Consider the following 144,179-nt stretch of genomic DNA (forward strand, 5'->3'; position numbering starts at 1 on the left):
TGATTTCCCTGGGCATCTCTTTTCAAATGGAGGACAATGTGCCCAATCATTTCTATATTTTTGTTTTCCACCATCAGCCAGAATACCGCTAATAATCCATGAAGGCCTTTTTTCTGGAAGGTTAACTGTAACTGAGCACAGCCAGGTGGGATGGGTCAGCGCCGAAAACAAAACAGTTCAAGTTTTTTTGTTTTGGAACTGTGTTTATAGTAAGCTTCATGTTGCATGGCGTGTGGCCATGAATAATAGACAGCACAATTTGTTTCCAAAGATTGCTTCAAGACCCTGCCAAAGTGTCCAGAGGAGATAAACAGATGTTGAATACACGTGGAAAACCTTGTTTTTTGCAGTGAAGTTTATGTTACAAAGTTTTCATTCAACTCGCAAAAAGATGCACACAGCTGAGGGTGAGGTAAAACAAACTGGAAAACATAATGCATTCACCACTTTACAGCTGAGTATAAACTTAGACTGTTTTTAAAGTGGGCTGCAGGCCAGAGTGAAACATACATGACATGAATTGCACAAAAAAAACACAAAAAAGGGGTTTATTCTGTCAGTTTTAGAGCAATGTTATTCTGTTTTAAGTTTTCCAGGTTTGGTCACCTCTCTGTTGTTGCTCTTTCGGTATTAAAAAGAGGTGTAGAAATATTATTTTAAAAGTAAAAGTCCTGTATCGGTAAGAGATTGTTACTTAAGTTTTATAAGCAGGACTTAATGTATCAGAAAAATTACTCATTGTGCAGATGATGCCCCATTTCAAAGTGTTACATTATAATAGTATTATATTATTTAAATATTATTACAGATGCATTAACATGTCAGCAGCATGTAAATGATGTAGCTGGTGGAGGTCGAACAAATTTTAAAACTTCACTTCTGTTGGGTCACTAAATCTACAGTATGACAAATAATCCTATTTTTAATTGGTTGGTCGGGTGTTTTGTGTATAAAATCTATGAAGTAATTAACGTAGACAGATAAATGTGGTATAAAATCATTTTAAAATATTTCCATTTTTCTGAAATGTAGTAAAGTATGAGATTAAAATATAAGAGCATAAAATGAAAAATACTGAAGTAAAGTACCACTGAGTACAAAGCTGTACTCAGTGTTAGCATTAGTTGAATTCACACTAAAACTCACTAAAAAAAATCCACGCTATACTGTAATAATTGTGATAAATCTAATTATATTATACATATTGGTAAAGGAAGACTAAACATTGTGCAATGCAAAATAAAACACACAACACAGGGGCAAATAGCATTTGAAAAGTATTTCTTACTTTAAATAACAGTTTTTTGTGTGACTTTTTTAATTTGCAATGTACACTTATTCAATGTGGATTCAAAAAAACGGCATTTACTGAATTAGTTAATGCCGTTTTCTTGAATCCACATTTGCTTTTTCTACCTGGTAATTTAATTGTAGCACTGATCACATTTTGTTCATAATATGCTGTTATACCGCTTCCAGTGTGTCTTTTTTAGCTCCCACCGTCCTCCTCCAGGTGTAGAACAGAAGCAGCAGCAGTCTGTTACTTCCATAACAGAGGGATGAATATCACTGTGTGAAATCATTTCTTTGAAACTTTAACAACACACTCCTCATCAGGTTGGAGCATAAGAAGCTGGGAGGGGGCACAGGGCAGCCGAGCTGTGAATAGGCCTCATCAGTGAGGGTGAGGGTTCAGATTCTTATATTAGTTATACAGGAGTCACCCTCCCCGACCTAAGGCAAATAAGCCACTTAACGCAATTATTTGCAATCACTAAATGTGGCATTCATTATAAAAGATTTCTTTTTTCTTGCCTCAACATAATTTCCTATTGTTCATGTGAAAACGGGTGGCAAAAGAGCATTGTAAGTGTTATTGTGGACTGAAGGGCATCACCTCTTTTTCAAAAGACCGCTTCAAAGTCTCAATAAACTTTCAAATTGTGAAATGAAACTGAGCCTTATGGTGTTTAAAATTAGAAGAAATGGCAGGCTTCTGGAGCACATTGTATCGGGCTGATTTGTAAATATACGCTTTTGAAATGCGGCACAATACACCATCATGAATATTTCAGCTCTTGCACATTTCATGCTATTGTAATATTTGAACTGTTTTTATTAACCTTATCAGTAGGTATTGTGGTTTGAGATATATGCACTTTGTGTGACACACGGCGCCTATAAATGTGAAATCACAGAGAAGGAAGCGTCTATAACAAGCCGTTCTCTCCCAGAAGAAGAATCAGAGTGAACAGAGAGCAGATGAACAATTATGTCAAACTTTTCCTCTAGTGTTTATCCGTACATCTGTCTTTGTTTGATTACAGTTTCAAGAACAGAAGCCTCACTCTCTTTAGCCTCCTACCCGTGCGGGGCGTAATGTGCTATTTGGTAATGCAAACCAAATATCGGACTAATTAGCAGTTCCCTCACGTTGCTATACGTTTTTTCGCTCTGCATATTTCTGCCTTCCAGATAGTAATGCAATTAAGCACAACATTTTTTTTCCCTCGACAAAATTGCTTAAGTAGATCTAATTAGGGAGTGAATGTTTTGATGAGGAGAACAGAACTTATGGAATATATCCATAAACCTTCACTCTACAACATTATACAGCAACTATAGGAAGGGTGCATTTGTAACTTTGTGTAGTGTCTCCTATTTAAAGGATTGGTTTAGATTTTTAAACATTATTTTTAAACAATACTCATGCTTACATTAAGCTTTATTGGTTGTTGTAATTGTTTCTCCTCTTTACAATGTAAGTTACAATGTACTCATTCTGTGTAAAATTAATTCTAAATGACCAGATAAATCAAGTGGTTTGCAACGTGTTGTTCCAACATCTCTGGCATTGAAATAGTATTAGGAGGCAGTCTCTTCACAGTCAGTATGAACAGGAGTGGATTAATGACCAAAAACATTTTAATGTTTATATTGGCATTTACGGTGATGGAAGAAGTAGGCTACACTCTTATGTTATAAAAGTAAGAGTCCTGCCTTCAAACTTTTACTTGAGTGAAAGTACAAATGTATTAGCATCTAAATATACCCGTAGTGTTTCCAAGTGGTATTATTGTTATCGCCACTGTTGCAGTGACAGCCGGATCAGATGTAACAAAAAATAGTAAGTTTCACCAGTGCTCTATTTAGAAAGGCCACCGCAAGAAAATGTGTTCTTTGTTTAGTTTATCAAATGGACAATGAGTCCGTTCCTGGCTGCTAGTGTTAGCGATAGCTAGCATGGCTAGGGCTAGCTACATGGTTAACGCTGGAAACAACCAAGAATAGTGAAAGTGAGGTTTATAGGAAACCCATCTAAACGCCAGTGGTGACATTAGTCATTATGTTGTACAATCAATTCACTTGTCTATTGCCATTTTAAAGTACCAAAGGTAAAAGTAGGCTGCTCATTATGCAGAATGGCCTATTTCAGAATAACATATATTAAAATATAATAAGATACAATATTTATTGATGCGTTAAGTGCATCAATAAATATTAATGTTGCAGGATAAACAAAGTCTTATGTCAAACTATGATAATGAATCTGAATTTATTTGTTGATTATATTTTGTGTTATTGATTTGAGTCTGCAAAGTAGCTAGTAAGTTATTAGATACATATAGTGGGGTAAAAAAAATGGAAATACTGAAGTAAAATACAAGTTCCTCAAATTTTTTGTCAAATACTGTGCTTAAGTAAATGTTCTAACATTCAACCACTGAGAAGTAAAAACAGGATGATGACAAATGTCCTTTCTTTTTCTTTAAGTGCAACACAAGTATTCTAAGTATTGCATGAAGATTGATCATAATGAGGTATACCTCTCTGAAATACTAATGTGTATATTGAAACTGCCCATTCAAATTGTGTCATTTAAACTACTATGAAAACCTTTCATTTGGCGAGGAAGCAGTTGAACCAGTCCATGCTCCCATTAAACTCCATATTCATACACCGAGTTTTAGAACTTGTGTTGGTATGCGCATCTGTGTGAAAACTGGTGGCAGCGTGATGCGTCACAATCGCCTCTGATCAGTTACAATGGAAATAAATAATTCATGCAGGAGGAAATGAGTCTAATTAGCAGGCAGTTTGGGTCCTTTGATAAAGCTGAGGACTAATTCTATGAAGGGCAGGAAGCTCTGTCATCAGTCAGCCCTGAACAGATTAGCATCTATTATGAATGAGGGACGAGCACCCTGGTGAAACCAAGTGTGTCCGAGAGACAAACTTAATAACTCCTGCGATGGGACGAACTTCCCAGCACCCTTCAAACCCCCCTTCCTCCTCCTCCACAGCAGCACACATATATATCCTCCCTCTCCCCCTCTCATCAGTCTACACTCCCATCCTGCAGGTCTATTGTGTGCAGGTAGAAGCATGTCGCTGCAATGGAGAGACTCGCCCCTCTGTCCATCATCCTGACAGCTGTGGAAATACATTCGCCATGCTGCATTAAGGAGCGTCCACAGCGTTAAACACCACACTCAAACACAAAAGGAATGTGGGGCACCTTCTTCATGCCCATTTTCCACGTCCTTGCACCATATCGCTTCATTTTAGGGCATTATTTCCTCACAGGATTTGTTTTAGCAACTTCTGAAGAATGAGGAGCAATACAGAGATGTTTCATGTTTTGCAGATGATGCCCCATCTCTCCTCTTCCTTGCGAGAACAACACAATAAAGGCCAATTAGAACTGAGTGCAGAGCCGTCTTGACAAGCAAAGGTCCCGGTATCAGGGGGGACACGTGTGGGCGGGGTGGACCTGTCAGCGCTACACTGAGGGAGATAACAATAAATAGCTAATAATGACACTTAATGAGCTTGATTAAGTTGATTTGTTATGGAAAAAAGTGCAGCAAATGGTGGATGTAGGCGAAGTGATGAGAGATTGATTTTAATAGACAGGAAACTCTGTTGGGGCTTTGCTGCACAATGGGGCTGCAGAGGGAAAATAAGGTACAAAGGGACGCTGAATGGATTCTCACGAGACACATTTGAGATAATTAGATAAATTTCACACTCGCACACATCATTCACTCAAGGACATTATGAACATGTTACCATTCCCAGCATACAGAGGGCTTCATATATTTTCAAGCTTGGTCTGATTATTTTCAACTTACATGTTTCCAGCTAGCGCAATATGTCCATACAGTATATGAATGTCGTTAAATGCTATTATGGGAGCAGTAATGACTGCCAGATAATTATCCCTCCCACTCAGACTTGACGGCTGCTGAATTCCTCTCATTTCACCACATAATTGTCTATGATTGAATTGGAGATTTCGTATACTTCTCTGTTCTTTCAGGCTGAGTTGACTTTCCACAGTGATGGTGGAGGTTATCACGGGCCCTACAAGTCCCCCCCAATTGCCCTGTAAACAACATGCTATGGTGAACAAAGTTTCCCTGGCTTTCAATATGCCTCTCCCAATTTTCCCTCGAAAGCGACAGAAAAGTCAGATGAAGGGAAGTTTAATTAAGTAAGAACCTGTTGAGGAAGATTTCCAATCATGGTCTCTAGAATGAGTGCATTCAGCGTATTCATCTCCAGGCGATACGCTCTCTCTTTATCCAAGTGTGCGCTGGAGTTCTCTAGAGGGACCCAAGTTAATTGAATACATTAAAGTAGAGCGCTGGAGGCTTTATTTATTTTTCTACTTTAGTCAGACTTGTTTAAAGGAGACCAACTGCTGATGTTTGGCCCCTTCTAGAGTTTAAATGGTCTCTACACTGGGAGTGGTGTGCAAGAGTAGTGGTTTGAAAAGAGATTTGATGTAATCCACAGCCTTATTTATTCCCCATGAACCCCTGAGTGAGCCTAGTTTGTGTTTTTGGCAGTCATTCAAATGTATATCTTGGCCCTCAGGTCTGTGTCCCATTATGTATCTAAAGGAGTCGATGCAGAAGAACCTAAAGTTCCCTCTAATGATTGTCTGCTGCTGCATTCTTTCTTCCTTGTAACTTTTAGGGTGAGTTGCGGCAAACTATTTGCTAACCTTGAGCCAAATTGACACCATTTATATGATCAGTTTAAATTTTAGTGTCTCATGCATAAACCAACTTTATACATATAAAGATATCTCAATATTGCAGCTAATCCTTAACCATCTTATAATAGATTTTGTGATTCTTATTTCATTTGAACACAAACATGAATTGAAATCACATATAGCTTTTTTTATTTTTTATATTTCGTCTTATAATAAATGCTCTATAGTTGAAAACAGAACATCATCTGCAAGAAAACAACATATGGAAATGTTATTATGTCACAGGAAAATGTAAATCTCAGGTTTTCGTATTAAAACAAACATATATTGACATGTAGGTTTACACATTGTAGTTTTAGTAAAGTTGTTTTTTTCAAGTCCCTTTCTTTTGACATCTGTTCATATGATACTGATAAAGTGCGACAAATACAATTTTCTTTAAGATATAATTAAAGATGCTAAAAAAATGGGACACTTAAGTTGAAATATTAGGTGTCTAATTAGTTTCTAGCAGTTACTAAAGGTTACAGCCTCACTGTGGGATATGGAGGACTTTGATTTTGACTTCATAATACCAGTTATTGCCATTTCAAAGCAAATCAGATCATATAAGAAGCTGTAAGTATAACTTTCAATTATGAACAGTACAAATTAAACCTGGATCTGGTTGGGTCAGAGGGAATGTAGAAATGACAGTGGTGATTCTTTAACAAGCAGCTTGACTGGTGAACCTCGAGGGTATTAACATCATGTGGAGTGTGAAATCCAGACGGTGTCTTTTTCCCCAGTGGCCACCGGGATCAGATCCCCGGACAACACTCATTAGTCAACATGCTCTTCACCTCCATCGTCACATTTATCACAACACAGAAAACTTACTTGCACAAGCACATTATATGCTCATTAATAACCCGGTACAACATCCATCTTGTTGGAAGGAAATTAATTTCCTTGCTGTGGTGCACTTGTTCATTTAATCCAATTGTCAAAACCCTTTTTTTCTTTGTTTTGCTGAGCAGGAATTGCTCCATCCCTTCAATCATAGTTAAAAAAGGTAATGGGACAAACATTATTTTGCATTATATTAAACTGGCTGGCTATCAAGGTCTCAACCTGCTTTTTTAGAGTTTGCAGTATAAAAAAACCCAACAACAACGTGCTTTTAAAAAGCATCTTTAGTGCTGTCGACAGTTTCATAAGTATGTAAAACAGTCATTTGATGCCTCTTATTATAAAAAAACTAAAGTGAGATTTAAAATGAACAAGATGATTAAAAGCGACTGTGCTGGACATTTATATAGCAGGACTGCGCATGATGAATAAAGATTCATGCTTTAGTTCCAAATTTAAATTTTTGCACAAAATATGCCTGATGTAGTCAGCTTTTAATCACCTTACTGACAGGAGTAACTGCTTTCATTTAACCTTGACTGAAGATCATGAATTCTAAAGCATTTAATTGGATACGTCATTTAACAGAATGAACAGAGCAAATTTTCACCAATTCAAAGGCTCAGATTGACAGACAGTGGCAGTAAGACCCACCACAATTAAAGCTGATCTGTATTCACTGGCCCTGTCACCCATCGCCATTAGTGATGTGACTGTTTGATCATCTCTGCAGAGAAACTTTGCTGAACTTCACCTTGTTTTGAAAGGACTCAACGTTGAATGAAAGACGAAGTTAGAGGAGGGGAAGGGGCTCTGGAGGATGGTGACACACACACACACACACACACACACACACACACACACACACACACACACACACACACACACACACACACACACACACACACACACACACACACACACACACACACACACACACACACATACACACATAGCACCTATCTACCTCTGGGACCAAAGCTCCCTCTGATGCACCTTTGGTTTAACGGCAGTAAACGTCCACAAAACGGACGTGACAGCACAAAAGACAACAGAGCAAGTCTCCCAACATTATGTTTATTATCTCCAACAGTGGCTTAATTGAAATGTTTCAAAATCAGAAAATAACCATGCCATCTTTTTGAGACATTGGAAGTAATGGCTTTGTCTCGTCGCTCTCTGCAGACAATTGCCCCAGTGATGTGAAAAACTGTGTCAAGTGGTACACAGTGAAATGTGCGGCAGACACTTAATTGTTTTCCTGCCTTTGACTTCAGAGAGAACAAATTCAATCTGTGTGCCAGACATTTCCTCTGTGACTAAGCCTAACCAGCCAAAGCATGTTTGGTTAAGCAACCAGCCCCAGGGTTAAATTACAGATTTTGCAATTACAGTTTTTTTTTTTTTATTAATCCACGAAAAATACAATGTGTTATTTAAATGAAAATAGCTTTGGGATGTGTCTGTTAACAAGATCTAATATAGTGGTTCTCAAAGCGAGTTCTGGGGACGCCTATGGGCCCTGTGGAGGGCCCTCTGGGTTCTCGAGAAAAATGAACTGTAGATTAATTTCACTCAATTTTAAATCATCATTTGTGGGTCATCAACAAGATGTCTCTATACTTATTGTCTTAGATATTTTCTTGTGAAATAAGTGAGAATCCATAATATTTAAGTGATAGATAAACATATAGTTTTGATGTGATGGGTAATGTTTCTTATATGGGATAAATCTTTTCAACATGTATACATACTATATTAGGGATTACAATAAAATGCATCTTAATTTACAGACGATTTACAGACAAGCGTAATAAAAATAAACATTTAATGACAGGCAACAACTGGAAACACGCCTCAGACCAAACACTTTATTTACAAGGGAAAAATTTTGTGAAAGATTTGGAAACTGGGATGACACACACTGGCTTATTCCAGCTGGATTTGATCAACACTGACAGTTTGGAACAGAAGAAAGGCATGTTAAAGGAAATGCAGATTAGGGAGACCAAATCAAATCCACTCAAGTGTTGTTCATTCTGCCCCGCCACAATACGAACCATGTGTGCTGCTTTAAAGTGGTGAAAATAATCTTAAGATTATAGAGTGGTCTCTGGTGCTAATTGTCTAAGAGCTGTTTTTCTTTTGCTCCCATTAATTCTTCCTTTAAGAGCTTTTCCCCCTTGAATGTTTTAACTGGATTTTGTCAACTGTTAGCTTTGGAGATATTGTTTGATGGCAAATGTAATGAGGGAATCATCATTTCAACATGTGTGGTGAAACAGATCTCACAAATGTTCTCCGGGACAGCTGTCGTAACCGATTTTGAAATGTTAAGAAGTTTATGCTGCCTCAGAGGAAAAGCACTTAGCGCCTGCTCACTGATGTGTGTTGTTCTCATGCTCAGTGAGGGAAGAGTCTGACAACAGGTTTGAAGCTCGAACAACTTCACCGCCTCCATATGAGACTCAACACGGATGCACTCAAGCTACATACAAATGCTGAATTTGAAAAGCCTGTAGTTTTGTGACATCACTACTAGTTTGGCAGCCAATCCTGGTCCAAGACTAGAAGCCTACAGGACACATACACTGAGAATGGATGAAATCTTTTGTCTAGTGAAACAGGTATGCGTATTCATAGATTCTGGATTTTTTTTAAAGAGGGAGAAGAAGAATTCTTAATTAAGTAATTTTACCTTCTTTTTTTTATCGAAAAGACATTTCGGACACAAATCTATACTCCAAGAAGAGTATTTTTATATGTCTTGAAACATGTTTTGAGGGTGTCTTTAAAGTCAAATGATGCACTTTCCATTTGACACTGACACTCCACAGCTTTAGCTCGCTGCCTAAAACCTGCAACAACACGCTCTCACCAAGTCTCTCTCCAACTTTTTCTCAAGAATACTGCACCCACTGTTGATTTTTCACAACAAATCACACACTCCCACAGTTGCTCAATAGGTCAATCATTAAGAAAAGAGGGGGAAAAAGTAAAACGCAAACCAACACTATCCATTTATTTCTCTTTACCTACCGACAACCTCCCTTCTCTCACCTTGCAAACCAGCGAAGGCCATCACTTGTCTGGAGTTAATGGTGACGCAGGGCAGAGCAGCATGCATAGGTGCTTTCATGACTGATTGCTATTGTTGGGTTTAAGGCTATAATATTAAACAAATGGCCCATTGAAAAGAGCCCGCTGCAGGAATTTTTAAATACCTTGCTGCGAAACAAAAAGTGACCGCTATAGCCCCTATTAGTTTATAAATTGGTAAACACAGAATTAAGTAAGCACACTGCAGGAATACAGTAGCTATGTAAGTACGAGGCTCTGTAATCTGTAATTATCTTGCTGGATTTTAAACCAATCACTGATTAATTTTGAAAACAACAAAAGTGACACTCATAATTTTTATAAAAATGCCCTGTAGTCAATAGCACAATTAACAAGAAACACTGTATGTATAAGATTCATTGTGAACTCTTTCCTCTGAGTGTTTTTGTTCCCATGCTTTTTGTTTCTGTGACTGGAATGACTCACTGGAATGACAGCTAAATTGACACAGCACTTCATCTCATTGTGACTTTTATGTTTTATGTCATTTTTTTATGTAAAGCCACAAGTTTGAAAAATACATGACCTGCGCATGAATACGCATTGATCTGAGGTTATGTATATTTCATGTGTTACTGATTTGTTTGGACAGCGTTACTTCAGTGTATCCACTCCACTGAAAGTCGACCCAGGCTTGTCCATTAGACTGTAGCCAGGATTCATGGTCGGCAGTGAATTGTGTGTTGAAGGGTCTGAAGGAGAGAGTTAATGAAGTAAAAATTAATGAAGCACGTGAGCACCACCATCTCAAGGCTGTAAGCTCCTCCATGCCCCATTTATAATGTATGATCTCAATAAAATCAATCCAATGTACCAGTTCTCACTTAGGGTAAGAATAGATTTACAGATTACAACCCTGTGTTCCCCTGGTCATAATTACACCCACCTTCCCCTCACCCTCCCGCAGTCAGAGTGTGCTGCTGGACTCAAGAGAATTTAATGTGAAGTTTCACAACACTGTGCTCAGACAATGTCATCGTCCTCCTGTCAGATCGCTGAATATTCAGCTCTGATGCTGCAGGTGTAAAAGCCTCCCCTTCAAAGTCATAAGGTGTACTAAACTACTTAATTTCTGCCACACATTTACACAACTCTTTGAGTGTTTTCTGGTGTGCAGAGTTTCTTTGTGTTTGATTAAATGTATTTGATATGTGAGGCAAAGCGCTGATAGTCCTTTCACTTTCTCCTCCATTTCCTGAAGACTTGTTGAAAGTTGGAGGAAGATAAGGTGCAGCAAGTTGCCTGTATTAGAGCTCCCCCTTCAGGTGCCATTAAGAAATATGTATCTGAGAGTGACCGCTCAACAGTATGAGAGGCAGCAGCATTATTTACAGCATGTCCATATGATTTAGCACCAGCATAGATAGATCTTGAACATGCATTTTGTAGGCTTATTTATTTTATTTTTTAACCTTTTTGACAATGTTTTTGATGACAAAGACAAGACTTTGTATCCAATGAGAGCAATTAAAATCCCCTTACTACTTGTTCTTAGCGTGTTGTAAATTATGCTAAATGTGCAGAAACAGCTCACAGTTTACTTACTATATACTCATTGTATATGAAGTGTGCAAGAGATGTTTTTGCATAATTTTCATAAGCTCTGTATCATCTTTTCTTTCCTGTCAGTTGTCTCACTCCTCCTGGAGCTGACGTTGTGAACTATGTGAAGCTGCAAGTGCTTTAAAATACAAACATCCACAATACCAGCTCAACACATTGACGAAATGGATGAATCCCAAGTGGATAAGAAGCTGATTTTGTTTTAGATAAACCCATACAGGCTTTATAGGCGCTCACACGAAAAACAGAATTGTCAAGTTCAGCTTCCTGATGTGCCTACCCCTCCACCACCATGAACAATTCTGTATTTATAATGTCATCTTATCACGCTCGCCTTGAAGGCAGCAGCAAGTGCACTTATGCCTTTCTTTGTTAGGGTGAGTTGGCAATTTCCTGTGAGATGGAGCAACTGCAGGCAGCCCTTTTCTTTGATAATGTCCCTGACACCTGGACCAAACTGCTGTTTCCATCACTTTGCAGGCTGGTACAGGAGGAAAGGAACATGTCATAAGCCTTCTGCCACCCAGAGTCACTCACTGTGCATTTAACAGCACTCTCCTCACTACGCTTTGCAGGATGTAGAGGTCAGAGTCAGAAGGGAGATTCTTGTGTGGAAAGTTATCTTGCTGAGCTGCATCAAAAAAAGCAGGAAGAGTTGATATAATTCCTCAGTTTATAACCACAATTCGTACTTATCCAATTATTCTGTATGTATTTCCTGTAATAATTTCGCTTTACTACGCGTACCATGTTACATTTGTACCATGTAAAGCTGGTTATTAAGCAGCAAGTCTGAAAGGGTGTTTATTACAGAGGCCTGACAGATTGATTCTAAATTATAATTAATCAGTTGATTTTGACCCACAGATTGTGATTGTGCCCTGTGAGTTTCATTTATTCAGCTTTTCTTCTGGCTCTACTACAATCACCGTAGACCTGCAGGACTCCCAAGCAAATTAACAGTCTTCACGCTACCCTGCAGCCATAATGAAAATATCAGTCAATCAAACCCATATTATGCTGTGAACACCACCACATATCTTCAGACCTGCATACAAATAGAAACTGCAGAGTAAGCGCTCAGCCTGTTTCAGCTTCATGGCTGGCAGTAGATCAGTGACACAATATTTAAAAGCCTCGCTGCTCTTGGCACGTCCACCTGAAGCACCACTGTACCGAGATTTTCTACATCGTGATAATGATAAATCAGATAATCTGGACAAAAGATGCTTTGGGGAAATCCAAGCTCTATTCCTGGAGGTAGGAGAGCAGGGTTTGCTGGGATGTGGGGCCCATCTGCGACCTGTCTACAGGTCGGCTGATGTATGCTGTGGGCTGGGCGGCCGCAGTTAGGGCTGTGTGTTGCTGCTCAGTGTGCCATGGCACTCAGGGCACTTCAACCCCCAGTCCCTCCTCACAGGTACCCCGCAGCCCGCCACCGTGCGCTACTCATTTGCTGCTACACTGGTTTTCATAATTAGCGCCGCAAGGCCTCATTAAATCTGCTCTAATGAATAAATATTGTATTTCATAGCCTGATTACCAGATCAGCTCAATGCTTGAGCGTTGTAAACAATTACTTCCCTAAATATTCATCACGCCAAAGTGGATGATCATTGGTATTTAATACAGGACTAGTATTTTCAAGTGCATCTTTATTATACTAATAATAGTTTTTGAAATGTTCCTTTTGGAGGAAAAAAAGAGGAGTTTTGGAATATAAGTTACAATGTATTAGTATCATCATGTGATCATTTTAATTATATAACATTTTATTTATGTAGCCTAGTGCAATACAAAAAAAACCTGCGAGAAAACCTATCCTTTAACCATTTACCATAATTAGTGTTCTAATGAATTGCCTTATATAAAGAGGTATTCCAAATATAATGTTCTACTCATAAATGGGACAAGACAAAATAAAACACAGACACTACAAATGTATCTAATAAACGTGTTATTTTTTTAACTATTCCTGGTAATATATAACCTGGCATTTTTTTATGACACTATTGTTGTGTCGATATCTGTGTAATATTGCTGTGTCAATAATATTCTATTTTATTGTTTTGTTTCATTGTTGTGTGCAGTTGCGTAATTAATAAACACTAGATATGAATACCTATGTTGAATACACTTCCTGTAAGTCGCTTTGGATAAAAGCATCTGCTAAATGACTGTAATGTAATGTAATGTAGATCTACAGACTTCATTATTAATAAACAGCATTAATAATAGAGGACCTATTGGATTTTTTGAATTAACACAATTGTTGATTGCAAAATCTTTTCGGCTAGTAACCGTTTATTCACTGTTACTATAGTCACTTAAAGACACTTGAAAGTACGACAAAGAAAATATTAAATGGATCAATCAATCAATTTGTCAATGACAAGTCCAAACATTTTAGGAATACTTTGACATTTTGGGAAATATGTTCATTCTTGCTGGAGCCAACTGTCGGTTAGTTGAGCTGAGCATAAAGACTGGAATCAGCTAGCCCGGCTCTGTCTAAAGGAAATAAAATTCATTTTCACCTTTATCTAACACTCATTACATGTTAAATTTGTTGATGTGTGAGGTCCATTTTGTTGAAAGCTAGCTGGCTAGCTGTTTTTCCCATCCACTGTTGTCTCCTTTGGTTTCCAATCTTTATGCTAAGCTAAGCTAAGCTAACCGCTAAGCATAACATGGGAGTGGTAGTGATCTAACCGGCTGCTGGCTCCACCTACATGTTTATCATACACACATGGGAGTGGTAGTGATCTTGTCACCAAACTCTCGATAAGATGTTTCTTTTCTTTGAAAAAAATAAAATAATGCTTATCTCTGTGACTTTAAATGTTAATACATGACAGTCTTAAATTAGGTAACGTGACGTTAGTTAGCTAACCATTGACTGAAGACCACCCATATGATACAAAACCCCAAATAATTTAACGATCAATTTTTTTATAAGACTGCTGACCCCAACAGTATAATGAGAAATTAAGGATTTTTTGTTTGTGGGCTAAGGCCACAGATTGAGCTGAAAGTAACCTACAGGAAGTGTGTGTGTGTGTGTGTGTGTGTGTGTGTGTGTAAGGCCACAGATTGAGGCTATGCATTCCCCATGTAGCCATTTTACCATTCCTTGATCTACTAGAAACAGTGGTAATAGTTTTTGTGAGTAGAGAATCAAATGACACATAGCATACATTTAGTCTTATTTGAATTAAAAAATGTTTTATCTCAATTGATGAATGTCATACGAGGATGCGATACAACGGTGTCTAAATAGTTGAAGTGCATTTTCCAGGTACGGCTAACGCTGCATATACAATTTATTTGATTAAGGAGAGCAAAGCAACAGTTATAAGCTCATGTGTGAATTCAAAATCAACATAGTGCTGGACCATGTATGCAGACTGGACTCATAGAACCAATGGATTCATGAACACCACTTCAAAGCCTGGATGGTGAGTCATGGCGAGGGTGTTAAGTTCCCTGTGCACATTTGTCCCCTGATTGTCTAAGATGGTAAAGTCAATATTCTGCAGACTATTCATTTACTGTAGTTATATTCTGACGATAGACACTGTGAACTTGAAGTAAACATTGCTTTGTGTAGTTTAATGCAGCTTATTGTTGTAAACTGTGATTATTTGGCCCCGGCAGCTTGTGCAGACAGGATAGTGTCATCTTTTTAGCCAGAAAACATTAGTTTTACTCTCTTAAGGAATGCAAGCCTACTTTAAACACTGACCATAGCTTGCTAACAGCGTTGGAAACGTTAATAAACTTCCAGCCTTCAGGCTCCTCAAGATCTTCAATCATCATGTTCTCCCAACACGTTTCAATAACAGTAATTACAGCTGCCACTGTTCTGGATAGAGTGAGTCAAGTCAAAGAAAACTGATAACATGATTCCGCAGCGATTAACACTTTAATGAAAATGTACAGTTAACCCAATGAGCACAAATCAAGCATCAGCATAACAGATATCCCCATCAAAAGTTCAGCATCACTCTTCCTGTTAGGAGTGCCGTGCCTGATAAATACAAGCGGCAGTCAGATAACCTCCTCCTGCCGTTACACTGAAGACGAAATCTCAGCCATTGATTATTTTGAAACAGTATCATATAATCAGTGTGTCCTGGTGCAGGTCGAATGAAGTGCATTTCAAAGATGAGCGACACAAAGGTTAATTTCATGTCATTCCGTGTAGAGTATCGCACTTCTGAACAGAAAATGCAGCCCATAACTCTATTGCCACTTCAGTGGCACCTTCAACCATTCCTACTTAACAGTGTAAGGCAGAAAATGAGCCAAAGAGACTGGAGCAGAGCGAGAATGTGCTTTAACAGGATAAAATGATTTACAGGTAAGAGATTCCCATTAGAGTGTGCTAATTGTTTCCACACCATTAGTGACAGTTATCTAATGAAGGATATTTAACCAGGCGCTGTAGTATATCACACAGTTCCTCTCGGTTTAAAAAGTGAGAGGCAGTGGACCCCAGAGTCTATGCCCTTTCCACCTGCACCACCTCACTGGCATGCAGATCATTGGGCCATTGCTGCAGAACATCCCAACTAAAGCAAATATTGGGGTTTTTTGTTTACATTTACACTTTCAGCAGATTTACAAAACTTGTAAAAACACAAGCATTAATTTGGAACTAGAAAAAAAAAAAAAAAAAAAAAAAAAAGGCATTCCCAAGATGGCAGTGTAAAATATGTACATTTAAAACAATGTAAAAATACAGAAGATCATCTGAACAAGCATGTACTTTTTGCAGCAGGGAGGATGATGATTCATCTATGATCCCATGCTATGTGAATATATACATCATTTGTCTTAAAACATTTGAGATCCCATGTGAATGTTTGGACAACAATCAAGTATGAGACATATTCCTAAAATTTGTTTTTGTCCACCTGAGTTTACAGTCAACCAGTCTTAATGTAAAAGCTCAGCTCTTTTGAACAGGCAGGAAAACAAAAACAAAGCAAGCTTTTAGGCTGGAGAGAACTGGCTGCATGGGCCTCCTCCAGATGTCAGTCAACGCTTAAAAAGCACGTGAAATTTCATAAACAGGAACAACAATTAACATTGTGTTATATTGCTTGAAACACCATGAATAGTTGATTCAGTCAGGTACAAGATGAGCTCCTTCCTCCACAGCTCACTCGCCTTTATCTTCCAGCTCCTTTTTCAAGCTGCAGTGAACATAAAATGAGTCTCAGTGTTAAAAAACAGTCAAGACAGTCAAGTCTAAATAAACACGCTTCAAATTTTGAAAAAGACAAAGTCACCTTTTGAGGTAGGCGTGCACATTGTCAAATCCATGATATTTGGCCAGGTACACCAACACTCCTGTAGCACAGCGACCTTCTCTGGCCCGACAGAAGCTGCAGTTGCAGATCCCTCTGCATGGCGGACAATGCCACTCCTACCAGGAAGAACGATTAAGAAGTCAGTCAGAGCTGCCCAACACACTCCCAATCACGTGTGAATACTACCTTGTACGTTAAAAGGTACTCACCGGATTCAGCAGAGCGTCGTGGACCTCCTCTCCGTAGCGGTTACGAAGACAGGGGCCGCAGAACTGACCCCTGACCCCCACACACTCTGGATTACGGCAGTTGGTTTTGGTGTCGATTGTTTTCTGGCGGCACTGGTGGCAAGTGGATCCCTGAAAAAAAATAAAGAGAAAAAAATATTCAGGCAAAGTGCTCAACAAGCAAATGCAGCCGCTCAAACCTATTTCAGCATTGCAGTGAATGGTGGACCTACAGTGGAGCTGTTGTAGACTTTCTCCCGCACGTTGTTGCAGATGCCCTGCAGCTCTGCCTCTGTGATGTCGTCCACAGGCCGCACTACATGAGGGATGGCCTTGGCACCATTGAAGGAACGGCGACGCGGCTGCTAATGAAAGAAATGTAGTTAATGACTGCGCTGTTCATGAAGAGAATTTGATGCGATGCGATGAAAAGGGGACGAGACACGCAGGAGGTTTGTGGTCTGACTTACCGGCTCGTCGACTTCCTCAAAGTAGCGGCTTTTGCGAACCAGGCTGAAGCTGTCCTCGGGCTCTTCTTCTGGGGTCGGGCTGGGGGGTCCGTCCACTTGTGTGCGGGACCGTGTGTGGGGGCGAGACAAACGCTCGCTGTTTCTCCGGCAACCTCCGGGAGTTCCCATGGACCGCCGAGGTGCCTGTCGAGGCTGAATAAGACAAAGCGACACCAATTAATACAGAGCACTGACAATCTACCGTGTGCTATGATGAGAAGTATCAAAACAGAGTCAAATATTTATCGTCGGGGTTAAATTACCGTAGTGGATGCAGACATTGACCCCCGTCCTGGGAAAAGTCCGGGTACTTTGTTCAGCTCTGCCATGAGCTTGGCCAGCTAAAAAAAAAAAAAAAAATACATACAACATGAGTGAAATAGTAAAAATGGAGGCTGTTCAGGTCAAAGTTCAGTTCATAATACTAGATGCTGTAAGTAATTAATGTGAAATAAATAGAGCAAATTGTACCATTTCTTTGTTCTCCTTAATATTCATGGCTCTCTTGTTGATGAAGTTCTCCTCTCCCTCAGAGTCGGAGTCCTGTTCTTTTTTTTGAGTGAGTGGTTCGGATGCAGGCCTCTTCTTGCCCGTCTTCTTGGTGGGGAATGTCATGGCAACCTTCAGGATGGTGGACCTGCGCCCACGTCTCGGAGGTTCAGAGTCTACTTTCTGAAGGAAAATACAATTAATGATTAGGACTGAACTTTTGTGGTGTGTGAGGAAGTTCTGAAATATGTTCTGAAAACTGACCATGGCTTTCATCCGTCTGTTGATCACACTGTCCTCAAACCCGCTGCATGTATCCTCCTCTGATGAGGCCTTAAACACCTTTGGTTTCACTGCCATCCTCCTCGTCGGTCTTAAGTTGCTCCTCTAAACACAGACACAATCTTTAGTTGCAGATGGTGTTGCAAAGACCCCGACACGTTTAACACCGTTTTATTAATAGTAGGACTTAGATATTTTATTGTTACCATGTTTGCAAAGCCTCCGTCGGAGCCAAAGCTATCACAACTGTCATCAGAGGAAGAAGAGGACGTCTCCATGGGAACCAGAGGGACGCTGCGGAAGCTCCTCAAACTCATCCTGGTCGATGGAGGCTGGGCCGCCAGTTTCTGTGAATCACAACATGTTTAGGGAAAAGCTACTAAAGTGCACAGGACACTTAATTGTTAACATGCCACCTGAGAATATGAGCCCAAGTGACTGATACCATTGACCTCTGAACTTTGTGGACAGCAGAGCATCAAATCAGGCCGTGTTACAAAAATGGGTACCAACTTCTGAAATAGCATCTGCACAGCTAACAGTTGGACCTCTTTAAGTGATATCGCCTGCTAGACTTCAAATGATTTATGATAGGACTGAGTAATGAGTACTTTTATCATCAATTATTTTCTCAACTGATCATTTGGTCTTAAAAATGTCAGTAAACATTTAACAAAGAGCAATATGCCCAAGTCAACATGTCCAAACTGCTTGTTTTGTCTAAAACCCCAAAGAGTAAAGTTTCTTTCATAGAAGTTAAAAAAAAAAAGGGTTTTCCTACTTTTTACTTAGTTAATCTGTTAAAGTGTTATAAATATTTACTTTCTGTACAATGACTAATCAATTGATCAACCAACACTAATGTTTCAGATCAAACTACTAACATAGTTTAGCCTAGGGGACACACCCCTGTTGGTTAAACCTGGTCAAATGTAAGCCATCCATATTAAGTGGCTCATTTATATTTCAATAAAACTGGCATGGATTCCAGTCGTTGTAAATGAACAAGCCAACATTAAAGTTACTTCTAAACTTTTTAAAGTGAACTTAACTTAGTGATCATGTGTAAACGTATCTTGCCCTTCCATGGTAGCCCTCAGTTGTTACAGAGTTATCATAACGGGATGTTTTATAATCCAGAAGATAATAAAGTAGTATTGCTGATAATGAAGTAAATGTGAGGCAGTTTTTCTTACCATGGAGCGGGTGGCAGGCATTTTTCTTTTGCAATACTAAGTCGCACATACACAGAGACACAGGAAGGCAGCGTGCAGCAGCTCTGCAGTGAACAATACGGATCCTGCAGCTGCAGAGAGTTCAGCCTGTTCGTTTCCCGCGCCACCGGAAAGTCCTGGAAGATGCATAAAATGTAGTCACGTAGTTTAACAGAGTAATACACTTTCTGTAAGACACGGGAGGTCAAATTTATAACCGATACCCGTCATCAAGATTTTAAAATATGTTTGGTGTTTCTTTGGCTGATTAAACTTCACAATAGTATTATTTCCTGAGGCATTTAGGGAATGAGAGCGGTGGGTCTTCCATGTGCTTTGCCGTGGCGCGAATTTTTTATTTGTGAATTTGCATGCAAGGCGGGTAAAATGTTGAGCTCTGTCCAACTTTGCAGCCACTGAACAGGGCCAACGTTTACCTGCTGAAGTACATCAGTCACTTTCAAGTTATAGCATACAGGAGGCAGTAATGAAACATATATGCAACTTTGATTAGAGTTAATAACATAGGAATATTTTGGTTACACTTTATTTGGGGTTAGAGTTTATAAAGAAATTAAAAGGAGGGAGAGGCAAAGCACAAGGGGAGATATGGGAATTCAATTTAATAAAGCTGAGTGAAAGGGGCTAATAATAAAAGATAGCACTGACTGGCAACAAAACTGAGATAAGACAAAAACTGTGTGACATAAACAGCAGGAAGTGGCTATGGATGATTAAAGCAAGAACATAACAAGGCTGAGGTGTGGCACACCAGACCTCAAAGAACTTTGCACATCTGGGATTATGAAGTTTACTTCTGCCTTATAATATATTTTATATCCCATACTATATCATATTATATTAAATATGCTAATATATTGTACCCCTTTGGTACATTATAAACTATAGTATATCTCTGTTATATTTCTACTTTAAAACAGACAAACTCTAAGTCTCATCACTTAATCATATCATATTTCAGTCTGGTGTATGCTGTTTATATACCCTGCTGACTGTGCTTTTACTAATCACATCCCACCACTGTTACATTTGCGTTTTAATTATGTATTTAATGCTCTTGTAATAGTGTATTTGTATGTCTTCTATTCTTATTCTAGTTCCAATACCTCCTTCCTCCTCCTTGTGCTGCTGCAACAACCAAATTTCCTCATTGGGTAGCAATAAAGGCGTATCTCATCTTATTTCCTGTGACTATTGTCAAAGAATGGAGAATCAGAAGATCATGTTATATTTATATGCCAAAAAACCCCCACTAAAGAGGCAAGTCAGAAAGTATAGATTTGAAAAAAAGAACATTTCATCTTGGGTAAAGGTGTGATAACAGTTTATTTGATTACTTGAGAGAAACCAGGCTTATAAATAATCATTTTTAAAAATGTAATGCATCCACACTACAGGTCAACATCTGCCTTTTTATGGGAGGAAGAAAAAGAAGTACTTGACTTGTACATTTTTAAAATAATAATAAATCATTTATATTTTTTTATAATAAAAGCTCATGTTCATACATATATACATCCGATCATAGGCATCAGTGTGATTCTCTTAAAACAAGCAGTTCATTTTCAGCATGTAAGCAGGCATAAATCATATAAAAGCTTTTCAGAGCATGACATGTCAGGGAGCTGTCAGTTCACGTGTGGTCCACATGAAGTTCTTCCACCAGCGCCACGCCCTCCCCTGCCCCCCCTCCTCTGTCGACCTCTGACTTGTTTATTGTCCTGACGTGGTAATCTTTTCTGCCGCTCCACTTTGATCCACCCTCCATCGCTGGCTTTGGCCCCCTCTTTTTCCTCACTAGGGTTTTCAGTCACAGACAATATACCTGGTATCATGGAGGGGTGGTTCTGTGATGTGACACTGTAACTGTTGGACCGTGGCCTCCCTGGCTGTCGCGTGGTTCTGCTGGTTTTATTATGAACATAGTTACCTCTGGTATTGGTCCATGCATTACCCCTACGCTGCTCCCCTCCCACAGTTAATGTGTTGCCAAAGTAGAGGTTTCTGCAGCGGTCATGCACTGCTCCAGCACTGCGTGGGCGCTCCCGTTCCCTATCTGAGGCGCTCTCTGACGTAGTGCTGGAAGGACTGCTGCCCTTTGACCCCAGATGGAGCGAGGAGAGTTTGGCCGACAGGCTGGCAGTTGGAGAGGAGCTGCGAGAGTCAATCCAACTAGACACGTGGGCGCGGATTGGAGAGCGACGCACAGCTGCGGCATAAGAACACCCCTGGCTTTCATGTGCAGACAGGAACTGAGGCAGTGTGCAGGCATCGGAGCTCGTGAAGGAAGTCAGAGCAGCAGTAGTTGGCAGAGATTTCTGATTCATCAACTGCCTCTGCCTTACGTTGTACATCCATGTGGTATCAATGTCTAAAAAGGAAGATATGCATTGATACAATTAGGGGCAAAGTCTATGTTAAACACTGTTAGATATATTTGTGATATCTTCAAATCAGGAAATTCAACAATCTAATTCGTCCAGCAGTGAAAACTGTTGTTTTGGCACTCTTTAGTTCAATACAATAGTTACAATTACCAGAGTAAGACTTGTCTATGGGGCTCCAGTCGATGTTAGCTGGTGTTGTTTCGATGACCAGCTCCACAGTCTTGATCTCGTCTTGTCTACCACTTTGACTCCACGTCAATGGACAGCTGTGTCTGGTAGACTTTGGTGACTTGACATCATTCTGAAGTGAAAAGAGACGGAGAATGCAGTTTATAATGTAATATATTTAGTGTCTTAAATATGTATACTTGATGCTCAGTTTTGTGATTGCATTTGATGCATGTTCAAATTCATATTTCAAATGGCTGATGTGTATATTTGTTTTGTTTTGTGAGGTGCCTCTCACCTCATAATTTACTGTGTAGTCGACTTTATGGTTCGGCTGTATTCCAACGATCCATTTGTCCATCACAAAAGGTGGCTGCATTGCAATGATTTTAGTTCATTAAAAAAATCTGACTGACTATCTGACAAAACAACAATCTTAGTGATAAAATGCAACCCATTAGGTCAGAAACAAAGACAGCATTTAGCATTGATTGGTCATGTAATTTGTAACTTGTTTAGCAAATGTGTTTCCGACGACACCTTAGTCATCTTCAGGTTTTCCAAATCTTGTCGATTGACATTAAAGATGACATCTTTGATGTAGGTTACTGCAACGTCATCTCCATCAAGTTCCATGTACATCTTCCATTTGCAGTCCTTGAAAGAAAAAAAGATGGGTTTCGACATATACATTTTTTTTTGTGACACCAATATCTCTGTTATTGTACTGCTGCAATAAAATCAGATTTAAATAAAACTATAATGGTGAGATAGGTTACGTCTGGTCTGGTGCACTCAGAAACAACACATGATTGTATAGAAAAGTTTCTAATTTCAGTATTCTGTGTGGAGAACTTGGTAACTCTTGTATATAAACCAACAGCACAACCTAGAGGTAGTTTGATGGTAGTGGCTACAAAGCCACTTACTGTAGGGGGACGACAGAAATCACATTTATATCGAAAAATAGGAAATCATATCAAAGTCAATTTGTACAAAATACATTTGTGAAACTCCTTATTTAGAGATCAGATCTTAATGAAATCAGTACTAATGCCTCAACATTATAGTGAAAATTGTCACATTTCATAAAATACAATTAGAGGGAGACAGAAATACATAACGACAGTAGCAAAGATTGTTATGTAGACATTGTAAATTCCTTGTCAAACACTAGATGTTATTATTCTCGGTGGGATCCAGGATTATTTTTTGGAGCAGGAATCGGGTCGATTTTAGGTGATAAGGGTGAAGGTTTTTCCTCATGACTTGCTGCATGCGGCACATATCAAATCCTCACTAGGAGGCACAAATCTGAACAATTCCCCAGACCTCTTCTCCTGCATACTGAATGCTGACGGAGCAGTAATGATTCTGCCAATCCCCAAATGCCGGCCACGAAGCCACAGGTCACCGCTTAACCACACAGGGTTCATGGCACAGGCCAATCCATTGTGCAGTGATCACAGAGAAAGACATCAGAGGAGTGGCACTAACACACTCGTCTGAGGAGCCTTCGCCCTCTCCTGCATCGTCCCCAGGGGCTGGAAACGGCTCAAAGGGGAAGCTTCAGCAGGCCTCTGGCTCAGAAACACACCAGTGGCCCCCGTGCTGGCCTGTTGTCGGCACTGGACGGTCGCACCGGGGCTTCCAGGTCCATGCTAGTCTAATCACTCCAGCAGAAACAATGTCTGGTAATGATGCCTAGGACCCGAGTGCGTCTAATGACAACTCATACATTATTCAGCACCTTTCACTTGGCTGCACGGTGATATCCTCATTAGTAGGGGACCCTCAGTGGCTGTCAGATGGTGGCCGCACAATCGCAGGCCCTCATTTTGTCTTTGAGAAGTGCAGCTGCTTCCATGACATCGCCAGCAAAGAGGGGCGAAGAAAAAAAAAATGCAGTGCGGGTTTGTTTTATTTAGTGCAAAAAACCTTCCAGTTTGTAAAAACAAGGCTGACACGGAACCTGACACCAGGCAGGGGAAAATAATTAGCTCTCATTTTCTCAGCCTCCTGTTTCCTTCTCCCTGCTGTGTTTTCTACCCACTAAACCACCACATGTCAGAAGAAATGGGAGGCAATTAGCAGGCTCGTTTCAGCCCTGCCGAACACACTGAAAGAGGACTATTTATGATGGGACAATGAACAGCTGAAAGATTAAATAACGTTTGCCTTTTAAAAAGAAAATGACTTCTGGCTAAATGGGCTATTTTTGATTAAATTCAAACAGCAAGTGAAGAGCCACCCTTTCTCCACAGTTTGAGACCCAAACAAAGGGCTGTGAGCAAGTCGCGGTGGATGTGGTACATGGCTGAGAATGAAATGTTTATTCGTCTGGTTTTATGCATGTCTAGTGATGCCTTCAATGGTCAGTATAACAGCCATCATCATGAATCCTTGGAACAAACAGCTTCAGTACACGGAGGCTGATTCAATCGTGGCAGACACATTATTCTGTACATCCATTTACGAAGGAACAATACTAACAAACGTATTAAAGATGTTAACAATTCATAATCAAAGTAGTTACAACATTTCTTTCTGGTTGTCCTAAATTTATTTTTGGTCACCATTCATAGAGCGAATAATGAACTACATCTGATTCTCACAGCTATAGACATTTTTGTTGCAGTCAGTGTGTGTTTGTGTGTGCTTCACTATAAACTCACAGATTTCCCAGTTCCTGGTTTCCAGTGGTACCCAAACACCAGCTCCAGATTTACAGTTTTTCTCATCTCAACCTCCTTTCCCAGCTCATCCTGGGAAATAAAGGGGAGTTTAGGCACCAAATATAGACAGAGAGCCCTTGCCTTCCTCAAGATAAAGAATACACTTTTATACCTTCAACAGAGGTGGGAAGTGGACCAAACCGAGGAAATCATTCGTTAGCTTTTCAATTTCACCCTGCCAAAGAGAAAATGTGAAATTCAACGTGATTCCAATATAAATGAACATAAATTTCATCCTGTTAATTACAAATGGATTAAACAAAATAAGACAGTTGTGGTTAATGGTTAACTGTGCCTTGCCTTTAGGTGCATGACGTGACCTTTGGACTTGACCCCCATGTCCCTCATGTCGTTTTCTGTGAGCAACAGCAACCTCTTTCCAGTGATGTGATTTTCTTTAAACAGGTCAGCATACAGCTGCATGCCAAATGTTCCTCCCTCTGAGAAAAGGACAAACGCAGTTTTTAAACAACTGATCACAAATAAAGAGGTTGAAGATGCCAAAGTTGGACTAAAGATAAATGAACACACCTGTGCCAAATATTTGCTGCATCCAGAAATACTGAGAGAAAAAAATGGTAATACATTATTTTTAATAGCAATAGTGTGGAAATCTAAAATAATATATTAGTTATAAGGTAAATGCAAAGATACTGACCACATGCTCCTCTGTCCATGTATAGATGTCAAAGTGGGGCAGCAACTGCATAAAAAAAAAAGACAAACAGAAGTAACAGCAATAGAATACGGATGGATACAGACAGTATAACATGTGTATTCATGATGGACAGATTTTAAATAAAAATCACCAGACTTAAGTAAATGTTATTAAAATGGAAATTTGCCATGTTTTCCATGTCTGTGAAGCCATTACTTATTGCGTTTATTGTGCTGTGGGATGAAGAAGACTTGCCTCTAATGGTCTATATCAAACGAAATGTCCATCTGACTGATCTAACGTGATCTGTTTGAATGATAAATCATTTATTGCTCATTAAATGTAATCAGGCAGAAACTTGCCAGCCAAAATAAAGATTTCATCATTGTGATCATGGGACTGGTGTGTAATGACAGAAATAATGCAATGGAAAATTGGAGGAAAGATGACTAAATGAATGAGTAATCCCCCATTCACTGTCTTCTTCCCACGACATCTGATAACAGCTCAGATTATGAGCTGAATGCCTGTCTCAATAGACAGTCGCTGCCATACATTTCAGTGCAGCCCGCCGCCTCATAAAGCCACTCAGCCCTGCAGCGTTTTCCGCCTCCTCCAGTGCCGCGGTTCGGAAGTAAACAGATTCGGAAACACTCTGCCGCTGCCAAAGTCTCATTGGAGTGACTTAACGTCACTTTTCAAGCAGCATATTGTATTTCACAAATGTGCTGCCAAGATTTTTCTCCAAGCACTTTCTCAAATTAAAAATGGGGAGCATAGTTTTTGTGTTTATGACATGTGTGTGGAAATCTGCAGGGGTAAAAAAAAGAAAAAAAGACTTAGGTTTAGTTCACACAATTCTGCCCCCATGTGGACTAAGTGGATGATGTGTAACCAGACCATGAACACAGGGAGTTATAAACTGGCATGAAGTTAATATCACAAGAAACAGCTCAACATAAATGCCCAGTGAAGCAATATATTTTACAATCTTATTAAAAATGGAATCAGTCACGCTCTGTTCTATCTCCTACCATAAAGGGTTTGGTAATAATAGTAGTAATACAACATCATTCTCATGAAACAGTTCAGCAGAGAGTTGAAGGAAACTGATTTATTGACAGAACTGTGAAGGATGCAGGGAAATAACTCACATCAAAAAGCTGCTGGTCGTATGATTTTGGTGAAAGCTCGAGGAGATGACTAACAAACGTGGAGGCTGGTTGTGTCAGGATTTCACACAGGGAAATGTAAATATTAGAGAGAGTCTGTGTTAATTGTTATGTCTAGTCTAGTGTGTCTGGGGCTTGATGGCACAAGAGTACAGGCAGTGTTTGAATATTAGCTCAAGGCAGGATGCTAACAAGCAACAACACAGGAATGCAGAGGATTACATCCTCATGAGACCGACTGATGATAACAAGTGAATGGGACAATTTAATGTGCTATGCTCAAGGAAGCATGTCCTTCCCCCAGATGAAGCCTAATACCTACTTCAACACTAATGCTAATACGATTTTCTCCACTGTAAAGTGCAGGTCTTGAGGTGAATATTCAGTTAGACCGTATTGGTGTGATACTGTATGTAAAATGTGTCTACAGAAGGAAATAATTCTATTAAAATCTACGTTTGGTAAATCTGGGACTTCTGAATGAAGCCTTTTAGCGCAGAAACGTTGTTATTTATAATTATTTCTTTCTTTTTTTTTTTTTTTTTTTTTTTTAAATCTTGTAAGGCCTTAGCAAGAAGCCTGTCTTGAAAAGTAAAATGTGAAATGAGCAATAAAGCTGACAGTCATACAGACACGTCCCTCTCCTGCTGTTTTGAACCTGGGTCAGTCAGAGGAAAAAACATGTACTTTCTCATCCTGGTAAGAGACTGCGTCTCAACAACTGCACTCCAACACATCCAGAACAAATTGGCCAATCTTAATGTCAGCAAAATGTCACTTCATCATAAAAGCCTGGCCCTCTCTAAGCAACTGGCTCATGTGGCTCTTTCTTCACAGCACGGCACTATACATCCAGTACATTAGACATACGGTAAATGACATCCATAATATACATAGGTGGAGGGCTACGAATATATTCTACTATATCTTTCTGTGCTACTTTGAGCGATTTCTGAATACAACATGAACAAAGCAGAAGAATTAGTAAGTCAATACATGTTTTCTGATGTTTTCATGATTAATGAAATTATCAAAATAATCATGAATTAACAAGTAATTCATGATGAAATATTGCTTCCACGTCACCAATAATGCATCAAGTGATATTGCAGTATTTTGATAGATGCAGGTGGGAATGCAGAGCGTCGGAGAGCTTTATTCACTGTCGTCAGACCAAGTGAAGCGTCCCATTCCCAGAGTCATGTTGATTTTGTGTCCTTCTCTGACACAGCTCGACACGGAGGAGTTCTGCCTGGCCTGCATGTTGACCTGCATGCCCGAGTGCAGGACAGGCCGGCCAAAGTCCAAGGAAAACACGTCCTCAAAGCCCTTCATCATGGACTGCAGATTCACCTCCTCGTTACTAGAGGTTGTGATCTGACACGACATCTGTGAACTGTTTGATTCCTCCGTCTTAGACTCATAGAACGACTTAGCGCTTATCTTTTTAGCCACAGGTAAGAGGAGCTGAGAGGCAGAGACAGGTGGAGAAAGGAGGGACACAGGGATGAAAGAAAAGAAGAAAGGATAGAAAAGAAAAGGAAGTAAGTAATCAGTTCAAAACACAACAAAAGTGTAAACAAGAAAAGTGGACAAGTTTAACCCCAAACCAAGAAGAACAATAGATGGTAAAAGAAAGATACCAGAAAAGATAGGAAACACAGAAAGAGATTTCAGTGCACTTGATCCAAAGGTGTTGGAGTTATCTACACTGTACACTTCTGTGGCATTCTGTCACACACGGTTTTTGAGAAGGCAACCACGTTTTGATCACAGAAACACAAAGTGCAAACAAGCAAAAACACCACATAATCTGTTGTGTCTTTTGCATGCAAATACTACTATGCAAGGAAACAAACAACAAAACAACACCACCGTGAACTTCAGTTCTGCAACGCTCACAATTCAATATGAATCCTGGTGAGAAATGCAGCATTCACTCTGTGCATCATGATGCAGATGTACTTGTTCGGAAACCATGCACTACACTGCACATAAATGAAGTACTGCCAATAGTACACACATAATCTTCTTATAATGTGCTTTTTTCCCTTCACTTCTCATTCCACACTTTTTATTTTCATTCCACTGCTTTTCACATTTCAATGTCAGCCCAGAGAAAGATCTGTGAGGGATTCTGTCCTTCTCTCAATGGGTTTGAGGAAACTAGCATGTGAACATCAGTGCCAACGTGAGGTGATGCTTCTGTGACTACTTGACAGCTGGTGGCAGCCGTCCTGCGGGTGAAGGTGGACCAAGGTGGAGAGGACGTAAAGAGGAACTCACCGGGCTGTTGGACTGTTCGATGAGTTTGCGCTCCCACATCTTCAGACGGCGTTCTCGCTCCTTCAGCTCCTGCTCTTTGGTACTCAGGTCTCTCTCCAGCTTCTTAAGTCTCTCAAGCGTAGCTTCAATCTCACACCTGCAGTTTACAGTGACAGAACAAAGTCAACAATTCACCAAATATCTCTACAATACAAAAAAAAAGAATGTTAAAGACTGGCATGATTTCATATTTGTCTTTTTGTCAGAACTAAATAGTGCATTTGTTCAAAGACTATTCTCAGTTGCGGATTAATACACAATTGATGCCCTAAATAGTATTTTTTGCAGCAGGGTGTGTTGAATGTGGGATTGACTCAGTAAACTACAATGCTTGTGTTCATTGAAATGAAGAAACTTGTATCTGCTGCAGAACTGTGGCTCATTGATGAGTCTCCGCCCCTAAAAGTCTAGGTTTCCTTTCTTATTTTTACTTAATTAGCATTAAGGTTAACTGATTTATCATATTTGTAAGGCTCCTTGCTCTTATTGCTGCTTTATTCTATTAAATGTATATATTTGGCATCTTTAGGATGTCCTCTAGAATTTGAAATGAAGTTATGTGGGTTTGGCACAGAGCAGTTTAATGAATTAGTAAGTCACTGACAGATCAGTGTGTTTAAAAGGTTAAAGAGCTCTTAGCTTAAGTTTTGGTCATTTTGTTTGATTTGTTAACAATAACAAAAATAATGAATATCACCAGCCTTATCCTTTAAACAACCCAGGGTGAGGAATAGTGAAATTCATATCAGTTAGAGTACTATGGCAGTAAGCAGTGGTACATACTAAAACAAAATAAAGTAAAACTATAAAAAACCCAGTGATGCCCTGCAGTCAGAAGGTGATTAGTCTGTGTCTAATGCTTCGGATGCCAAGGACGGGACAATGTCTCATGTGGGGGAAGTTTGTTTTGCCCAGCAGGTGGGGCTGCACAGTGTGTCGTGGAAATTCATGCTGAGTTCAGCCCAACAAAAACTTAGTTCTCACACTCTCCCTCTGTTCATAAACCCATGTAGCAGGAAAGCCCATCCTTACTCCTCCCAGTCCTCCGGTTCCTCCGGTTCTTCCACCCCGACGCTTCCCACTTCAAACAATTTCCACTCTAGCTTAACTTCCCAAATCATTTGTTCTCTTGCCTACCACTTTCCTGATAAACATCTTGGCATTTCACATCGTCCTGTACATGCAGAATGTCTAATCCAGAGAAAAATGACTCTGTTCTTATTCTGTCCAAACTGGTCTGATACAGAGTGTAACATCTGTTTAGTTTTAACATGTTTAACTATTGTGACTGGGTCTATATTTAGTTCTTAGACAAATAATTAGATCACAAATACAAGTTCTAACTTTAGGTGTCATAAGACATAGCAAAGCAATCATTGTATTAAATCAGCTGCTTTTGACCATTACACTCTCTTGATGTATGTCTGTACAAACAATGCAGTATAAAATAATACAATACAAGGCAGTGAAGCGGATCTGACATGAAACAATAAGTGTCAGGTTAAAGTAGCGACTCTCCCCTTTAAGTGAAAGGTGTTTTCATTGGCTATAAGAGCAGCTTAACAATTTGTGTGTACATGAAAAAGAAGTGATGATGGAGCGCTGTAGAGGATTCAAATTAGGTGTAAAAAGGTGAGACTGTCTGCAGAATCAAGTTTTTGTTGTTGTTCATTCCTGTCTCCTTCAGGGGACAAGAACTTCCCAGACTTTTCTTTTAGCGCATGCTCTATAATCATGAACAAATTAGCATGCTGATGTTTGCATTTAGCTCAAAGCACCGCTGTGTGCATAAGTGCGGTATCACAGTGCTGCTAGCAGGCAATAGACTCTTAGTCTTGTACGGTACGGTACATAAAAAAATACATGGCCAAAATAATATCTCACTGCCCTATCAGGTGAAGTTACCTCCAGCTCTGATCACCCACATGCCAGGCTTATAGTACCAAACCTCTTGCGCTACAACAAATGCATCTTTCTGTGTCACACATTTTCGGTTTCTGTTTCCAAGCAGCCAGTTTCACTCCAACCTACTGCACCTGCAGATGGCTGCCTGGACACGATGCCACAAGCACAACTTCTGAGAAAAACCTCAGAGCAAAGACAAGCCCCACAGAGAGGCAGACAGAGAATAAAGTAACAGCTGAGACTCAGGCTGTGCTGAACATCACCAAACCTCCAGCTGCTCATACAACCCAATTAAACACTTCTACTTGAAAAAGATGGTGATTATTTTTAGGGCCTTATGGGTAAAGAGAGGAAGTATATCCAGATGGATGATTCTTTGGAGGTTTTCATGCCTTTATGTAGCTATCAGTGTAATTATTAAAGATCTATATGCACGATCTCAAGTCCTTTTTTGTATTTCACGGCCCCCATCAGCTACATTTCCACATAACTCTTTGAAACAGTCACACATTTCCTTAGGCTGAGGCAGTATAGTGGTGAAAAAGAGAGTTATAAATACATTTACTGGCTGATCACATTACCTCCATTCAGCCTTGTTGTGAAGGAAAGAGTTGCACTGTTGAGGAAGTTGGCTGTCATTAGACATGGAGTCCAAAGTAGAGAGGATCTGCTTGAATATTGGCCTTTCCTGAATCAACATACAAACATTTCTTTGTATGATTCAAATGAAAACGTACATGTGTTGTCAATTTGCATGCTAATGTAACTTAGCGGATCACTCACTTTTGATTCTGTTGCCCAGCAGTTCCTCATGAGCTCAGCAAAGCTGCCAGGACAGCCACTCGGGATGGTTAATCTCTGAAACACGTACAGTCAGATGTAAGAATAGCTGAAGGGCTGCTGATTGAAATTGTTTGACATTTTGAAATTTATGCTTATTAACTTGCTGAGAGTTTGAGCTAAGCTAAACTAACCATCTGCTAGCAGTGGCTTCATACGCTTCAGCCTCTTGACAAAAATGATTCCCCAGTTTCAAGGGTCAATACTGTACACGGTACATACACATAATCACACACTAGAGTACCTCATTTTTCTCCACTACGAGCCAGGCCACTTGTAAACCTTCCAGACCTTTGAAGGGTATCTCCCGAGTGAGCATTTCCCAAAGCACCTGTCACAGAAGTCAAGAGCCAAGGTCAGTAAACAAACAAAGTTATAAAACTATAATAAATGTACGCATAGATGTATGTGTATGCTCTGTCAACATACACACATTTATGAATCTTCTTAGATTAGTTATTGCATAAATAATAATTATTGTAGAGCCAAATAGGTAGCTTTTATCTGTTTCTGTTGTGTATTTATATAAAAATAAACCTTTAAAACACTTTTCTGTCGTTCTTGGAGACCAAATGCAGCATAGAAAATAGACAAAAAAATAATGAAAAGGCTGCCATGACTTCTGAAGTGCATAACAACACTCCCTTCATCATTTAGGTGCTTCTCAGGTGGTATTCCTCAGTGTCAGGTATTCAACCTGAGACAACATCTTTAAAAAATGAGATTATAAAAAGATGGAGAGCCATTTTCAAACACCAAAGGGCTCTACTGTACTCTACATTTCCTCATTTCTGCACTTGCCAGCTGCCTCTCATTATATGTATGTATTTTGCCATAGAAATCAGCTCCTCAGAAGTCTGTCAGTACGGAAAGACTGCATACTTACTGTAAATCTGTAATTATTTTGCTTTACCTCTGACACAGAAAGCGTCATTGCAATTATAAAAATTGACTATTTAGCTTGTTAAATCCTGCCTACTGTATATCTGAGGAAACAAGATTTTCTTTCCGAGATTTACACTTGCATAATAGAAACTGAAATTGTTTTGTGCCATTAACTGGTTTCCATTTTGAAACTACTTCAAAAAAGAGTTTCAGGAAGAAGAAAGACAAACACATTTTCTAAGAGTCTTTACTTCTGCAAAGGTCAAAATAACTTATATTGTCCACTTAAGCAGAGAAAGAAATGCAGAAATAAAGATAGCAGTGGGACTGGTTGACTGACAGTTGTTTTTTTAAGCTGCAATTTCTTCAAAATATATTGAACATATTTGGTTCAATATTACATAGGTTGTTTTTTTCAACATTATTGCAGTCCAATATCTTCTTTAAGAACAAAAGAAAACATTTTGAATCAGGTTATACGTCTCACTGTTCCTGTCAATCATTTGTTGTTTGATCTTTGATGTGCCATAATAAATACATTTAAAATGGTTTTAAGAACTGGAATATGGGCAACTGTCTAAGACACTATTTGTGAGTTCAAATACCCATGCTACCATACAATTTAGTATGGAGGAAAATGATTAAGTGTGTCTCCAATATGTCTAATGCTTTATGCCAAAAATACCAGGAAATTGCACTCCATCTGGTTGCATTTTTTAGTATGCAAACCAGCATGCTTCTCTGGCTATTCTCTGTGCAGCGGATATATGAGCAAAAGGTTCAAGCTGCAATGTTATGAGGAAGAAGTATGTCCCAATTGAGTGCTTACTGAATGCAACAGTACATACTTTGTTAGAGCGGCTACAGTGTGAAGTAAACTTAAAAATGCCATCAGTTGGGGGAATTCTGCTTTCCCCTCCTTTCCTTCTTGTCACTCACCACACCGTAAGAGAAAGTGTCACATGTTTCAGACACAGGCAGGCTTTGGATCACCTCGGGAGCCATCCAGGGAAACGTGCCCACCAAGGACATGTGTGTTGTGTGGGTGAGGAACTTGGATGCCCCAAAATCACAGATCTGAGTGGACAAAAAACTAAATTAAGATTCTCATTGCATCCAAATCAAAATGTTTAGTTTGGTATCCATAGCTACCATCCATATAGCAATGTACTTACTATGCACTAATCAAACCAACAATTCAGAAAAAAAGTGTCTGTAATAATCTGAAAGTGTGTATCTGTTGGTGATGCTGGTGTTGGTAAATGCTACAATGTGGATATCTACTGTTCTGTAATCACATCATTAAGGCCTGGACACAATTGCTATTTTCATCACTGTAATTTGACACACTATGCTCTTGTCTCATGATACATCAGATACAAAAGAGGCTTCAAAATGTTTTGAGTTACTGAATAGTTTTCCATAATATACTACTTCTCTTTCATGAGTTTTATTTAATCTCCTTTCTACCAATCTTGTCTACAGTAAAGCACATCAGTAATGCTTTTTGTTGTAAATGCTAAGTTAGTCACTGCCCTCTTGTGTCCACATACTGTAGGTAAATGGCATACCACTTACTCATATTCCTTTTAAATTCTGAGATAAAAATGTAACTATGCAGTTAACCAGACATATCACCTCATCAGAGCACTCTTATTGTGCAGTTAAAGGTATCTGAGATAAGTCATTACGAAAAACCCACCTTGAGAACCTTGTCTGCTGACACAACAACTGCAAGAGAAAATAAAAAGTAAATAAAACTATGTATTCACTTTAAAGAATATTATGCATTAGTGTATGTGTACAAATGAATATTGCTTTGGAGACAAAAATATTCTTAAAATTAAATCCTTCACCATTCCTGGACTTGAGGTCTCTGTGGATCACCTTAACAGGGGCCTCTGAATGTAAATAGTGCATTCCTAAAGTGGAAATAAAGAGACGTTTTTCAGAGCAGGTCACTGGAAACACTATATTCACTGGTGGCTCTGATCATTCACAGGAGAACATTGAGGTTGTTTTATCCTGTTTGAAATACTGTATGTGTAGAGTAGCATTGAGGGCAACATGTATACTACTAGGAATTTACTCTTGAGCAAAATAAAGACTCATTGACTTGTATCTTATATTTATATTGCTATTTAAAAGCACACCTACAGTGCCTGCACACACACGTTGGTTATCAGTGTGAACATCACTTAATGACTGCAATAAATGATGACTTGAGTCAACAATTTAAGTATCAATTGTTGTTGTTTAGTTGGATTTTTTCATCATCAACCATGTGTGAAGCCTATTGTTATTTTGTAAAACCCTGTAAACAGGCAAGAGCTTACCCCTAATCTCTCACTGTAAAAATAAAGGTTTTCAATTAATTGATTAATTCAAAGACAATGTTATTTGCAAGCCCAAGCTGTTATTTACTTATTTAATCAAAGAGGAAAAATGTTTGTAAAATAAAATGTCACATTTACCTCTGGCGATCTCTGCAGCCCATGTCATGATCTGCCCCATGTCCATTTCCTCACTCTCATCACTGGACAGGTAATCATACAACGATCCTCCACTTGCATACTCTGTGGGGAAATGTGATCATGTTTGAGATTGTATTATTGAAATTGACTGACTTCTGATGGTGAAATGTCTTATAAAGAAACTGTTCTCTTGAGTCGTTGAATTGTACATATGAGTGCAGTATGTGAGAGCATTACGTGAAAACAATTGGCAGTAGAAAATTTGCCAGAGGACTTCTGGAAGCCTGCTGACTCTGTCTTGTTTACAGATTGCTCCTTTCACTGAACTGTCGCTGTATATGAACTCAATTAATCACAGTGTAGTTGAACACCGCTCCCTTGGAAGCCAACATGTTATCAACTCTCTAAAACACAAATAAACAGTTGTTCTGCTCTGTTTTCTAAAGTTGAATAGACTTTTCATGAGTCTTGACAACTAGGTAGCGTTGTGCAAAATCCCCCTTGGAAAACTGTCCAAAGCATACAGATAAAGCTTTGATTAAACACAAAGATATGTAGAACAGCCAATCAACATGTTTGCAGACAGAGATCTTGTGAGGTACAGTGCCTGAATAAAGATAAACAAGCTCCATCATACCGGCTAAAACAGCATGAGACCTCTGTTTGTGCATAATAACCCAATCATGTTCCAACACAGTGTAAACATACATAGGCACCAAGGCAGGAGTCTAATTAACAATCATAAAATACACCAATGTTTATTATTTTATGAGTCTGGATCATGCATGGCTTTTTGCATTTGCAATGTGGCAAAAGCAGGCTGACGGCAGATGTACAAATAAGCTCACCTGACCTCACCTGTGCGTGCAAGTAAAGACTTGTCTGCTTCTGCACTTTATTATAGTACATTCATCCACATTCCATGAATAATATGGCTGCTGAGGGTATGTTGTATACAGCTCTTTCATTTGATCAATAAATGGCGTTTTAATCAGTTTGTGTGCAACACAGGTAAATGTACCTTTACCCCAAACTGACCTCCATATATTACGTTTCTAAGGTCTTTGAGTGACAGATATTGTTCAACTTATGCAGGTGAGCAGAGACAAACGTGTTTTTGAAACAGGTTGTAGATATTGGCTGCAGAAAGAGGGAACTGCTTGGCCTGATGCTGTATGTCAACAGACAGAGGAAATTTATAACAGAGCTGATGAATGTGGACATGACATGGTCAGGATGGCCATAAACATCTTTCCTGTATCGGTGCTAATTAGATTCTGCTTTGACAAATAGAGACATCAATCAGCTCCTTGACAACATAACCTCTCTCTTTCACGGCTGCAAAATACTACAGAGACTGCTGAGGTGTCATGAGTTTTTTGTTTATGTTCATGTTCTTTTTATACGGCTCTCCCACACAGCTATTACACAGAGAGCATAGTTTGCATAACATTTGACTCAAGTGCAGAAACTGAGTACAATATTTCACATGAGAGACTTTCAGCAGAGTCTACCACTCTCCATTCCACAAGAAAAGGACATAAATAGTATAGTTATAATTATATCAGCATGGTGATGGACATATAAAAAAAGAAATCTCAGGTCACTGAGGTTGTGGAGTTTACCTGAGATGACTGTAGTCGTGCTAACAATGGACGTGTCACGCAAGGAAAACATTTCAGTGGGTTTACATCAGGATATAATGAAAATAATTTCCTGATTTAAATGCCGGGAATGTTTTGCAGTAGAAAACAGTTTAATTTTCTTGTTTTAATCACCACTAGATAATATAGGCTGTTAATATTAAAAATAAAATGTATAATGTGTTTTTTCTTTTTGTCTTGACTGAGTATTTTGTTACAGAATTTTCTTTTTCAACGCGGAATTTGAAATTAACTTGTAGCATGTGTTTTGCAAACTGAAACAAAGTTTTTTTGTGTTTGCGTCACCTATTGTCAAAACCCGGCCTTTTGTTTCGGTAGTAGTTTTTTAACACTGCAGTAGAGAGATATTGACATTTTGAAAATTGATTAATTGTCAAGCTAAATTTAAGAAGCAAGATTTGCTGTTTCCAGCTTCTGAAATGTGTTCATTTGTTGATTTAGAGCAATGTAAATTGAAAATCTTTCTCCTCTTGGTCTTACGAAATTAGTAATTTGAAAACGTCTTCTTGGGTTTTGGGAAAGTGTGACAGACATTACTAACTAATTGCCACTAATTTCTATTAGTTTTTGTGTTTTATTTTTGGGACATTTTTCCCTTTTTGTAGAATGTTTTTGGCCTTATTTTGCCTATTAGAAAGGACATATTGAGACTGAAAATGGGGAGAGAGGGGACTGCAAGCAGCACAGGTCAAATTCAAACCCAGGCTGCTGAGGTAAAGACTCAGGCTATGTACATGGGCTCTACCAAGTGAGCTACCTTAGGGCCTTGCACTTTTCCCCTTTGGCCGTATGTCTATATACGCAAATTCCTTGTATGTGCTCACACTTATTTTCCCATTAAAGCTGATTCTGATTTTGAGAAGACATGGTTTAAAATACAATAAAACTTAAATGACACCTGCACAGTAAAGTGAAAGTTTGTGCAGAGGCATTGTGGGCCCCTTGTTACATGAGGTTTATTCTTCTCAGCCTATAACCTAAACACACAAAAGAAACAACTACTGTATCAATGTGTGCACTTCCCGAACCCTCTGGCATTCACTAATGTTTCTATAGAAACCTCTGCACCACTCAGCGTTGAGCAAACTGCAACTGATGCAAACAGATTCAACTGCTGCGTTTTCTTTCATTCTGTAGCCAGGCAGCTCTGGTGTACACTGATTATCATTGAGACATATTGTTTTTATGACACGGTCAATATGAAGGCTTAAATCTTACCTGTGACAATTCCATAGTTGGGAGCCTCAACAATCGCGCCAAAAAACTGGATGATGTTACGGTGGCTGAGGACGCTGAGGATTTCAGCCTAAACAATAAACATAGGAAATGTAACTTTTTCATGCTAATGCTATACAAATGTCTGAACATCACTATATCAGTGTCTTAAGAAACAGGAGTCTGCAGCTATGCTAGTGGCCAGTCACACTTTGAGCTAAATGCTAACCTCATGCTAACATGCTAACATGCTGATGCTAAGGAAGTATAATGTTCACCATGTTTACTGTCTTAGTTTAGCGTGTTAGCGTTTGGTAATTAGCACTAAACTTAACACAAAGGAGGCTGATGGTAATGTCATTAGTTTTTCAGCTATTTGGTCCTAGCAATGTATCCAAAAGTTGTTGAGTTATTTCACTAAAAAACACAAATGTCAACCTCTTGGTGGCACTGTAGAAAAAGGGAATCACCAAAGTCAGTAACTTTCATCCACTTGGGATCATGAATGTTTGTAAAAAAAATGACACGGAAATCCAGAAAGATCTCTGTGAAACTATTCCTTGAATGAACAGAAACTTGACAAAACCAATTTATCTAATTGTAGCCAAACACTGTAATTAAATGAACAATTGGTTCAACGTGAAAGGATTACATTATAATTTTCACTGAACAATCATCTCTCCAACACTTGAGTGAAGTTGAATGGATATCTGTGATCTTTTACAATTTCAAACAAGAAACCATGAATCGCTTTCTGAACATCCTATCACAGGCCAACAAATGTAATACAATTTCCCTGACAAGATTTCAAAGATAATTCTTTTTTTGTCTGTAAGACAATGAGCCTGAGCTTTCAAAAAGATCTCAGGAACAGTCCCGGCTGTAATTGGGCCAAATACATTCTTTCATTTGGCAATACTGTTTCTGTCGCTGCATATTTCTGAGAGTGGGGGTGTATAATGATCATGAGTGATGGCTACAGAAGTCAACACATCCCCCTACATGGGGTAGCAATTAAAATGAGTACTATACTGACAATTAAAAAGTATATGAAAAGCCCAGGCAATTATGACTCCTACCTCGTTTTCAATCTTGAGCAGTTTCTTCACTGCCACTTCTTTGTCCTGGGAGATCCACCTGGCTCGGTACACACTCCCGAAACTGCCGCCGCCACAGTTCTCGTAGAAGAGGATGTCATCGAACTTGATTTGCACGAAGGAGGCGCTTGGAGACGACATCTCATAATGACACTCAGCACCAAGAGTGCTTCTGCGGAGGGGTCACAGTGAAGGAAGGAAGTTTGGTCATCAACAGAGTCCTGTATGGTCAAACAAATGGCTCCTGCTGTGCAAGAAGCTTCAAAGAATAGCGTCTTTGATGTCGTGTCAGTGTGATAGCCCTGGTTTTAGCTCTGTCCTTCACTGACCGTCTCTTTTCTCTGCTCCACACACACTCCTCCTCATCATCATCAGCAGCACCAGTGAGCAATGAGCTCAGGGTCCAGACTCTGATTGTTTAAAGACGATGGCATGCCTGGTATGCCGTGGTCATGCAGCCAGAGTCACACACTATTCCAGCACGGTCTACAGTGTTCGGTACAAGTAAGGCCACAAGGAGAGAGGGAAAGAGAAAATGGACTGTCTGACTGTTTCTAGAGAAAAACATAGAGAAAGAAAAACCTCATCTTCTCTAAGGCCATACATCCAGTATAAGTGTAAGGGTAAGAAATGTAATGCTCCCAAACTGGAGTCCACACAGATTGATTATCGCATCCCTTTGTTTGTCCGTAAGAACATAAAAGCATCTTGTAAAATACATTATTCCATCAATACAGGAAATTGTAGTTCTGTTATTGTTCATAGGTTTCCCATTTCAAGCCTAGCAATTATGGCTTTTAAAAGGCTGTTACCTGGGTATTCATTGGGATTGCTATCCAACACAGCGGGAAATGCCTCCATTGTCACAAAGGGGGGCCATTGCTCTCTGCTGATTTACTTGTATGCATGCTATACTTAGCCTCACAGCAATCTGCTCAGTGGACCAGCCCACAGTATTGTCGTCCACTCAAGAAGCCAGGGTTACTGGGATATGGTAGCACTCCTGATCTCCTTCCTGCCTGTTCTCACTTAATAGCAAACACTGCAACAATAACGGCCCTGATAGCCATATGTCAAACCACAGGCAGTTACTCTAATCAAAAATAAATGAAAAATAAATCTAGCAGATAGTAGCGTGACCTGTCAACTTTTTTATAATTTAAACCCAAAACAGTCTGCAGCCGTGATGTTTAATCAAAAACACATCAAAATATTACACAATCTTAAAAAGTTATTAATGATCTAACAGTGCATGGTATTGATCATGCTCTGTATAACTTAGATTATTGGGGGAATTTGCATGACTACATGTCTCTATAAAGACATGATGCACTGCAAACATTTCTCAATATTTAAACAGGAATAAGCCAAGTGCATAGTTTACTGTATCAACAATTGAGAGAATGGAACATAGCGTGCATTACTATCATTATCAGTATAATTACTGTTGTTATAATGAATAACACGTACCGTCCTTTACAAACTACTGCTTTATGCCTCACACTCAACAATTCAAAACCAAAAGTAAACCTGTACAAATAGGATGGTGTAGCCTATTGTAGATTATGAACTCGCCTACCATTAAGACTGCTGCTCATACTCACATGGATACCAGTGAGCCACCATGTGAATACTGGGTTAAACTTTTATACTCCGACATTATAAACATACATACCGACATGAAGTAGGAAAGCTTTCCTCTCTTGAGTAACTCGTCGTAGGTGCACTTTTCAATCTGACAGTAAGAAAACCGGAGAAGTTAAGAGTTCCGGGAACTCTCATGTGACGTTTTCCCAACGTCTCACCTCACCCCGCGTTGGTTTTACTGGTTGCACAACTTCTACCAGCAGTAGCAGCCCAGACTGACTGACTGGCTGGCTGGACTCTTTTACACTCCCGATCCCAATGACAACAGCTCCCCCCGCCGGACCAAAGTGGGACAGACTCCGAGGTTCTCCAACGTTGTTTTCCCACACCGTCCCGGGACGGTGGTGCTCCATGTGTGGTCCGCGGACCAGTCCAGGTCCACATTAGAATTCTGCATAGGTCACTAAATAGTTTTAATAACACTGGAACTGCTCTGTAGCTTTTATTCTTCTGTCAAATGTCACTGTGTCAATTTTATTTTGTGATAATGTTCCTCTCACTGTGTTTTAAACATTGTATTTGTATGCATTGAGTGCACAAATGAGCTCTTACCTTTCATAGATTTGCCATTAAATATTATTTTACTCTACTTTATTATATTTCAGAGTTAGATACAACGTTTACTAAGGTGCTGTACTCAAGTTAGGGGAACTACTACTTTATATTTTATCTCAACTACATTTTAGAAGACAACACTTTTCACGTTTTACACTTTTTGCTTCATTTATTTGACAATATCAATCACTAGTTACCTTCAGATTCAGGTTATGAATACAAAATATCAACTAATACATTATGATGTATTATTATTATTATTATTATTATTATTATTATCATTACTATCATTAAGCTCGAAGTTGCAGCTGAAATATTTAAAGTGATTTATACATTAATGCATCAATTATTATTATTATAATGCTGTTGTATAATGTTAATAATTCTGAAACAGGCAATCCTGTTTGATGAGTACTTTTACTTTTGGTACTATAAGTTTATGCATGCTAATACTTTTGTACTTTCACTTAAATAAGATGTTGAATGCACAATGGACTTCTTGTAACAGTCAGAGTATTTTCACACAGTGGTATTTCTTTTTACTTAACTTAAGTTACAAATCCAAGTACTTCTTCCATCACTGCAATTTAATGCAATCCGACAGATCTGCAAGATTATAATGCTTGGTAGGTTTTAACTAAATTATATGATTATTGTTGTGTAATAGTTAGTTGTGATGTTGTTCAATACTGCATTATAATAAAATGTGTTTCAAATATTTCCCCCACAATGGTCATAAGTGTAATGGGCAAAGTCACTTTGATTATATAATTCAGTTCCTTCAGAGCTGAGTCCAGAAGATCATGATACTGACTTCTGATTGGAGGTTTGTCACTTTATATTGCCCCAAATATTGTGCTCCTCTCCTCCTTAACCCTCGATATCTGAATGAATCCTCCTAACTAAAAAAATCAGTCTAAGACGTTAAGCAATTGGTAACTGCATGCTCCACTATACTGATTAACAACACATAACCATTTCATTGTATGGAGAATCAAACTGCAAACTACAAAAGTTTTGTAAACATGCCATGATTTTAAACAGTGTATTAATGAAATGGCAAAACATAATGACAATGCAGCGCATAAATACATCTAAATATTTAATACTTTCAGCACACAAAAGGTTGTCAAACATTTACTGTATCTCCAATGAGAAATAAGCTCACATGAATAAAAAGGCAAACAATCATAATAACTCTTTGCATGCTGATGTCAAAATAAATATTTGCATACAGTTTACAACACACAAGATTCTCACAAGCTTAAATATGTATAAATATTGTTTGATACAAAAGATATGAAACAACTGAATATCAGGAATATCAAGACTTTGCATTTTAAAGCATCAGCGTCACATGGTGTTTACGTCTGAAATGTTAATCTGATGAATGAGATCCCCTCAAAAGCTTGTTAATTCCCTCAATTGTCCCTCTTGTTTGACTTGCAGCTCTGTGATATGAGAGGTACTTCACCCACCAACAATTACTGCTGTTAAAGTATCACAAATTACTGTAATAAAAGGCTTAACAAGTCAGGCATCTGAAACAATATCCCATTATCTGACAAACTCATGTGATTGCCTGTGTTGGTTGTAAATGCATCCAAATGCAAGCGCATGTCGTTTAGTGAAGCAGCATCAGAGTGTAACATTTCTGTCCCTGAGTGGTTTCAAGACCTGCGGGGCTCAAGTCTGTGGGAGAGCTGAGTTAGCGTCCTTTGATTGTCGATCACCTTGAGCTGACGTACGTATGTCCGAACTTCTTGGTGGTTCTTGCTGGCCAGAGGTGAATCTGGGCCTGATTAAAGTGGAAAGAGGAGCAAAAATGGTTAAGTAATAAATTAATTAATGCCATTCCCTAAAAAATCGACATAGAACTGGAGTATAATTTAAATACATTATTTGTAATGAAACCATTTTATATTATATCCAAATTTCTATCAATATAAAATAAACTTTTGGGATGCACACTCACTGAATGGTTGGCTCCGACAGTATTTCGCTATTTTCAACGTGTTAGCAATCATCCGCTGGAAGAAAAAGAGCTATAATCAGCAACAGATATCAGCAATTCACTGAATATTTAAAAAAAAAGATTAACACCAACTGTTAGACAATAATCTGCCCCTTCAGAGCCTTACCATTTTCTCAAAATTGACCAAATAGTCGATAAACGTCTTGTTGCCCTCATGAGTGAATGTCATGTCTGAAAAAGACCAATTGTTAAGATGGTTAAAGCTGTTGAAGAAGAAATTCAACAAAATAACAACTGTGATTCACAGGTCAAAATTATGTTACATTAAAAATATAGGGTCATCAAGTTAACCTTTCTGACCTTTGATCAGCAGCGGCATGAAGGGAATGATGGGAGGTTCCAGCTTGGCAACTGTCAGTCGGTACGCCCGGTGGTTCCTGGACGGGTCCTGTGGAAACAAACACACTGTTCTGAGATCTGCCGTCGCTGTGTCAAACAGATCCATCACAATGCCGCCCGAGGATGATACTGCTGAACCCACACTTGACTAGCTGACGGTGCAAGAAATGCTGGACAGACAACTCAAAGATGGAGACGCTTTGAAGAACAAAATAAGTTGTTTCAACCTACCATCAGGTTTTCAAATTCCCCGTAAAACTTCTTGAATTTGCTGGGAAGTTTCTGTGAAAACAGATGACATTAAAGGTTAACTTGGAGTTAGGATAAGAATAATATTGAAACAGACAGGTACCCACCTCCCAGGTTTGACTCAATCTGCACACTGCTGGGTTACTTAATCCCATAATGATGGCAAAGAAGGCGTTCAGGTTCCTGAACTCCTTGCAGCTTTGAGAGAAAACATAAAAAGGTACGTTAAGAAAGTGAATGTACAAAACTGCAAGCTGAGTCAAAGAAAAGCAGAATAGACAGTAAAACACGGTCTACTTACTGAGCAGCAATCTTGATGAATTTCTTGAGAAGCTGCACCCTCTTGCTGAGCTGAGAGCACAGACACACCTCTGTGATCACCCAGAACTGAATTTCATTAAACCTCCTCAGGAACAGGTCCAGGTTCACGGTGGTTTTCTTGAAGTTTTGCCTCCCAAATGTGTGGTAGACGAGTTCAAGCTGTTGAACACCAAAGAAAAACAGTTCTCCTGAACAAAATAGTGGATCAACTGAAAGAATAAAAACAAATTAACTTCAATTCATGCTATAACATCAAAGCCGGTGTACTAGTAATGAATCAGTTCTGCTTATGTCACCTGGCCTCATATCACAATTTTACCTCATGTACACAGTGAAAAAGCTCCCAGTCATAGGAAGTCATGTGGTACGCCACATCTTTGGAGCTCATTAACTCAAAGCTGGCCAACAGGCCTGTAGAGGAACCCTCCTGCTCGGGTAAAGGGGTCTAGAAAACAAGAAAAACTGCCTTTTATATTTGATAATCATGTACTGTTTCAGGAATATTTGCTTTGCAATTTGAATAAATAAACTGAAAAATCAGCCAAAATATATTCAAATCTTAAAAAAGAGACAATATGATTGCTTATAAGGGTAAATACCGCAGTCTGGAATAAAAACATTAAAATATAAAACTGCACATTTTCTAGGTTGCTTAAAAGCTAGCTTGATTCTAAAAGCATTTCAAATAAAATGAGAAGAGTGTGTTTAGAGCAATAGAGTTCAAAGATGTACAGTTATACATAGGGTTTCAGTCAGCCCTCTTTTATATGAAGAGAATGTGCTGTGTAATTAGAGATTAACCCACCAAAGAATCCAACTGATCCCTCCGGCAGGCAAACAGCCGTCCATTTATGCTGAGAGTGGAGAACACTGAAACATCATTAGGCTTGAAGATGACTTTCTCTGTAGAACAAAAAACATAACACCAAAGGATTGAAAAAGATTCAAATTTTTTGATGATATTGGACAACAACTTATACCATTATAAGTGTACTATCTGTAATACAAGAGTTATTTCATGCTACATTGTATGTAAAAGCAGGAACCTTGAGTTCATTGGTTAGAGATATAATAAATGAGCCGTATGACAATCTGCTCCAAGCAAGAGAGCAGCTCCAGCTCTGTATCTGTTTACTTGCCTTTGATAAGGAGCATGAAAGGTCAAGTGTGGACAAGTTAGAGCTGCATAAGAGTTTTCTGGCAGAGACTCTCACAACAGTAAGGAGCAGCCAGTAGCACCAACAGCCTCATGCTGAATGCCATGAGGAAAACTGAGCTCACGTTTTTCTAAAGCTGCTTTTAAGGGCATCTTTAGCATCTACTGCAGCAGCCATCACAGTCTGCACAAGGCAGCTAATTTCTCACTAAGTCAGCTGGGGGATTTATTAGTACATCCTCCTGTTTGGGCTCTCCCTTGTGCTGCCCCTGACCATTTGATTAACACTTAGCTGCCGTTGCTCTCACCTCCTGCCGAACTGAGGTTGACCAGGAGCAGGTCCTCTGCTGACCCCAGCTTGTCGGCCACGGCACCGATGACCTCCCTGACTGAGGCGGCCACAGGGACACGAATCGTTGTGTAGGTGTGGTCACAGCAGTAGACTTTGAGCAGAACTGAAGGCGTTAATCAGAGCAAATATGCGACTGTCAGCAAAAAGGAAGGAAGGAGCGGTAAAGCAGTGCTGGAAAGATGGGGGCAGTTGGATAAGAGCAAGATAGTTCCAAATCTGCGTGATATTATTCACAAGAAAAACAACAATATCTAAATACATTTTTCTCTAATCTTTGCTTTTCTTGTGAAATCCTGGATGGATTTACCTAAGTAAAACAACACACATTGCTGTATTTTAAGAGGTCATGAGCTAAAAAGGGTTAGGATTCAATATGTTAAAGCTTCTTATGTCCAGATATATTCAATGAAAACTGAAATTGATTAAGCATATATGCAAACAGGAAATGTCAATGTGTGAGAAAAAAAGAGGCAAAGAACACCAATGACTCATTTCCTATTATTGAGAAATAAGATCCTCATTAACAAGTAAAAAACAGAAGTTGGCTTGTGTTTTTACATGGTAAGCAGCTAAATGGCAGGTATCAACCAAACTTAAAACAAACAGGTTTAGGTGTTTGTCTAATTAAGACCTGATAAGGTTAACACATTGCTCAATAAAAGTTTCAAATTGCAATTAAAATGTAACAGTGATTGACAACAGGGTCTAGCAACAATGTACTGATATGATCCTCTTTAGTCTGGGACAAATGTATCATACATTGATCTCAGAATGTGGAGACACATCCTTTACTCACTTTCATCATTGCTCTTGATGGGCTGACGTTTTTGAAGCTTCTCGTCTCCCATACTGAACTGCCGTAGTAGGACTTTGTGCTGTGAAGTTTAACAGGTTCAGTTATCATAATATTTTTGCACATGAACTTTAATTTGAAAAGATCAAAGTCAGTGTCTTGCCTTTTTCTGTGAGACTCTGGCATCTTCAGTGCTAAAACATGAAAAAAAAAAATTTGCTTTTTAATTATGTGCACATACAGTTGGATCATGGTGGGTACAAAATGATAAATACACATGGCCATCCATTCCCTTACTTTCGCTTTACGATTCTCTCTAGTTCTGCGAGTTGATCCCTGAGGGCTGGAACTGCTTTGGCATCATTAGATACCGCCATGAGAAACTCCTGCAAAGCACAGCAACAATAAAAAGAATTTTGTAAACCAAAACATATTTATTCAGATTAACATCTGGAGATATATCATGGATACAAATCAAAGAATAAACATGTAAATGCAAGCAATATTCATCCCCTGGCCTTATTGCTCAGGGCAAGTATAAACTATGTTGTAAACATTTATTAAGACTAACAAATCTGTTTTTTTACCATGGTTACCGAGGGAGAATTCTCTACTCTGATAGGTTGGCAGGTGTCCACTAGTAACTGATGCATGTATTTGCTTGCTGTTGTAAATAAAGGTGCCAGTAGTACACTCAAGGTACAAATAGTAAGACTTAGCTTTAGAGATTGGAGGAAGTGCTATTTGTGTAAGCAATATCTAAAAAAAAATGACAGTTGATTAAAAATGTAATTTTATTTGTGTGAATCTGGACTTGTTGATTTCTCACAAACCTCTTTGCGAAATCAGGTTTTTATTTTTCCTCTGCTTTTATTACAATCAAGGAATTTCAAACTGTTTGGGTTTGTAGATGCTATTTACATGACTGTTATTGCACAATTGTTTTCTCTTTAAGATATTTACAAACTACAATTACTTGTTTATTTTTTCAAAAAGTAAATCTTGAGGGGTTTTATGTTTTATATATCTTCTGGCTTAAATTCTTAAATGTTGGTGTACAACAACATACACTGTCAATGAAATATCAAAATTAAAATTGAAAAATTGAAATAGAAACACTGACTGTACATTGATTATTAAACCACATCATGATTATTGTTATCACGCTGCACCTATAGCAGTAGTTAGAACAGTGGTTATAACGTTCAAGTGTCTATATGCTGACCTCTAGGAAAGCCCCAGAGATGTCCTCCTCCTGCAGGTGATCTCCATGTACAGCAGCCCACTGCATCACCAGGCGGATCACCCTGCGCTTGTTGTTAAGCGTGTAGTCCAGCTTTTCCTGTTCAGAGCCCTGCAAAGCCTGGGCATGGTAAGTGCACAGCAGTTAAAGATCAAAACAGTGTCAGTAGAGCAGAGTAGGAAGGGTTTTTTTCATGTCAGTTTCACATATAACAACATCAGGTAACGTAGTGCTGAAAGGATATTGGGCCATCAACACCGGACAAAGCTGACTGTTTGGGATGAAGACACAGTGCGTGAGCACAAAGTCATCTAAGGCTGAGTCTGTGACAAAAAAAAAAGAGAAGATTACATCAGACATCTGTGTTAGAGCAGATCAAAGGGCCTCCAGAGCCACAAGGCCTTGATCCTGCATGGCGCTGTCTCTGTCACCTCTGCAGGCAAATTAAAACCTTCTGTATCCACACAAGCGTGAGTAATTAGATCAGCTCTGTAACGTGTGGCTAATTATAGATGAGAACAAACAGGTCAGTGCAGAGCAGCAGGGAACGGGCAGAGGAGAGAAACTTTGAGCCGGAAAGAATAAATATACAGCATATAGGAAAATCCTTCACAGTAAATGATCATCATACTGATATATTGTATTGGATGGCTCTATTATGACTTGCTGAATGTTGCATGCCGAGCAGTACCTGACTCGGTGAAATGAGAATCCAATCGCATCATTTCGAGGAGGTGCTCCAAAATCTTCTCCGGAGTCCCCGACATTACCTTGTATCTGCAGCAAACACAGGATAAAACACTCCCTTCACTAATCAAGAAACACTGGCTCTAAATGATCTGTGACACCTCCGTGGCCCTTGACTGATTCGTCTTACTTGAACACGTGTTTGTGATTGCTTCATTTGATAACAATCCTATTTACAATCACAGGGTTCTCGGCCTGGTTGAAGATTAAGGGGAGTCTTGGCCAAGGGCTGTCAGAGAAGCCAAAATAAAAAGGTAGGGGCATCTTGTCAGTGAAGGAGAATCAACACAGTCCAGCCTAAGTTGTTTTCATTACTTGATAACAGTATCACAAGAGGGAGCCGCACAAGACATGTTGTGTTTTCCCCTCATAGTCTTGACACTCTCATGTGTGAGGAGCCAAGTTGATTAGAGGGCAACCCCAAACAAGTAATTGTGACTTGCCGGGCCTTCTCATCACCCAAGGAGCGAGGGCCATCATTACCATTAATGTGTCTCTCTATATTACAGCCACCGTGTTGCAGTGACAGATGCTTCTATTAAGATAACACTTGTTGGCTGCAGTGCACAGGATTGCTCTTTGCCTGTGGCACTAGACATGATCAGGAAGCCTTTTTTCATCTGCTCTCACACTGATTGATAGAGACAGTGTTAACAAGGCACTGTTTTTAAGGATAAAGCTGAGGATATTCTATATTTTTCATATTGCCCAATTTTTTGAAAGGCCAAAACAAACAATAGACCAACAGGAGCAAGTATTATCTGCGTAGCAAAAGATTGCTATATCTCATCTCCACTCGACATACTATTTAAAAAACGGTAAAATAGCCACATTGTTTCACTGGGTTATGTGTTGAGTTAATTCTGAGTCGATCCTACATACGTTACATTGAAACATCACTATAGCACCAAACATGTATTAATCCACAGCTGAAAAAAGTCCCCTATAAATACACAAATAAGTCCTGGATAATGTTTGCTAAAAACTACAGTTTGTATTAGGACCTTTTTTTTATTTTAAATAAATAAAAGTATATATTTGTGACCCATATTTTTTAAGACTAACATCTTTAGTAGCAATGAATGGGCTTGAGAAAAACAGACAGTATGCCAAGGCCTGAAAGTTTTGAGCGATAGTGTTACATATTGTTGGTTTTAGTATTGATAGTAATAATTTTGAAGATTATCATTAAATCACTATCTATCGCAGAATGAGGAAACAGAATGGTGATTAAACTGGATGTCTGTGATGCGTTTCCATCCCTCTGTAGTGGTTTGGTCCAGCAGAGCATACTAACACACCTGCAGTTACCACTTATTGCCAATAATGATACCAAAGAGAATGAAAGAGAAACAAGATCTTCAAGATTGTAACTTCAAGTGAGAAAGATAAAGATAAAAAGAAAGAAAGAAAGAAAGAAAGAAAGAAAGAAAGAAAGAAAGAAAGAAAGAAAGAAAGAGAATATATAATTAACACTACACTTCAAATCAAGTCAAGTCAAGTAATGTAGAATATTACATTACATTACATCAGATTGCAAAGATATCTAAAATATTATGATTAATTCAATAGTTAAAAAGGGAGGCTCTGTTAAATCATCATCCACATTTCTAAAGGTCTATTTCACCATTGACTGTAACTACAGTCAACTGCAGTATACTATGTTTTGCTCTCTGACTGAATTGAAAAATATAACAGGTAAACTGTTAAATAAAACAGCATTTGAATTTCTAAACTCAATGGTATTTTAAGAGCCCTTATAAAACATTATGATCCATTCAAATACCATTTTTTTATTGTCTGGCAGGTGTTTAAATGTTAAAATGGCAAAGTTCCCCTATTTGGCATTTATAAGCAATATATCAGCATTGAATAAAGATAAATAAATATCACACTATGCCACCTCATAATGTTTAAAGTAGTTCAACAGACACACACACGATGCTTTTAAACCTTTCCTGTGCGAAGCCAGTTCAGTGGATTGTGGGTACATTTACTTGTAATGGGAGGAAGAGGCTCCGTGGCTGGAGGTTCGACTGCTGCTGAGACTCTTCTCTAACACCAGAACATCCTGACCGTGCTCCTTCAGACGCACCGTGTTGGCCTCCACATCCTTCAAACAAATACACACACAGTGAATACACATAAGTTATGCATTTTATTATAAAGAGTGAGAAAGACGTTTTTCGAGCCGACAGATAATCAGCTATAATAATAATAAAAACACACCGGAAGGTTGTGTAAATGTAAATCTATCTGAGCTAATATCTGTTTGAGTGAATATGAGGTGTCTCTTCCAACACTAACGCGTCATAAACTGAACACAATGTTGACACCATCATCTCAAAATTACAGAGAGGTTTGACTCCTCTCTGCTCTCTGCATCAGAGCCAGCTGTTATTTTCCCTTTTTTGCAGAGAAAGTGCCATGACACTTGGCTTTTGGTCACCGAGCAGTGGATTAGTCGCCTTGTCTGGTGTACAGTCAGCACTGAACCACGCTAACAGCAGCAGGCAGGAGGCTTAAATAGAGTTCATGAAAATGCAATGATACCAAATAATATTTTGTTAGTCTTATCACAGTGTGGTGATTGTTACTTCTTAAGAAATGTGAATTTATTTAATATATAAACTAACTTAATTAAAAAATATATATAATAATTTACCCAAGACTTTATTACTAGTCAGTGTTATTGTTGCAAAAAAAGTATTTTAACCCCTGATGAGCGGCCTACTGGGGTTCAGTCTTTACAAACTCATTCTGTGTAGCCAAACATTGTTCAAGTTTTCAAAGATAAAAAAATTGTCAACCCGAATTTTGGGTAGAGGTGTATTAAATAATAAACAAGACACCTGGAATATATTTATTTGGTTGGATGGTGTAACCATAAAACTCAGGTGTCTTGGTTTGAAGTATTTCAGTCAGTGTAAACATCATATTAGCTACAATGAAGAGCCAACACAGGACAGGAATGTGATTTTGAACCTATTGCTACTAATGGGGAAACATTTGTGAAAACTGTATGTTAAGGTTTTTGTTGCTTAATGGTTAGCTGAGAGTTTTTTTTACATTTTGAAGCCATTTATATGGATATATCTTTATAAAGTTCATTGGTACTAGATTTATACTTTATTTACATTACAGACCTGCTGGAGCATCACATTCATTCACATCCCGGGTCATACTGTCAAATCTCTGCTGCTGTATTTCAGCCAAAACTATACATTTTGTGACGGCTTATGAACACCCAGATGGAAGTTTCTCACACAACAAGTTTGCATCCACAGCTAATTAAACCCAAAGCTGCCTTTTATCTCCAGCTTGAAGTAACACAAGTCATTACCAACATAACTCATATTTAGATGACTAAGCTAATGGGTGCAGAGGGCTGGAGTACTATCTCGAAGGATACATTAAATAACCTTTATGGCTGCAATGGTGAGGTTTTGACAACAGAGGGCAATATAACTTTTTTAAATGTTACAGTAAAAGCATCGAAAGAAACTCACCCTCAAAATCCGGTTGAAGTCCTCCTTGTCGACTGTCAGGAAGTGACAGTTGTCCTCTCGCAGGACAATGGAGGCAGCGCGAGGGGCGTCATTGACGAGAGCGAGCTTCCCAAAGTCGTCTCCCTGATGTAGAGTGCAAACAACACCCTGCAACACACAGCGTACTGATCAGTTTCTTACCGATGAATTAATGCCCTGGTCAGAGCAACATAATCATTTATAGATTTTGGAAATATTTTCATCTTGTCTGGAGAAATACCTACTTTTCCATAGATAACAACGTTGACTGAGCCTTTCAAAATAATGTACCATGATGTGCCCTCCTCGCCCTGATTGAACACTGAGAGAGAAAAGAAACAAAGAAAAGCTTTTGTATTCTGGGATTCCCTAATCTGGGATTTGTTGGATTCATTATGACTCTATCATTCATTTATAAATTAAATAGTTTGGTATCAGTTTTTAGGGAAAGATCATTACCATCACATTACTAATTTCAAAGCATTACTTACACACTGTGCCTGCCTTAGCATGAGACTCGAAGATCAGCACTCCTGCCAGTTCTCTCTTTACCTGCAGAGTAGACAGATTCATAGGTTAGGAGGATCAATATAAACAGAAATGAAGTTTACTCACTAGTGCAACCGGGAGCGACCAGAAAGAGCACAACCATGCAAAGTTGTATTCTCCTGCTAGTCAATACCCCTCCAGTGTAAGACTGATTAACCTACAATTGAATGTGATCTAAAATCCATTTAAAAAAGGCATGCAGTATTCAGCAGTTCTCACCCAACTTTGAGTGAAACCCAGCAGCAATGCAAATTAATGATTTTACTTGCAATACAGCTATCAAAATGTGTGGTGATTAGTACTGAGATGACTACACAAGTGCAGGAGGGTGTGCAGTTTGCATGCTTGCATCTTGTCTTTCGCTCTGCTCTTAAATGTGACAAGAGTCTGAGGAGATGAACAAGTGTTTTACTTCCACAAGAGGCAGAAGCAATCTTAATGTCTGCACAGTGACATCAGGATTCATATGGCCACATAAGACAGAGAACTCACAGTGGTTGACAGGTGAGATAAGGCCTTTATATGGAGCAGCTCTTCATAAATTATCTCTAAATCATCTGCAGTTCTTTCAGTCGGCCTGCAAAACAGGAAATACGTAAAGGAAATCGTTACAACAAAACACCAATTCAATTTTTTTTAAATTGCTTTAAGAGAGTATTGTTTTATAGTCGTACTGTTTCCTCAGAATCATCCTCATGTGGGCGTCAGGTCCAATCTGCAAGAGGAGCAGCAGGGTGTCCTGCAGCTCCTCTTGGCTCTCCTTCCTCTCCTCCTCGTCCGGAAAAGAAGCATCCTCCTGCTCGTCATCCAGAAAGCGGTAGAAAAGGTACTTGTCCTGGAAGCTCAGCTCTTGGTCCACTGCGTCACAACAACACAGACAGCAGGGCTCAAATTAAATTAAAAATCCCTGCTTTGATAGTACATGTGCTGCAGACACAGACATCACACAGAGTCTCACCGTGGTTGAGAACACCTTCTTCCAGCAACACCTGCCACATGCCCACTGCCTGAATACGAGAGTGGATGCATGAGCTCTGCTGCAATTGCCAGTCAACCAACTCTGTCCCCACACAACACTGCCTGCAGAAATGACAGGAAAGGTCTGTTTAAGATCTTATACAAGGCTGAGCAGTATATGTTTGACTGTTTTTAGTAATTGAAACTGCCTGTTCTTGTTTGTTTTTTTTTGTTTCTTTTCTTTAACTAAACTGTTAACAGGGTGTTGCCATAACGGAGTCTGTTTGTTAAAGCTACTACAAGTAACTTTAATTTTGTGATGATTTTGGTGGTCCCTGTAGACAAAAGCTACAGTATTTCCCAGCACTAGAGTTCCTTTAGAAAACCTCTAATTTTTCTGTATCAGCGAGACAAAGCTCTGCTCCTGACTGGAGGAGAATGTGTGTTTTTTCCAGAGTCAGATTGCCCCTTCTAGTATAGTATCAATTTACATGATGCAGTATTTCACAAATATCAAAGAATTACGATGCTATCTAACCTGTACGTCTTCAAATGGTACTTCCTGTCTCTGATCATGTGAGGCGCCCTGGAGAGGATGGCGTTTCGGAGAATCTTCCCCGCCCGCAGTATCTTCTCAGAGGGTACCTGCAGAGTGGAACTCAAGTTAAATCTAAGCATAGTAGAGTCCTACATACTACCTGCCACATAAGCAGGTAATGACTGGTCCCTGCATACAGAAGGATGATTGTGTTTACTACCTGAGAAATGCATTTAAGGTGGGATTTGGCTGGACTTTCAATGAATGACTTCTGCGAAATAAAATGAAACAAAATATAAGAGGATTTGAAATAAAACACATCATGCATGACAATAAAACTGAGGTTCTACATCACAGAAATGGGTGAAAATAAAGGTTTGTTGTTGAAGGAAACACCAATTCAGTAATTGGCAATAAAATACATCAGGAAGCAACAACACAACTGACAAGTCAAGTGTTTTTCCTCTCACGGCGGGCCACAGGATGTCTTCCTTACTGCTAGTACTCACAGCTGACATTAGCTGTCAACTTTAATTTAACTTATGTCTTTCTATATTGCTTCTCAGTTAAAATAATAGTCTGTTATCGGAATCTTGACTGCTGAACTCAATTGCCTAAATGGGACACAGATAATGTCAATTACTGTATGGGAATGTGTTTCTGTCCCCACTGGGGCCATGGGGTGGGCTGTGGGGCTTTGACATTTAAAGTGCATTCTGCATGCTTCAGAGAGCGGCTCAACTCGTGCATTTATGTGAAGGCTTTTAAGTTCATGATTTATTTACAAGAAAAATGTGTCCGCTCAGTACAAAAAGAAGCTGGGCTTTATTAAACACCATTATTCATATATGTTAAAGTAAATAATAGCAGTTTGTTTGTTACATAAAGTGAATACACGCTTTTTTTTCTAGATAACAGTACTACTCTGTGGCCATGTTGTAACCAAACACTATGTAGGAACAAAGCACAGGGCATCATAAATCTGCTGCAGTGCCATGTTATCAACGCAGGAAACGACAACAGGAGAAAGGTGGGACAGGAACTGTTATGGATGGAGACAAAAACTCCAGTCATCTTGTTTATATTTAGACCAACTTTAAACATAAACGTCACATTCCCCGCTCTCCTCCATCCTCTGTTGGAGAGTAACGGTAAAGTATGCCGCTATGTCAGGCGAAACAGAAGCACAGAATGAGTTATAGTCTTTAGGTTTAAGTGCCAAACTGTTCAGGTTCAGTCACCCTCTGCGATACAGGAACAATGCCAATGAACCAGCATTGCCTCAGCCTCTCAGTTTGTCTCTCCCTCTCTTTCATAACTTGTGGTGGCAATAAATCAGATAAATAATTCATGTGTGTCAGGCAAAATACCTTATTCTGATGTTTGGAGACAGAAACAAATGAGTTGTGGCTTATGTTCTCTTTGTCCGGCATTCCTTTTGGGACAAAAAACAGAGAGTATATTCATAAGAACAACAACATACTGTATATATAAACATATTTAGCTTGACTTTAAAACAATGATATAGATGCAACACATCATTATGATCCTGAAATTTCTGTTTTTCTTTTTTCTTTTACTTATCCAATCAAACAAATATGACATTTCTGTCTATGAAACAGAAAATATATCCATAACAGTGGAAAATGTCATCTATTTCTATCAATTTCTATTCAGTGATATTCTTATATATATTCTTTTCAGTTATTGGTCTGGCATTAATAATTATTTATGCTTCCATGTGCGCTTACCTTTGAAGGACAATTACCATTTCTTATCAAATCTATTGTGAAAAATGCATTCTAATTTACATTTCTTATTAAATAAACATGCTATTAAACATTATTATTCTGGTAGCGACTGTACATGGGCAGCAAAATGATGTTAAAAATAATTTAAAAATCAAATCAATGAGGAAATGTGACAGTTCTGCAGCGAGTTTGTAGGGTGTGGTTATTTCTCAGTGTTGGGAGCTTTATGCTTGTACATTTCCCCTCCAGGACAAATAGCATAATCAGTCAGAGCTGCTCAGTCACAATCGTATCTGCAGGGAAAACACAGCTTTTCTCAGACAGGCTTCTTAGACTGCTGTACAACAAAAACGGATAAAGAATCCATACAATCCACAGAAAGTGGAACATAGCTAGGAGTGAAACGTTTTGCATCTGGCTAACCATCCAGGAAACTCAGGCATCGGTGTAACTTTGTTTACAAAGCTCAGTGTAATACCTGGCTACTTTAAATCACTGGTTATTTTTGTAAATGTTCATTTTCTATTGTTGCCTGCATGTTGCGTAACATGTGTTAGTGTTTATACCACCAAACCACTAGGCAAACAATGTGCAGGAAAAATGATAATGGCTGCGTTCAGAAAAATACAATCTAATCAGTAGTTTTAGTGCCTTAATTTAACCAAAGTACTCATTTGATTATCAATTATACTGGTTATTTTAAAAAAGCAATGACGCATTTTGTCATTTACCTTTGAGGACTTCTTGAATTATATTGTGATGAAAATCATTTTTGTATGACAGCTTCAGTAGAAGAGAGGAAATAATTAATACTTATGTTAAACTTGCATTAACTAATATTTTGACCACTTAGGGGCTGTGGAAGAAAGTTGCAAACACATCATGAACACATCATCACCTTTAAAGTCCTTTCTTTTTAGCAAACAGTTGCTTATTTACACATCCAGCAGTTATGAAGGGACATTATCATTTGTTTGGAGTCGTGTTTCCTCCCTCCTGATGAATGTAGGTCTAATATTCTCTTTTAGCTTAGTTTTTGGTCTCCACCAACTGCTGAGGGAAATAGCTGGTTCTTTATCTGCTAAATGCTCCACTTTGTTTACCAAGTAGCGAATAATTGTGTCTGTCATCTTCTTACACACTGTTGGACTGCATTTCTATTTATATGCTGTGGGTCTGAACATAATCTGTGCCAGTTTATTGTTTTGTTTTCATAGAAGTTAACACAGCTGTCCATCATTTTATTTGTGATGCTGCCATAATGGTCCAAGTGATATCAGGCAACTCATTCAAGTGTCATACCAATTTGTTCACATCATCACATGTGAAAGATGAATCCAATATAAATCTGAAATTGAATTTGTTGGTAAAAGATCAGATTTAGTTTGTCAGAGTTGAGAGTGAAGTGATTTGTTTTATTGAACATTAATGGCAACACAAGTGTGCTTTAAAAGGTGCTCAGGTAGAGTGGTGCTGAATGCATGACTGAATGAAACAATGCTGACTTTATAAGCACTTTGGTGCTTTTAAAGCACAGCGTTGCTTGTAACTGAGAAAACTGTTTAAAAATATGTTTAATTCATTCGCCACTACAGTCACAGTACCACTAAGCTGCTGTGAATGCATTGTACAAGAAAGTGCATTAGCCTCCAGCTGCTTGATGCATGTGCGATTTATGTCTTGGTGCATTCATGCATAGAGAACATACTGTAAATCCCCTGAGTATTTTACTGTATACTGCAAAAAACGCCCAGAGCTCTGCTCTTAAAGTGTTGCTCCACAGCACGAAACAGTGATGAATACTAAAGGGGACACGTCGACTTTTAAAAGCAACCCATGAGGCTGCAGTAGTCAGACAAATCTTCTTCGATCGGAACATAAATCAGAAAAATATTTTCTTCAAAATGATCCATCATTTACAAAACCTTTCGAGAAATACATTACAACGTACAGTAAACAAGCTGCCAGTAAGCCAACAAACTCTCTGGATTTCCTCACTGCTGTTCATCATTTTTATGGTACATGACTTTAAAGCAAGTTAAGTGCTCTGTTTGAGCAAAATGAACCAAATATTGAGTTAACTTGCAACAGAAAAGCATAAATAAAAGTCAGCATTTATCACAATGCAACAGGATGAAGGAGGGTCAGACGGTAATAGAGTTAGGCATACAAAAGTATTATTACATATTGTACAAAATAAGATCATATATGTTATAAAAGTAAAGTGACGGCATTTACAGTTTTCTTTATCTTGAAACAATCTGCATACATAACTTTGAAATACATTTTATTCACTTTATGATTTCTTCACTACAATTTAGGTTTTTTTCATATCTGTACCTTTAAATCTTGAGTAACTAATATGACAGTAAAACCAAATCCACTGCTCTACCTGTTTCTGATTTTACAGGCAAAGGTTGTCTTGATCAATCAAATTTAATTGAAAGTTCATAATATGCTTTCAAATCTCCCATAGCCTGCACTGTGTGAACTTTAATACAACAGCTAACAAGCATTGTGACAAAATGTGTGATTGCTGATCCTTAACCACTCAGAGATGTAAACAGTAATACTTACTGTCACCGCTACAACCACTTTCCATCACACCATAGGGTGGGGCGAGCAGTCCAGCCATGCACTGATGATATTTCTATGAAAATAAAGAAAATACAAGAACAAATCAGACATAGCTGACAAGAAAGTATCTGTTTCAAAGCAAGAAAGAAAAGTAAAAGAAAGTATAAACATAACCATGTAAAAAAAAAAATTGGAAGCAAAATGTATCTCAAAGGGGACATTACATGAAAAACTCACTTTTTCAGTTGCTTGCATGTGATTCGGGGCATCTTTGCATTTAGACCATCCTAACCATTTAGGAACTACTGTAAATCCTGGAGCAACTTGGGGTTCAGTGTCTCACTTAAGGACACTTCAACATGCTGACAGTAGAAGCCGGGGATAAAACCGGAATAAGGAAAACCCGCTTGAGCTACAGCCGCACAGAGAGAGCCACAGAGCAAAGAGAGCATGACTATATAACTGTACATGCCTTGTACCATCACGGTGCCCTGCAGCAGCACAGATGTTATGTAATGAACATCATACTGCATGCATGCACTCTTGTAAAAAAAATGTTTTCGTGACACTGTTATACAAAGAGGCAGATTCAACCGTAACCAATGAGCTGTAAATATGTATATGACCTTATACACTAGTATCAACGCTCCCCTGGCATTGTTTAAAAAGCTTGGTTTAGGATTACCTTATATATATTTGGATTTTGCAAAACAGAGATGGAGTATATAATTATTATTATCTAATAGGGCTTTCTATTCTGTCTTGGTTGCTTTTTCTCTAACAGAAAGTACTCAAACATTTGATCATGTGAAAGCATCCCCAATACATTTTGTATCTACTCTAATAGATCTTTGCTGATTCTTAAAATTGTATTTTCAAACTGATTTTTAAACGATTTGTCAAGTAGACTGATCAAGATAAAGATGAATTTGCAGTGAAGACACACAAAAACTGATTATGTGCCAAAGCAACTAGGTTCTGAGTCGATAAAAAGCTGATTGAGGACCACTTAGTTCTCTGTACCTCGCTATCATCTGGTCAGGGGAGACCTAACGAGAGCTAGAACCACAGAACCATTTGTTCCTGCATGTGTAATGTACTCTCAGAGGTCATGTTTTAAATTCAATTCTGCCCCCTGAAGTCAGTTAATCACTTTAGCAACCCTTCAGGGACACGCAGCATTTCCCATCAATTAAGAAGCAGGTTAGAAACGTGTCAGTGACCTCAGTTTTCAAACCACGTATCTATTCCAAAATGAGGATCGACTAGCTGCTCATTAATACACTAAAAGATACAGATTAATGTCTATCGCCACACACCAATTATTAAAATGCGTCTTTTGTGGAGGGGATTTTGCACACATGCAAACAACAGATTTACATATTCAAAGACCCACCACCACAAGTCTATCTGTGTATCTTTGTTGACAATCAAAGGATTTAGGATTAGGGAGGAGCACTTAAACTGAGCACCACATGAACAAATGAACTCAACCCCTCTGAGCCAATAAAGCCGGGCTCCCTGAGGGGTTAAATCCAGTACGCAGAGTGGGGGTTTTGTTTTAGAGGCAGATTAGGACCATTGTCAGGTGTGTAAAAAGCACTCAGTTTCTATTCTGTTAGCATTGATGTCTCTGACACTGGCGTTTGATTATTTTTACATTCTCTAGCTTGACATTGAGTCACAGACTTTTCTCTGTTTTTTTTATTTTTCATTTTTGTCTGCGTATAAGCATTTTCTAGACTTCCAGACTTTTATGGACCAAATGTTTAGTCAGTGAACTGAGAACATGATTAGCAGATTAACAAATGAATCTGAGTATGGATTAATTGCAGTCCTGCTCTTGTCTGTCTATTCTTGTCTTTTTTGTGCTCTGTGAAAAACTCTTTGTAACTGTTGTTTTGATTTCTATAAAACTACGTTTATTTATTATATTTTTTTGATGAACTCTATTACTATATACTATTTTGTCAAAAACACATAATCATGTCAATTTACAATACAGCTCAGTTTTGGTACTGAATAGGGTTAAATTGATAGTTTTGATAGTACTTTGGGACAAAAAACTATATTTGCTTACTTGCCAAGAGTCAGATGAGAAGAATGATAACACGCTTATGTTTAGCTTAGCTTAGCATAAATAGAAGAAACACTAAAGCTAACTATTTAAAATGTTATCTCTCCTTTAACACATATATTATTTACAGGCAGGCTAGCTGTTTCCAACTGTTTCCAGTCTTTATTCTAAGCTAACCAGCTGCTGGCTCTGGCTTCATATTTACCATCAAGTCGAGAGAGTGGTATTGATCTTCTCATCTAATACTTGGCAAGAAAAGGGATATGTTTATTTCCACAAAATGTCTAACTATTCCTTTGAATAAATCAGTGCGATTATTTTCACATAAGCCTTCATCAATTTAACCCCCAAAGAATATTAGAGCATTAAATCATTTCACACATCAAGTAGAGAGATTTCATCTGTTGATATGCTAGAACTGTGATCAAATGTTCTAATGAATACATAACAAGGCCCTAAGATTTATAAGCCTTGTTTACATAGGACTAAATGTGTCTTGTACCCTCGAAATGCATATTGAAATATTCATGACAACATTTCAAGTCACAATAAAACAACCAGTGGCTGTGATTTGTGCAGCTATACTTCCCCATTGTCTTTCACTTTACACATCAACATTTACCGAAAAATGGACAGTCAATAGTCAAAAGGCACAAACAAGCCCCAATGGGACTCACAGACCGCTGTGAATAGAACGTCCTTTTTGCATTAGCAGCACCAATGTTTCTAACTGCTCACTGTGTAAAACACAGATAAACCTTTAAGCGTGTTCAACTGTGTCAAGTAATCTGTCACGACATCAAGACAGCGAGCACGATGGTGTAGTCACACAGCTTATAGTGTCAATCTTCTCTAAAGTGATGGAATCAGTTTATATAATAAACACAATTATTGAAGACAATCTGTCTCATCTCTCTGTCATCGATTTATTCTGACCAACTGACAGTTGTGACAAACATTTGCACGATAAAAAGAAGTGACTTCCTATAGAAGGTCTTTTACCCCAAAGACAGTTTAAAAATCCCTTTAATTGTAGTAGAGGTAGCCTATTTTAGTCGAAAACCATGCATCTTTTTAGTTTTTTAAAATTTCATGGAGCTCAAAGAATATGACTGAGAGTGATACAAAAACATTTGGACATAAAAAAAATATCTTGAAAAGATCAGATACAAAACAACAACAGAATTATGTTGAATGTGATCAATTATAAGTAAGTGCACAAGCAAGGCAATTAGGCAAATGTGCCATCCAGACATGTGAGTCAGAGATATGGCAAATTAATAATAATTAAGTCAATGCATCATAATGAATTAGCTAAATTCTTCCATAATTGACCAAGAATCCAAAAGCTTATTGACTTGGTGGCTTCTAAAATCTAATATCTAAGGCCCTGGATTTGATGCTTAATGACGAGATGTTTCTTACTTTACTCTGTCAGAGTTTTACTTTAATTCTCTCTTTTTAAGCACTCAGTCTTGTACTTTTAACTTTTTATCAAAGTTCAAGATTTTTTTTTATTGGTTTCTCATTTAATGACTCAAACAGAAAATTCACACACACTCAAATAGTGCTCAAACTGACAGACAACTGCCAGTCAATTACATCATCAGGGTTAGTGGGAGTAATGCTGCTTTCCATTTACCTCATAAATCTGAAATTCAAGCTGGGAATAACTTCACATCCGAGTTGACTGCGTTCCAGTCCAACACGTAGGAAAACTTTGCTTAAACAAGTTAAGCAATTGTTAGCCATTGTTTGCAATACCCGTTGTATTACGCTGGTATTTTGCACATACACACACCGTAGCAGAGTGTCCACATGATAGCCATCTTTGATTTCAGGGTCAGGGTTCGTCCAACTTTCAGGCTGCATTCCAGGTAATAAAATGTGACTTCCCACATCAAATGGAAAGCAGCATTAGTGGCTAGGCTGTGGCACAAGAATGTGAAAAATACACTGAATGGGCCACAGGTACTGCTGTCAGTGCTGTAGTAGAGGAAATATCCAGGTGAATGGGGTTTACCCACATCTTTTTCAGGTGGTTTACAGTTAACCCACTTATCACCCAAAAATGCCATTGGAATAAAATGGAAAGTACACCCACTTCCTCCTTGGTAACCCACCAATCGACCTAGTAGTACACCTACCTCATCAAAGCAGTTGGCTAGTGATAGCCAATTGTGCTTTGCTAATAATAGAAAAGCAAATGTAATTTAAACCTCTGAAAGTTATATTTTCTGAAACATAGAATGTTCAAACTGTTTACACAATTAATATTGAACGTACTTGACTAATAATCATGTAAATGTAGTGTAAACAGACATCCAAGAGTAATTTGTGCGTATGATCCAACATCATCATCACACAACTTTTTTCCTCAGATTAAGATAAGATAATCCTTTATTAGTCCCGCAGCGGGGAAATTTGCATTTAAAAAGGGGTTTACAAATGTCTGTCAATAACAGATGTGCCATTCTGTATTCCTCAAGGGAAACTTTGGTCAACTGTTTACACTCATCTGCTCTCATACACTGACTTCACTGTTCACAGCAGCAGAGCTCTTACATGTCTCTTAACCCTGTTTAATACTAATAATGTGTATCTTTTCCCCCATACATCTTGTTTATATAAACAGCAATGTTTTCACCATGGAGTGAGTCAATATATCTGTCTGATACACACTGTTAATAAGATTGCAAGAGCTCACAGATAAGTTTAGTCTCATCTTTGTTATAACAACACATCAGTGAATATATTAACCAAGTCATCTCCAGCTACAGTGCAGTTCCAGCTCATCCTCTGTTGTTCATGCTTGATTACATTATTGCATTATGAGCATCAATGTGCATGAATGCACTGCTGTATTTTGAATAATTCACCCCATATTACATAAACCACATAGTGCAAACTGTTCCCAAAGCAGGCACTGATTGTTGTGTACTCTCACAGGCACACTTCAGGCCACTTGAGGGAAACAATTGGGAGGAAAACTCCTCCCTTAGAGTTTCACGTTTTCTTCTGCTCTGACAGATTTCCTCTCAAACAGAGAGGAAATCTGACAGAGCAGATAGTAGGAAAAATACTGAATACCACTTTTGAGATTTGGATAACAAATTCTGAATCTCCAGATAGTTCTGCAACACCAGCAAAAACGACTCTGGACACATTTATAACCAGCATTTCTTTCACTCTCCCAATATATAATACAGTGTTTCTCATGCAACAAACGCATTGGATTGTTCAAAAGTTTGGCAAAGATTACCTAGAGCTGCTACCCGCGTCCCATGCAGCCTATTATTGTTGTTACTGACTGGAAGGTCCTCCACACCTTCTTAATCCAGGTGTTAACAAACACTCCAAGCATGTAAGTCCAGTCCTAAGAGTCATAGGTCCAGCATCATCCAGCAGCTCCGTCACCACAGCCCGCACGCCGCTCTGAGAGCAGAGTGAGCAGACATTCAGCCCAGCAGAGTGCCAGTCAGTCTTCTGAGCAGCAGTTGCTAGGTGATAACTTAACTACAGTCACTGAGCACACAGGAGAGCAGTTTCTCCCTCTCTCACTCTTTATCTCTCTGTCTCTCCTCTCTCTCTCTATCCCTGTCTCTCTCTGTCCCTCTCCCTCTTTCTCTCTCTCTGTCTCTGTCTGTCTCTGTCCCCTCTCTCTCTCTCTCGCTGTGTCACTCTGTCTCTCTCTCTCTATCTGTCTACATCTCTCTCTCTCCCTCTCACTCTCTCTCAATCCCTCTCTGTCTTTCCCTCTCTTTCTCTCTCTCTCTCTCTCTTGCTTTCTCCCCCTCTCTCTCCCCCCCCCTCTCTCTCTCTCTCTCTCTCCTTCTCCCTCTCCCTCTCTCTCTTTCGCTCCCAAACCTTAGCTAATATTCACACATAACACAGAGTAGTTGCCCATTTTCTGCTTGGCCACCTTCACAAAGGAAGAGTTAAAGCAGAGTCTTACAGGATCCGGAATATCTGAAATATATAAAATAAATATTGGAAAGATGTCTCTGCTGCTTTCATCAACTTATAACTCCTCAGGGAGCGATTTCCTCCGTGAACACACTGGCAGACTTTAGTTAAACGTGTGAATTTTCCTTTGTGACTCCAATCCAACTCTTAAATGTAAAGTCTACCATCCAGTATGATGCTCCTATCACTGAGCTTCTTCCTCTCAAGGACACAGACCAGATGGCATCTTATCTTTGACCTTGTTAAGTATCAAATCAACAAGACAGCTGCATTGAACCTCCTGAGAATTTGATCACACCATCAAGAGCTTAATAATATGTATGCCTCCCACAACATTAAGTTGTATGAACTGAATATATATTTTGTCATTAATGTAATTCTAAGGATACTTTAATTATTAATTGATCTGGTTATTATCTCAGGTTTTTGCAGTGGGTAGCTTTATAAATCTTTATATGATGTTGTTGTTTCATATTATCAATTTGATGCCTGATGAAGGTCCATTTTGCAATGTTTAATCTCTAAAAAAAAATGGACAATGTGAAGCGTCCAAGCCTTTCTTTTAAAGCAAAAATGTGTGAACATTACTAGAGATTTTTTAAACCACACAGGCTCATCCCGTGGCTGCTTGTAACGGGCTGTAACATTGAATTTAATAAAGAATAACAGTTCCTAAAATGCTCATTGTGTAAATCTGACCAAAATAAGCACATTAAATAGGTCATATACCACATGTTTGATGCCTCAAAGAGTATTGCAAAAAAGAAAACAGCCTTATGCATTAACACATTTGGTGTTTATTTAAAAGTGCTCAATAAGAAATTCAGAGCATACCTATTGCCTTCATATGACTCCCAAAATGGCGACGGCTGATTCGCAGACTGGCCGCTAACAACACAAACAGTGCAAATAACCCCAAGAGTGCTGACAGAAGTAACAGTGCTAACCTGCAGGGGAATGAAAGGCAAATCCTCCATTGGCAAAATAATGACCAACACTACTCCGTCTCTGATTGGCTAGTACTTGTTGCCTTTGTTTGTTGGATGGGTTAGGTTTAGGCCTGGGTGAGTGTAGGGTTAGGGTTAGGGTTAGAGGAGAGAGACTGGTTAGGGTTAAGGTAGGAATATCAGGCGTTATCAGCTATGACCGCAGCATGAGCGCGGTGAAGAGTACGTCCATGAGCTGTGGCACGCTCACATGCAAGAAGATGCACTGTAAAGTCACGTGCAGCCGGCTTGGGTTTGTCAAGAAAGCACTGAGAAGCTCGGATTACAAAACACACAGAGGGTGAGTGACTTCATTCTCTGCTCAGATAGACATTACTCAACTATATCTTTACATAGGAAATCATTATTTGCACATTAATGCTCTGAATGTTGAACAGACATTCAGGCATGAATTGCCATCAAATTGATTTTCAGTCAAGAGATAAAGACCGGGAATGGATGTAACTTTTAAAAAAAAGGAGAGATCGGGCTGAGCAGGTGTGGATGTGTGTCACTAACTCACCATGTCAAATCTGATTCCCTGTCACTTTACCCTCCCTATTGAATAAACAGACCATAACAGGTTAGCTGCCACACTTTTAGTAAAACCATGTGATGGGAAATTATGTCTTATTTTGGATGTGACATCATGGTCACCCTGAATTTGATGGAATACAAGTTTGTATTGAACAGGGACAAATTTAAGACAAAGCAATTTCCTAAAATCTATTTTAGATGTCAATATGATGGACTGAGTCACTCGAGAAAGAACATATTTAATTTTCCATCTTAAATCCCAATGCCAGCAACAAATTTGATTTGACGTTTGAAATAGATTCACTGTTTTATTTGTTTGACGTCAGTTAAGTCAGCTCCTCCATGCAATGGTTTAACTTGAAAATCAAGAACAAATAAGCAAAATGAAAAAAATATTGGTCCCATGTGAAAAACGCATAAACGAGGCGATGATATGGTAGATGACAGCTGAGAGAAATCTAGTGTGTGTGCCAGCTGAATGATTATAGCACAGCATTGTTCTTTTCACTGGACACAATATTCTGCACTACAGAAATAGGTTGCGTTTTGTGGGTTTACAGTTGCTGTAACTCTTAACTTTCATCCTAAATCTTTCTATCTCGTTGATCTAATTTCATCTAAATCATAAAGCCTTACATAAATCCAGTAAAAGCCGTTAAAACAAAAATTCCTACTTTGTGGATTGAATAAAGAAGCAAAAATTGAGCTGATAACAAAAAATCTGCATGGCTGGTTGTGGGGGTTTTTTTTTTCTAGGTTGGAGTTCATTACATCATCTTTTGATGATGTAATGACTCTGTGAGCAGAGATAAGGGAATAAAACAGAAATGGGTTGATATAATCTTCCTGCCTCTCCTGTGCAGATATCCGCTGTGCACTTTGAGTGACTTCGCCCTGGATGTGGCGTACAACTTGGATACTGAACTACCAAAGGATCCATGTGGCCTTGTTTTTCCAACCCTTCTCCACCCAATCCTCAGACACCAGAGGGCACGCTGCGTCCCTGCCACTTCCTGTTCATCAGCCTTCTCCACTGGCTGCTCACCAGGTGGCTTCTATGGACTGATGACACACCAATCCCACCCACCCATTCTCTCTGTTCAGCACCCAACAGACACGCTCGGAGCATAAGCATGCCTGCATAATACATACAGCCAAAAGCACCTACACACAATGTTACTCAAAGCATGTGCAATGCTTATCAAACTGTCCTCCTAAGATGTGTAATTTGTCACATCTAATCGAATATATCAGAGTTTCCAGGCCACAGGCAGGCTGACGTGACTGTACGAGGGCTGTCTTATGACCCTTCAAACAAAAATCACAACCGTGTTGTTTCAATCACAGTGCCCATCGGAAGCAGGAAACAAAGGGAAGAGCAAATTGATGATCAGGCCGAGCTTCGGTCAGCGTGCCCGAGCGTGCTGAGCTCGGCTCATGTCTGCTCTGTTAAACAAACAGCACGCGGCTGCTCGTTCCCAGCGGTTGTAGCAGTCAGCAGCATAAGACAATAAATGTACGAGTTGCATGCATGAGCGGCACACATAGACACTAATTCATGCATTTGCTATACACTACTGTCAGACGCAAGCAACATGGAAACAAACATTAATACATAACCTAAAATGCATGGAACAATTAAACATTTTAGGAAAAAGAAAGAGACAGATATACACTGAATAATGGACTTGGACAGGGATGAATAAATAGTATTATCTATTGGTTTATTAGGGCAATGCCGTGCTCCGTCTGGCATAGTTTTGTAAGAGTACTCGGCCACAGGAGGACAGATCTGTGTGGGAGGAGGAGGAGGTGTGTGACTTTGTTTCAGAGTTTCCTCCTGGCATCAATAAATGGAGGGTTTCTCTGTTCACCCTGGTGTTCAGGGCTGTAAGCAATAAAAATACTGATCTCATGCAGCTCAAGGGTTTCCATGCACCATAAAATGTATTTCAACTTTAATAAAGCCACTGTGATGTAAATGGACTTCATTTATTTTAACAGCCAAGAAGACATCCAGGGAAGTTGGAGATGGTTTTGCCCCACAGTGCATCAGGACTGGCAAATAAAGTCTGAAGTCTGCTTCCATCAGTAACAACGATACTACATAAGCAATTGTACTGCATTGGGGCAGTGCTGGGAGGAATGAATGAGCACCAGTGCCAGGTAGAATAAGTTGATGAAACTGTTGTCCCAACAAGAAATTGTAAAATACCGGGAGCTAAACTAAAGATTACGTGTCAACAAGCTGATTATGTGAATGTTAACTCGATAGCCCTTCAGTCACAGATTGGCATTCTTGCAAGGCAAAGCCAGCTCAGCACATCTAACAACAAAAGATCCATGTATTGATGCTGATTCTGTACATGGTAAATTGTTTTGGGGTGAAGTACATCTAGAAACATTACTGAGTACAGAGTGGATATCTCATTTGGAGAACCTGTAGTGGAACTGAAACAAACATCAACAAGTTTTAAGACTCTGCTTGGAATAATAATTTCTGATATGTTGGGTTTTTTTACCAAAAGGTTTAATTATCATCTTCAAATCAGTGTTGTAGTCAAGACAACCTGAACTAAGACCAAGTCATGATCAAGACCAAAGGCTATCGACACAAAGTCAAGACCAACCAGTGCAGGTCCCACACTGAATGACACGTGACACTAAAATGTGCAACATGCAACTAGGCACTCCTCAAAGTGATCTGAAAGATCCAGATTCTGATTAAAACACCACAGAAAACAAATGAATATCCCTTTTCATTCACCTCTGTACTATATATGGGTGTATGTATAAGTGTACCATGATAAGTTGCTTAATAAGATAATCAAAAACCACTGAAGAGGTTAATTGTTCTATGTGTATTTACAGTAATGATGTTAATAAATAAATCATCACTGGCTCATATACAAGTTGTGATGTCCCAAATTTTTTTGTTTAACTCAGATTTAAGTAGAGCAGAGAGAACGTTTTCCGCCTCCGCAGATGAATGAGTCAAATTTCTGCACAGTGAAGGTCAAACATCCAAGTGAAGTAGCAAGAATCAAAACACATTTCTGAAAAGATGAGAGCTTTAAAATAATACTATAGGTGAATAAAAATAACAAGAATATAATTCTCCAACATTTGTCCCTTAAGAGCTAGAAAAGATTATATAAGATTTACCCAATGGATTGAACCAAATTGTTTAAAAAATATACTACATTATGCCTTATCCCTGCAGATCCCAGAGTTGTAGTCATTGTCAGATCTCAAAAGTTTAATAGATGTAACCATTTATTAAGTTCATGCTTGCCATGGGTCCAAATTAAAAGTATCACACACTATCAGGGCGGTTGTGGCACTTTGTCAGTCATATTAAGGAGATAGACACACATGCAGCAGACACAGATTTCCTAATTTGCTCTGTATATTTTGGTTTTACACAATATGCAAACTGTTACTTTCCTTAAATTAAAAAAAATCTGAAAATAGCCCGGTCGGTATTCCTTGTTATTAAATATGTTGGTATATGAGGGTTAAACCAACATATAATTAACAAAACTCCAGCTTCACTTGAAATGTGTGATATTAAGTAGACATTTGCTTCTTCATAACTAGATTACAGACATAACAACATGTTGCCCGAACTACGTCCAATCGCAGTCACTTCACAATGGGTCGATACATCACAAAACAACCAAGACCAAGGAGATCTTATCTTAAGGACAAGATATGACAATGTGGGCGCCAGAATCAGAAGCCATAAAATCTCATCTGAAACACACCTTACTGAAGAGGTCGTCTGAGGGCAGAGGTGGAACGTGTAGCCTAGTAGTACTTCCACGTTAAGGATCCGGTCACTCTGCTGCTGGCCAGTACGCTGACACAGACACACAGCCCATAATCTACCAGCCCCTTATGCCCTGCGGTCCCAGAGGAAATGGGCTGTCTCTCTCAGTAAACCAGCCCATTGCAGCGGCTCCAGCAAAGGGGGAGCTGAGAGAGAAGAGGGGCCTCTACGCAGCATGACATCAAACAACTAACATGAAGGAGATGTAGGGATGGGTGGTGCATGGGGACCAATTATAAACAATAATGTTTCTCTTAAGCATCTTGTTACAATCATTCTAATAACATGAATTTCAGGTTAGTCCTGACACAGGGAGATATACTTCCATACTGTTATGGCAGGTTATCTGAATAGTTGGTCTGTGTTATGCTTGCGTTGAGTGACTGAATTAGTGCACACAATAAAGAAACACACCAGTAAACAAAGAATCATAATTAATATTTTTCTTTTCAGCACTGCACTTCCATCTAGTGGTCAGACACTGTAAACCTTCTATTCCCTGATAGACCATTTATGTTGTGGAGTGCTCACACACAAACTTGGGAGCGAAAAGCTTACAGTATACGTAAAATAATAAATTAAATAAATTCACAATAACAACCTTCACGAATCCACAAGATTATTTGCCAATAGTCCACCTACACTTTGGCTTGCGCTTATGCCAATTCATCACAGTTTTCAAATTTGAACATTTCAATTGCAACAAGAACAAACAAAACAGGTGGCTGGCTTGCAGCAGCCCCCTCAGCTAGGTCAGAAATTAAAGGATGAATCAACAGAGATGTAAGCTGCCAATGAAAAAAAGAGTAACATTTTTTACTAAAAATATGTAAAAACAACTGCATTTACCTGTTGATGGGTGATTCTACATATAGAATTACCGTGCATTATAGCCTCATAATCAGGCTGAATTTTGTTTTCACCTCGTTTAATTAATTGCTAAAATAAAAAAAGTTTAATTCCAGAAAATGTAGTTAAATGCATTCTTGTCATTTTTGTTTTAAGAAATGTGAATACTTTATGTAATGTCTCCAACTTTTGTCCTGGGAAAATGAAGTCAGACTAAAGAAAATGACAAACGTTTCCTGTATTTCAGAACCTACTGCCGAAATAGTCTGTAAACTATGTCCTGTCGTTTGTTTTGCTGTCCATCAGTGTTTAGGGTTTTGTGTGTCTTTATGCAACTTGGCTGCAAAATAATTTCCCTATAAGAGACATTAAAGATACTTTGAACATATATTTTGCTAGGAGCTCTTTCAGATCTCTTGATACAAGCATCGACCTTGAGTTAATCTCGGAGATGTGTCACGAGCTGCCATGTAGCCGGAGACTGTTTGCAGTATGATTCAAGTACAGATGGAGCAGACAGAGGTACTCACCTCCCACAGAGACCTGAACTCCCTCTGCTCAATGCGTAGGAGCTCACTGAATTCCCGTGTGACAATAGTGGCGTGCCGGGGGGTGTTATCCAAGATCGACTCCCCAAATGCCGTGCCAGTGCCAAGCGTGCATATAGTAACAGCATCCTGTAACAGAAAAAGAGAGGGTGCTTTACATGGACCATTCCTCTATAAGGATACAAAAATCCAGCCAGACAAAGAAGCTCTAAAATGCTAATGCAGTGTCCTAATCCTCCTTGATGAGTGGCCCTGTTTTTAGGCACTCGAGGAGCACTGATCAGATCACTTTCAACATCTACAGGCAATCACCTGAACACTTGTGTTCGATAGATTGACGCTCTCCAATCTGCAGAGAAATTACTCCAATCAGCAACCAAACAAACTGACTGAGGGCCATGGAGATGCAGTATTAAAAACTAATCAGTAATGTTCCCTAATGTAATGAGAAAAATGTTCTTTAGAGCCTACGCTCCAAACAAGCTGGAGGTTGGATGTAAATTCTTCTGCATGTGTTTGAATTTCAAGTGCAATTTAACTGACAAAATCTTGTCAAATCTTCACAGAAAGATTGTAAATTCTAGAACATAATGCAGATTTAATCCCATTTTTTTTAAATTAGCACATCAAATTATCATTCATTTAATCAGTCGTACCTGATAACTTGATGTCTCTGAAACTTTGACGTCCAGTGAACCAGAAAGGACGGCATACCAGCTGGTGCCGATGTCTCCTTGGCGATACACTAAAAAACAGAACAGTTTTAAAAAATCAACATGTTTTTAAAAAAGGAAAAATTACTTTATTTTGTTGCTGGCTATACAATTTGACCCTTTCAGAGTTTGTGTTTCGACCTACAGGTGATGCCTTTTTCCAAGCACTCATAGAATCCACACAGGCAAATCTGCTGCAGCAAACTGGGGTGGAATCTTTCGAAGGCCTTCACGTTTTTCAGACGTGCCAGGATTATGTCAACATCTTCTCCAGAGCGCTCTGCTGGTCTGGAGAAATAAAAAGAAAAGGGCCCATGTACAGGTAATGGTAACAATAAATTGACATAAGGCACCTAAATAGGCTGCAGAGCTTGAACTGGCATAAGTACATCATGGCCTGCATTCTGAAAACACCTGAAGCTCTGCAGGAAAGATGTGACACCAGTTTATCCCCGAGGAACACTGTCCTTTGGTTTCCTGTTACAGCTCTTATGTCATAACTTAACTTGCACAACAGCAGCACCCCGGACAGAAGGTCAGAATTCACAACAGCACTTTGTTGTAGTCATCATGAACATAGACACCAAACAAGACTACAGTTAATCAAGAAACACATGTAGAATGGTACCAACATTGTTTTTACTGTTACAATTTATGTCACGCCTTATCGTCAAATATGAAATGATGACCAGTCTAATCGCCAAAGACTAACATGCCTCTTCAACTTTTCCTATTTTGTGCAGGATACAACATAGATATATATCATAACATTCTAGATCCTTAATCAAAGTTTACATTGAAAATCTTGCAAAGAAGCTGTTTTTTTTTTATTATTGGTTTACATGTTACAAAAAACTTGTGTTTTGGACAATGCTGATGTTGTCTCCGTGGGTAAACTCCACTAATATTTAATATGCTAACGCAGACCACCATCAATCTTCAGCTTCCTTACACCAAATGGCTTACTTACAAGGTTCCAAGGAACCTGAGCCGAGGGGAAAATCCTTCTCCTATTGTGCTCACTTGATTCGGAATAATCTGCAGACCACACTATATTTTGATTATAGAGTCCCCTTGGAAAAATGTAAAGCCATGTTGAAAGTCCATGTATCTGAGAAATGCAATTACTTCGTTTGAGCTGCATTTAGTCTCTTACTTGTATGTGTTTCCTGTCTGTTGTGTTTTATTTGTATTGAAACTCTGACTAGTGTGCTGTCTTCGCAAAGTCTCCCTCCTATATAAAAGGTTGAGTAAAAATAAAGATCATAATAGGTAATTCTGCAGGGTTTTAGGTTCGTCAAAAGTTTTGTTTCAGTTTCCACAGTAAATTGCTTACATTATAAGTCTAGATTTCCCTATGAAAAGTCGCACAGAGCTTTTCACATGTTTTTGAAAGCAAGCTGCTCACTGACCATTTGTTTCAAGCAGATAATGCCAAAAGAGACAATTTACATAAGGATGGAATTGCTTAAAGTGCCTCTATAAAATATTGTTCATTGCATTAAGCTTGAACAATGTGAATGACCTACATTTTGGCAGAATATGCTGATCAGGGTCATATCATCACAGATCAGTGTGTGTTTAATCCATCTCACTCCTCTCTTGCCTGTATCACACGGCCCCAAATTTGTTAGACTAAATCTGGAGCCTCTGATGTAACATGTGGGTGGTTGTACTGTAGCTTATATCACCTTTAAATCCATATCCATCCTTTCAAAAATGAAACTAAACAGTATCAATAATTCAGGAAGGGAAACAATTGCTTTCTTCCCCGCTGCAACAATCCTCTGACTTAATGTAGCTCTGAAAATGATTTATTGAACTACATTATCAGTACAATAATACAGCTATCACCAGGCTTAGACCGTGTATTTTCTGGCAGCCTTTCAACTCACAGTAGTCACATTAAAGTATCTCTTTACTACACTCATCGTGATTGGACTGAATAATCACACCTGAGCCTACCCTGCATTATTTCAGCACTGCGTACTTTGTCAAACACGCTACACAGGGAGGACAACAAGGCAACAGAGAGATGTGTGGGAGCACAAGTTTTTAAAGCTGAGGCGTCTATTTGGAAACCAGCCAAGATAACAAAAATAAGGTTTCAAGAGGTGCTGATTTAGTGTCCACCTGAGGACAGAATGTTTTCCTCACAGGTCAGTTTCTTGCAGTATGAACACTACAAGCGATGATAAAACCTATACTGTGTCTAATTCACAGTTCAGTCACAGAGCATGAGGCTTCAAAGAGTACAGAGCTGCTCTGCATTAAACTGTGAAAACACAAACAATTTAAGTGACATCTTTGGTTTTTTGCACTAAATACTGTGAAAAAAGTCCAATGAGTTTTTAGAAGGAGTGAGGAAGCACATTGAAACATTTGTGTTTATAACCTGACTTGCATTTCAAAATGAACACAGAACCATAACGTGAAGCATACATGTTACAGGTATGTGCTCGGAAAACGTGAGTCATACAAGAACTGTGTGATCTGAACGACACAGGTGGCTTCTAGGACTAACCAGAGGACATTACTGTGTAAACACGTCTGGCACACTGCGTCACTTCGCTGTTTATAGCCGATGCACTTTGGACCTTTTCTTTGTCAGAGCCCCTCTTCATTTACACCTGAGCCATGAGTCCAATATCCCTGCCCATTTGGCTCCTAAAGCTCTTGTGTTCACTTTCAACTATTTTGAGTCTGAGAGTGTGAATTCAAGGTGTAAATCGATGCACAAGGAATAGCTGTCAGAAATCCCCACAATGGAATTAACAAATTAAAGTGCATTTGCTGTAGATGGTGGACATGTGTGTTACAGTTGTGCAACAGTGCACCTGTCAGTGATGCAAAATGATGGTGACTCACAAATATCTGAAAGACTTTTCAGTATTTATAGCTTTTAAAATGAGGTGTTGTCATTGGACAAGACCCTTGCAGCTGCTTGGTGGTTTAATAGCTCCTCTGGCAGGTGTTCCTGCAGTGGTATCACCTGCTGGGCAAGTGCTCTGCAGTGATTTGGGGCAGAATGTAAAGCTGAGGCACCTCAAAATAACATACTTATTCATGATCAGAGCTATCCACATGGTGTATCAAATATTCTAATGGCTTATTGACGGTATATATTATCTCACGACTAATCTTGTTTTATTAAAACACACAAATATGAAGGGCCATCATGCTGAATTGTATTATATTATATTATATTATATTATATTATATTATATTATATTATATTATACATAATGTACCAAATATTCAGGTAGTCCAGGATTTGTGCATTGAGCAAATGCATCATTCTGGCTCATGTTTTCCTTTTTACAGAGAGCATAATGCCAAGGGAGCTTTTTTTTTTTACATGTATTTTTTAAACTTTAACCTGCTCTTGTTAATCCATAGAGCACACTGCGTGCATACCGTTTTTGGGTATGTACCATCATGATATTTGGACATTAAAAATACATTTAAGTGAGGAGCTTAAACCGTTTTCTACAGTCAGTGATTAAAGTAGTCATATTTTAACAGCATATCAAACGCCTGTCTACAATTGATTGTCTTTTACTTTGACCAGAGGTACAGTTGCTTGCGTTGTTTGAAGCCCAAATGAGCGCGTGTCCCGATATGAACGCAGTAACCGTATGTTTGCTACACCTGGCGCGCTCGAGGATGCCCTAATTAAAACTCCTGAGCATCAGTTCTTAATTCCGTTGGGAAATTAAAACTCCAGAGCCGGCAATGTTTCAATTCAGCTACAAAAAAAAACCCCAACGCACAGCTGAACATGGCGTTATAGTTCCATCAATAGTGGCTATCACAGTGGCCTAAAATGAGTTGCAGCGACGTGATATAAATAAATACCTTTTATCCAGACAAATAATCCACTCGCCAGATTCCGACGAATGTGAAGAAGTGTGCGCTGCTACCATCTTGAGATCCTGCTGCTGCTGCTGCTGCTGCTGTTGCGGAGGTGGAGGAGGTGGAGGAGGTGGAGAGGGCTGGACCACAACACTTCATCTGCCTTCACTCATCCCTCTGCTGACAGTCGATGCTGCTGCTGATCAGTGCTTACCTGACCAGCACCAACAGGACACACACACATGAGGGTTCATCTGAAATGAGTGTGAAGCCAGTAAAAGCAGTGATTTAATGATGCTCAGTTTGGTTTTTTACTGAGAAAACGTGACTCATTTTGCAGATTTGAAATACAACAATAAATCATGCGTTCATTGAAGTTGTTCAGATTTTGTTTAGAGAGGTGTGTATTTCACTTCAGGGTCCTATTGGAGGCTTAAGCTTGTGATGGTGTTGGACTATATACAGTGGGGGAAATAATTATTTGATCCCTTGCCAGTTTTGTAAGTTTGCCCACTGACAAAGAAATGAACGATCTATAATTGTTGTGGTAGGTTTATTTTAACATTGAGAGACAGAATATCAAAAAAAAAATCCAGAAAATCACATTATATAAAAGTTATAAATTGATTTGCATTTGATCGAGTGAAATAAGTATTTGATCCCCTAAGGAAACATGACTCAGTACTTGGTGGAGAACCGTTGTTGACAAGCACAGAGGTCAGACGCTTCTTGTAGTTGGTCACCAGGTTTGCGCACATCTCAGGAGGGATTTTGGTCCACTCCTCTTTGCAGATCTTCTCCAAATCCTGAAGGTTTCGAGGCTGTCGCTTGGCAACTCTAAGCTTCAGCTCCCTCCACAGATTTTCTATGGGATTAAGGTCCGGAGACTGGCTAGGCCACTCCATGACCTTAATGTGCTTCTTCTTGAGCCACTCCTTTGTTGCCTTGGCCGTATGTTTTGGGTCATTGTCGTGCTGGAAGACCCATCAACGACCCATTTTCAGTGTCCTGGCTGAGGGAAGGAGGTTGTCGCCCAAGATTTCACGGTACATGGCCCCGTCCATCCTCCCCTCGATGCGGTGAAGTCGTCCTGTCCCCTTAGCAGAGAAACACCCCCAAAGCATAATGTTTCCACCTCCATGCTTGATGGTGGGGATGGTGTTCTTGGGGTTATAATCAGCATTTCTCTTCCTCCAAACACGGCGAGTTGAGTTGATGCCAAATAGCTTGAATTTGGTCTCATCTGACCACATTACCTTCTCCCAAGCATACTCTGAATCATTCAGGTGTTCATTGGCAAACTTCAGGCGGGCCTGTACATGTGCCTTCTTGAGCAGGGGGACCTTGCAGGTGCTGCAGGATTTTAATCCATTACGGCGTAGTGTGTTACCAATGGTTTTCTTGGTGACTGTGGTCCCAGCTGTCTTGAGATCATTAACAAGTTCCTCCCGTGTAGTTCTGGGCTGATCCCTCACCTTTCTCATGATCATCGATACCCCACGAGGCCAGATCTTGCGTGGAGCCCCAGACCGAGGGCGATTGATGGTCATTTTGTGTTTCTTCCATTTCCAAATAATCGCACCAACAGTTGTCTCCTTCTCACCAAGCTGCTTTCCGATGGTCTTGTAGCCCATTCCAGCCTTGTGCAGGTCTACAATCTTTTCCCTGACGTCCTTAGACAGCTCTTTGGTCTTGCCCATGGTGGAGAAGTTGGAATCTGACTGATTGATTCTGTGGACAGGTGTCTTTTATACAGGTAATGAATTGAGACAGATGTTTTTCATACAGGTAACAAGTTGAGATTCAGAGTACTTTCTTAAAGTGAGAGGACTAATCTAACCGGTCTGTGGGAGCCAGAATTCTTGCTGGTTGGTAGGGGCTCAAATACTTATTTCACTCAATCAAATGCAAATCAATTTATAACTTTTATATAATGTGATTTTCTGGATTATTTTTTTTATATTCTGTCTCTCACTGTTAAAATAAACCTACCATAACAATTATAGATCGTTCATTTCTTTGTCAGTGGGCAAACTTACAAAATCGGCAAGGGATCAAATAATTATTTCCCCCACTGTATATACTGGGAGGTGTGTCTAATATTTTGCCAACACTACTTATATCAGTAAGGATAGACTAAAAACAAAATTATAATAATTTTGAAGCATAACCAAATACAATTCAACAAACCTTCATGAAGTTAGCCTTTATTACACGGCTGTTGTATTAGAGTGTGTTAGTTTTTGCTATGTTGACCTAATAAAATAGACAACTGAGTGTAAATTAAAAAATAATATGTATGGTTGCTTATGGTTGTCTCAATTAAATATTCTTTCTGAGAGTCCCACCCTGGTGTAGAATTGTCTCGTTTGTTAAATAATAGAGCATAAATTGTCAATGTTAATGTTTGTTTCTTCACACTTTTTAACAGGGTGATGTGTAGCAGCTCATACCAGCTAATGTCTTCACAATCTCTGCCTTGGGACTGTGGTAGAAATATCATATTGACATTGACGTGACTGCATGCATTGAAGGAATTGGCAGCAGTTTGCAGGTTGAGGGCAATGGTACATGTGCCTTGAATAAATTGGACAGTCAGCATAATGACTGACTTCTCTGTGGATATTAGCATACTGTTGCAAAAGGGTGACCTTATGGGTAGCCTAACATCCACATTATCTTCATAGGTATCCACAGCTCATCGAGGAATATGCAGGGACTCACAACATAATCTCCTTTGCATAAATCATGCCTAACTGACTGCCACTGCCTCCTGCAGCGCTTGCTGATGACTTGCCTTCTATCAAAGTGGGAGCATTGTCATTATGGCCCTGAGAAAATGCTGCTTTGTGATTAGGGGCCACATAATAAAAGGGTCATTGGTCTCACTCAGTTACCTTGGCAACACACTGCCACAGAGACAGAAGTAACGAGACTCAGTGGTGCAGCTCCACAATGCCTTCTGTGCTGATGAAACGTGTGAAGAAAACCGTTTGTGTGCCGCCTTCTTCATCATCACTGTAAACTGAGGGCTGATAATGGGGGTTACTATAAAGAAAATAAGCAAGGGAATAAAACAAAACATAAAATTGCCTTAAAAATGGTTTAATGTAACCGAAATAGAAAAATGAGAATAAATGAAAAGGTGTTTTTTTTCCAAAGCTTTACTAATAAAAGGCCCATCATTAGTTTTTTTGAGTTTTTTACGATCTGAACGTTCATTTAAAAAGTTTGGCCATGGATGAAAACAAGCAACTTGTGTGTCTCTTACCTGATAAAAATGAAACGTATAGGCCAATCCTCTCCCATGATAGATGAGCATTAATGATGTGCACAAATCTGTAACTGCTATCATCAGTCCCTGTAGTGTCAGTTCTCTATCCAAAGACCTTATACTCAACGTGGGAGTGAAGGAATCACGGATCGGGCCTTTGTGTCATGATGAAATCCATTAAACTACTGATGAAATAATGGTTGTCAGTGATGGTTTAGAGGCAGTTTGGCATGTTTTTAAAGCTGCAAAGTGCATCCAGAATATTATAATGCTCCCGGATTTTCAACTGTTTTGTGATGATTATGAAACATTTACAACTCTTCCTATGGTTTGGATCAGGTCACGCATAATCATATTTTATTTTTTTTGAGGGAAATGGTGATAAGGATGCTTTTGATGTTGATCCATTTTTGGGACCAATATTTAAAATCATATACTTCTATCAGCCACTAGATGGCAGCATGACCTATGTAAAAGAAAAAAGATGAGCATATCAGAGTAGAATGTGATTCAACTCCCCATTCAGAGAGAGAAGGGAGGAAAATTCTGCCTTGACACTGATTTAAAAGATTGTTTGGGAATGTAACCAAGGCTTCAGTCTGACACTGACATATTTAAAGTTCGTTAGCATGAGAAAAAATGTCAACTGTGTGTTTTCCCAAAAATGCTTTGCATCTTATAGTTCATTTTGAAAGAAAATTGAGAGCCAAAGTGTGGTGGACATTTTATACATATGTATTGTCTGCATGGGTACTCATTTACCTGGTAATAGTTTTGGACAAAGTATCTTGACTTAAGTTCAATTAACTAGCTTTTTATTTTTAGTAAGTGAACATTAATTAAGATTATTTTTTAAAATCACTGTTCCAATAGTCAAGAATGAACACGCAGGTGCAAATCTTTATCTTTACCCTTCCCATCACATTGTCTCCCCCTTTATTGCTAAGAAAAACAGTGAGGATGCAAGACTGAGGTCAGGCCGGGGCATGCACAACACAAAACACACATTCCTGTAATGCTGCATGCCAACAACTCCGAGCTGCAACCGACCAACACATAACAATGTGTGAAGATGTCATTACGCACTGCAGTACTTTGCCACAACCTGCTATTACTTCTCGTAAGTAGCCAGAGCACAAACCACAGCAGAAGGGAAACTCAGAGAAACCTTTAAATCACATGTTTGCATGTACTCTCAAGGGTTTGTGGGTAATAAACATCCTTATCCATCAGAAGCAAGTGTGCACACAATCTTCCTGAAAAGGCTATAGAATTGCTAATCATACTGAAAAGGACTACTGACAGAGGCAATATTTAAACATTCCACCCTCTTCAGTAAGGAAGAACCCGGTGTAGGGACAGTTTTGTTCTGTTAGTTGTGCCTGGCTGGATTGAGTTTGAGACATTGTCTTAATGGTTACACCGGCTACTCTGACCTGCTCTTCACCTGCTCCTGTTTCCATTTGGTTTGACTTGTTCATTCCATGTTGTTTGAAGGGTTGCTATAGGGACCACTGGCTTGGCTGCAGCTTGCCATGTTACCCCTGGGAGAGAGCCCACTGACTGTGTATATATGGCTTTTCAGATCCACAGTTGCTAGGAGATGATCCGGAAAGCTGGAAATGGTAAACACACGGACACATGCAGCCCTTATGTGCACACACGGCATAATTTGAAATGCTGATGAGCGTTTGGAAAGATAAATGTTATTGCTGGTATGTAGAACACTTAAGTATAATTTAGTGAATGTTCAGGCTCAAACTACCATTAAAATGTATTTGCTTCTTCTTGTCAGACAAAAATGTTACATTTGTTGTAGGTGACATGAGTCTTACTTAAAAGAGTAAAGTCCGAATTCCTAAGTCAAGAAAATTCACTCACAGCTCACATCCCCAGAGCAACATATCAACAGATTGATGTAAAACACATGAATACAGAACACATTAGAAAGCCATTAGGTACAGTGTAAACAAACAGACACTTACTTAAATTATGTACTTATCAGTGGTTATACGAAGCTATATATATCCTTATTTATCAGATAACTATGTCTCAAATGGAACGTGAGGGCAAATAACTCCAGGGGAAATGCCTGATAACCGGACTTTCTCAAAAGACATCTTTCGGAATGTTTAAAAAAAAAACCTGAATGTACAACTCGGATATGATGGGCTGAAATAAACAAAAGTAAAAAAATTATTTTCATAATTTGCACATTTATTTCATTCATGTTTATAATTTGCTAACTAATAATTTAGGGCAAAAGCAATGCTCTGTGGAAAAACAAACTCCCCGAAGTGTTGAGGGTTCAATATTTCATGTTCTATGGAATTAAAAATGTAAATGGGATTACACTTTAGGCAACTGAAAAAGGCCTTCGAAATAGATCACCATCTGTTTAGGCCTCTTGCGGCAGTCTGGTTCATATATTTATCAATAATTACATTTCCCTTTGCATTTTGTTACGTAATTGTCCTCATGTACATCAATAATGTATGACGATTTAAAAAAAAAAAACTTAACTTTATGCTCTTTTAAAATATGTCAAAATGTATTTCAAGTATTTTATAATAATAACCTGATAAATAAGTTATTCAAATTTGGATTTAAAAGCATCATCTCATATATGCATAGATAAAATATATAAAACACATTAAAATATTCAGTCACGATCAAAGAATATCTTCTCCCACGTGATCTGGCTTCTATTTCCTAGGTCAGTTTGACTGGAGGATATTTTTGTAATGTAGGTTCTGAGCCACCAAGGAAAACTGACTTTCATTCAGTAAATCTTTGTGCTGATCTCAATGAAATCAGTATTTCTTTATTTTGTGAATCAAGATGGTTCTGTAAAATGGTTCTGTAAAAAAAAAAAAAAAAAAAAAAGAGCTAACTTGCAGTCTTGCTCTCTGGAGAGGGAGACCTGATTTTAAATATGACTGGCAAGTAAAAACTAAATACAGAACACTTTAAGAGTTTGTATCCATTATACTTCTGTCCTGTGAGGTCACTTTCACTGATCTGTTCTGCATATGAACTCAAAAAAACTCGTAAAAATATATTAAAAAGAAGAAATGTATGCAAGGTATAGGAGCTCTGTTGATGACCTACTTTAATTGAGGGCAAATTTAGAGTTACAATAATAGATAAACCAGACCTACTGTATGTAATATAAAGAAATACTGATCCACTTAATACATATGACACATTAATAAAGTTAGACTAGTCCCACATCATAACCTGGATTAACTCTAGTGAGGGGTTCAGAAGATTTGTAATAATGTACATTTGTAATAAGGTACAATGTTAATATTTAAGGCCTAATTTTAGGGCGCAAATTTCTCATAGTGGACTTTTTTTTACAGTACAGTTGTTAACAATTGCTCTGTTCTTTTTAAATTTCCCAGGAAGCATGAAAGTGTGACAGTCAGCCAGCATACATTACATTTACATTAAAATTACATTTATTCGCATTTATCCAAGGCGACTTACAATAAGTGCACTCAACCATACACAATACCAGGACCCTAGTACGGTCTTGATAAGGCTGAAACCAAGACTGAAGCTGCTTTAAAAAGTTCAGCTATCGCTGATTTAATCATTTTCAACTATGCTTTCCCTGCAATGAGTGACAATGTCAAAATATCTTCTGTTAAAAGGCCTATTAATCAGATAACCAAATCCTGTTGACATTGGCTTTTTGGCTCCTGGGGGGTTGGGGGCAGTTTGCTGTTCTGCCCAGCTGGTAATCCAGCCCTGGCTGAGTCTATTTCAGATACATTTTAGGCCTATAAGTAGGTTTACACCATTTGGAAACTGGGCTACTCCAGAAATTTGGTTTTACAATTCCATTAAGTTGCCGTACTAGCAACGGCAGAGATATATATTATTTAAACGCAACAAATAGTTGTTCTTACATTTTCCATAATGCAAATCAACAGCATCTTTTCTTATCTGCCCCATCAATGTAAATATATCTTTCAGACCCCCACCCCTCCAGTTTATAACATAGATATTCTGTGTCAAGCCTTAACCAAAATATAGAGTAGTATGTAAAAAAACTGAACGCCATATGTAAAATCGGTGGTGTCCCTTTAATGCAAATATATAATGATAGCACTCTCTCAGCGAAATGAGTGCATAGACTAAGGGGAAAGTTTTAAAGGCCCCTCTCCAAGTCTACTGTCCACCTTTTGCAGCCATGTTTGCAATATAAACGTGCACAGTGAAGTGATTAGACGTCTAAGGTGAGCTCAAACACACAGTAAGCTCTTTCCCACGCCTTTTTCTTCTGCAACTCCTCGTGTCTCAGTGGAGAAAGAGGAGAAAGAGGAGAGGGGAGGGGTGGTGGTGGTGGTGGTGATGGTGGTGGTGGGGTTACAGCTCTGGAATGTGTGCGCGCCCCCGCCATCTCTCCCTCTGTTCTCGTCGGCCGCGGCGCGCAGGGCAGACAGACTCTCGTGAGCGCGCTGCCCGCGACAGGTCTCTGGAAGTGCAAGGAGGGCGCAGGAAAAACGCTGCTGGAGCGGGGAGCGATGGCGCTGAGCAGGAAAGAAGGGACAAGTTTGATACTGTAAAGAAAGGCTGGAGCATTGTGTGTGGCCATATTTCGGCGCCCAACACGATGAAGCAAGCAGGAGGTGAGGTGTGTTTGTTAAGAGTTGTTTACCTTCTGGTGATGTGTGCAGAGCCGGAGTTAACATTTGCTTGAAACACCACAATGAGTTGTTCACGCTGAGGCTCCGGGTCGGGCTGTGTTGGTCTGCTGGCCCAGCGAGTTTAACTTTATTTCGCCTTTTTTTGAAATGTGATGCAACGTAAGCATTGGTGACAGCGTTTGGCTGGTTGAACAGAGTACAGTTTGGTTAAAGTTTTTGGCTGGTTAAAGTTAACTTTACCTTCAATTCAGACCCTTTTGGTCCAACGCAGGCTAACGCATGTTAACGACAGACAACCAGCGAAATGCATCCTGACCTTAACCCTCATAGTCTTACCTTCTCATGTTTCAATCAAACCTGACTTTCATGCTGTTTTGTTTTTGCATGCAGAAAGAGATCATTCGGTTTGGACTCGTATAAAGGGATCCTGTCTCTGTGTTATCTCATTGTGTTAAGTATTCGTCTAAAAGTATCCTTTTCTTCCTCTAGATACCCTCACTGTGACTGTGTAGCTACCACAATAGCTCTGAAGAAGCCTCCCCCGGACCCATGGCACCGCTTTTGTGAAGTTAAGGGAGAATAGTTTCACCAACAAACCGCTTCAGTGTCTCCAAACCTTCTCTAACAGGGCTGCAGTCACTAGAAACCCAAAATGATCAAAGCGGAAAGCAAAGGAGGCGAGAGGACCCTGAGGAGCGCGTCCCCTCACAGAAATGCATACAAGTCTGACTTCCACGCCATTAAGTGCTCCTTTGATGGGTCAAAACCCGAAGGTGATGCCAAATCATATGCAAATGGATCCAGTGACAACCGGGAGGACTCAAGGGGGAGGCCTTTTGGGACCCGAGTGAACAAGATTAAGAACATATTCCTGCAGATGGATGGTCAACAGCAGGAGTGCCAAGAGGGTAAAGTGACTTTAAAGCCTGATGTGTTACCGGTATCCCCACCGAAGGTGCAAATGCCAGTCAACACTCCCAGAGTTAACCTCAACAATGCCACAAGCCCAGAAACACTCAGTTTAGATAAAACACCCAAGGGGGAAGATGTTGAGATTGACAAAGTGGCTTTGGCAGAGAAGTTTTCTGTGACCAGGAAACTCTTTGAAAGGGGAATGAAAGAGCAGCCTGCGGCTGAAAAACAGTCACCAAACAGAGTAGTAAATCGTTTGTCCCTCGGAAGTGCCTCTGATGAGGGGAAAAGTGCAAGGAGAGTATCAGGATCCTCTGAGACCCCTATCAAATCAGATCAAACGCCTACATCGACAGTTAAATGTCAACCGGATGAGAAGGCTGATATTGAGAAAAAACATGCGTCTAAAGTGTCATTGAATGCAGGACCCATGTCCAAAAGGTTGGAGAATTATGCGGCAGAGAATGACTCCGAAGACAACAACAACACAGATTCTGCAAAGGGAGGAATGGCGTCTGCTAAACAACACAGTGCCCCTGAACAAATGTTTTTTTCTCCAACAAAGGACGACTTACACAAATCTACTTCTCCCGTTAAAGAAGGCACTAACTTTACACCTGTGACTGATGCCACTAACAAAAACACATCCCAGACGGCTGGTGTCATTAACAGACCAACGTCTAGTGTTAAACCAACAACCCCAGTTACAAATGCAGCATACAAAACCAGTTCCCCAACAACTGATGTCACTCACAAACCAGAAAAATCAAGCCCAGTCAGTCTTGGCTACAAACACTCATCATCATCATCATCGGGTGATGGATTTAGCAGGACATCTGTTGGTGGGGATGAAGGCAAGCGACATAGTCCGCCCCCTAGGGATGCGAAGCAGCCTCTTCCATCAGCTGGTGGGTTTCAGAACACCAACAGGGCTAAATCCCCTGAAAAAGCCAGGAGTCCTACAACGGACAAGCCATCCAGCCAGACCTCATCACTGGACTCCAGGGGGGTGGGGGTGGTAAGGGCAGAACTGGTAGTGGTTCAGAATGAGTCGTCAGAGAGCGATGAGAATGAGGATGGGAACATTGAAGATAATGTGTTTGAGGAACAGAAGGTGCAAAGCCCCAAAGACGACCTAATATCAAACCTGAAAAGTAACACTGCTCATCATGTCTTGGCAAGAGATGTCTCAAAAGACACACAAAGGATAGAAGAGACTGTGGGTGAAGGTAGAGTCCTGGAGGACAATGAGGAGAGACAGGAAGACATTTCACTTGAGGACCAAGATGGTGACGATTATCGGGAGGAAGATGATGAGGTTGCAGAGGAGGAGAGTGAGCTGGAGGAGCAGGTGGGCCCGATCATCCTGGATAGAGCCTCACCAGTCGTTTACGGAATTGAGAATGCAGCATTTGTGGATGACAGAGATGTAGATCAGGTCCTAAGAGAAGAGGAGGAGGAGGAGGAGGAAGATGAAGAATATGAAGAGGAGGAAGATCGAATGTATAGGGATTATGAAGAATGTTACGAGACCACGGGCCTGTCGGATGAGGAGGAGCCTCTACCAAAGAGGAAAATCAAGTTCTCCACAGACCCCATTCAGGTTAGCATTTTGTGTTATGTTGTTTACATCTGTGCTGTTGCTGCTCAACTCAAACACTTGAAAACATATCGCACAGCACCGTCATTATAAACCACAGTCAGGACTGATTCAGCGTCTGCCTGACCTAGGTGTTCCCCTGCAGACGCAAGACAAATTAGTCGAGGCTGAGAATGAGTGCTTTTGTTGGGCAGGTTGACGTCACAGCTGCTGCACTGTATTATCATCCCGGTTCCAAAAAAATGTAAACTATGGTTGATTTAATCTTAGTGACCAGGGAGGCGTGTAGTTTGACAGCCTCAACACTTGGTGCATTAACCCCTTGAGAGATCAGGAGAGAGAGGGGAGACGTTTGGGGAGTTTAGCTGGCAACATTGTTTGTGGTATTTCTAAAGAAAATATTGTTGACATTGCATAAAGAGCTTGTGAAGGAAGGAGGATTGAAGTAGAGACGTGAAACTTGAGTCTGTACAGTAAAAAAAAAAAAAAAAAAGGCATGGCTACCTCTGAGTCACTACATTGCAAGGGTATTTTTACTAATTTAGAGTAGTTCCCCTCGGTTGCTGAATCATGAGGGACTTTTCACTTCTCTCCAACATGGATATTAGGAATTCAGGGATTGTATTCATGCATACGACCTCTTCTACAGACATGGTTAAGTTATATCATTACACTTGGGGAATTTTTCCTATCCAATAATGTACAAGGTTATAAATCTTTTTTTGAAAAGCAGAGAGTGACTTTCTGTCTGTTTCTTTTCTTTAGTTTAGTGAGATATTCAATATGTCTTCATTGATGAAGTCCTTCAATCTCAGCTGGGGTTATTCCAAATGGTCTGTGTACAATAGGCATCACCAATATAATGTTAAATATGATTCATTTTATTCTTCCTTGAACAAATAAGTTTAGAGAAACAGACAGCATCATACTGCATTTTGCAGTAACAAGAATTCCGTTAGTATCATATCATATCCATAGTTCGTATTTGATATATATATTCAAGCTTTACAGTTTTGTGCTCCGACCTTATTTTGCAGCTGTAATTTATTTTGGTATTGTTACACATCTTATGTTGTAAACATTACAAGCATGTTTTTAAGAGATGTGGTGGAACTGGAGGTAATATTTTCCACCAATGATATTCCACAATCACCAAAACAACATTTTGCTAAAGCAGGGAAAAATAAATTCCACCTAGCTTGTGGACAGCTCAGTGTTTATCCAGGCCTTAAAATGCACTGTTATCTCAGGGTGTGGACCCCCCCATCCCACCCCAGTCATCCTGGCAGGGGGTCCTGGGAGAGGGGACCAGAAGCTGACCCTAGAGTGGACACAAACAACAGTGTGCCTCCTCCGCCCAAAGTGAAGTTATGACATAGATAAACACAGCTTTATAGTTTACAACAATATGATAGACTGTGTCCCCTCTGTTTTGCAGTTCACATACTGCTCACAACAACCATGAGTGGGAGACTTTATGCAAAACAGATATAGCTGGTGTAAGGTTTAGTTGTTATGCGAATACAAATAATACAAGTAATCCATAAATACTCATTATTAGTTAGTATTTTCAATGTTTAAAGAATTCAGACAAGCTTTTTTTTTTCCCAAGTCCCTAGTCTACTCTCTAGGTTGCTGTGAGAGCACCTATATGATCCGCAGAGGAAAGTAAAGGATACAAAGGTATGAAGCAACAAGTTAGCAAGTGTAAATTGAAGATAAGTAGTCCAAAAATGTCCAAGCATTCTTTCAAAATTTCACTTCAAATTAACCTTTTATGTAATTGCATGAGTGAATGCATGCAATTGAAAGGCTGGAAAGAACACAGAGCGATTTTGTCAAAACAATGGCCTGCGCTTGGATTAAAACCACGGGGTCAAGGCTACGTGGTATGCATGTTTTAGCCAATTAAGTCACACAAATGTCCCTCTGCCAACCTTTCTACCTGTGGCCTGGTTAACAAAGGCCTCCCGCCAGCACTGAATCATTCTCCACAGTCTGCTAGTCAGAGCTGGCTCTGGGATTGAGCACACTTGAGTTGTAGCTAACAAGGAGAGAGAGGAAGTGCTTTGTGCTCCTGGTTCACACCGGGATTAGGTCCCAGCGTAACCCGAGTCTCCGTGACAGAGAAGGTGTCTGTTGTGGAAAAGGTCCTGTATTTGAAGGAAAGGAGATGTTCGGTTTCAGCATGTATAAGCCTTAAAAACAAACTTTGTTGAAGAGGGCTTTCTAAGGCAGTTAAGATTAGTTAGACACATTCTCAATAAGTCCTAAAAAATGAAAGTCTTCTGTCAAGCCAAATAATTGATGTTTGTGGTTGGTGAATTAATTGAATGCATTTAGTATGTAGTTGCTTTGTGATTCAAAGTACTCATAATATGTAATGTTAGGAAAAATTGCTGAAATTACTGTAATATTTTTTATACATTATGATTTGTGAGAAGATTCTTCTGCATATATGGTAACAGACTTACTTTAGTAGGGCATTGAGTTGCTGCAATCCCTTTGCTGCTGTGTCAGTATATAAGTTTGCTATACCCTCTGGCTGTATGAGCATAATAAATATTGCACCACTGCGTATACTGATAATATCTTTGGTGTTAGTGAGGAGGCTATTTCCTCTGTAACTGCAAATAAAAACCAGGCCTGTAATATTGGTGTGTCAAGAAAATACCTCATCCAGACGAAGTTTTAAATCTCTGATCACTTTTTTAAAGCCTTTTAACAGGTTTGCATCTACTGGAATTTCCTTTCACTCTAAAGTTTGGGGGAAAACCAAGAGTTATTGAATGATCAACGCTATCTACTGTCGCAGTGTTATCTGCCTGGGGACAAAGACTTCACAGTCATTTTCAGAGTACTTATGTCGGATCGCTAGAGAGGTTGTCTTGGGTTTTGTGTGTCAGGTTGCATATGAGGATATTTGGAACAGGCGTTCAAAACCAGTTCACCATTACTGAAATGAAAATATATCTGAAACCAGGATCTACACCTGCTTCTTTGCCCCGCCCTCGCAGAGTCACAGAAGTACCAGCAGCCGTTTTTGGTCAAGAGAGAACACGTGCCTCTTAAACACACAGGGTGTGGTAAAAGATTCAAATTTTGTTCATTTTAACTGAAAGAGTTCAGCATTCATTGTTTGCACTGTAGATTATTTCTGTCCACATTGATTATTGTTCAGGTATACACGTCCTTTTGTCAGTTTGGCTTCCCATATGCCCACAGTTAAACTTTTGTTTAGTATCTGTGGACATTTAACCTTTGTCAGGTAGAGTACAGTTGGTAGATATTAATGTGTAACAAAAGTTAATGGGTGCTCAGTGGTGTTTCTGCAAAAGTCTAGAAAGGGAGTTTACGGGTATTGGCATGCCTTGGTTTGTGCAAATAATTATAATTATTAACCAGAGTTTGCTGGGAGTTGTGTAAAGTGCTGCAGTGTGTGTTGGTAGCAATGAATATGAGTTATATGAGTTAATATGAGTTATTACAGTAAATAGTATCCACAAAATACTTCACTTTCATAACACAAACTAATAATTTAGTTTTTTAACTCTTTTTAAACTCTTGCATTTTGTGAAGAGATCTACAAGATAAATATAGAATGTTATCGGCACCATCAACAACAACATCTTCCGGGTGCTGTACTGTGCTAATGCGGTTGAGTTCATCTTTTTACATTCCGTCAACATAACTTTATCAACAATGTACAAAAATACATTTTTTGCCATTTGTGAATCGATTCAGAATCATTCGGGGAAATAATCACAATCCTTATTTCCCCCCGACCCCTATTCTTGACATTAAGTTCAGATTTAATTGCAGCAGGACAGAATCTTCTGCTCTTCTATTGCTGTTTCATGTGATTCGTGAAAAGCAATACGGGCAAACTCCCGTATTTTTGGTTCTCTGGCCCCTGTAACCAACCCATCCCATAGTGTTATGCTTTCCATTTCCTATGTGAGATAGGTCTTCAGCTAGGCAGAGGAATGTGTCTGACAAGACTCCACCCTCATCCAACCAGCACACAGGCCCTCCCCTTGTGGGATCTGGGTTCCCTCCAGCCACCTGGGCAAGTGGGTGACTATCCGACAAAAACTCGGCGGAATACTAATGCATTCGGCTCAATGCTGTTCATTAAACAACTTGGCATCGGACAAGTCTGGGGCTGATTGTGATTGCCTTAAACGCTTTCATTATGTGATTACAGACAAACGCATCAGAAGATGCTGTGTGTTTTTACTGCACATTAGCAGTAAAAGTGTGTTACAATTTAAAAAAACTTACAGGACAAGAGCAGCTTTTGTGTTCTATTTATATACAAACCTGTTCAACCTGTTTTTGTTTGCACTCCTTTCGGAAATGTGATTCCATCCGTTCAGACTCCACCTCTTCCTGATGTAGGTCATACATTCACACTTATTAAATATTGTCATTTCAGTTACACTCAATCATTGTGAAGTTAACAACGTGTTGATAATTCCAAGGGCATGCATACAGGAAGTACTTTATTTCGTTTTTTTATCCCGGTGTGTTTACACAGGATCTAAAAAGCGGGTCCCATGTCTTCTTCCCTAATTATTCTATGATCTGTGCCAGGCCGCCATCCCTGCCCCAGCTCGCTCTCACAGCATGTTTGGATTTGTTGTCATTTTGTAGGCCTGCTTACATTACAAGCTCCCCAATCCAGTGGTCAGCCGTCGATTTGCACTGGCAAGAGATTTCTCTGGTTTGCTTTTCCTCGCAGCTGCTGACTCATTTCCCATGTTGGTATTCTGTTGTGGGGAGAGGAATGGGGGGGGAAAGAGGGGAAGGGTTTTGGTTTGGGTGTGTGGGCATGTGTACATCTGTGCATGTGAGCACACGTAGAGAGGACAAACCATTGAAGTTGTTGAAGATGGGTGAATGGCCAACACATACTACTGGGATAGACTGTTTGAGGGAATGGAAATATGAAGATGGCATAGCAGTCAGTTGACCCACATCACAACCTCATTACTCGGGGAGGTTGGAAGGAGATTTACGTTTCTAAAACTTCACCTTTCTTTTGAAAAACCTGTGGAACTAGCATTAGCAGAGAACGTTGGCACACCATGAACTAACATCTATGCCACGCGCACTACTAAAGTTAATACTGAAGACAAATGCTGCTTTTGGCAGACCTACCCGGCTCTACAGGAACAGGGTTGTTCCTTAACTTCATTGTCTTCTGTCCTGATGGTGATGTGGCGGTTCACCTTTTACACTGGGATCTGTAGGCTTAAAGGATTCTATGATTGCATTGTGTGCAGTTAGTGAAAAAGTGGCCTTTGTGGTAGCTCTGACAGTTTGAATAAGAAGCAGCAGTGGGCGGGGCTTAGCAAAAGGTCAATTGACATTAAAATAACATGTTAAACACCTTGTTCTGTATATATTTGTTTATACAGAATGGACTCGTAAGTCTGCCTGGTCAAAAGAGTGTTTTGTTTTAGCTGTTGGTGGTCTGGGGATGTCCTGAACAATAAAGGGAAATGTCTGTTTAGTGTCATAACTTAATCTGTTATCAAGGTTTAATTAACCACTGTTAGTCGATTAGTAATCAATGCTGATGTCAACCTTTTTAACGCAACCCCAGAGATTTCAAACAGAAACGGCATCTGTAGTGATTTCAAACGTCTCCATTTAAGGGGTTGTAAAACTCCGGAGTTGTGTGGAAATGCATTTTTTTTTTAAATGAAAACGTAGTCGAGTGGATGTAGCCTGAGATATGTACGAGGCTTGCTTGTGAGTGAGAGGCCAATAAAGACATTTTTGTCTTTCTAGCAGAGAAAACGGTTGTTGCGTGATTAGGTTTCTGAAAAGAGCACATTGTTTGAAAAAGCCCCGTGAGTCCATGGCAACAGGAAAGTCAGACTTTGGAGTTGTGTGGAAGTAGAGGGGAGAGGCCAATTTGACTGCGACTGCTCATCTTATAGGGGCGCCAAGGATGCAGTGTTGCTCCCTATATTCTATTAGCCTACATTTTCAACCCTTAATTACTTAAGTCTCCAAAGTCTAAACTTAAAAAGCGTCTTTCAGCCTTTAATGAAATTTCTTTCTGCTCTAGTTCTGTGAATCCATTTTTAACCGTCTAAATTAGAAGTTGATAAGCTTTTACGGTCTTATTAAGAGAGCTTGTTGTTCGGAGACATTCAAAATAAGCTTCAACATGCAAGCAGGACAACAATGTATGGTTCTTTTTTAAAGCTTTCAGTGCTCTTTGGTGCTATGTGCAATCGCTTTGCCTTCATGTGATAAAGATAACACCTTTCTTCCACAGTATATATGTCATTAACTAAAACCTATTTAATAAACCTATGCCAATGAGTATTAAAGGAGGGAGGAGGACCCAGGCGGAGTGCTCCCTTGGGTTGATGGAGGGTCAAGGCCCCATGAATAGCATTCCTGCCTGCACCACAGAGCTGCAGTAGTGTGCATAATCCTCAAGTTTCTAAACTTCCTTCGTATGGTTTGGGAGGCAACATGGGAGAGATGTTTGGCTTCTAAGATAACATTATGATTCATTCCACTTGGATAAATGTGAAAACCAGCAAGATGGAAAACAGAAATAGTTGTAGTAATTCCCTTTTTAACAAAATGAATACAGAGCTCAGTGAGCCGTTATGGAAATTTATCTTCACTGTTTTGGGCTGATGTCCAAAGGCTACATAGTTAAGAGACAGAAAGACCGAAAGAAAAGGTGATTGTTTCTAGGTGATTCCTCAAGCCTTGACATGCTGTAGGATCTAGACCTCAAACTTGGTGGCCTAGAGTGGAAATGTTTACTTGATTTCATCATACATACTCATGGCAAATGTTGCGATCAATCCTGTGATCCTAAAGTAAATAATCGCCCATTGTTGTTTGATTGTTTTTATTGGTTGCACTCTTTATATCATGGGGGTAGTGTGAGACCACAACTCAAACATTTGCCACTTGGATATGTGCTTCTCTCTCAGATATCGAAGGTTGCACACTAATACAACACATCAACAGACAGCTACAATGTTTGCGAGTAACCCATATTTGTGTGTTTTAGTGTTTTTTTTAAGACAATATACAGCGGTATGGTGGCCCTGTGCTGTAGAGTTTGTTAGGCTCTAAATAACATGCTTGGTGAATCATTTGAATGTGCAAATTCACCACCTATGTTATGCAAGATGTTATCACATTTTTGTGTGGTTGTTGATTTAAGGTGTATTGAGTATTCATTAACACATTGCAATCATCCCACTTGAGTCTAACCTTGTGTTTCAAGACAAGGATAAAATCCAAAATTAAATCCCAACTTCAAAGCCAAGGTTTCAAGTAATCCAACATTTATGAATATAGGATTCATTGCCCCTGTAATGCTTTTAAAAAAGGTAAAATCTTTTTTTATATATTTGTCTTTTAGACCATTCATAAGATTTAGTAGAATGGAATCAAGCTTAGCAAGATTTCAATTGAAGACTTCTTAATTATTTTCTTTTAATCATATTCTACCTGCAATTTACATCCATTCCTATGTCTTTCCACTTCTGTTTTATTTCAAAAAGGCAACTCTTCTGTGGTGCTCCATCCAATTAGCCTGCTATTCAGAAAAAATACTCTCCCCTCATATGCACAGAGGAGCCAGAGTATGATTATTAACTCAGTCATCAGCACCTGGGCACTGTTCCCAGCATCCTTGTCACCACCACCATCATTTTCATCATGACTCCACCCAGATTAAGACTATTGATGACCAAGTAGGGGTTATGTTACAGACCCACTGTTGAGTTCATCCCTATAATCAGACCTTAGCCCCTAATGCAGTTTGCCAAACTCTTATCTACTTTTTTATCAACTACACTTTATGTCAGTATGTATATAAACTAGTCTCTCATAATTGAACTCACTCTCTGGTTCTTCTCTCACTGTTCTGTTAAGACCTCTCTCAGTATGGCACATGTGAACAGCAGATTAATTTCACAGTTTAACGTTAACCATCAAAATGTGAATTAAAGTTTAACTGGCGATTATTATCCGCCAATATTCAGTAAAATGTTACATCGTAAACAAACCAATTTGTGTTGAAATTGCCAGGGTTAGAGACAGTTACGGGGGCAGCACTGCTAACGGCTAATGAATGAAGGTACTGTTCGGTAACATTATGATGTGTTCAGGCTCTGTTCCGTGAGAATGAGTGTTGGGCGAAAGTAAATTATAATGTATCATGATGTGTTCACATGTAATCTCTTTAAAATGCAGATGTCCTGATCGCATATTTTTACTAAACATTGGCCGATACCGATCGCTAGTAAAACTTTATTTCACACTGTGATGATAAACGTTGAACTGTGAAATGAATCCACAGTTTGCATGCGTGCCAAACAGCGAGGGGGGTGGATCCGTATGGATCACGGATTGACAATGGTCCGTTGCCCCACTATTTATAATTTACAAAATGTTCCCTGGGGGGAGCACACACCTAGACCCACCCAGAGGGTCCAAGGTTCATCCAGCAGAGTCTCAAAAAGTCCTGTGGAAAACACTGAACAATCTTTGGACCTTGGCCTACTATAGTGTTTTCTGTATTCATGTTTAAAAGATGAATCAAGAAAAGATCAACAGAATAATCAATAATGAAAATAGTTGTTTCTTGCAGCCCTGGTGCTAACCTTGTCTTAACCCTGAATTAGCTTTATACTATTATTACTATGTTGTAACTGAGTCACAACAGATGGTCATCCCCAGACCATTTTATGGTGAATATTTTAGCGTTCACTTCAGCTCGACTCTGCGATAGTTGTTCAGACTGGATTACGAATAACATTTCAGTTTGGTGGCATCAATGGTATTAAAGGTAAATGGCACATAGTGTTATATGTAATAACCCTAATGGCTGGTGTTGAGTACTGGGTAAATCCCATAGACTAAAGGCGATGGGATTACTTTTTTCTTTGTATTGTTTTTAGTTATATGTCTTTAAACTGTGCTGCTGACAACACTTGTCGCCTCTGAGCATTGATCTTTGCTACATTCATTGCTCAGCTCTCCCCAGCTGTGCCCTACTTTCCACGCTGCTCGTGTTCTGCTCTACTGTGTCTATGTGCTTTATGATTCCAACCAGGAAACGGCCTCTGGGACACATCCAGTTCACGTTCACAACTTCTTAAAACTCTGATGAAAAGTCCTCAAGAGAGAGAAGCCTCAGTGTCGCTTGATTTACATCTGTTCAGAAATGTGATGGATATAGCTTTTATTAAAGATGCAAAAGATCATAAACTAGAGTTGCAGTCGATACAGTTAGATAACAGAAGGTTATAATCTCTGCCAGACACTATTGTGAGAACAATTACCAGAGTTTGATAAATAAAAGAAGGAATTTCAATGCCAGTTGTCCAAATCATCATCAAAAGGCTCTGCTGTCCCTTAGCAGCTGTTAAAGTGTGCTTCAGCAGTGCACTTGCACTTTACTGTCCCCAGTAATGGTACAACTTCTGGCGTAATTCTCCCTCCCCATGCAATTTCTTTCAAATGAATAATGTGTCCTTGTTCATCCTGCCAAGATAAAAAGGCAAACTTAAAAGTGAAAATGATGTGCCTATAAATCTGTCTGACGTTTGGTTTAGGACACAGACGGTGGTATACTGAAGCTATGCTCTTGATATTTTGACTGACACAGGTCTTCAGTACCTTCTCCAATGAGGAATATGATCGGCGGAATGATGACGTGGATCCAGTCGCAGCCTCTGCAGAGTACGAGCTGGAAAAGAGAGTGGAAAAGATGGATGTGTTCCCTGTGGAAATTGAAAAAGGTAAGCTCACACAACACTGAAGATAAAGAGTGAGAAACATTTCATAAGGGGGGAAACCTGCATCGATTAGGTTAAATTGTATAGTCTGCAGTCTACACAGTTACTAATCTTAATCTTTATACCTCACCTTTATTATATTTTTATATGTCTGAGTGTTACGGCCATAAACGTGTAAAATTGAGCCTATGTGTATGCAGCTCTTCTTACGGACATTTTAAAATCTTCCTAATGTTTCTGCCTCCAGGAGACAATGGACTTGGCATCAGTATCATCGGAATGGGAGTGGGAGCTGACCAGGGTCTGGAGAAGCTGGGCATTTTTGTGAAAACCATAACTGAGGGAGGAGCAGCTGAGAACGACGGACGGTGAGTTAGAGCGCTGTTGCCTCCTTTTTGTACAACGCTACATTTAACTCTTGTTACAGAGTCACTAGTAGTGGTTTTGTATGTTACCAGAAACATGGTGTACATTCAGTGTACACTGCACCAATGCAACTGTTTTAATATCACACTCTAGGAATTGCTCATTCCCCCAGGGCACACAAAATAAACAACCAGATTTATTTATAACCACGCAAGGAATCTAAAGAAAATAACCCTTACTTCTGTTTCCCAGGCATGTTTAGATTTGTCTTATTGACAGCTGCATTGAGGCCACTGTTTTTTTTTTCCTCTTTACCAATATGCTGAAGGCGGTACATAACTCTTCTGTGGAAATTCTTTGAAAACCTCTCCTTTCTAAATATTATCATCTATGTCTCTAGCATACAGGTGAATGACCAGATAGTGGAGGTGGATGGTATCAGTCTTGTGGGCGTCACCCAACTGTTTGCTGCGACAGTCCTGAAGAACACCAAAGGCTCAGTGAGGTAAGCTCAAAGCCCATCTCCTCAACCCCTCAACCAACCTTATTAAAACGATCTTGTTGATTAAAAGACTAAGCCACTGTTATCATGATTAGCAAAACGTTTTTTTTTTAATCTTTTGAGAGTCCAGAAGCCATGAATGATTGTTTGTTTGTTGATTTTTTTCCTTTAAGTGAAATGGTCAACACACAGTATTGTGGCATGTTAATGATTTGAATTAAAACACCCACACATGACAGGGTCAGACGTAAATTGCATCTCAACATTTGCATTTCCCTGTAGCAGGTAAGCTATTTACAGACAACATGTAAAATATTCCATTTTATGGCACGCTAACGCGCTGCGTTCAAAAAACAGGTTCTTGATTGGACGGGAGAAGCCAGGGACCCAAAGCGAGGTAGCCCGCCTCATAAGCGAGACATTAGAGCAGGAGAAGAACCAGCAAGAACAGCAACAACACCTGGATGACCCCTACGAACCCTCTACAGAAGAGGTGAGTTAGCTGGTACATACAAACCAAAAGGTCGCCAAACGGCTACAAATTTATTATGATGTTTAGATATGAAAGTTAATGAATAAACCCAAAAACAATTAAAGAAAGGCTTCCAAAGCAGGTAAGAAAATATGGTTTTCAGCAACTTTTGTGTTATTAAGTGCCCAGAAGAATTCCGGTTTTCCAGTTATAAATATGACTTTGATGTGTATGCTATTTACAAGTTTAACAGTCATAATTAATATTACTCTTACAGTAACATAATCATAAGCACGGCATTAGCCCCCTAGCAACGCCTACTCCTATCCCACCTAGCTCAACCAGGAAATGAGCAGCTGGCTGTGAGTCAATCCATGTGTCACCATTCGGCTGTGTTGGGAGTTGTGGTCGGCCTCTGCCTGTCGGGCAGAGTTGTGAAATGTTTGCTGTCTGATCTTCTAGGAGCCAATCTCCTGTTTGACTGTAAAGACACTGGGCAGAAAATATATGAGGGATTTACTGGAGCAGACAAAGACAAAAAAGGAATGTGGCATAACTTTTAGTGGCAGTGGACACTGTTTCCAAGAGACTCTGTGGTTATGTAAAGTGTGTGATGGTGTGTTGAGTCTTGTTTTCCAGTGAGAGCACTGTTCATGTTTATGTGTTCAATGCTGCAGACGTGTAGCCAAACTCTTTCAGTGCCTCCCAGGAAGCAACTCTCCAATGTTGGTTTAAGATGTATTGATTACAACGTTCCCTCCGGACTGCGGTGAACTGGCCCACTCGGAGTGTTGTTGACACATGCTGAGCATGTTCGTGGGCATGTAGGGTGTGTTAATGTTTGCAATATGTGATGCCATGTGTGACGTCATATTTCAGGAGGAGCGCTATGAGGAGGACGACGGGGTGGATGAGAGGATTTTGTGCTCCAATTTCTCTCCGGGGCCGAACGCAGATCTGTTTGAGCTGCCTGACACAGAGGCTCTGTTTATGCCGACCAACATGGACAGCTCTCAGATGGTCTTCAAGTTCAAAGAGGTATCGACCTCACCATTACTTTCAGTCTTATGTGATATGAAATGTATCTCAAATGTTCTGTATTCTGTGTTGACAACCAAAGATTAACATACAGTCATGGGTGTAACCAAATCTTTTCCTATTTCTGTTCCATAGCTGCAGCGCAAACACAGCACTGCTGCAGCAGAAATAAATCAACTAAAGGAAAAGGTATGGCAAAGATGATATTTAAGATATTCACATAACGAGACAAATAAATATATGATACAGTAAATACAAATGTACCATGATGTAAAAAGCACAACACATAGTAGACTTTTTATAAACTTTGTATTAGCTTAAGTTTCAGCTATTAATAATTATACTTTATTAATATGACAATGGTGGTTTCCTCGCAGCCTTTTTGCCTCTGAACTTTTAACTCGTCTGTAGTCGCAGTAAGTGATGATTAATCCTCAGATACCTCTTGAAAAATAGTTTTGACAGCCTCTTGGCAATCCGCACACACAGATTCTATTGAAGAATGTTGTTGAAGCAAACAGGGTCTATCACTAAGCAAACACAGTGTGAGACCTAGTTCTTTTAAATTACTATTAAAACTACAAGCAACACAGAGGCTGTCCTATGCCAGTGGCCCACCTGCAAATTCAAATAAGCCCACCCAAGTAACATGTCACCATCTCTGAGCAGCTAAGGGCATCGGAGGAGGATAGATCATTGTGGGAAGCAAGGGAGTCTGCACTGGAGCAAAAGATGGAGGATAGCGACGACAAAATCCTGAAGTTGGAGAGTTACTGGCTGGAAGCCCAGGGTCTGTGTAAGACTGTGAATGAGCAATTAGCTGAGGCTCAGGCCCAGCAAGAGACCCTGGACAAGAAGTACAACAAGGCCAAGAAACTGCTCAAGGACTACCAGCAGAAGTAAGTTTGTCTTGAGTTATGCAATGCTTTATTGTTGGAGGGCTCAATGTTGTTGAATTTACTCACGTCAATTTATTTATATAACACATTTAAGAAACAAACAACAGCATACAAACAAACAAATGTAAAAAATGTAATGTAATATTGTTAAAATAAAGTATTAAATCAGATTTTTACATTTTTGGAATTCAGTGGTATAGTGATAACCAAACAAATCCAAACTTGTTTACAAGCTGAAGCACTGATGGGAAACCACGTTTTCTTGTTTCCTCCTCAGAGAGATAGACTTTGTGAAGAAAGAGGAGGAGCTGAAGAAAATCCTAGATGAAAAAGACAAGTGGTATAAGGAGCAGCTGGAGAGCTTGCAGAACAGGGTAAGACTGCAGCTTGAAAAGAAAATGCATATACACCACAGCAGACATGCTAGAGACACGGAACTAAGCCAGAGTGTTGTTTTATCCACAGATAGCTGTCCTGGAGTCCAGAGGGGCCTCAGACGAGGAGCGTCATGGTGGTCAGGACTCAGTATCAGATGAGAGAGTAATCGGCCAAGACCCAGACGCCAACACGCAATCTGTTGACTCACTACTCGGTACAGAGGGTTACTAAAATAAAATTTAATTGAAAAACGGAAGTATAGCCGTCACTCTTAAATTGTGTGATCTGTTAAACATTCACAAGCACACATCATAAACTCCAGTGACCCTGGTAAATGATTAAAACTGTGCACACCGTCTTATGACTTTGTTGGTATGTTTGTTTGTTTTTTTTCCTCCTGTGTAGAACAAGACTGGACTGAGTTGGTGCCTGAGACTGAGCGCTTGGACACCAGTGCACACAGAGCAAAAGGCCTGCTGGCTCAGAAGGCCAAACGTCAGCCTCCGTCTCGGAACAAACTGAAGGAGAGCCTCGCGGTGGCTTCAAGTCCCTCTCAGGTCAGCCAGGAACATCTGATAGTGATACATTGCTTTTGGTGAATGAAAAAATGTGATTGGACTGAACAGTCAGCCACTTGACGCCAGATGTAAGCTATGGCATGAAACCTGAAACCCTAGCAAGGCATGTCATGCTCAGAATGCTATCTCTGAGGTAAAACTAATGGTGACAAAACACTCCGTTTCTCCCTTTTTATAGAAGAAGCAGAGCACATATAAACTTGAGTAATATTTAACCTTCTGAATATGAGCTGACCAATCACAGTGAAAAGGGTCGGATTTTTTGCAGTGATGGAAGCTGATCTGTTTTCTTGCTCTGTCAGAGCAATATTTTGGAAATAAATCACTGTACTGTTGAGGCAGCAGTTCTCCTAAAAAGGGAATTGCCTTAAGATACTCACAGCTGCTCTAAACACAAGAGGGAACATCCTTGAGTTCACTTTGATTGTACAGAACAATAATGCACCTTTTATAATGTGTGTGTACAGGACTCAGCCGATCAGAACTGAAGAGGGGAGCTTTCTGTTATATAATAAAGCTTTTATCCTCTCCTCCTTGCATTATCTTTCTAAATAATTAGCTTTGTCCCTACAGGAAACCGAAGAAGATGAGGAGCAGATATCTCCCAGGAGGAGGAGGTCCATTCAAGAGAGCCTGTTCCTTCCAGTGCCTGTCTGCTATCCTGGGAATGGACAAAAAGAGGATCCAGGAGAGACTAAGGATGGATCCAGGAGTAAGGCAGAGCTCTCCAGCAGCCCGTCTTTGTCACCATCACAAGGAGACAGTATTGAAAGCAGCGGAAGTCCTCCTTTATCCTCTCCAAAAGACACCTTGTCACCACATTCCCCCTCTGGATTCCTGCGGAATGTCAAGAAGAGGGAGTCAAAAGGAAAGAGCAAAGAGGATCTAAATGAGCCCTCATCAGCAGGAAAACCTAAAAGACGATTTCCAGACTTTGGGTAAGTGTCCATCATGATCACTGTCAATCGTCTCCCAAGAAACCATCTTTTTTTTGCTCAAAAACATTTTTTGACTGGTCATTAACAGAGGTCTTCGGAAGTCAGGTGGCAAAGGAAAGAAACATGACAAGGAGGCTATGAGAGCGTCTTTGGACAGCAGGTTTGTGATTGCTCAACTTAATATTTAACATTTAAAGGTGACAAAATTACAAATTATAATTGAGATGTTAGGGTTCCATGTTTTGTAACACATTTGTAGCACAAGTGCAACATTTTGATAATTTTTTTAAAAACTGGATTATTAATAGAAACAGCGTTACTCAAACAAAGAAGGTTTTTTTTTTTTATAGTTAATAGCCAAACTCCATTCACACGTTAACCGCAGTATTACACAAGAACTGCTTTCTACTTTCTTGTTGCCAAATCTTGATTAAGTTTTTTCCTCCTATATCTGATGGTTAACACCTACTGTCACATGTTTAAGGTGAGTGTTGATAACTGAACCTTCTTATTTCTCCGATGCCCAGGGGATCCGCAGAGTTACTGGAGGAGTCTGGAGGGAACCTGTCTCCTGCAGATTCAATGACCTCCATTCCCACCTGTATGCCTTTCTCCTGGTTTGGAGACAAAGAGAGGGACAGAGACAGAGAGCCTTCTTCTTCCAGCAGCAGTCTGCCGTACGCTGCAACTGAGACCAGCAGTGAGCAAAGCCAGGACCGCAAGAATAAGGTTTGTAACTTTATGTGAGCAGGAATATCGGAAATAGAGAATATTAGCATCCAGTGAAAAGATATTAGTTGTATAGTATTGAGATATAATAACATCCGTTGGGGTCACAAACTTGATCCCCTTGGCCAGCTGTAGAATCATCACAATATATTTCTATCTTCATTGAAAGAGTAAAACAAGTAGAAACTTAACAGGAGGCAGTATTCAGACATGTGCCGTCATTGGCTACTTCTCTACATAAGATAAATGATGCAAAGGCAACAATAACTGGATCCATATGTTAGCCACAGAGCCAGCAGGGAAGGATTTGGTGGCTTTTCAATGAGTTTGCAAATAGTCTCACATCAAACGCATCCAGTGAAACGCGTGGCTAACTGTCACACAGGCAGCTGTCAGGTTGGTGTTCCCACGAAGCAGTTTAATGAGTTCAAGACACCAGCTGAACATGAAGAAAATGACTATTAAGAGAAAAATGTTGGTTTTGTTGCTGTGTGCATTATGGTAGTTTTAGTCAGTGCTTTGCTGCCTGGCTATTTTATCTCACTGAACCATGTTTTTTACTTTTAAACAGACAAATCTCTCCTGGTCCTCTTTATTCAGTCGCTCATTAGATTTGGTACAGTATGCGCATTTTTGTTTTACCTTTGATTATAGATGCCACAGTAGCACATTACTAACAAATCGAGTTCTGCGATTTGTAATTTCTCACCTCCACATATCTTGTGAATAATTCACCTTTTTCTTTTCGAGTGGGTATGTGGTAGTGTTATAGGAAACTAATATTATCTCATTTTGCTTTTATCCACATTCAGAAAGCCTCATTTGTTGTGTTAGAGGAAACAGATGGAGCCAAAAGTAGTTTCTAGGGCTTGTTGCACCAGCTAATAGGAAGTTTGATGGGAGATTTGTGTGTAACATCAACACTAACTGCTCGATGTTACTGACTTATATAGTGCAACATTTGTTTTTAGAGTGTATTTTTACGCTACATTGAAATGAAACTTCATATAAACTTGCACATAGCTGGTGCAATAGCCTGCAAGTCTGGGCCATATTTCCCTGATTCCAAATTTAACCCACACTTGTGTCTGGAAAACTTTTTTTAGTCTACATTAAAAAAAAATGATCTTGATGAACAAAATAATAAATCTCAAAGCATCTACTTAACTTAATGAAAAAACATTACCCCATACCTGTTTTTTGTGTGTTTGTGTTTTCATTAGAGGTAGTATAGTAAGTTGCTGTAGTTTAGAGGTTGTTTTTGGTGGTGGATTGGTTTTAATTACCCTGGATGTTGTGCTACATAGTGTGTTGAAGATCACAGTCACTCATCACTCAAATCAATAACCTGGATTGCTGCCACTGAAATCACAGTTTTAATCATTTATCATGATAATCTCAGTTATTTACGTAACCAGCACTGCACTTACCCCTCACAGCTGTAGCGTTGTATTTGTTTGCTTGTCCTGGTACAGAACTGTTTTGCTGATGTGTTGCTTTAGTAAATGCGTTCCTTGTTTCCACTTGTTCCAGAGTTTTTCAGTCATAGATGATTCTAACCCTGCCAACCCCAGTTCAGACCTCTCTGGGTTAGTTGCTGAACCCAATCTGTCTGGGCGCTCACACACTTTAATCTTCTCTTCCAGCGAGGTGAGTGCTCTCCTTGTTGCGCGGTCACAAAAGCTGTGTGGGACGCCTTGATGAGTCTGAAAGGGGACATTCTCAAGCATGCTCTTTGAGCCGTTCCCTCCCTTTCACAGCTGAGATTAAATCATGAATGCATAGGGGATTGAAGAGAGCTGCATGTGTGTGTGTGTACTAAAGCTATTTTGTTTTGTGTTTTTAAAAAAAGAAAAGGTCTTGTGGCTTGGCTTTTCTTAAGTCAGCTGTGATGTTGTACTTCAGCCTCTGTCAAACTGTCAACCAGTGCTTCATGTTCTTTACAAGCTTTGGCGGACCACAGAACAACGTCGACTGCTCTGCTGCCTGCTCAGTGGTGTTTCAGCAGCAGTTTTCTCTCCTATTATAGTGTCCGGTATCCAAGTCTCTCTTAGTAAAACATACAGAATATAACCTGTATCTGAGAATGTCAGTGATATTTTGCCTTCATTGCATGCTTGTTTTCTTGGTGCTAGCTTACAAAATGTATACACTGCACACAGTTTGTTCAACAGAACTTGCACTTCATGTTCTTTTATTTGTTGTATACATACTGCAGTTGGCTTCACTTTTTTATTTTGGTCAAGCCTCAACCCCCTCACACAGGTAAACTGCTTTTCAGCAATTTCTCCACCTGAAAAAAGAATAACTTAACTCAGAGGAATTCATTTCAAACAGCATTTATTTAAGATATTTTTTGTCAATGTAGTGGAAAAGATGAGTCATGTTTGGATTTCACCACTCGTCACTTAACTGTGCTTTGTTAAACAAAACAGTATAATCCATGGCATTTAAATGGCTGTTGCACATTGTTGGAAGGCACCAACTATATATATTTTTATATATTCTTCCACGCACCAGACATGAGCAATACTTTTCCTTTTAGTGTACAAAACCATATGCCATTAAAAAAACAATGTGGTTGAACCACCTCTGACTTTCAGAATCCACAGAAATTCTCAGAAAAAGACATTTGAAGTTATTTTAATAACCACCGTTATATGGTGATCTTCTCTTTACTCTTTAAGTGACAGTATGTTGACTTTTCCGATGTCTGTTTGTGTTATCTGTGTGTTCTGTAGACTTTGGATGATGAGCCAGTAGCCACAGGGAAAGAGTACCATTGGCAGAACCGGCCGGTCTCTGAATGGACCAATCAACAGGTCTGTCACTGGTTGATGGGCATGAACATGGACCAATACACGCCTGAGTTCACAGCTAAGGGAGTGGACGGCCAGCAGCTCTTGAACTTGGACAGTGAAAGGTTGAAGGTAAAAAAGAAAAAGAAAAATGTATAACACTTTGAATTATCTGTATAATAATGGAATGATAGTTGAAGAGTGCTGGGGAAATGTTGTCTTTGTTTCGATCATACAAAGCCTCTTTTATAGCAAAATAAGTCACGTTTAGTCAAACATTGTCAACCTTTAACTGCCACCTTGTGGCCAGAATAGGGTAGCATTATTTTGCCCTAACTCTGTGTGCTCTTTTAACCTTCAGGCACTCGGTGTGTCAAGTCAGAGCGACCGTTCAACCATCAAGAAGAAGCTGAAGGACATGCGTAAGGCCCAGGAGAAGCTGGAGAAACAGAAAGAGAAGAGAGAGAAGGAGGTCCGGCGCAGTGGGAAACCGCCTCTCAGTACCGACTCCGTCTGCTGAGGTAGCAGCTCTCGTCTACAAATTCATGAATCCCATAAACTTCCTCACTCCCAGGCCTCTGAGCACCCCTATTTTTTTACACTTTTGGTGCCATGAAGTGACGTTCATGTGTTAACACCAACAACCACAGAAATGACTGCCAGGCGTGCCAATCGATGTGCCAGTTGTGATTTACGCCCATCAGTAGCTCCTGATTCTTCTCTCATCACTGATTCTCTGGAATGTTTTAACAAACTTCAGCTCAAACCATTTTAAATGAAAGATGGGGAATGTAAAAAAAGAAATGTTGGGTATGGGACCAAAATGGAATCCTAACATTTTTTTTACCACTAAAAGCTCAAAGCTATAATTATAAAAACAAAAAGTCTGTTTTCAGAATGAAATAATCTAATGTAGTTGTTGTGGATCATGCAAACATTTACCTATGGAAGTCAAATGTATTCTGCTTTTCCAGCATTTTATATTTTTGCTAGTATAACTTGCCTGTTTCCATGTACACGAACTCTTCTGCAGGAACTGTTGTTGTACAATTCAGATAAAAGCACTATATTTGTCTTTTAAGCTTCAAGGGGCGACAAGGTTTTAAATGTATAAATACGTTTTATACATGTGCTTATTAACTGCATATCTTTTTTTTTTCTTTTTTTTACTTAAATACCATTGTTCATTTTATACTGTATACATTTTTCTACTAAGTAGAATAGCTAGGCCGTGTTTTTTTTTCTTGGGGGGTTTTTTTCTTCCCTGAATGAAAAGCAGCAAACAAATCAAGTAGTGACGAAGTGAATGCTGCTTCTGCTCTCCCTGACTCTGGCTGTGTGTCGCTGAGGTGGTACCGTGAGGCTCCATGTAAATACACACAGCAAGCAGGTCTGCTACACGTGCACCTCACTGCCGGTCCATCAGACGGTCAGAGAGCCTACGACAAGGACTTGTGTGAGTCGGGAGCACAGCGTCGCGTATGAATGTGAGGCTGAGCAACGGGTTGTTCACAGCCAAACCCAAGTGCTTCCTTTTACGTCTTCTAGCGCATTACACCATGTTCTGTATGCCAAACATGTTGGACTGCAAGAAAATCGTGGCTCTTGGTACATACAGCATCAATAAAACTAATTCTCACTTTATATGGTACGCTTGTGTTTCGTTCTAGTGTCTCTTTCTATTAATCTGCATTTATAGAAATCTGTGATCACAAGTAACATATCCAGTGACAGTTTCCACCATATCTTCCATCCACCTTCACTCTCACTGAGATTTTAAACACAAATACACATCTGTCAGTCTTGATACATTTATTTTTCACTGAACATGATCTATACAGAATAACTGCTTCAGTGTAACATGAAAATATTGAGTATAGCTTATTTGACAGGATGAGTCTTAATAATACAACCACAGGAATCCAAATATTTTGCTCTTATATTGTATGTGATACAACTTAAGAAGAAATCTTAAAATGTAACGTTTCAGCCTACACATTTGTGCGTCAGCAAGATTGAATTCCAATAATACTTTGCTTAAATACACAAAGTAAAAATAGGTGCAAAATGTCTCTATACAGACGGCAAATCAACGTTTTTGATCACGTTGCAAGAAATGCCCTAAATGAAAAAAGAAATACTGATAAGACTCATCAGCAGAAACTTCCAATGAATTTAAAAACAAGCAGCAACAAGTTGTGTCACAAGTTTCCAGCTTCACACGGAGCAGAGATGAGCAGAGCTGAACACTGCACAGAGACGGAGTGCAACAGTTAAAGATCAACTTTTAGCAAAATAAAAGCAGCTACACGTTTAAGGAAAGCTTTAAACCAGTAGAGCAAACAATACAAACAATTCATACCTTTACTATGAAGATAGTTTCAGTTGGTGATGTTATCACATGATGATATGTCGCTTTATGGAATTTAGTTTGTTCTCCTCAAAGCGTTAAATAATTATATTATTTAATAATTTCATCAGCTGACTTTACTTTATAACAGATGTACTGTTATTGTTTTTCATATGTTGGTTATTTTTTGTGCAAAAATATGTTCGAGGTCATTTAGAAACATTGATAACATTATTGTTTGTCCACAGGTTATGTTACACGGTCAATATGTTATCAGCGTTTTTTTTTAAAACCCAAATATCAACAATAGTATCAGCCTGAAAACTCCAGAATCAGTTTGGCTTAACCTGGTCCAGGTTAGTCCCAGTCATTCCCATTAATGGTACCAGTGGGAGTGAGAAAGAAACACGCTTTTAATCGAGGGCTGCTGCACTCACGCATCTTCATAATAACAAAACTATTGACCTCTATGAAGAATATGGCACAAAACCACCTGTCTTGCATACAGGGCTACAGGACTGCAGCCCGTTGGCTCTAGACACTGCGAAACGTCGTCATGTCCTTCGGCTCTTTGCTGGGGACGCACCAGTCGTCGGCCTCGTGGATCGTCTTGTAGTGTTTCCAGGCCGACTTGTTGTACACGGGAAGCCTCTCAATGGACTCCGTGGAGAGCGCCTAACGAGAACAATGAGAGGAAAAGGTTAAGACACGGTGTAAAGAATGAACACACACACATATAATGTTCATGCACAACTCAATTACCCGAATGTAGATCACAGCATCGGTTCCATAACCCTCCAGAGAGTAGAGCTTCAGATCGCCTTGAAAGTAGCGAGCGTAAAGTCGAGAGATGGGCAGGCCGTGCCCGTAACCAGCCTGGACACAAATACAACTGAGCAGTCAGCAGTTTTATGGAAAAGAGCGAATTTACAGTACCAGTCAAAAGTTTGGACACACCTTCAATGGTTTTTCTTTATTTTTATTTTTTTCTACATTGTAGATTAATATTGAAGACATCCAAACTATGAAGCAACACATATGGAATTATGTGGTAAACAAACAAATGCTCAACAAACCAGAATATGTTTTATATTTTAGATTCTTCAAAGTAGTTGAATGAGAAGGTGTGTCCAAACTTTTGACTGGTACTGTAGTTTAGACTGTGAAGTTAGTCTGGCATTGGAACAAACTAATAAAACATACAGATTTATTTGCTGTAAAGATGAAAAGGAGAGAAAATTACACAAACGCTTTCGTATGTTCTCTCCTTTTGAAGCAATGTAACATTAGAAGACTATGTGATAGCACTGAAAGCTCCGGGAAAAAATCACATAAGTTGGTCAGTTGTGATTAATTATTGTCACCTGCTACTTTAAAGGTCAAGACTGAACTTGTAAACTTCACTTTTAAGCCAATGTAGGTGAGAAGTCCTTAAAGTGCTGTGGATTAAATCATTACAGCATTTCAACACACAACTAGAAGACCGTCTGATGCTGTCGAAAGCTCTGGAAAAAGCTAATACATGGACATTGAGTTGGGACTGTTTTCTCATCTAACTGTACAGACATTTCAGTAAATTAACGGATCGCTAAGGTTTGTAAAAAGAAAGTTTTGGGTTACTGGTTTAAATCCAGTTACAAAAAGCTCGGTGATATGGCTGATATAAATGATACAATAATGAAGATCCACACATCTTGACATAGATCATGAAATAGGGATGTATGCAAAATTATAATGTTTAAGTTTTTAATTACAATAAAAATGTGTTTTAGGAAAATTCACTTTGGTTAGACAATAATCAATAATACTGACTTATCACCCAGTCTTAGTCTACTAAGTAGTAGTAGTAACAGTAGTTAAGTCCTACACGTATCCTCTGACAAATCTTAAAATGTGTATGAGTTTATTATGTTATCTTAGTGTTATTAGTTCTCCATGTGCTTTTCTATGACGAGTGATAAGGTCTGCTGAGGGTATATCACGGATTCTTGGGTTTTGAAACACGGTGGCAAATGTCAAGGGGAGGTGATTTTTTTCTTTTAGATTTTGAGTACAAATTGGATAAGTCAGGAGCAAAGTCAGATGAGTGACCTCTCACACTACCGATCACACATCAGGAACACTGACCAGAGGAGCAGCGCGGGCCACGTCCATGCTGGGTCGAGGAGCCGTGGAGTACGTGTAGGTGAACAACCTGTCGATCTTGCGCAGCGGCACGCCTCCTCCCCGATCACTCACCTGGAGAAGAACATACGGTCTTAGTTTACACTGGTGTGTTTTGGGGGAAAAAGACTGAATGCAGCACAGCTCTACCTTGACTGTCAGATCCTCAGTTCCCAGAGCGACCTGTGCGTGGATAGGAGGATACTCCATGGCATCGCCGTACAGCTCCATGGTGGCCCGCATGGCGTTCTGCAACAATGAGAGCACAGAGAGCAGGTTGACGTAAAGAGAAAGGCGACGTACTCAAATGTCAAACCGTATCATGTGAACCAGCTGTTGAATTATGAGTTCAAAAAAGCAAACCCTACCTTAAAGAGTTCAAACACCATGTGATACAAATGAGAGGGAACATAGACCACAGTGATGGGTTTGGCTGTCGGGACAAACAGAGGAGCAAAGATTAGACTACATTTGATCAGGAAAGCGTGAAACAAGTCATTCTTATGTAACTATTTATTAATAATGCAATTTAAAGTACTTAAGATAAACAAGTGCTTGAAATGTAGATAATTAAATGTGTCGCTCTGCATGTTGTTTTAGTGAAAAACATCTAAATAAGTTACCATTGAATTCCTCCAGAATCAGCTCAGGAGAGTTCATGTAATACCGGTCACAAAGGTTTCGTGCATTTTCATAGGCGTCTGTAGGGAAGAGGGTTTTTTTTATTTTTTTAGGTAGGAACACGAAAATTAGGACATTTCTGAGCATTTCCTCATAAAATGTTTGCGTTCTCACCTTTGATGATCTCGCTGACACCACAGTTTGGATCAATACTGCCGATCTGCTTGGGATGAGCTGGGTTCACCTTTACCTTCCCACCAAAGAGGAGAGCTGGAATAAAACACACAGGGGTTAAACGGAGGCGCTACAATATCAAGTGTTAATTATGCAAATAAGAATGGACACAAAAGAGACATTCGTGGTCATAATTCTCCCCCAATTCTCTATTAATCGATTAACCGTTTGAGAACTGCAACATTTAATCCGAAACTGGAGATTTTCCCTGTAATGTGTTGAAAATCAATTCCCAAAGTTTTGGCCTTGTTAAATGTTTTGTTATTTCTAAACTAGAAACTCACTGGGAGCATGATGACCCAAAGCTATAACCTTCCAGCTCGTCACTCTCTAATCTTTTAAACACAGAAAAGCCCATTCTTAATGTTTCTTACTTTTACACTAAGATGTGATTAGAAACCTTCTTTATGTCGGTTACATCAAAAGAAACAACAATACTGTTAACAGACAACACAACATCCACATTATAAACATTATAAATCAGTAACAGCAATTATCCATGAGCAGTAAGGCAACAGCAAAAAAAAAAAAGGGTAAAAAGTATTTATCTTTAAAAGGCTGACAGAGGCAAAACAACTATTATAACTAATATAATATCCCTAAATGTTGACTTGTTTATATTAGATCAAAGCTAAGATCAGGAGAATTTGTTACTCCGAGATGCATATCGATGATTTTAAGTTTTTTGTCAAACTTTTGATTATGATTTGATGTGTTTCTTTCTTTCTTCCTTCCTTCCTTCCTAATAATCTAATTATAACGTTTTGTTTTCTTTTATATGCCCTTTTATTGCTCCTGTTTATTATTATTGTTTTGGCCACGCGCAAAGCAGGAACTGTGTGTCTTAATATTACCAATAATATTATTATCATTATTGTTATAACATCCAGGTGGTTGACTGTCTCTTAAATGTCGTAATAAACTATTCATTCATTCAAAAACTCGAGATCCGTTAGAGGTCATTTTAGGTTCATTTCCAGAATGTCTCTGGGTGTTCTCTGTTGATTCCTGTGGCAGTGGCGTTAAAGGTTGCAGACCGTACCAACATGAATAAGCCTCTTGGTTTCTGTTCATGAAGAAACATCGCTCCTCGAGACGACTCCACACACATTGTTCACGACTGACAAAAAGAGATCATCTATTTATCCAGCAGAGGAGGGTCTACTCACTGTGCTGGTTGAGCAGCATCCTGATGGATATCCTGCTCATGTAGAAACGATCTAGAAAATACTGAACATTCTGGCTGACGACGGGGTCCGTGCCGTAGTTCTCTTTGTACTCCACGACCCCCTGAGCCATGGTGGGAATGACATCATTGTGCCGATTTCGGATCCTTATTACCGCATCTGTGAAACTAAACAAAGACATAAAAATTGCTACAAGGCACTAGGTCATCATACATAGAAGAAATAAAACTTAACTGAATGTTGGTTTTTTTATTTACTTACTCATATGTGACTTTCTCATCACCAGCATTTTTGGCTTTGAACTCAAGAATCTCTTGAAGACTTTGCATGTACCTGCACATGAAACACCATGAGTTATTGGCTGATATAGCCTGTCAGCGTAATTTGAGAGATATCTGAGAAAAAGCAGAATGAAGCCCGCGTACCAGCCCTGAACCAACCGCACCGATGGAGTCTTCAGTAAGTTGTCCGGCAACAAGTTGATCTCTTTCATGATGTTTGCCAACCTCACAGGTAGCTCCTGTCTGAGGAAGGTGAATGATGTTTTCTCACACGCATTTTCTGAGCCTGAGGGTGTAAACAAAAACAGGACTTTAGGAAATCTCTTTTGTCTTTGTTTTTTTTTTAATTATGGCAGACAAAAATGATTTATCATCGAATCTGTCGGGTTGGGTGATATAAAAATGTATAATATAATTTGGTTTAATGTAATTTTGCCAAGCAGTTCATACTGAGGGAGCTATCAAGAGGCCATTGTGGGAAATGTTGCAAATGAATGACCCAGACAGTTTATGCTTATATTGGATTATATATACAGTGGGTACGGAAAGTATTCAGACCCCTTTAAATTTTTCACTCTTTGTTTCATTGCAGCCATTTGCTAAAATCGAAAAAGTTCATTTTTTTTCGCATTAATGTACACTCAGCAACCCATCTTGACAGAAAAAAACAGAAATGTGGAATTTTTTGCAAATTTATTAAAAAAGAAAAACTGAAATATCACATGGTCATAAGTATTCAGACCCTTTGCTGTGACACTCATATTTAACTCACATGCTGTCCATTTCTTCTGATCCTCCTTGAGATGGTTCTACTCCTTCATTGGAGTCCAGCTGTGTTTAATTAAACTGATTGGACTTGATTAGGAAAGGCACACACCTGTCTATATAAGACCTTACAGCTCACAGTGCATGTCAGAACAAATGAGAATCATGAGGTCGAAGGAACTGCCCAAGGAGCTCAGAGACAGAATTGTGGCAAGGCACAGATCTGGCCAAGGTTACAAAAGAATTTCTGCAGCACTCAAGGTTCCTAAGAGCACAGTGGCCTCCATAATCCTTAAATGGAAGAAGTATGGGATGACCAGAACTCTTCCTAGACCTGGCCGTCCAGCCAAACTGAGCAATCGTGGGAGAAGAGCCTTGGTGAGAGAGGTAAAGAAGAACCCAAAGATCACTGTGGCTGAGCTCCAGAGATGCAGTAGGGAGATGGGAGAAAGTTCCACAAAGTCAACTATCACTGCAGCCCTCCACCAGTCGGGGCTTTATGGCAGAGTGGCCCGACGGAAGCCTCTCCTCAGTGCAAGACATATGAAAGCCCGCATAGAGTTTGCCAAAAAACACATGGAGGACTCCCAAACTATGAGAAATAAGATATCTGGTCTGATGAGACCAAGATTGAACTTTTTGCGTTAATTCTAAGCGGTATGTGTGGAGAAAACCAGGCACTGCTCATCACCTGCCCAATACAATCCCAACAGTGAAACATGGTGGTGGCAGCATCATGCTATGGGGGTGTTTTTCAGCTGCAGGGACAGGACGACTGGTTGCAATTGAAGGAAAGATGAATGCGGCCAAGTACAGAGATATCCTGGAAGAAAACCTCCTCCAGAGTGCTCAGGACCTCAGACTGGGCCGAAGGTTCACCTTCCAACAAGACAATGACCCGAAGCACACAGCTAAAATAACAAAGGAGTGGCTTCGGAACAAGTCTGTGACCATTCTTGACTGGCCCAGCCCCAATTGAGCATCTCTGGAGAGACCTGAAAATGGCTGTCCACCAACGTTCACCATCCAACCTGACAGAACTGGAGAGGATCTGCAAGGAAGAATGGCAGAGGATCCCCAAATCCAGGTGTGAGAAACTTGTTGCATCATTCCCAAGAAGACTCATGGCTGTACTAGCTCAAAAGGGTGCTTCTACTCAATACTGAGCAAAGGGTCTGAATACTTATGACCATGTGATATTTCAGTTTTTCTTTTTTAATAAATTTGCAAAAATTTCTACATTTCTGTTTTTTTCTGTCAAGATGGGTTGCTGAGTGTACATTAATGCGAAAAAAAAAATGAACTTTTTCGATTTTAGCAAATGGCTGCAATGAAGCAAAGGGTGAAAAATTTAAAGGGGTCTGAATACTTTCCGTACCCACTGTATATATATTTGATTTTTGCATTCATGTTACACAACTTCTAGCTTGTCGGGTATTTTATTTGTTGGATTAGTCAAAAACAGACATGCCTTTCTGGTTTTTTTAATAAGAAAGAAGAAGAAATTATTTTTTCATCTAAATTTACTGTCAAGACAATTTTATCTATATAGCCCAATATCACAACTTTACAATAGGCAATCTGCACAGCATCTTCTGTGCTTGGACCTTTTCAGCTGGTAGGGAAAAACTAAACCCCCCAAAAAACTCTATTAACAGAGAGAAGAAAAAAAAAAGAAACCAAAGGAAGAGCAACTTAGGAGGGATCCCTCTCCCAGGATGGAAATGCGTTCAATAACTGGTGTGACAACATAGCAATATAAAAAACCTATATGACAAAATGATACCTACATTGTGAACACATATGAAAAGGGTGGATGTCAAGCAGCTTCCATCAAACAGATGGAGCCTGATAAAAGTGCCTTGATTAAATATGTGTTCCCATATCCTCCACCCCTTGCTGCCACCAAGGAGACTTTACAAAAAGGCCAAAATGCAGCTCCTATTTACATTAAGTGATCACAAGCATAGAAAAGTTGGGATCCTTTGCCTTAAATGCTACAAATGTTGGCACAAGACGTGTGTGTGTGTGTGTGTGTGTGTGTGTGTGTGTGTGTGTGTGTGTGTGTGTGTGTGTGTGTGTGTGTGTGTGTGTGTGTGTGTGTGTGTGTGTGTGTGTGTGTGTGTGTGTGTGTGTGAGAACCGACTCTTACCAAAATCCAGAAACTGCTTCATGGACAGAGGAGAGGGTGAGAATTTGGAGTAATAGTCAATGTCCTTTCCTATGGACACGCTGCTCCTCAGAAACCTGAACAGCCTCATCGTGACGACACGCACTTAGTTAGTTAGTTAGCTGATCTGTGTTGACATTAACTTCAGCAGCCCGCAAACACTCTCGTGAAATAAACGTCCTGTGGCTGAGTGATTTGGTAGAAGGTTTATTAATACTTTAGTTGGACATGGAGAAGTGGGATAAATGTCAACACGGTGAGAAGGCTATGCATACTCCGCATGCGTCCAGATAACCCAGACAGAGAGTCACAGCGGCGTCAAGAGTGTGAGCACCTTCACTGCGTTGGGATGCTTAGAAAAAATACTTTATTGATGAAAATATGCTTATTTTTTTGATGATATCAAAAATCTACAGTACCAGTCAAAAGTTTGGACACACCTTCTCATTCAACTACTTTGAAGAATGTAAAATATAAAACATATTCTGGTTTGTTGAGCATTTGTTTGTTTACCACATAATTCCTTATGTGTTGCTTCATAGTTTGGATGTCTTCAATATTAATCTATAATGTAGAAAAACAATAAAAATAAAGAAAAAACATTGAATGAGAAGGTGTGTCCAAACTTTTGACTGGTACTGTACAATAAACAAAAAACTAGAGAAAGCATACAAAATAAATGAGAAAGCATAATGGCATATCGTATTTATTTTAATAATAAAACAATGCTATTACAAAAAAGTGTACAGTTTTCAGATTTTTTAAAAAATGTAATTAGCATTCATTTTAATGCAATTAAATAAATCCTTTCGCAAAATGTGTCTTTAAAATGTAGTTTTACGTTAGTGTTTCGTTTTCTTAAACAGCTCGTATTCTGCACACAAGTTATTTTCTTGTCGTAGACTCGGTACTCTTTGGAAAAATATATGGGTCTGTTTTCCCTGGGGTCAGTCTTTCAGGCAGCAAGCTCCACCAATCAAATTGAACATCGAGTCTGGTCAGGCCCTTCATTGGACAGTAGAGCTGTCAATCTCACCAAGAGAGGCGGGTTCTGCGCTGGCAGACAAAACTCAGGGCAAAAGTCCTCCCCGGTTGGTCCTTACTGACGTCACTTCCTTTAGTCATCTACAGAATCGCCTGTTTGAAGAAGTGCGGAACGGCGGGCCACGTTTTGTTAGTTTCTTTTTGTCTCAGTCTGGGTCAACGTACCGTCCCCGAGCCTGTGATTGACTTTATTACCCGCTCATGTCTGGAAACCCGTCGTAGCAGATAAACAGTCGGCAGTACCAGCTCGTGTTTTGTGACCCGCCAAAAACCCGCAGAAGTTCAGCGAGGAAGTGACCATTTTGTGAGCTGGCTGTTTCCACCATCGAGACATTGAAGTTGAGAAAATGAGTGGCGGGTTTAACTTCGGTCAGGCCACCACGGGCTTCTCTTTCGGAGCTCCGAAGCCGGCAGCCGCGGCCCCCGCCACAGGCTTCGGGATGACCGGCTCCGTGCCTGCGGCCGCCGGAGGAGGCTTCGCGTTCGGCACTGCCCCCAGGCCGCCGCCAACAACAACAACCCCGCCGGCTCGTTCAGCTTTGGCACCCCAGCAAAGAGCACCCCAGCCGGCGGAGGCTTCTCCTTTGGGACCCCCAACGCCTCATTCGGCATGGGCACCCCTCAAGCCGCAGCAGCACCACCACAGGGGCTGACTCTGGGCACCACAGCAGCTCCAGCCATGGGGTCAGGGTTCCCCATGGGCACGGGTTTGTCAGCACAGACCACCATGGCCTCCATGGCCTCCATGGCCGCTCCTGCAGGAGGGGGCTTCGCCTTTGGTACACCTGCTCAAGCTCAACAACCCCAACCTGTGGTTCAACACCAACCTGCAGCACCACCAACAGCTGCAGTGACAGCCACTACAGGAGCAGGCGGCATGTCGTTTGGAGGGTTCAGCTTTGGAGCCACCAAGGTCCAGGCCACCACGGCTGCAGCCCCGGTTGCTGCCCCCACTGTCGCCCCAGGAGGGGGCTTCAGCTTTGGCAACAGCGCTCCGTCCAACCTTACCATGGGCATGCAGGCCCAGCAACCACCCACTGCTGCAGTCACGGCAAGTCAGGGTGGAGGATTTGCCTTTGGGATTAAACCCTCATCAACCCCAGCTCCTCTTGCTTCAACCCAGGCCACCCTAGCTCCAGGCCCGTCTCTCTTTGCTTCACCCATCCCTACAGCTGCAGTTGCTGCTGCCGCCGCCGCCACTGCTGCTGCTGCTACTGTCACTGCAGCTGCAACAGCCACAGGCTTCACTTTGGGTGTAGCTCCAAACTTAGCAGCAAGCACTGCTCCTGCAACCACCACAGCAGCTGGTGGAGGTTTGGCTTTTATGCTCAAACCTCTGGGGGCAGCTACCATCACCTCCACCTCTGTCCCCATCTCCGCCCCTGCTTCCACTGTTGCAGCTGCCACAACAGGTGCTGCGACAGCCTTTACACTGGGGCTCAAACCTTCAACAACCGGTATCACAGCAACTTCTACGGCAACAACCATCTCCACAACCACTGCTCCTCCAGTGATGACCTACGCCCAGCTAGAGGGTCTCATTAACAAGTGGAGCCTTGAGCTCGAGGACCAGGAGAGACATTTCCTACAGCAGGCTACTCAGGTGAATGCCTGGGACCGCATGCTGGTGGAGAACGGAGAGAAGATCACATCCCTGCATAAGGAGATGGAGAAGGTGAAGCTGGACCAGAGGAGGCTAAACCAGGAGCTGGATTTCATCCTGTCCCAACAGAAAGAGCTGGAGGACTTACTCTGCCCGCTCGAGGAGTCGGTGAAGGAGCAGAGCGGAACCATCTACATGCAGAACGCCGACGAGGAACGTGAAAGAACGTACAAGCTCGCCGAGAACGTGGACGCACAACTGAAGAGGATGTCGCAGGATCTGAAGGAGATCATCGAGCACCTGAACACGTCCAGTGGCCCAGCAGACACCAGTGACCCGGTGAGATGAGACCTCATTCAAGTTTAACCTTCCGTGACACATTTTTGTTGCTTTGTCATAAATTGTTGCACATTTAAATTAACTTTTTACCTCTCTTTTTTTCCCCATTTTTTTTTCTTTCAGCTTCAGCAGATCTGCAAAATTCTCAACACCCACATGGATTCACTTCAGTGGATCGATCAGAACTCTGTTCTTCTGCAGAGAAGAGTGGAAGAAGTGTCTAAATTGTGTGACAACCAGCGCAAGGAGCAGGAGAAAACCTTTCGTTTAACGTTTGACTGATCTGGAATAAATATGTTGACATGTATATTGACATAATGATTGAGTCGTTCTAAAGAGGGAAGTCTTTTTAGGGGTTTAGATATTTTGAATGCAAAAAACAAAAAAAACATTCACGATTCCTGTTAACTTGCTTTTTTTTCTTTAAGCTGAGTCGTTTGGTTGCATAAAGATCTATATTTCCGATGCAATAGCTTTTATATAGAGTAGTGAAGCAAATGATCTGTTCTCATGTAAATGCTATGGTTGTTCTAAATAGTATGATTAAATAAATCAATGAAGTAAGGCTCTGTTTTATTGGATAGCAAATACGAATTACTGCCATATGTGTCAGTGGCAATGTTCAAGTCACAGAGGTAGACCTTTGTGTGATTTAGTTTAATTACTTAGTCAATTTACTGAAACTTCAAGTCTTTTTATCAAACAAAAAGCCAAACATTACCTCCTTCTAGCTTCTCAGTTGTGAGTATTTGCTGCTTCCCTTTCTGTGATGGGAAACTGATTTTTTTAAATTGACTTGGTCAAACAAAACAAGTAATTTTAATTTGTCACATTTAGCTTCAGGGAATTTTGATGGGCATTTTTCACTATTAAAGTTTATAGACCTAATCCGGCTCATCAGATAAATGGTGTATAAAGATGATCTTAGCAGCCCTACCTTTATGTAGGATTATACTTCTAATGGTAATGAAAAGCCACAGTAGCATCAGTTTTTAAGAATTTTATTACACTTAACAATTCGACAAGTCATTCACATTGAATTGAATCCATAAAACTGACATTGTAGTTTCTATTGACCATCTTCCCTTTGGATTCTTCACAAAGAACAAAAACATCTTAATTCAGTGTTGACCTACAGTACAGTGGATGCTACCTGAATGCCACAACAGTGAGAAGAGGTGAAGAATCAATGAACAGAATTGGACATTAATTCATTATTGTGAAATCATAATGTGCCCAAATGTCATTCCAAAAGGACAATAGAATTTTTGTTGAAACGTACTGAAACTAGACATAAAACAACAGAAAAAAGACACATCTCTTCATTTAATATTTATCTAGGTGAACTTTCCTTGCATAGATTTTCGTCTTTTAGTAAGACGTTACAACTCCACAGAAACAGTAGTAAAGTTTGCCCTTCGTCCATCTGCTCAAGGACACGTGAGACTAAAAAAACTCTTTGGCTGCATGAAATTATTTTCTTATCCAAAAATAAATATACAGTGTGCAGAAGTATTTAAATATATACAAAACTTACAAAAAACATTTCATCATCTTTACAGTGTACAAAAAGAAGACATAAACTCACTGGTGTTCTCCAAGTGAGCAAGAAAAGACAAGGTTCACCCTGTTTGCAGCTTGAGACTGAATAAAAAATCAGGTTGTAGCTGTTTGCAAAAATCATGAGTAACTTTCACTGTCAATCCAATTTGTCATCCACGGCTTTTTTTCAAAAGGGTCAAGCTTGACATTTCCATCGTTATACTCCGGAGTGTCCTTTCTGATCCGCACTGCATGGTAACTGGGGACGCTGTCCTCTTGTTTGGAGCGTTTAAAGAATCCACACTGGGAAGGGAGATTTAAAAAAAAAATGTAATATTAAAAACTGATAAATGTCAGAAATATTCATTCACACTGTAAACAGCAAGAGGAGAGATTTGCAGGAATGTTAAGCATGCGTTGCAGTTTTTTTAAAGGGACGTTTCAAACAGCCAAGCAGTCACAGCGATGTCAGCAGAGGCACCTGCAGAGCAGAGCAGTTACCAAAAAAAGCCTTTCGGTAAGAAAATGCAAAGATTTTTTTAGGGGGGCAAAATTCAGAGACGCATATTGTATGAAAATCAGAAACCTTAAGCACTTTATCAATACAATATTATTATTTTTTTGCATTTTATTTAGTTTATTGAAAATGTTACGGTTTCATCAGCTCAGTACAATATGTGTCTGATGGAATTTTTCTGCGTGAAGTCAGCTGAATTGGCTGTAGAGTGAGTTCATTAGTCAGTGCAGCAGTCACACTCCATGCTGACAGCTGGTTTTACCCTGTTCAGAGCATAAATCAGGCCTCAGCAGAGAGCTTGTCTTTGTCAGAGGGCTGAACATGGATCTCTGCCTTGAGGTACGCAGCATCGTACTCGTCTTTCGATGCTCTCTTGAAGAAACCACACTGAGAGGGAGCAAGTGATGAGGTGTTAAGAGTGACATAATACTCAAGAGATGTTAAGATTTCTTCCATCAAAACACCAGAGAAAATTCCCTTTATTGACATAATACTATAGCTAAAGAATCCAGTGTTGATGCTCAAATTTCACCTGACAAAAACTAAATGTTACTTTGTTTATTGGCAGATACATTGTAACCTACTGAATGCATTATATGAACAAATGATCTGTTGAGTTATTCTAAAATATATTCTATATTTGTTCGTACTGTAATTTGTGGTATAGAGTATAATTTTAATAACAAGTGAAACTGCAATTTTACACAGCCATAATGACACCGTCAAATAATTGATTTGACACCCAAAACAATATATAAAAGCTATTCACATTAATATTAAAAAGAAAGCAAAAATACAATTATTTTTAATCTGTAACCATCAAATAAAAAACAAAAAAGTTTTATTTTTTTTAACTCTCTTGTCTTTTCAGATCTAACATAAGCAGTTCAATAAAGTTTATGTTTTATCTCCTATTTTCATCCTGTATTATAAACATGGGTGATATGAAGGTGTAACATCCGTGTATCTCACCTTCCAGAGCAGAAACACCAACAAAGCCAAAATCAAGATGCCCGCAAGAACAGCCACCAGTATGATCCACCAGGGAACTCCGCTGAGCTGTGCTACTGCACCTTCAGGGGACACCGCCACTGTCACCTGCAATAAAACACCACGACGAGGAAAAACCACGAGAGCAGGTGAGTTAGGACCAAGATAAAACGTTATTAAGATGTTGGTAGCTGTTGAGCTGCTTACATCAGTGTGAGGAGTATTCAGGATCATGTTTTTAGCCTGAGTATGGAGGACGAGTGAGGCCTTCACAACAATGTAGACGTTCGAGATGGAGGCGTAATCCTGTGTGAAAACAAAAACAGAGGCTCAGGTAAGACAGTCATACCAGATCACAGACGAGGCACATGGAACGCATTAAAACACAATGTGTCACCTCAATAAAGGTCGAGTTCCAGAGACGAGATCTCAGCTCAAGCGAAGTACCGTCCAGGCCCTGAAGGGGGCACTTGAGCACCACACATTTGATCCCACTGTCACACGTCTGAGGAGGAGAGTGTCCATTACACATCTGAGCAATCTACAGCTTTATAAACAGTTTTGGATGACATATTTTGTTATTTTACTTGTGTTAAACTGCTATCAGTACACTGTTTTTTGTACATTGATTGTTGGTTTGTAAAAATTCAGAAATAAGTGATAAATGTTCATCACAATTACTCAAGAGCCCAACAGTCCAAACCTCAAAATGATGTGAATACATTGAAATAATTAAAAGGACAAGAAGCAAATCCATTTAAGAAGCTGGATCCAAGAAATTAAATAAATATTTTTAAAAATTGCCAATACATCTGTCAATAGACTAATTGGTTTATTGACTAACCATTTCAGCTGTACTTGTTTGTACTGTTTCATTTTTAACAAAACATAATTTATTGTAAGCTTTTCATATGTTTTGTATGCAAAAATCTGAATTTGCAAAGTAACTATGGGCATGAAAATAAATACTCAAGCACAAGTACCTCACATGTATACTTAAAGTGTGGTACTGGAGTAAATGTAGTTAGTTACATTATATGGCTGTTTATGAACAAACGTGAATACAGCCATATAAAGACTCACCAAAACTTTTTTCTTGTCAGCCAGGGACGACTTTTTAACAACAGTTTTTCTTTCTCCAATTTCACGTTTTGTCCTGGACGCAGAGGCTTCCTGAAAGTACATTTCTTCTCATTAATTCAAAGTGAAACCAAGCCGACTTCAGGCCAATGCTGAATTCACCTTGAGTACATGGAAGTAAAGCTAGAAATACTACCTGGATGTGTTTGAGAGAGTTGATTTCAGACTCAGGAGAGCAAAGGATGTCCTCCGATCCTGTAGAAGTGATCTTTACCAGATACAGAAGCCATTTACCATCTTTGTTCCATTTGGGCCACTGAATATGAAGTGAGGCTTTGACAGAAGACTTCCACAAGTTGTTTATCTGACGGAGAAATCAATATGTTATGATTTCAAAGACTATCAGCAGTGACTTAAAAATCAAAGGTTTGATGAATAAACTTACTCTGAATGAAAAAGTAATCAAACTTCCAATCTCTTCTTCTGTCTTCATGGCACTTTCACCTTTCACAACGCCTCCAAAAGAAACCTGATTGGGGCTGGCTTCCCTGATGAAAACAAGCAAAAATATTAATTTACATCCTATTGTAAGCACTTTATCTGTAGTCAAACATTAGTCTAACAGACTTACCCACTGACCGACAACGGCAATTCAATCAACACTTTGGCCTTCACTTTAACAGGGGCAATATTTTCTTGCACACTTGTACTGCAAGAAAAAAAACACACCAATGTAGTACAATACTTTTATTGATGTCAATGTAAACTTATCTGAAGAAACAGGAAAAGCAAGAAGCAGCAATACTTACGTTTGGAGCTGCAGGTCGATGTCAATCTCCGTGGTGTCCAAAGTGATACCCACAGTGCTCAGGATGATGTAAAATGTAGCCTGGTGCAAAAACAGAAAAAAAAAGAAGAAACATCTCTCACATTTGAAATACAACAACTAGGTGTCAGGATGAACATGTCAAACTGGTCCGTACCTTTGAGTCTCTCTTAAAAGGATTCCCCAGCTCACACTCCGCTTGAGAGCCGTTCACATTGGCTGTGCAGATGATTGGCTTTTCCAGCTGGAAAACAGCACGTAAATAAAAGTACAAATCAAAAACAATTAGTAAATCAGAAAGCATATGTAGTATACAATTGTACGTTTTTTTTGTGGTATTTCATGAAATAATGGCGGTCAATCGGCCATAACCACAACTATTAGATGTGTTTTCCATAAAATTTTGAACTAATATTTGATAGTCAGCTAAATTTTCCTCCAGCCCCCAATAAGGTACACATTTTCACTCATCCAACAATTTATTATTATTTATTATTATTCATGACAAGATACTAAAACTTATCACCAAATCAGTGTCAGTTTACCAGTGCTAACATAGCATGCTTACGTGTTAATATTGTAAATTAATACTCGAGTGAAACTTGGTCATATTTTCACTTTCAAGAAAAGTCCAGGCCCAATGCTAAATCCTAGCATGTTAGCATGGTAATGACAGCGCCACCTGCAGGCCGAATCTTACTTTTTGATTAGAATCGGATTTAATGCACCTAACATTACGCGGGCTAACATGCTAATGTGACCGTGGTTGATCTTCCAGGTGGCTTTCGCGCGTTTTTCAAAAACATTTTGGCCAATCAGCTCAAAATGTTGGAAAACTCTGAGGAGCGCAGTGGGACCAGACTGGGACAGACTGGTTATACTGGGACCAGAGAGGCTAAGTTGACTGGTTATGCACTGAGAATGGACGAGCAAGAAATTTGAACGTGGAGGAGATATAGGAGGACTTCGCGATGCACGAGGTTCACGGTGACGTCAGACAGGTGAGTTCTACAACAAACATAAAAGCAAGATGGCGTTGTGTACAAATATGTGCACTACCCTATATATTTAAACTGTTAAAATCTTTATTGGCTTTAATGTGTTTGAGTTTGTGGCTGAAGCCACTGTTGAGTTTTTATTGTTTATAAATGTTATGTTTTATTCTGCTGTTGATTCTATAAGAAGTCTCAGGTTACTTCATTAATGCTTGTGGTATTGTCCATAAACTTGTTATTATATACTGTCAGGTATTTGGGTTTATCTGATTTAGTTATATCGTCTTTTCTGGATAATTCTGCTGAGGCTACACTAAATTAGGAGGTTGTATATGCTACTTATAATTAATAATACGTTGTATGCACAGGCTGCAAAGTAATAATCTGTTGGTTTGGAGATGAGGACTCATGTTGCACATTTTGAAGCCTTTTTGTGTTCTTTCATTTAATATGTCTATAATATAAACTCATCATCATAACACATGTTTTCTTTACCCTCCCTCCAGCCCTGCTTTCTCTTACAAATATGCAAGGCAGTGTCATTTACTGGTAGCTTACATTTTGACTAACCTATTTTTTTTAACTTTGATTAAAGTTCATTCTTATTTTACTTGCTTTTGAGTAAAATTTATTTTCAGCAGCAGTACTTCTACTTGGTTAAAACATTCCAGTCTCTTTCCATCCCAGGTCTCGCTTACCGTCTGATGTGGGCGCACTCCAGAATAAGACAGTATATCTGGGAACGTCCCCACCAGCTTTGCCTCGTATGCATCGTCTTTATTCATGTTGTTGACCGTCACACGCAGAGCCAAGTCCTTCCTCTCGTAGTTCAGATGAAACACAGGGATGTTGTTTTTGCTGCAAATACACAAAACATATCCACTCATTTTAGGCTGATTTTTATGAAGAAAAAAAACACCCATATGATATATTATCTATAGTTATGTTTTCATATATTAAAATTGTCTTATCTAACTGTTATGGTGGATATTTTATCCAACCATTTACGACTTGTACATCCAGCAGACACTGAGCAACGTACATGTGACTAAAGCAGCATTTTTCTTGTTAATGTAAGTACAAGCTGTTCTATAATTATGATTGATTGTTAAAATGAGCAATGTTGTTTAATGCAGATTTAATCAATGAACGTGACCTCATTTTTAGATCACATTCTACTCACACGGGCAGTGGGGAGTACACATCGAGGCTGCTTTGTTTGTAGAATAGTTTGTACTCCATTTTCAGGTTGCTCCGGCAAATATGATTACCTCCACATCCCTCTTTCACAAAGTTGACCTGCAGCAACAACAAATCACAACAAAACAATGTAAAAACGTTGCTCCCCTGTGAACCTTTTGATGTTAACTTAATAATAAATGTTCTAGTCTGAATGTTTACCTCAATGACGTCTTTGCTCGGTTGAGAGGAGTCTAATATGGGCATGAGTTGAGCGAGGCCGTTCTTCGTCTTCTGTCGTTTAGTACCCACAATTTCTGCAGACACATTGATGGGGATTGAGCGCATCTTGTCCTTAATGTTGTCCTGTGCAAATCAAACACAGCAAACATAGTACGGCGCATTATATTTATTTCTATATGGGTTCTATTGTACAGGAAAATCTTTCTCTGTTTATACTTAAAAATCAATAAAATCAATCCTTTGCTGCAGCATTTTCTGGGCAATACTAACTGCAGTCTGTATCACAACTGGCTCCTGATTGGCTGCTCTCCTCAGCGCTGCCTGAGACGCTCAGTATTTAAATATTCAAGAAGTCCTTACTTTTATCTTGAGACTGTTTTATTAATTTGTTATAATTGTTTTATATATATATATATATTATTTTATTTAAAAAATATATATATATTTACAGGTCTGTTGGGCAGTGGGCCCACCAGAGAATAAACCTTCATAGAGGCAAATAAGGTGGTGAACAAACACATCTGGAATGACCTACACAAACACGACAATGGACATGTTCCTCACACACTCACACCGCATATATATATATATAAAATCATGTTCGTTTCCGTGGTTTTTATTGCCATTGCATGCATGCAAAAAGAGAGTTTCATTCAATATTGATTCATTGATAAATATTTTGGTCTATAAGTGTCAGAAAATTGTGCAAGATCCCGTCTTTTTATTTCCTAAAGCGTTAAATCAACAACTCAAAGCTCAAATATATTTAATACACTATCACATAAGATAAAAAGCAGCAAATACCAACATCTGAGAGTAAGTGGACGATTAATTTTCTGTTGATCAATTAATTGATTAATCAACTTGTAAATATGTGTAGGATTGGTTTAAGAAGCTGAGAAAGTGGATTTGTTTCATTCGTAAGAAAAAAAATTTGTAGCAACGCATCTGAGCACACCACATATTATGTTTTAATAAATTTATTGTCACAGGAAACATAGTTTATTATTGTCACATTATTGTTTCCTGTGACAATAATAAACTATGTTTCCTGTGACAATAAATTTATTAAAACATAATATGTGGTGTGCTCAGATGCGTTGCTACAAAAATACCTAAATATACCTCTCTGTTTTACTAGCAACAACATATTTTTGAAGCAGTATTTGAGCTTAACAGGCACACATTGTCCCTGACTGTTAATCTCTGAGTAGAATTTATCCTACAAATGTGATTTAAGTAAGGGGGAGATTTGTCTCACTTTTAGTTTGGCTGTTAACTTGATGCATGACTTCTGGTTTTGGCCGCGGAGGTCCAAGGTGCCATTGAGCTGGTAGTCTGTTTCGGTATGGGATTTGTTCAGGAACATCACTCTGGAGGGCAGCCCGTGTTTCCTGCGATCTCCGTCCGCCTCAACGGAGTAGCCGATAGCTGCAGTGAAGAAGGAAGCATAAAAAATTTAGTGAACAAATCTTTGATTTGTATAAGAAGATGGTTTCTTTTCAGCATTTCACCTACTTAGTCTGGGGTTGTAAGATGCAGTGTTTGCTTTCCAGGTGAAGCACGCGTCCACTGTGAGGCTAAGAACAGGACATGGATTTGTTTTTAACAACAACAGAGGACATTTTAACTATGAGGTCTGTTTAAATGAAAGAATGTTAGAGCTCCTACCAAATGCTGTTACCACAGGTTTTGATTGTAAGGTCAATTTCCCGTGGAGATATTTTGACATCTCTCCTGATGCTAATGACTGGCCGTGCCCTGAAATAAAGGTTGATAAATGAGGTTGTGGTAGAAATCATCAGGGTTTGAATTTCCTTATAATGGGTAATAATTACCTGTAAATTAGGGCTGTGTCCGACAGAGAACCCACAGCCACGTCTGGATAAGAGTTACTGTCCAAGTCCATGTTCCCTGCCAGAGAATATCCAAAGAGGCGCATGTTGTGCTCTTTTCCTGAAAGGATCTGTAATGACAGAGGAAAAATACAAGAAAGAATTAGGGCTTCTTGATCAGCTAAATTATAAAATAACATAACATTGAAGTGTTAGGTTTAGTATCAGGAGCCAAAATGAGTTTAAGACTTTTGACAGCAAGTACTTCAATAACTCTGGGTTCCAGAGCAAGACTATGTATCAATGCCATTGAAATGCTTGATGGATCATTACAGTGAGTCCCTGTCCACAGGAAGGTCCAGACAACTGAATGTCTTGAATATTTGTTCAGAAATGATGTTTTGGCCACATGGGGGCAGCATAAATATGCTGTGAAAACAACACTGACAAATGACCAGCTTTAAAACCCTAGGTATATAATATCTCTATGTGATTTTCTTGTTAATATGAAAATATTGATTACAGCCACTTGAAACAGAGCTCCAACAAGCCGACCTGTGCAGGGCTGGTTTTGATTCCTTCTTTAGAGCCGTGATATATGTAGACTTTTCCTGCACCGCCGTCATCATGAGGAGCTCCAATGGCAATGTCTGCATGAGAAACAAACCAGTTTATATGACAGAGACTGATGGAGACACATAAATAAGCTACAAAATGGCTGCTAAATTACCTTCATATGAGTCTTGATTGATATCTCCGATGCTTTCGACTGCCAGTCCAAACATGGAGTCTTTGGTCCCATTTAGACGAACAGGAGTGATACTTTCCCAACTTCTGTCCTGGTTGATGTAAACGTAAACAGCTCCTCCAACGTCTCTGTCCTTCATGTAGAACTGAGGGGCTCCCACAACTAAGTCTTGCCATCTGAATCAAAGATGGGAGAAAAATATTTACAAATTTCATTACAGAATATAAACAAAATGAAGAACTGAATGAAATTATAAATTAGAAGCAAATAAGATACCACTGTAATAAAAAGGAAGTCAGGTCTGAAGTTAAATTAGATTAATTATTCTTATACCAAAGCAGAATATAGACACTGAAAAGTTCCCTACCCGTCACCATTCAGGTCAACCACGGCCACGTCGTAGCCAAACGAGGACCCGAGTCCTGGCCCGCGCAGAGTTTGATTCACCAAAAGTCTGGAGGAGGTCTCGCTCTTTTTCCTCAACAGGACCACAGCTCCACTATGATTGGCTCTGGGTGCTCCAGCCACCACCGTCAGGCCACGACTCCTGATGATGCTGTGTCCCGAATCGAGGGAGAATCCTTAAGTGTGAGAGATGTTGTATGAAATAAATATATTTTTTTTACACTGAAGAAAAGTTAGATTTTTAACCCCTTTTCTCACTAATTTGGAAAAGTGAGACGAAGACAACCACTTCTCTTTGCAGCACTTTCTTCAGTTCAGAGGGGCGGCAGACAGATTAATAATGTAATCCTTTCTCTATGCAGTTGCCCTGACGAACCACTAGGAGACACTAGTGCAGCATCAGCAACAATATGTCTATACCTGAAAATTATGTTTATTGCAGCGGTTCCAAAACTATATCTGTCATGCCCCCTCTTCACCAGCCAGAAATGTAATCAACGGGTGACAATACTTTGTAAACTTCCAACAAAGAGAGTGAAGAGTAATTGAATTTAAAAAATATAATCAAGAACCTGGTCACGGTATATTCTTCCACTGGCGTGAATGTAAATAGGGAGGACAAAAAAAAGAAACGTACCTCAAAATGCATGAACATTATAAACTGGCAGAGCTGTGTTGAATTGCAACAGATTGTTCAGGTGTGCCTAATAATGTGGCGATTATGTGTGTTTTTGGTCAGTTTATGCCTTTATGGGACAGACAGTATGGAAATATTTTTATTTCATATTTTTGGGGGTATTTTTATCATTCTCAAATGATCAGATTAAAATACTTTTTCACAACATACAGACTTGTTATAGCAGCAACACCACAGGTGGAGCTAATAACATTAGTGATGGATCAATTCCAGCAATCAATACAATGCAGCAATTGATTATGTTATCAGTTAAACCTGTGATTGACAAGTCAAAATATCTGCTCTGAGAACAGTCCGTCCATTCAACTTTAGCTTCACTCCAAACGTCCCCTCTGATCATCTGTCTTCAGCAGTTGCTATAATGTTGCACTAATGTTGAGGCAAAGCTAGAAATGACATCAGTAAAACATTTCTCATGCCAAACTCGTAACGTAATAATAAAGTAACCACAGTGCATTGCTGAGCAAACAGGATACAAGTTACCCACAAATATAGCTTTGTTTTGTGTGTTGAAACCCACCGAGGTAGCTGTTGGCTCGTACAGGCTCAAGCTCATCTCCAACTTCATACGGGCCGTCATCGTACACTTCCATCTCTATCAAAGTGTTGTTCTTTTGCTCCACTCGAACTATGCCTGCAGACGTGTTATTTTCATAATAAAAAACACAAATATTCCATAAGTCATTTTAACAGAGTCATTAAATATTGTTATTCACTGTGTGTGTGGTTGTTAGTGACCTTTCCAGTTGTAAGCTCCCGGTGCTCCAAACACCACGTAGTGGTAGTCCTTGGTGAAGGTGGCAGCCAAACCCTGCTGGCAGGATCCAAACATGTCATGGCCTCTCGCTCTGCCCTTACAGAAGTTCCAGTTACCTCCGTCCTCATCGGATAACGAGTCGATGGTCAGGTCCTGACTCAGGACATAACAGCGCCCGGTGATGTCCCGGTACTCCCGAGGCGTGTTCACAAACAAGCGCCTCTGATAGCGATGAGCACAAGTCTGAAATTTCAAAAAAACAGAGGAGTTTAAGTTCATACCTCAGTAGCCGATAAGACCACACCAGGACTGGATGTTAATGGGAACGCTGGTTCCCAGGTGCTCAGTGTGACTCACCACAATCTTTCCCCCAGGCCCCTGGCTCTGAACCGTCACCCCCATCCACTGATTCTCCTTGTTCTCTACACTTATGTCCTCTTTCAAAGACAAGATAAAGATTTAAGCATTTATATTCATATATTTGGGAACTGTAATGTATATGCAGACAGACAGACAACTCACCTTCACTATCAAATTCAATCCGCTCACAATCGTTGGACTGAGTGATTTCACATTTGTAAAGGCCTCCTGTGATGTTGGCTGTCTGTTTTCCCAAAGCTCTGGCTCTGGGTGCTCCAATCAATAGCCTGAAGAAAAAAACAATGTTAACAAACTTTTGTTTTCTGAAGTAAACAATGTATTGCTATGTACTGAGGTGTCTTTTTGGGGGTTTTTTTAAGAAGCTATCAGCTACACCTTCAGACATGTATGTGGGAAGTTCGACAATGACAGTGACAGAAATAGCATTTCCTGTCTATAAAAATTTGCATTTCGCCGGGTGTTATCTTGAAAAGCTCATTGTGGCTGCTGTTAGCAGGGCAATAGGTTCACTTTTAATTTCTCCATCTGACTGTCAAAGTTGCCAGAAACAGTCAAAAATTATAGGAAACAGCCAACTGACAATAAAAGCTGACATCTGTGTCAGATTAACAAAATACATGTCGTTGAGCTGCAAGTTTATCTTTAATTATGAATAATTATTAAATTGGTGACAAATTAAAGGAAAAACATGACTTTTCTCCATATAGGAAGAAGAGGAGTTGCTCTGTCTCAAATAGCTCCTATGTGAGAGAGTGAAGAATTGCTTGGATAAATGTGAAGAATGCAGGAGACCCCCATCCAGACTAATGAATGGCATGGTCCAGTATGTCAAAGACCATACTAGGGTCTAAATGCTACAAGAAAAAGCCAAAAACCAGGAGGATGTGAGATTCAACACCGCAAAAAGCTCTTAAAATAACACAATTTAAGCCAACAACAACAGTTGGTTAACAGGATAACCTGTTTGTCCAGAAGTCGTACTACATACTAATACTAGGGTTTTTTTTGGTATAGTACTATTAGTGTTCACACTGAATATGAGCTATACTCAAACCAGACAGAAGGAAGACTAAATCTGTTTGTAAGTTTAATTTGTAAAGTTACAGTTTGATGGACGCTGCATGTTGCAAACGTTGTGTCATTTCCAATTAGTATATAGTGTTTTTAGTTGTTTTTTTTAATACGAACTGCTAAAACTAAAACTTTAAGTCTGTGGAATTAATTTGGGACACAGCGCAAACGAGTGTCTCTGAGCAGCTAAATGCCAACATCAAGGGGCTCATAATGACAATGCTAACAGGCCACCTTTCTATATTAGCATGTTAGCATGCTAAGTATGTTTTAAGAAGCGTTTTAACAGATGATTCTGACTCAAGCAAGTCCTTCCAGAGCCTGTAAATGCTCTGTCCCCTCTGGTACGATTACTTAATAATAGTAAATATTAATGGACATAAAGCTGTTTCTCTATATTCCTTTGGTTATTGCACGTATTGCATATTTTGCAGGAAGGAAGATATAAGGTGTTAAAAAAGTGGTTGTGTACAAAAAGCTGTTGTAGTTTATGATAAGAAACAAAACTTCTATATGAGACAGTAGATTATTGCCCTCTCGTCATGCTGAGGTCAAAGAAGCAATGAGGCAGACTATTTTCAGCATGTTCACTTCAACCATAGTTCACTGACAACAGCTTCGTCCCTAAATCCACATCATCATGCAGTGTCAGCAAGCATGCAGAAGCGATGTGTTTCTAGTACGGTGACAGCAGACACAGGGATGATTTACTCATCAACTTCTCTTTCACAAAGTAATTCAAGGACTAGACAAAACAATCAAAGATATCGCTAATGTTATGTGACTTTCAAATTAAGTAAAGTCGCAATATTTGTGAATTTGTACTTTTGAATGAAATATCATCAATGCCCTGGGACATGACTCACTCAACAAAACGATAATCTACTTTGGTTACAGCAGGCTTAGTTGTGAATTATGTAGTTGTCTCTTTGTGAATTATCACATGCCTTTACTTCAAAAGAACAGCCTATGTTGAATACACTTCCTGTAAGTCGCTTTGGATAAAAGCGTCTGCTAAATGACTGTAATGTAATGTAATGTAATGTAACAGAATTGGATACCTGAAATGTGTTTAGTTTATCCTGCGTACTGAGAAATCAACGGAGGATTTTCTCTCGTAGAATAAAAGTCCACTTGTTGATGAAATCATCTCATATTAGATTACATTTCTGCTTTCACAACTTAGTTCATACTTTTGTAATTGACCTTTCAATTTACACGACATCCTGTCAGCAGTTGACCGTTAGCTGATCCCCATAACTTTTTTTCTTTTAAGGCACTTACACAGTTTATATGATAATGGAGACATGTTTGCCACTTGGTTTTCTTAGTAACTGTTTAAACAATTAGGTCCCTAATTTCAGACAAAAACAAACAAAAGCAGGCTTCCCACTTATAGCTGGCAACCGCCAATTTTTGTCAGCTGTAATGACAACTGTCCCTCTCAGACCTGTTGCTAGCTACGTAATTAGGCTAACTTAATTTAGCTCTTTGACTTGGTTATAAACGTTTTCAATCTTTTCAACTGAGGCTGTTTTAAATAAATAAAAAAGTGATGGGTCAAACTTGTATAGCTGCGTTATTATCATGCATTTTAAGGGAAGAGATGGCATGGCTATCTAACATCTCAAACTATATATATCTAAACTTTGACACACAACTGACTTGAAATGACTCACAAGGTACTTATGAAGAGAGAGTTGCTTGGTTTTGGACTTGTGTCATAAGACTTAAAAATGTTCTGCCATCATCAGTCGCTAATGAATGGTTAGCACAAATCAATTTTTTCAACCCAGAAGAAATGTCTGATAAGTCTACAAAAGATTTTTCACACTATACAAGAATAGTATAAATAGTGTAGTATGATGTCAAAACTACCAAAATATGAGATATTTTCTTTGTTTTAAATTTCCTTTGATGTGAAGGTTAAAATATTGCAAAAAGCACATGTCACAGTGTTTAGCTGAACTATCACGTGTGAGCTCACTAGCTTACTTACTGAGTAGGAATTTTCTCAAAGGCCTGAGAGGAAATCCTCTCCAGCCTTTTCTCTGCAGTTCTGTCAGTAACCTATTGATCTTCGGGATGGTCCCCGTGGCCCTTCATTTGTTAAACAAGACTCTTCTGACGGAGGAGGACTGATGTGAGACTGAAGACCAAATCCTCTCCTCAAACAAAGCCCAGTGAAATGCAAATACAAACAGAGCCTATACAAAGTTGGCTTCAGTTTGACACTTTAGCTTCTGCGCTTCAGTAGTTTAGCCCTACAAGCACCTCAGAACATTAGAAACATTGACGACGCTGTTGTTTAATATTAGGCAAACCGAATAATATTTTCCAAACCAACACTACTGCAATCTACTGCCTCAGAAATAACCTCAGAGTTTAACCAATAAATTAAATTGGATTGCTTAAGATTTAGAGTAACAGTTTATAAGTCGATCAACGGTGAAATTAATCAGCAATTATTTAGATAATCAGTTAATAATTTTCGGATTTTCAAGCACAAATGACAAATATTTGCTGGATCCGGCTTCTCTAATGTCAAGATTTGATTCTTTATGGTAAACAGAATATCTTTTGTCAAATACAACAAGCTATATCGATTATTATTATTAGTCACATTACTATCCCTATTTTCATGGCTATAATTCTACTGTAATAATTGCTGCTGTTATTATAAGTAGTCTTATTATATGAATCATTTATGTCATATACATTGAATGTGTTGTATCTAAGAACTGTTATGCTGCTCATTCTGTACACATGACATCTATTGCATTCTGTCCATCCTGGGAGAAGGATCCCTCCTCTGTCGTTCTCCCATAGGTTTCTTCCTTTTTTCTCCCTGTTAAAGGGTTTTTTAGGGGAGTTTTTCCTGTGCCGATGTGAGGGAAGGACAGAGGATGTCGCATGTGCACAGATTGTAAAGCCCTCTGAGGCAAATTTGTAATTCACCTCCGACTGGGAAATTTCGTCACAAATCTTTTACAAATTTCTGACATCTTATAAAGAAAACTATTAAGGAGGATTTTATCAAAGTAATTGTTAGTGGGAAACATATTTAGATTTATCAGGCTGCCCCTCTTAGTCAGTTTATCAATTGTTTTGGTCTTAGTCGACTAAGATTTCATTAGGCAATAAGTCATACTTTATGCTTTTTAATGCTGAATGACTTATTTTTAAGAAACATGTGATCACATCTCTGGTAAACAAGATTTAAAGTGGTGCTTTTGTGTGATTCTATGTGGAGAAACTCAGTTTTACAGATCTGTTGATTAAATCAACTAATCATGTGAGTCGACTGAACATTTCTTAGGTTGAGGACAGCCATGTCGCATTCGTTTATGCAGGAAAACACCAGATTTATGAAGAGACAGTAACACAGGTGAAGAAAACCACCTCCAAATAAACAGCACAGCTACTCTGGAGAGTGACAGTTGTAGAATTTAGCAAGTAGCTGAGGGGAAACATTGACATTGACATGTCACACGTCCGCCAGCAAACTCAAGTATTTTTAGTTTAAAAAAAGAAAAGACTCAATTCCTGTTTTTAATTTCACTTTCTGCAGCAGAAATGAATGCAATGTTTGCTTGTGATGATAATATAAACTCTGAGGATGTAGCTATAGATTAGTTAGAAACCTTCTCGTAACATCAAACTGTCCTGACAAGAGTGGGATTTACCAAAACTGCAGACTGTTTTCTTTACACTATAACTACTACTACTGCAGTAACAGCCAGGCTACAGCGTGAAACCACGTCCCATCATGCAGCGTGTCTTGCAGTGCAGCGTCAATGGGAATACACAGTGACTGGTGTGGGTTTACAGAGTGATTTCACTGGTCTTTGTTAACAGATGTGGTCCAGTGTTCCCACAGCTGTGCACTCAAAGCCACAAGAACCGCTGCAGCTGTTCTAACTGTTTCAGTTCACACACACACACACACACACACACACACACACACACACACACACACACACACACACACACACACACACACACACACACACACACACACACACACACACACACACATACTTTGATTGGTTGACCTGTGATTGGCTGAGTACACATCACAGAAGAAGTCATGAATATTCACTACAGATACAGACTAACTTTAGGTAAAGAATAAAGTTTAAACCAAAGACTAAGTCGCCCATTTTAACTGTTTATTAACCATATTGTAGGCAACACAATCTCTTTCGAACACCAGCGTGAAGTTTGACTGGAATGTCACGACTGATGATTCACTGATGCGTTTAATCTATCAGGTTACGTGGGCACAGATGGCCGTGCATGTCCAGTCAAATGTCTGTTTTTCTCTGATTTCATTCAGAGGATGTTATAACTGCATCATTAACCTAACACATCATTCATGGAGGAGGCATCCAGTTGCTCCGTTGCACAATGATGCATCTTCTTGTTTCTTCCTGTCATCACAAACCAATGTGACATTAATGATAAAGACCGTGACAATCAAAGTTTTGCTTTCAATGAACCCATTTTAGGAACGACATGGTGAGAGTGGCACACATGGTTGTAAGCAATATGAGTTAAAAATCACTGTAATCACTGACAGGATGAAAAGCCAGTTGGGGTTTGACATTAGGGGAATTCAATCGATCTACTAGTCACACATGTTGTTCACCAAACATATTCAGTGTTTAGAAAAGACTTCTCTCTTCACATGTAATGTATTAAAATCAGATTAATATACACAGTGACAGCCGGTAGAGTCTTACAGCTGCTAGTGATCATCAGAAACGTCTTCGTATAAGAACAAAAGAGACAGACGCAGATGTGTGTGACGCATTGCCGGCTTCAATGTGCCTCACAGCTTTAAGTTAGACCGGGCTGTTCATTACCTACTTCTGTCTGCTCTACTGAGCTTTCACTTGACTTGGCTGGCTGAAAATCTGAGGATCACATGAGGATTTAGAGCTGGGGTGAGGGAGCCGCTGTCAGTTACAATAACCTGCAGCGTTTTTATACAGTAACACAGACTCCATGTGTTTTCAACCAGGAAGTGAGATGAAAACAAGGCGGACAATTATAGCTAGGGCTGCAACTAAGGGTTGACATCAACCAGGCGGCTGTGGCGTAGTGGAGAGCAAAGTAGTTCTCCATTCAGAGGATCGGTGGTTTGATACCCGGCTTCGGCAGTCGATGTGTCCTTGGGCAAGACACTTAACCCCAAGTTGCTCCTGAAGGCTTGCCATCGGTGTGGACTGGATGATGAATGTTAGTTAGTCTGATGGTGGCACCTTGCATGGTAGCCCTGTCATCAGTGTGTGAATGGGTGAATGATATGTAATATACTACTGATTGTAAGTCGCTTTGGATAAAAGCGTCTGCTAAATGACTGTAATATAATGTAATGTAATGTAACCAGCCAACCAGTTGTCTGAAACAATTACTTATTCATTAGTCAGAAAATTTACAGTTACGGCGGATTAATAGCAAACTATTTTTATTAATTGTATGAGTCTCTCTTTAAGCAAAAAATGCCAAACCCTTAATCATGAGGATTTGTTGCTTCTCTTTGTCTAGTTTGATCATAAACTGAATATTTCTCTGTTTTAGACTGTTGGTCAGACAACAAGAACATTTGTCATCTTGGGCTTCAGGAAATTGTGAAATCATTTTTCCCACTCTTTTTTGATATTCTTTGGTTGGAAAAGGGCACTTTTTTATAGGCAACAATAGCTTCTATTGTTGCCTATAAAACAGTGCCCATTTCAAGTTCCCAGAAACTGGTGTGACGTCTTAAGAAGAATCTTTTGTCCAAAACATATTCCGTTCATCATCATCATATCATATATGAAAAGAAAAGCGGTACATCTTCACATTGGAGATGTCAGAACAAGCTGTTCCTTAAAAAAATATCGTCAAGTGTTGCCAATTATTTTCTTTCAATCAAATAATCAATTGTGCCCTTTATCACTTTTAATTTAACAGTTACTGTGTGTAACTTTTAACTGGTTACACGAAAGTCAAAATTGTATACTGATGCCTATATATAAGTTAACAAAACCATCAGCAAGAAGATTGGCTACATACATTTATTAATTTATTAATGATATGAAATCATGCAGATGATCATCCAAATTCAACACAAAATGAAAGTTCCTTGTAGTAGCTTTAAGCAAACTTAAGCATAAGCCAAAAATAGCAAACCTATGCAATGATGCCGTTTGTTTCTGTTCTGAAGTCGCAGCTTTTGCACACCTTGGCAAATTTTGTGTAGTATTTGGTAAAACTGCAGCAGCTTCCTCAGAGATCATCATGTAAGCGATGTGAATCTTCACTCTGCTCTTACTTTTACTGGCTGAAAACCAAATATCAGACCAGTGTCACATTTCGAGCCTCTGTTTGTCCAACAAATAGGACTTTCTCCTGCCACTTCTCAACTCTGACGAATGTAAAAGTGCCTCTTTTCAGAATGCAGGCTTGGCACAAAAGAATCCTTGTAAAAAAAGACAGCTTTGACTTATCTCGACTAATACACTCATAACACCTTTAGCTGCCATGGCACAATAGTCAAAACACTTATTAGATAAAATTCCACAAGTTAAGACTAATCTATGAGATATCTCTCCATGTCCCGTTATCAGGGCTCGTCATCTGTTCCTTCTGTTTCTCGACATGCTGCTGCAGGACCCTTTGCCTGCTGCATGCCGCCCAATGCTGGTCACAGGCTTTGACATGCCTCCCCCTCTCCTCACTACTCCCCCGTTACAATTGGGTTGCAGGTTGATCAGGCTCACTTTTCTGTTCCCTCAGGGCTGGCCAAGGGAAACTATTTACTGTAGTGCAAACATGATAGCTTTATCAGAAATCCTTTAAATGCTTCTTCACAATATAACCGCTGTTTTGGCACAATTTGAAAACATGCGTGCCCTTGTTAATTTGTGCATGAATGAAATATGCGACAGTTGAGAATAGGGTGCATTAGTCAACTTGCAATTAACACTTACTGAAGGCATTTCTTTGCAGTACTTTTCTTAAAACAAACTTTACAGGTAAAACTGTTGTGTGGTATAAAGAACACCTGCTTATCCCTTTCTGTTTAACAGTTATACAGAGAACCACACCAAACACCACTCATTAATGGGAAAGTACAGATATTAACAGAAAAAAATCGAAATGTAACACTTGCGCTGAATACTTTGAGGAAAAGGCTGGGACCACCAACACAGATTTAAATATCATACAAATATCTTGGGCAAAAACAAACCTTTATCGATTAAGATATCAATTATTATTATTACTTTTTTATTATTAGTGAACAGCAATCTTATCATAATTAGAAATGCTACTCGGAGAATCACCTCTTGTCTTGTTGTCTTGACAAAATAGTATATATAACAACTGATTAATCGACCAACAGTTGCAACATTACAGCTCTCCTCTCAGTGCTCCTACAGTTTGACTTTACAGGCACATTTGCATCACAGTTGTAACCATTGTGTATTCACTTGTTGTCTCTAGACTCCTGACCATTTTATATTCAAAGCACCATGGGGAGACTGCTATTGAGAATCAGAACAAAACAGAGAAGATTCACTGTGGGCTTTAGTAGAAAACTACTACAGTAATTGTATAGGTTGCAACAATGCCTGGCATCATAACCAGAGGAAGGAAATCCTGAAAAGGCAGAATCCAGTATGTCTCCTGCACAGGATAAGCTTATTTAGACAAAGACTTTAAGATAAGGATCTTATTAAAGTTAAGATGGACTTAAGTCAGTAATTTGCATGAATCTGTCCTGTCAGGTGCATGTTTAGAGTACAATCACATACAGATGAAGAGCCACCAGAGCAGTAAAGGAGTACAGGGAAACACATCACTCACATTCTTTTATCCGGGTTGAGCTGCCGGTGCATGGCGAGGGAAAACCCAAACAGGCTGCCCGGCTCTCCGTCTTTCCTGATGACATGATCGGTGTCAAGGTTGAAGGCCAGCACCAAAGTTGACTCCATAAAATGAGAATAAAAGAAAAGTGCAAGATGAAGCGCAGAGGGTCTCCCCTGCCGCTGCAGCAGCATCATCGCAGCGCCGTCCAGATCAGTACAGTAGTCCGAAGTTCCAGAGCCGCTGACCCCGCTGCTGCTCTCCGCTCTGCCCGGTGTCGTGTGACTGAAGGCTGCCGCTGGTTCTTCATCCCGCCGGGCTCAGCGCTCCGGCTCCACAGCGCCCCCTCCGGCCACCAGCCGACAGTACTATTGAGGGAAGTAAAGGGACAGTATATCATTCTTATAATATATATTTGAAGTATGTTATCATAAAGCCAGTGGTAATAGCAAATAGATGATGAATAGATAATGCATGTATGTGTCTTTTTATATTGGACACTGTATGCACTGCATTCATTTATATCATTTTATCTTTACACTAATATAGTCTGGATTTTTCAGTATCAGTCAAAAGTTTGGACACACCTTCTCATTCAATGGTTTTTCTTTATTTTTCTTTATTTTTTTTTCTACATTATAGATTACATCCAAACTATGAAGGAACACATATGGAATTATGTGGTAAAGAAACAAATGCTCAACAAACCAGAATATGTTTTATATTTTAGATTCTTCAAAGTAGTTGAATGAGAAGGTGTGTCCAAACTTTTGACTGGTACTGTATATGTTTTATTTGTTGTGATTTATCAAACCAGCTTGCTTCAAATAGGCCCTTTTCAGCAGAATGTGAGCAGGAAAAGCTCAGGTGTTAATAAATCATATCAACAATGAGGCAAGCATTCACCTACCAGTAGCCGAAACTGAGTCCTTAATCTTATAATTTGGACCTGTGCTTTCCTGACTGGCATGTCAAAATGTCTTCTTGTTAAAAAAAGGGCCTATCTACAAATAAGGCATTTTGAATTAAACTGAACTGAATTGTTTGAGGCAACAGTTATGAAATGTATTTCCATATAATAAGTTGTCACACATGTTGAAAATATGAACATTAGTATGCCACAGTAACATTTCTACTCAGAAAACCATCCAACAGCCCAGACTTTTCACGCTTTGCTTCACAATCATGCTCGTCTACTGCTTTTAATTCACATGTGAAGTACAATATATTTATTTATCAAGTTATGTTTGACTCACGTATAAATGGAGGTAAAAGTCATACTGATGGCTTAGAAGATAAAACAAACATATTTCTCGCTAAGTGCCAGATTTGCTGATCATTTTCAGACCTATAAAAACACTAGAGAGCCTTTTGACAAAATTAATATAATCAAAATCTGATCTTGCCTATATGTAATTTAAAAACAGACAAATAACAACCAAGGCCACACTAATTAAGGTAGTTTTTCTATTTCAGTTAGTTTAAGGATAAACGGCAAGTGTTTCACTTAGCTGGACAAATAAACCTCCCAGATTCAGAGAGACCAGCTGCTGAAGGTCACTAAAAGGCTGAACTATCTTTGGGTTGGAATTTCAGTCAATGTCGTGATTTATTGGAAAACCCCTGATTCTCTGTGTGACTACTTAAACATGGACAATAAGCTCTTATTTGGGGGTTGATCAACCATTCATGAATTAATAAAATATTAACGCACACCCTCATCACCAACACCTGCTAACCTGACCATGTCCATCAATAATTAATACTTATATAGAAAAGGTTTTTTGGTTGTGTGTTCATTAAACATGTGATAGATAGTCAGGACATCCCAACACGGATTTCATTTACAAGATTTCATCTTTGTAGTTTTGGATGTTAAAGAAAAGCTTTCACAAACGGCTCTATAAACTCTCCTTAAGGATCATCTCCACAGTTACTGAAAAGCTGACATTTAAAAGGTTTGAGGTTTCCACCCACCACCAGCATTGATGTGGGCCGATTAAAACCTGAAGGAAACATAAAACAGCTTCATTGTATCGCCTGCTCACTTTTATCAATGTATCTGCACGTGGTTGAAGCTGGTGTGAAGTTTGACTCTTTTGAGTTTGGCCTGGCCAACAATCCCTCACCAGAACACAACACAATGTGGGCATTGTTTGAAGTTAGAAAGCGTGTGTGTGTGTGTGTGTGTGTGTGTGTGTGTGTGTGTGTGTGTGTGTGTGTGTGTGTGTGTGCGTGTGCATGTGTGTTGGCATGCAGGCAGGCAGTGGCTGAGGGGGGGTCATGGTCTTAACCACATTCCTAATTGCAGCAAATGACTTGGGAGCTTCTGTTGTAAGATATGTGAATGGCATCTCTGTTGCCGTGGGTTTGGTAACAAATGCATTAGATGCATCATCACAAGCCTCTTCACTGATGCACTCTGTCCATTGACCTTTTTCTACAGGCTTCCCACTAATGGGAACTAATTATTTAATTGACAAAGATACATCCTTCATACAACCAGGCTTCCCTGTCACTGTCGGGGATAACAGTCTTAACTATAAGCACAGTTGTTCACATCCCATTCTGCTGTCAGTGCTGTGTATTGACATTGTATGATTTCTTTTATGGATTCATTTTCCTGTTGCTTTCAAAACTAAATCATCACATTTAACTTGACTGTTCACTGTTGAAATTATACCCCTCATTTTAATTAAATATTAATAAGACTCTGATTAACACTGATTGCATAGTTATTCTTGAGAGTTCACAGTAATATTGATAAGCAACAAATTCAAAGTTTTGATGTAGACAGATACACATCATATCATCCATGCTTATGGTATGTAGTCTATTGCGATGCATTATATGTTTTATTATAGGAACAGGTGCAATATAGAAGAAAGACAAATGTAAGCATATCCGTGCATGCTTGCAAAACCTTAAATCCCTTTTGGCGCAATAGATAAATCTAAAGAACAAAAAAAAAAAGGTTTTTGAAATTGCTTTCTAAGTATGGTCTGTGTGTGTCCCTGTGAACAAAAGGGTGTGTATCTGCCTTTACCTTGTTTGACCCAACATCACAAACGGCACTTTCATGTCCACTTTTGCCCTGGGTGGTTGTGTAACGTGACCTGCGAGAGGAGGTAAAGCTCCTTGGTCTCGTATTGTCTCAGGTCAGTGAGAATAGAGAAACCGGAGATCTGGTGCAGGTTCAACAGGTGGACTCCTGCAGGTGACGAGGCCTTTCTTCACAGATTAGCTGCACTTTTGTACGAGCAGAATGAACGCTGACTTCAGAAAGGTCTGTGTGGCCCCCTAGTCAAATCACTGGTGAAGATATTCTGTTTCATTTATGGATAAAGACTCACATTTCTTGTCTAGTGCCTCCTACATACATATTCCATAGTTAACGCTAAATATTGATTATCCTATCTAAGTCTCAATCAGAGAAACAAAAGGGTGTTTCTTATATTTAGGGCAGTTTTTATTAAAACCTTTTAATGTCAAAATGTTTTGTTTAATGGTAAACCTCCTTCCTGTTTATTCTTAAGTAGATCATCTATGTAAATGTATACAATAACAGCATGTTTAAAGTTTGTCTTTTTATTAAAAGCATTGTATTTGCAGAAAAGTTATATATAAATATGTAATACTTGTATGCAGTCATTAACCTCAGCCTGCAGAGTCTTTTCTTTCTGAACATTGTGTTGTAGCTGGACAAGGTACTGAAATCACAGCTATAAACAAAGGTTTTTGTTGAGATTTAAATGGTAATTATTATGGACAGTTGGATTACACTGACTTCATGCTGAAATGATTACAGTGTAACTGCCAACTTCTCGAGTTTAACAGCCGTGCATCAACATTACAGAGACTGGTTGAGGAAACCAAACCCCAAAGTTATCAGAGAGGCAAGGAAACATGCCCAAGATGCACAGTTGTCATGGGCATAAAACCATAGTGATGACCACAATGCAATGCAAACAGATGGGTGTTGCTACTTTAAACGCAGGATATCTGTAATACTTTAGTTTAGGCACAGTCTAATTGATGAAGACATTTATACAGCACATGGTGGCATGTTAAATTGATAACATTCCATGCTTATTTAGCAATCATGTGAGGATTTTACATCTTTGGCTGCAATCTGGAAGACTCACAACGACAGTGGTGCCAGTGGTAAAGGTTGGATTTCACTGATTTGCCACCATCATGCTGAAATGATTATGTTTTAAGAGCTCTGAAACTCAAAACCCTGGTAAGACAGAAGGGCCAACTCCTTCTGTTTCACAGTAATGAAGTCAACATAACTGAGGCTGGTGGAGGAAACCAAACCCAAAAGTTGTAGGAGAGACAAGGGCAGCATTCCCAAAATGCACAGTTGGCCTACGCATTTTTTGTGGGGGGGCGGCTGGTGTGCCAAAAAACCCTTCTAATGAACGCAATGCAAAGTTAAAACAGATGGCTGTTGTTGCAAAATAACTTCTAATAGATTAAAGTCCATGACCAACCCTGCTGATAATGAGCATGTAAAATCATGTATTACTTTTCCGACTCTACACAAAAATCTGTGATGACATAAAATATGACCAGCGGGGGAAATTAAGAAATTAGGTAATTATTGGACTTACATGGACAGCAAGACTTGAGTTAATAGAATAAGCAAAAGTAAGTAAGTACAAACTAAGTCTTAGAGGTCCATGGATGCTGAGTGACTGCTGATGTTGTGTCTGCATCAGTGGTTGTGTGAAGCATGGCGTTAAATCATACTGTGTGAAAGAGGGAGCAGCTGATCCTGGTGCTGTTGTGACAGTGCCGTGGCCCTTTGTAGGGAGACCATCCGCAGTAAATCTGCTCCACTCCCCTCGCACAAAGGACTGCCTCCATTTATGGGTCCTGGGTGGGGGGTGTGCCACTGAATCAACAATGAAGGGAGCGGAACCTCGCAGACCTCTCTAAATTCTTTCTCAGGCAGGACGTGCAGATGACACATGGAATTCTGGGGATTCCTTTGTTATCCCTGTAAAATGCGAACCTGTTTTTTGCATTGGTGTGAAGGAATTGCAAAGGGTGTATCATCGTTATGTCATGATAATCATATAGCTGGCAGGGAATTTACTTGAGTTATTTTGTGAGAACCATCTCCACCAATCTTTCACGTAACACAATTTTCATGAGGAACTAAGAAATGTGTTTTTACATCATGCACCAAGCTGTTTTTGCAATATTTCAGTGACAAAGAGGTTGTGGGTATGTTTCAATCACTCAAAAATGTATAAAGATTAAGTTATGTTTTTTTTTAAAAATATATATCAGCAAAGGATCAATTTTGTTCTGCCTTTTCTTTATTCTTGTTATGGGCTCAAAAACCGAACACTTCCTTTCAATTGTTATTCACTGCCTGTGGTTAAAAATAACTTCTCTTCAGAGGAAGAGCCACCATGACTAATTCTTAGGAAACACATGTTCAATCATGAACACCATGCTGAGTGGTTTACAACTTCACCTCCACT

General features: G+C 39.4%; 7 protein-coding genes across 12 annotated transcripts; 2 read left to right on the forward strand and 5 right to left on the reverse strand.

The window, feature by feature from the left end:
• Positions 1–15,493: 15,493 nt before the first annotated feature.
• On the reverse strand, positions 15,494–19,709 carry cdca7a (cell division cycle associated 7a). 2 transcript variants are annotated; one of them, XM_054615555.1, is made up of 10 exons: positions 19,603–19,709; positions 18,613–18,753; positions 18,389–18,511; positions 18,107–18,307; positions 17,899–17,976; positions 17,597–17,788; positions 17,360–17,488; positions 17,109–17,258; positions 16,879–17,015; positions 15,494–16,782 (listed from the first exon to the last, which is right to left on the reverse strand). In XM_054615555.1, the coding sequence occupies exons 1-10, from the start codon at positions 19,621–19,623 to the stop codon at positions 16,749–16,751; spliced, it is 1,206 nt and encodes a 401-aa protein (XP_054471530.1). In that variant the 5' UTR covers positions 19,624–19,709; the 3' UTR covers positions 15,494–16,748. The 2 variants fall into 2 exon arrangements, with proteins under 2 accessions (XP_054471530.1, XP_054471529.1); XM_054615554.1 differs by having other exon boundaries at positions 17,360–17,491.
• A 1,250-nt stretch (positions 19,710–20,959) lies between these two features.
• Positions 20,960–40,991, reverse strand: map3k20a (mitogen-activated protein kinase kinase kinase 20a). Of its 2 annotated transcripts, none has more exons than XM_054615028.1 (20): positions 40,842–40,991; positions 39,149–39,335; positions 38,073–38,160; positions 35,191–35,292; positions 34,573–34,638; positions 34,419–34,447; positions 33,656–33,793; positions 32,076–32,162; positions 31,775–31,849; positions 31,573–31,679; positions 29,048–29,183; positions 25,590–25,634; positions 25,463–25,493; positions 25,232–25,371; positions 25,044–25,106; positions 24,872–24,961; positions 22,737–22,853; positions 22,495–22,569; positions 22,179–22,329; positions 20,960–22,012 (listed from the first exon to the last, which is right to left on the reverse strand). In XM_054615028.1, exons 1-20 carry the CDS (start codon positions 40,946–40,948, stop codon positions 21,270–21,272), a joined length of 2,577 nt encoding a protein of 858 aa, XP_054471003.1. In that variant the 5' UTR covers positions 40,949–40,991; the 3' UTR covers positions 20,960–21,269. The 2 variants fall into 2 exon arrangements, with proteins under 2 accessions (XP_054471003.1, XP_054471002.1); XM_054615027.1 differs by having other exon boundaries at positions 39,149–39,338.
• Positions 40,992–42,453: 1,462 nt separating this feature from the next.
• Positions 42,454–75,936, reverse strand: rapgef4a (Rap guanine nucleotide exchange factor 4a). 2 transcript variants are annotated; one of them, XM_054614745.1, is made up of 31 exons: positions 75,869–75,936; positions 72,156–72,298; positions 71,954–72,042; positions 71,280–71,426; positions 58,503–58,575; positions 55,545–55,609; positions 54,395–54,445; positions 54,175–54,281; positions 53,638–53,759; positions 53,354–53,537; positions 53,172–53,256; positions 52,622–52,682; positions 52,376–52,452; positions 52,113–52,259; positions 50,601–50,716; positions 48,548–48,633; positions 48,101–48,179; positions 47,839–47,989; positions 46,911–46,999; positions 46,777–46,807; positions 46,617–46,695; positions 45,777–45,923; positions 45,118–45,215; positions 44,632–44,757; positions 44,293–44,471; positions 44,099–44,189; positions 43,974–44,024; positions 43,704–43,791; positions 43,510–43,574; positions 43,344–43,398; positions 42,454–43,166 (listed from the first exon to the last, which is right to left on the reverse strand). In XM_054614745.1, exons 1-31 carry the CDS (start codon positions 75,934–75,936, stop codon positions 43,039–43,041), a joined length of 3,078 nt encoding a protein of 1,025 aa, XP_054470720.1. In that variant the 3' UTR covers positions 42,454–43,038. The 2 variants fall into 2 exon arrangements, with proteins under 2 accessions (XP_054470720.1, XP_054470721.1); XM_054614746.1 differs by lacking the exons at positions 71,280–71,426; positions 71,954–72,042; positions 72,156–72,298; positions 75,869–75,936 and adding an exon at positions 69,836–69,922.
• Positions 75,937–83,566: 7,630 nt separating this feature from the next.
• On the forward strand, positions 83,567–106,403 carry ppp1r9ala (protein phosphatase 1 regulatory subunit 9A-like A). 3 transcript variants are annotated; one of them, XM_054616010.1, is made up of 19 exons: positions 83,567–83,779; positions 84,287–86,312; positions 95,974–96,106; positions 96,351–96,471; positions 96,870–96,974; positions 97,329–97,464; positions 98,323–98,481; positions 98,617–98,670; positions 99,151–99,380; positions 99,658–99,754; positions 99,846–99,972; positions 100,164–100,315; positions 100,910–101,274; positions 101,363–101,434; positions 101,802–102,003; positions 102,575–102,619; positions 103,537–103,653; positions 104,745–104,933; positions 105,163–106,403. In XM_054616010.1, the coding sequence occupies exons 2-19, from the start codon at positions 84,450–84,452 to the stop codon at positions 105,319–105,321; spliced, it is 4,326 nt and encodes a 1,441-aa protein (XP_054471985.1). In that variant the 5' UTR covers positions 83,567–83,779; positions 84,287–84,449; the 3' UTR covers positions 105,322–106,403. The 3 variants fall into 3 exon arrangements, with proteins under 3 accessions (XP_054471985.1, XP_054471987.1, XP_054471988.1); XM_054616012.1 differs by lacking the exon at positions 102,575–102,619; XM_054616013.1 differs by lacking the exons at positions 102,575–102,619; positions 103,537–103,653.
• Positions 106,404–106,607: 204 nt separating this feature from the next.
• Positions 106,608–114,850, reverse strand: pdk1 (pyruvate dehydrogenase kinase, isozyme 1). Its single transcript, XM_054616021.1, has 11 exons — positions 114,555–114,850; positions 111,782–111,923; positions 111,618–111,689; positions 111,339–111,523; positions 110,110–110,205; positions 109,938–110,015; positions 109,683–109,747; positions 109,465–109,563; positions 109,279–109,389; positions 107,914–108,027; positions 106,608–107,826 (listed from the first exon to the last, which is right to left on the reverse strand). Exons 1-11 carry the CDS (start codon positions 114,661–114,663, stop codon positions 107,686–107,688), a joined length of 1,212 nt encoding a protein of 403 aa, XP_054471996.1. The 5' UTR covers positions 114,664–114,850; the 3' UTR covers positions 106,608–107,685.
• Positions 114,851–115,658: 808 nt separating this feature from the next.
• On the forward strand, positions 115,659–118,108 carry nup62l (nucleoporin 62 like). The gene is given in 3 exon segments (XM_054616017.1): positions 115,659–116,105; positions 116,108–117,558; positions 117,682–118,108. Coding segments are annotated over 3 exon segments (1,752 nt in total). The 5' UTR covers positions 115,659–115,963; the 3' UTR covers positions 117,841–118,108.
• Positions 118,109–118,588: 480 nt separating this feature from the next.
• On the reverse strand, positions 118,589–138,882 carry itga6a (integrin, alpha 6a). Its single transcript, XM_054616014.1, has 26 exons — positions 138,682–138,882; positions 129,895–130,019; positions 129,730–129,809; positions 129,354–129,615; positions 129,136–129,249; positions 127,881–128,094; positions 127,496–127,689; positions 127,321–127,415; positions 126,769–126,896; positions 126,602–126,691; positions 126,449–126,510; positions 126,192–126,361; positions 124,910–125,053; positions 124,692–124,807; positions 124,207–124,366; positions 122,671–122,757; positions 122,497–122,576; positions 122,319–122,396; positions 122,133–122,235; positions 121,884–122,051; positions 121,691–121,780; positions 121,005–121,112; positions 120,815–120,913; positions 120,590–120,715; positions 119,880–120,004; positions 118,589–119,403 (listed from the first exon to the last, which is right to left on the reverse strand). Exons 1-25 carry the CDS (start codon positions 138,876–138,878, stop codon positions 119,897–119,899), a joined length of 3,198 nt encoding a protein of 1,065 aa, XP_054471989.1. The 5' UTR covers positions 138,879–138,882; the 3' UTR covers positions 118,589–119,403; positions 119,880–119,896.
• Positions 138,883–144,179: the final 5,297 nt, after the last annotated feature.

The sequence above is a fragment of the Anoplopoma fimbria genome, chromosome 16 (genome assembly GCF_027596085.1).
Source record: "Anoplopoma fimbria isolate UVic2021 breed Golden Eagle Sablefish chromosome 16, Afim_UVic_2022, whole genome shotgun sequence".
Taxonomy (NCBI): domain Eukaryota; kingdom Metazoa; phylum Chordata; class Actinopteri; order Perciformes; family Anoplopomatidae; genus Anoplopoma; species Anoplopoma fimbria.

Bases quoted from the DNA above. Each gene is read 5' to 3' on its own strand.
- rapgef4a (XM_054614745.1), bottom strand. From the start codon at position 75,936: ATGGTAGCAGCGCACACTTCTTCACATTCGTCGGAATCTGGCGAGTGG. The intron at 43,792-43,973 runs GTAGGTTGAAAC...TTGTTTCCACAG, and splicing joins GGGAATTTGAAAACCTGATG to GACCCGTCCAGGAACCACCG. The intron at 43,575-43,703 runs GTCAGAAAGGTT...GGTCTTTTTCAG, and splicing joins CATGCCGCTGCTGATCAAAG to ACATGACATTCACTCATGAG.
- itga6a (XM_054616014.1), bottom strand. From the start codon at position 138,878: ATGATGCTGCTGCAGCGGCAGGGGAGACCCTCTGCGCTTCATCTTGCA. The intron at 126,511-126,601 runs GTAGGAGCTCTA...TCCTGTTCTTAG, and splicing joins ACCTGTGGTAACAGCATTTG to CCTCACAGTGGACGCGTGCT. The intron at 120,005-120,589 runs GTGAGATACACG...GCTCCCTCTCAG, and splicing joins TGGTGTTTCTGCTCTGGAAG to TGTGGTTTCTTCAAGAGAGC.
- ppp1r9ala (XM_054616010.1), top strand. From the start codon at position 84,450: ATGATCAAAGCGGAAAGCAAAGGAGGCGAGAGGACCCTGAGGAGCGCG. The intron at 99,755-99,845 runs GTAAGACTGCAG...TTTTATCCACAG, and splicing joins TGGAGAGCTTGCAGAACAGG to ATAGCTGTCCTGGAGTCCAG. The intron at 103,654-104,744 runs GTGAGTGCTCTC...TGTGTTCTGTAG, and splicing joins TAATCTTCTCTTCCAGCGAG to ACTTTGGATGATGAGCCAGT.
- map3k20a (XM_054615027.1), bottom strand. From the start codon at position 40,948: ATGAGAGTTCCCGGAACTCTTAACTTCTCCGGTTTTCTTACTGTCAGA. The intron at 32,163-33,655 runs GTGAGTGACAAG...CTTCTGTGACAG, and splicing joins ACACTTTCTCTTACGGTGTG to GTGCTTTGGGAAATGCTCAC. The intron at 24,962-25,043 runs GTATAAAAGTGT...TTTATTTCCCAG, and splicing joins ACTTCCCACCTCTGTTGAAG to GATGAGCTGGGAAAGGAGGT.
- pdk1 (XM_054616021.1), bottom strand. From the start codon at position 114,663: ATGAGGCTGTTCAGGTTTCTGAGGAGCAGCGTGTCCATAGGAAAGGAC. The intron at 111,524-111,617 runs GTAAGTAAATAA...GTCTTTGTTTAG, and splicing joins GATGAGAAAGTCACATATGA to TTTCACAGATGCGGTAATAA. The intron at 109,390-109,464 runs GTAGAGCTGTGC...GTTCTTCTCCAG, and splicing joins CTGAGGATCTGACAGTCAAG to GTGAGTGATCGGGGAGGAGG.
- cdca7a (XM_054615554.1), bottom strand. From the start codon at position 19,623: ATGCCTGCCACCCGCTCCATG. The intron at 18,754-19,602 runs GTAAGAAAAACT...TGTGATTCACAG, and splicing joins TGCCTGCCACCCGCTCCATG to AAACTGGCGGCCCAGCCTCC. The intron at 18,512-18,612 runs GTAACAATAAAA...GTCTGTGTTTAG, and splicing joins ACGGAGGCTTTGCAAACATG to AGGAGCAACTTAAGACCGAC.